The sequence below is a fragment of the Pituophis catenifer genome, unplaced genomic scaffold, assembly GCF_029215685.1.
Source record: "Pituophis catenifer annectens isolate HBS135680 unplaced genomic scaffold, rPitCat1.0.hap2 SCAF_2, whole genome shotgun sequence".
Taxonomy (NCBI): Eukaryota; Metazoa; Chordata; class Lepidosauria; order Squamata; family Colubridae; genus Pituophis; species Pituophis catenifer.
The window spans coordinates 277,633,620-277,757,659 of record NW_027256882.1 but is presented as its reverse complement, the minus strand read 5'-3'; the positions used below and the strand labels follow the sequence as shown (position 1 = coordinate 277,757,659).

General features: G+C 40.1%; 2 protein-coding genes and 1 non-coding gene across 5 annotated transcripts; 1 reads left to right on the top strand and 2 right to left on the bottom strand.

Moving 5' to 3' along the window:
• Nucleotides 1-2,680: 2,680 nt before the first annotated feature.
• ZFR (zinc finger RNA binding protein) lies at nt 2,681-49,099 on the bottom strand. Of its 2 annotated transcripts, none has more exons than XM_070938912.1 (20): nt 48,921-49,099; nt 48,679-48,763; nt 40,775-41,057; nt 38,992-39,130; nt 37,002-37,220; nt 35,508-35,755; nt 33,192-33,383; nt 32,753-33,047; nt 31,073-31,266; nt 28,700-28,819; nt 27,476-27,621; nt 27,097-27,259; nt 23,993-24,198; nt 21,466-21,616; nt 17,230-17,371; nt 12,884-12,981; nt 11,957-12,052; nt 7,083-7,194; nt 6,816-6,913; nt 2,681-4,102 (listed from the first exon to the last, which is right to left on the bottom strand). In XM_070938912.1, exons 1-20 carry the CDS (start codon nt 48,955-48,957, stop codon nt 3,923-3,925), a joined length of 3,204 nt encoding a protein of 1,067 aa, XP_070795013.1. In that variant the 5' UTR covers nt 48,958-49,099; the 3' UTR covers nt 2,681-3,922. The 2 variants fall into 2 exon arrangements, with proteins under 2 accessions (XP_070795013.1, XP_070795014.1); XM_070938913.1 differs by having other exon boundaries at nt 32,765-33,047.
• On the bottom strand, nt 42,078-42,217 carry LOC139313555 (small nucleolar RNA SNORA66). Its single transcript, XR_011600148.1, has one exon. It is a non-coding gene; the product is annotated as a small nucleolar RNA SNORA66 (small nucleolar RNA).
• Nucleotides 49,100-55,757: 6,658 nt separating the features above from the next.
• On the top strand, nt 55,758-66,932 carry SUB1 (SUB1 regulator of transcription). Of its 2 annotated transcripts, none has more exons than XM_070935963.1 (6): nt 55,758-55,845; nt 60,070-60,136; nt 60,700-60,720; nt 61,413-61,532; nt 64,741-64,849; nt 66,675-66,932. In XM_070935963.1, exons 2-6 carry the CDS (start codon nt 60,071-60,073, stop codon nt 66,752-66,754), a joined length of 396 nt encoding a protein of 131 aa, XP_070792064.1. In that variant the 5' UTR covers nt 55,758-55,845; nt 60,070; the 3' UTR covers nt 66,755-66,932. The 2 variants fall into 2 exon arrangements, with proteins under 2 accessions (XP_070792064.1, XP_070792063.1); XM_070935962.1 differs by having other exon boundaries at nt 60,700-60,721; nt 61,408-61,532.
• The last annotated feature ends 57,108 nt before the right edge of the window (nt 66,933-124,040 follow it).

Genomic DNA, 124,040 nt, shown 5'->3' with positions numbered 1-124,040 from the left:
ACCAAGATGAAAAAATTAAACCGATACGAAAGCTCCCCTCTTTTCCATCATCTTTAATTAACAAAACAAAAAAAAATAAATAAATTAAGGAATAGTACAAGACGGGCAGGATTCTAATTAGCGTTGGCACATTTTTTCCTGCTCTCTAGAAAGCTGCTATTCATCCTTAACTCTGTGTATATACCAGAAAATTGGTTATTTGGCTTCATTTGTTTTGTTAAGAGATGGTGCACTAATGCTTGGCTCAGAAATTTCATTCTCTGAAACTGCCTACAGGCAGCTAGTTCTTCCTTCATTGGAATGAATTTCAACTATGGAAAATATTTGCACATGTGTCTTGCTGATGGAAAGATTCCTCATTTTTGGACTCTTTAATTTTTTTTTTACTAGGGACAATCTAAAGTTACTGTTTTTAAAGAGAATTTTCCTTTTAAGAAACAAAAATTGAAGTTCCAGCCCTGAAAAGCCCAATTCACCTCACCAGACATATGCCCTTAATTTATTTTGACCTCTTATGTGCATTTTATTTTTGTCTACATATTAAGATGCAAAATATAATTATAATCAATATATTTCACCATTCAAGGAAGTATAACTCCCCTTATCTAGATATGTTTCTGAAGAACCATTTACCGCTTATAATATTTTATATGTTTTTTCCTGATAGTTTTCAGTAGTGTCTGGGAATTCAACCCCAAAGTTTATGTGAGTGAGAAATTCATACCAGCTGATTTTATTTATATTCTTATTAGAAGTATATTTTGTCTTTCTTCCAAAAGCTCAAGGCAATGAACATGGCACCTCTTCCTCCAAAGTCCTTTCTCTTAATGCTACACTAGGCATCATTCTTTGTAAAAATAAAAAATAAAAAAATAAACACCAACTCAAGGCCTAGCAACATTCAAACATTTTGAAAGGTTAAGAATTTTACAATCTGATTAATTGGAATAGAAAGCTTAATGTAGTTTATTGAAATTAGACTGATTGAAATGTGATATTTCTCAGGGCATCTTTAGGAATATTATTTTTGTTGTTAGTTGTTGAAGTCGTATCCGATCCATCGCGACCCCATGGATGTTCTTCCAGGTCTTCCTGTCCTCTACCATCCTCTGGAATCCATTTAAGCTCACACCTATTGCTTCAGTGATTCCATCCAGGCACCTTATTCTGTCATCCCCTTCTTCTTTTTCTCTCAATCGTTCCCAGAATTAGGCTCTTCTCCAGTGAGTCCTTCCTTCTCATTAGGTGGCCAAAGTACTTGAGTTTCATCTTCAGGATCTGGCCTTCTAAAGAGCAGTCAGGGTTGATCTCCTCTAGGACTGACCGGTTGGATCGCCTTGCAGTCCAAGGGACTCGCAGGAGTCTTCTCCAGCACCAGAGTTCAAAGGCCTCAATTCTTTGACGCTCAGCCTTTCTTATGGTCCAACTTTCACACCCATGCATTGCAACTGGGAAAACCATAGCCTTGACTATACACACTTTTGTTGGCAGGGTTATGTCTCTGCTTTTTAGTATGGTGTCTAGATTTGCCATAGCTTTCCTCCCCAGGATCAAGCGTCTTTTAATTTCTTGGCTGCAGTCCCCATCTACGGTATCTTGAACCCCAGGAAAATAAAATCTGTTACTACCTCCATTTCTTCCCCATCTATTTGCCAGGAATTGAGAGGGCCGGATGCCATGATCTTAGTTTTCTTAATGTTGTTTCAAGCCAACTTTTGCACTCTTTCTCATGATGTGCTCTACATGCAAGTTAAATAGGCAGGGTGACAGTATACAGCCGTGATGGCGAACCTATGGCACGCATGCCACAGGTGGCACACGTAGCCGTATCAGTGGGCATGCCAGCTCAGCTCTGGTGCGCATGCACGCACCGGCCAGCTGATTTTCGGGCTTTCTGCGCCCACCAGAAGTAGTGAAACAGGCTGTTTCCTGCCTCCGGAGGGCCTGGGGTGGGTGGGGAAGGCCCGTTTTTCTTTCTTACCTGGCTCCAGATCCTCTCTATGCATCTGCGGAGGGCGAAAACAGCCTTTCCCACTCCCTCAGAAGCCCTCTGGAGGCCTGAAAGGGCCCATTTCCCAACTCCCGGTGGGACAGGAAGTGACTTTTTTTGCTGTCCCCAGCCTCCAGAGACTCTAGAGGCTGGGGATGCAATAAACGTCACTTCCTGTCCCACCGGGAGTTGGAAAATGGGCCCTTTCAGGCCTCCGAGGGAATGGGAAAGGCTGTTTTCACCCTTCCCAGATGTATAGAGAGGATCTGGAACCAGGTAAGAAAGAAAAATGGGCCTACTAGACCATCACGTGCCAGGAGCGGGGGATGGGGGTTGCGTGCGCATGCGCAGGGGGGGCGCATAGAATTATAGGTGTGGGCACACGCATGCGTGAACCCCCCCCCCCACCCTCCTGGCACGTGATGGCAAAAAGGTTAGCCATCACTGGTATACAGCCTTGCTGGACTCCTTTCCCAATTTTGAACCAATCAGTGGTTCCATGTCCAGTTCTCACTGTTGCTTCTTGACTTCCATATAGGTTTCTCAGGAGACAAATAAAATGGTCTGGTACTCCCATCTCTTTAAGAACTGGGAATATTATGAACATTGCTAAATTGATATATGGTAAATTAGTGAAACTAATAATAGGGGTATCTGTCCTGAGTGTACAATCAGTAGTACATCACTTAGTACATTTTTACTCTTTATTTGTGTATTCAACTGTAGTGTTGTAACAAATCACACCTGTGAACCAAAGCATACATCAACAGGCAGATGTAGACTGAATTACACCACTATAATATTTAGCTGTTTGAAGGAGACGTAAGCATACATTATGGCCGCAAATAATTTTCTGCTATTTTTCCTTTATAGCATAGCCTTCAATTTATGTGAGATACTATTATCCTCAATTTTAGGTTTAAATGAAAATCACTGTATAATTTGGTACAAAAACAGCAAAGGAACCCTTTCACAGGCACTGATATGGCAAACAATTATTTTTAATTCAGAGCTAATGGTATTATTACCATACTTACAAAGCTCTCCAAAAATAGTTAGCCAAACTCTACCCAACCAGGAAAAACTGTCCTCTTGTTTACAGTTTCTGCAACATTTCAGAAAATTATTTTTTGGCCTTGCTATGTGAAAGTCAACTGAACAAAGCCCTAGACATGAAGCCTAAAACAATACTTTTAAAAAGCCATTCTATTTAAAAACAAAATCATGCCATTTTTAATCAATTGCTAAAATTGCTGTTCATACTGCATACATTTTGCTTTTATACTGCTAATGTGCAACTAACAACAAACCTGATTAGAATAACACAAATCTGTCTTAATTACACCATTATATCACTAGATAGACAAATGCCATGGAATTGGCAGAAACGTTAAATTGAAAGCACTTAAATAGCAGGGTAAGAGATTGTTAATGCTTCACATAAAGGAGAAATAGTCCTGCAGCCTCACTTTACAAAAAAGTGTTCTGCTACAAAATATTAAGTGAAGGAAGAGCTGTATTTACCATCTGTAATACAAAGCAACTTACAAGTGTGAAAGGTAAGTACAAATTCTAAACATATTTGCAAATACACAAAGCAACTAAAACACGTTAACAATGTATTAAATACAGTACAACTTAAGTACACAGTGACCAATTAACATAAAGAACATAAATCAAGAGTTATATTTTAGAACCTAAACAAAGGAGGCAGGCTAAAAACAAACCAAAAATTGAAATACAGTTTTCATTAGTAATCTTTTTCTATCATAATTAAGTCTGCACATCCTTTAAAATGGTGTGAATGCCACACAAAAGTATTTGTAACCTTTGGGGGTGGTTGTACTTGAACAGATATTAAGAATTATTTTTACAACAAATGGCTTCCGTTTTCACTTTGTTGTGTTAACAATGCACACACAAACTTCTTGCTTAAAAGTTATCATAGTCTTTCTTGTCTTTTTTCCCCTCAGCTTCAAATCCATCAACTCCATCACTGTCCCTTCTCCTTTTTCGATTGCTGTGAATATTGAAACGCTGATTCATCTGGGGCAAAGGATCCATTCCTAGAACTTTGTGGATCTGACGGAATGCAAGAAGTCTCAGCGCAAACTGGTAGCAGAAGGAAAAAGGAAATCAGACGGATTGAATTTCAACTTCAAGAGAACAGAGGCCAGTTAATTTTAATAAGTCATTTCCAGCAGCAAAAATCGTATTTAACACATTTTTTTAAAGTACAAGAATTGGGTTACTTACCTGGAACTCCAGTCATCTGTGAATTACCGTACTTTTCGGAATATAAGACACACTTTTTTCCACCCTAAAATAGGGTGGAAATGTTGATGCGTCTTATATACTGAATACAGCCATTTTTGGCCTCCCAAAACCCTGCCCCGCGCGTCCTGTTTTTGCAAAAAACGGGATGCGCAGAGGGCTTGGGAGGCCTGCAGAGTGCTCCTGGGGGCCGGGGCCGGCAAAAACTTTTTTTCTTGTGTACCTCTTCGAAATCTTGGTGTGTCTTATACTCTGGTGTGTCTTATAGTCCGAAAAATACATTACATAAGTTATGCATCTCTACACATTTGGAAATTGCTAGTTTACAGAATAATTTGGTGTGCACACTTTTTGTTATATCTGATTACCATCTGAATTCCAAACTATGAGAAGCTCAAGTGGCATTTTGTGATGTCTATGTTTATACTCAGAGTCTTGGTTATGAACTCTCCATGCCGACATGAATATATCAGTGGTGAGAACACTGATAAAAAAAAAAAGCTGCCTCAAAAAATATTTGAGATGACAACGGTCCCTAACTGGTGACCTTCCTAGAGATATTAAAGTATCTATGAAAAGAGCAATAAAGAAAAAAATGAATGGAATCTAGTCCTCAAGAGACTTTTTTCCAGAAAGGAAGAAATGAGATGTTTAGAAATGATGGAATGATATGGTAAGAATTTAATCTAGAACCTAAAATGATAAATTTGCAAAATAATCCAGAAAACCTAAATATCATCTGTTATGGAATTACATAGATCTGAAAAGCGAGCCGTGAGATCCCAAAATGTATGATATCGATGAACATCAGACTTGAATCATGGTCATTTGGAGCCTTCAGGCTGATGTCTGTAAATTTGCTGTGTTTTGTGTCTAAACAATGCCAACTTCTCACTAAAACTTCTTGATATGAGATGTTAAAACTTCTAGCTGAAATTTTGATACTTTGGTCAAAATGTGAGTGGGATGAAAATTTGTTATAGAAAGCATCTAAAGCCTGTAAAACATATTCGGGATAACCGCAGTACAGAATCATTATTATCAAGTTTAGAGACACTGGCATGAACTCCACTACAGAAGAAATAGCATGCATTACAATTTGAGACTCCACAAGATACATGTCATCTCAGGAAATGCAGGGCTAAATTGCTGAGACAAAGACAGGGATCTTTGTCCAAACGGGACTTACAAAGGGAGATAAGAAGGTATTACGGAGTAATAGATCTTAAGGCAAGCCTATTTCATTTCTGAGATTGATTTCTGTATATGAGGAGAAGCTGGGGTCAACTGAGCAATATGAAGGCCATCTATAACAAAATTTGTGGTATTGGGGTTGGAGAAGGACATGATAGAGAAGAATTAAGAGACCTGGAATCAGGGAAGTGACAGACCTTTATCCATCTTTTTCTTTTTGTCTTGCATGGAATTAAGTTGGCAGACCACTCAGAAGGCTTTGAACTCTTATTAAGTTAATTTTTTTCAGTGCCTATCTATAACGGTGATACAGGATTCAATGCTCTATGGGCAATGGGGATGTGAAAGAAGCTAAAAGGACACAAATGTTTTGGAAACTGCTACCTTTAAAAGCTGCTCCCAGGAAGTGGGATAATCTGGCTAAGCCAACTAAGCTTTTCATCCAAGCAGAAAAAGCATTTATTATGCTCCAATGCCAGCATTTGCAAAATGGGTTCTTAGAGTAATAAGACTGAAAGATGGATCATGATGAATAACTTGTCTTGTTATGATGAAATTTTGAGAAGAGTCAAGAGAAGAGGAACACCCCCCCCCCCGAAAATCAGATCAACCAATACTATGTTAGTTGAAAAAAAAGGGGTTCACAATGGAAGTCATGCTTTTGTATGGCATGGGGAGGTGAGTGGGGGAAACAGGATACCAGCCAGTTAATTCTGTAAGTTCTAGAAGTTTCTGAATTGAGCTCTAGGGAGACACATTGCCCAATATACATGAATCATAGGACACCACGGTGGGTCTAGCAAGTGTTTTAGTATTTGGTAACTACGTTACATGCATAATGAGGCAAGCAGGTACCAGCTAGAATTTCCTACATAACATTTCATTTTTGCTCATCTACTATTGTTTGCTTAGTGACTTCAATTTTAAAAGTCAAGAGCAATAATTTATCAATAAAATGTTAGCATATGGATAGGACAACTAGGGAATATTAGGGCTATAAACTAGACAGGAAAGTTAAAAAAAAACACCATAAAAATATAGTAGCAAACTCTTTGATGCCATTGCCAAGAGAACTGTATGGTAGTGTCCATGAAATCAATACGAATTGAGCCTGACTCAAAGAAAACTTAAATAAACTACCATATAAAAAAAAAAACAATTTTCCATTTACTTTAAACCATTTACTTGAAAACAAGTGTTAAATACTACTTGAATTCCATTTACTTGAAAACAAATATTCCATTTACTTGAAAACAAGTGTTAAATACTACTGGGTAACACAATTGATTTTCAGCTCAAATTATACTGTTGGCTTGTATATCTTCAAAATGTTCATAATTCACAACATTCAAATTACCTGTGCACTTGAAGTAATGTCTTCTCTTTGTTGATCTGTCATTAAAGCCAGTGTATCAAAAGGATCTTTTTCACAAGGATCGAGAAGACCAGGACCACCTACAAGAAACCGGATATACCAGAAATATTATTTCATCCTTACTAAAATCTAAAGAAAGAATATGTTAAAGAGTCACTTTTGATAGTGAGAAGGGCAGTATAAATTGAATAAATAATCAGCAAAACTAATTATCAAGAAATTACTGATTTTGGTTACCAATCAACTTGCCTTTTAGGATAATTCCTGAAGATATACACTCAAATACTCTTCTCAATGCATCTCCAGGGCTTTGTGGTCCAGTAGCACTGCTAATTGCCTTTTCTACTAATAATTCCATTGCCTAAATAAATAAGCAAAAATAAGCCACTGCCTACATTTTCATTTAAATCACATAGCAAAACTTATTACCGTGGAAGTTCCTTCTGGTTTAGTGCACCAGAGTTCACTAATAATAGGTTAAAGTCTTACACTCCCTGGGAAAGGCAGGGATCACATTCCATCCATGGCTAAACCTATGGTGCCAACTATACCATTTGCTTTAGGAGAAAGTATGTAAAAAGAAAGTCTCTGGGAGAGACCAACAGAGTGAACAGTGGTGATGGTATAACCTGGAAAAGTGTGGTGGAATCTCCAGCTGGACTGGAGGGTGGGGTGTGGGGTGAGCATAGAGTTCTTGTGTTGCAAAATGTGACACGTCCCCCAGAATCTCTGAAGCCTTAGCTGACTGTTCACAAGGGAATGGCAATCAGCCTGGTGAAGTTATTGTAACATAGGTAAATAACAATGTATGTTCTGCTTGAGACTATTCATTAGTGGTGCTGGTTGTTTGCACCACTAATCCAAATAACCAGAAAGACTCTGCTATCGCTTGAGGGGGTATCTGGATGATTCTACTTATTATTCTAAACCTATGGAAACTTAGTAACTAATGTTCCAGGATATGTTATGAATGTGAGGAATACAAGCAAAATGCTTTGACTGAATTTTAGGAATTGGGAATTATCTTTAATGCTCTTTCTAACAAATTTATTCAACAAAAATGAGTATGTCAAATTTAGTTCATGTACTTAGGTAAAGTTCAAGTGGCTGGTTTGTGAAGAATGCTGCAAATACTGTTGTCTCCCTTCCAGAATGTACTATAAGATGCATCTTATAAGAAAGCCTTGTACATCATACAACTTACACCACCACAAAGATAATGCTGAATAAAGGAAACAAATCTAGCCTGCAAGGCTTGCTGGGTCCTTTATGTTTTGTGCCATAAGTCTTATGGCACAAGCCAGATATTCATGTTTTTTCAGAAGGAAGTTAGCTATTGAATGGCATGGAGCCTGAGTCATAAAATTATAGTATCCTTGTGAAAAACCAATTTGTGTTCTCTAACTGAATGGAACTAATTAATGGCACTTAAGACCTTCCTCTTTCACCAAGCCGGGCTGGCATAATTAATTTTTTCTTTCCTTTTCCTAATTGTGTAAATTTTATTCTGAAGATCTTAACTTAACTGATAAGCCAATTTGACTTAATTATTATTTATTGCTTCTATTCACATTTTTATATATATGTTTATTTTGACTGTTCACCGCCCTGAGTCCTTTGGGAGAAGGGCAGTATAAACAAATAAATAAATAAATAAACAAAACAAATAAATAAATAAACAATAGTTCTAAAATCCTCTTAGATAAGGCAACTGCTATCAGAAAAAGGATCCTTAAATTACAACCATTTGTTCAGTGACCATTCAAAGTTACAATGATGTTGAAGGAGGAAGACTTACAACTGATCCTTAGAGCTCTAACCAATACAGTGTTCCTGTGATCATGATCTGGGATATCAGTGCCTGGCTCACAATTATGATGTTGCAGTGGACCACTGTCACGTGATTGTAGATTTTCAACATTTCCTGTTGACTTCCCACAAACAAAATCAATGGGAAAGCCGATAGGAGGTTGGAAGTTGTTCCCTCTGATTTTTTGCCTGCCTGTGCCTGCCTACAGCATCCCTACACCCTACCTCCCCCACCCCAAACTTTCACCTTCCTGTAACCAATTCCAGGGGTCTGCAACCATAAACACTCAAAGAGCCATTTGGACCCATTTCCCACAACTGGGAGCCACAAAACCTGAGTGGGCGTGGCCAACTCAACATCACTCCCCCCGTCACATGACACTCCCCACCCCCCCCAGCCATACCTACCCAGGTTTTGTGGCTCTGGGTGTTTTCTGTTGGAAATGGGTTTCTCTCTATTGTTTTTCTCTTTTTCCTCTCCCTCCCTCACTTTCTTTTCTCTCCCCTTCTCTCTCTCATTTCCCTCTTATTCTCTCCCTCCAGTTCTCTCATTTCTGTGTCCCTCTCCTTCTTCTCTCTCTCATTTGTTTATCTCTTTTTCCTCTCTCATTCTCCCTCCATCATTTTCTCATTTCTCTCTTTTTCCCCTTTTCTCTCTCATCTTTCTCTCTTTCCCTCCCTCTCTCTCTCCCCCGACTCTCGTGTGTGTGTGTGTGTTCCCACTTGAACCATTTCCAAAAACAGATGAGGGTTGGGTTTGGTTTTTTTGCTGATGTTCTTTCTTCTTCTTTGGGTCCTTTTTACCATATGATTTAAATCAAGAGTCATTTCAGATTCCCAGATAAATGAAGCTCTTTTGTCCCACTGCTGTGGCTCCCTGTCGGCTGGCTGCCCTCCCCTCGCCCTCCCCCCCACAGTCACTTCTCGCATAGCCTGAGAAGGTAAGGATGACAGTGGGGATGGAGACTCACTCTGAACGAGAGAGAAGCACCCTTGTACTTGCCTCTCATCTCGCAGAGGCTTCTTCTGGCGCTTCTTAGTGCTGCGCGCACCGTGGTTGCTTGGGGAGACGCACAACTTTCTCTCCGACCTGAGACATTGGCCTGGCCTGGCCAATGCTCCGCATCGTAATGGGCTCCAGAAGAAGGGGATGCCATCGCCCTCATTGTGAAGTGCCCTGAAGTGCCATGGAGGCGGCAAGAGCAGTGGCGTCAGCTGCAGCTGGGCTGGGCCAATGCTCTCAACTTGCAACTTGCTCTCGCCGCCTCCATTGTCTGCTGACTGCTCTCACAGCGCTTTGTGCAGCACACTTAAATTTAGCGCAATTCACAATGGGGGAGACGGCATCCCCTCCTCTTCCTGGAGCCCATTATGACGCGGAACATCGGCTGCAGCCAGGCCGGGTCAGTGTCTCGGGACGGAGAGAAAGTTGCACGTCTCCCTGCGCGCACCTCCCTGAGGTGCGCGCAGCACGAAGAAGCACCAGAAGAAGCACCCACAAAATAAGAGGCAAGTAGAGAGGCTCTTCCCTCCCCCTCTGGAATATGGAGCCAGTCTCCATCCCCGCTGTCTCCCTTAACTTCTCAGGCCACGCGAGGAGCAATTGGGAGGGGAGGGAGAGGGGTGGGGCCAGCCAGCCGGCAGGGAGCCACAGCAGGGGGACGAAAGAGCAGCATGTGGCTTGGGAGCTGTACGTTGCTAATACCCGAATTATACTGTCATATTTATGTCAGTATGAAGGAAGATTATATTTTATTTTTGTTTTTACTAATTCTACCTTTCCCCTACATTTCTTAGCATTACCATCTAAAATACACAGCTTGTAATAAATAAATGTTAAAAGTATTGAATGGATGGGCTTTGGCTTATTTAGAAATATTTCACTTTGCTGTAATAGATTAAATTTTTGTATTTATTTTGAACTATGAATAATAAATAGTATCAGGTAACTAATCCAAGAAACACAAAAAAGAAAAAAATGTAGACAATATAAAAAAGAATTTACAAATAGAAAAACCACATATTACAAATTTACCATGTATGGAAAATATACTGTATTATAATGTATTGCTATTGAGGTAAATTATAAAGTCCATCCAAAATTGATAAAATTGTGGTTCCTCTTTCTGATATCTCATTATTTTAACCTTTTCTGTAATATTTTTTGTGATGGGGCAACTGAAGGGACTTAGTTAATCTACATCTTAAATGTTATGTTATGTAGAATTTTCCAATATTGTACAATTATTATTTTGGCTGCTAAAATTAAATAGACAAATTCTTTATCTTTAAGCTTAAGGTTTGATCCTGTAAATAAATGCAGTAAATCTAACTCTAGGGAACATTTAATTCTTTGTTTAGTGATGTTAACTATTTCCACAAAATCTTACATCAAAAAGCTTTATCACATGATCACCACCACAAATCAGAAATAACCTTTTTTATGATCTCTCCAATATTTGGAAGAATAATTTCGATACATATGCGGCAATCTAATGGAAGTCAAATGCCAGTGATTTATCAACTTGCAGTTCTTATACTGAAGCTGAGGTGAATCCACCCAATTTCCACAATATCTACCAAATCAGTATTCCAAGCTTCCTTTAAGCCACATGGTGGACCTTCTATCTAATTGCAATATAACATGTACATGTTTGAGATTGTTGCATTTGGTTGTTCTAAATAGTGAAATATTAAATTCTTGGTATTACTGTTACTGAATATTTCTATTGCTCAAGAGATTTGACTTGATACAAAAGACCCATGGTAATTTATCACTCATTTGTTACTTTATCTTATCTTTATCGAGAAGTTTCTTATTATTAAAAATCTTTTACTCTATTCTCTAAAATATTTCATTTTAGCCATCCATGATCAACCTGATCTATGTATGTTATCAAAGGAGTTAACATAATAAATAGATAATGAATCTTCACTTTAATAGCCTTCTGAGGAAAGGTGTGTCTCTATGTTAGAGTTGAATGTCTGTTAAATAGCAATGGGATTTGATATGTGCATAAAGAGTCATGTATATAGCGAACATAAAAAGTAAAGACATTATTCAAACTATCCGCCATACAATGAACTTCATCTTGCTTTTGGCAAAGTCCGTATTGCTGGAAATTCAGGGTTTTTTTTTTAATCCAAAGTCCACAAATCAAGGTCTATAAAATCAAGGGTCTATTGTAATGTAGCTTCTGAAAGAAATCAACAAGGCCTGAGAAACTAAATAATGCCTCTTATAGGAAATATACCAATGCAAATATGATACATAACTTGTGATAATATGCTCATGGTTTTAAAATACTACTTACCCAGCTTGGAAAGTCAGACCAAGTTGGCACTCGCTGACAGAGATCACGAAGAATACGTATGATAATGACACAGGACTGCAGACCATTAGCTCTAGCCTTGAGAGCAATACAAAATCAAGTTAATCAATCCCAGCACCAATAGAAAAAGAGGCCTCTTAGAAAAGCTAAAATGCCACTGTTCGATGGAAGCTCAAGAACAGAAAATAAATAAGTCATTTGGAGACATTCCAGGAGCTGCCATTTACAGAAGCATTTTAGGCCATGGTTAGTAGCTTAACAAGTCAAGGTGCACAGGTTATTTTACAAGTCTAATATGCCTTGAATTCCTGCACACTTTGACCTAAGATTTATTTGTAACAGCAAATACAATTACCTTCCTATAATAGAAATACAAAAAGTAAAGAGCTAACAAGTAGAGAGAATGAAAGGCCGTGGGAATCTGTTTGGTTTCTTGCTTGTGCCTTTGCTGAAGCGCAAAGTCACAGAACCAAATAGTTTCTCACCTTTCATTCCCTACACTTAATGAGCTTAAAAAATAAAAAAGTAAAAGTCTTACACCTAAAACACAAAGCTTTAAACACACATTCTGTTATTTAAAGCAAAGTTACTCTGCAGCCTTATGGAATACATAACAGATACCAAACATACAATTCCCCCAGAGCGAGCCAAATGTTCAACCTCGCTATCTGGTCAGAAAAACAAGTTGACATCAAATTGGCAAGAACTGAACAAACAGTTCTTCTGTACAAATCTTCAAAGATGATTTTTCCCCCCGTCTAGCCATTTAATTTTATATAGGTGTACATATATTCACTATGGGCAACCTGGATTTTTCCCCCCTTTTTGGTGTAGTTTAACATCCAACTGAACAACTGAACTACTCTCTCTCATAAGGCTACAAGAAGAAAGTAAAATGATGTTCCGAACCTGGAACCACTTAGCGTGGCGTAGAGCAGCCAGAGCGTCAAGGCATTTTTGCCTGTCCAAGACGTCCGGTGGGTCTTTCACCATACCCGAAGTTACATCTAAAATGGATTGAATTGGCAAAATGCAGTGAGGAATGGGTGTTTGACCAGGTGAGCAAGACAGTTCCTTAAAATAGCTTCCATGTCACACATGCCATTTATTTTGAAATCCCTGTCTCCAATGTATATATCATCAGCAATATTCCTTAAACTGTATCATTTAGTCCAATATGAAAAATAGTCAAGAGCGTAACAAAATGTTAGCTCTCAATCTTATCTTTTTACACTCATCTACTTGTGAAGAACCATCTACTGGGAAAATGATTCCCCCCTAAAATTAACATGTTGAAGGAAGAATGGTTGGACACAGTGCACCAGCACGGGAAACACAAGACAGAAGGAACACAAAAATCCACTTGAATGAAGTAAAAGTTACAACAAACTGTGAGCAAAATCGATCTGAAAATTCTCCTGTGCAGGCTTCACTGAACTGAATGGGCATTTGTACAGACTTCCCATTCATTTTAATGAAACTTGTGCAGGAAACGTTCCCAGTGAATTGTGCCCTGTGTTTGTTGAGACAACTTAAAATGACCACATGCTATCTTGAAACATAGTCCCAGTTAAAAGTGAAATTCTCAAGTACTCTGAAGGTACTACAATATCTCACATTAAGTAAGGACAAAGTGTACTTATAGAACAATCAAGGCTATTTAATTTTATGGAGTTGAAAGAAATGTGAAGTATTGTACAAACATTTACGCCAGGAGCATCTGTACATTTTCATATTTCTTACTCAGTTTTGGACTTATAGTATTAAAGTGTATGCCATATATATCCATCCCAATTTCATCTAGAAAGATACCAAGAGAAAACTAGAAAGATTTAAGAGAAGAAAAAGGTGGGAAAAACCATGAAGACCAAAAGTTCTATAGAAAGAAAAACACTATACCTATTCAAAACCTTAAAATGATTTTGCCAATTGTGTCTAAACTTGCAGCAGGTATAATTTTATATCTATTTTAAGTAACTCTGATTTTGAAACTATGACTTAACGACAGATTTTGATTTTTGCCAGTGAGCTTGCTGTTACAATAAACATTTAATGTGCCACAAGACACAACTGAACATTAAAATGTAACCTAATGTAAGCAAACATACTAGTAACAGCAAATCAAACACTCAAAAAACACACCAAGGAAAAAATGTAAAGCCAAGGAATTAACAGATCAGGCTTGACAGTCATCATCAATGAAGACATGAAGAGAAACAGGTCAAGAAGAAATGTCAAGCTTGAAATTATGTCATACTTGATCTAGATACAGAATATTTCTATTTTATAGAGAACGATGTGTCTGTGGAAATCCTCATGAATATTTTCCCATGGGATTTACTGGGTTTATATTCTGTCATTTACTGGCTATCCCTATACAAATGAAGACTGATACCTACTAATCGGAGATTTAAAAGCAAGTGAAAGAAGGCATTAAGATGATAGATACTGTCAAGTGAAAGGCAAAAGTAATTTAAAGATAAAAGAATCAACTGAGGCCAAAGTCATCATTATTATTATTTGATAAGGTATTTTTTAAGGTTTATAGCAATGTATATTGTCAATGTAGGCAGTTTATTCTACTTTAAACAGCTTGTACTTATGACTTCAGTTACTTTACTGCTGAAGTCTTAAATAATTATCAATAAATATTTAAAAATGAACACTAGCATTTCATACACTTTACGTAAATAAGTACAAATAGTGTTTAATAACCATATATAATTAATGAGCAAGATAAAATATATGATTCAGCTCTATTAAAATTAATTAGCATCTTGCCATTGACCTCAGTGTAAGATAAATAATATCCACCATAAATCAGCTCTGAAACTTGGAGTCACCAAAAGATGCCAAAGCAGCTACAGAAATTGGGAAGACATCTAGGCTGGATATCCATAAAAGCAGCTTTCCTATACGTGGATTTTTGCATCTGTTTTAAGATTCCAAATGGATTAACCCCTTAAATTCTAGTCTTTAATCAATGAATTAAACATTAGCCATCATTTTTAAAGTGATTGCTTTTCTGTATTCTGTATATAAGGGGTTAATCTTCAGTAAGACATGCTGTGTCCACACTATTTCATTATTAAAATGTTAACAGGTAGGTCATGCTCTTTCAATTCCAGGTATGTATTAAGTATTACCCAGTCAACTATTTCAACACTAGTGTGAACACTGCGTAATTCCAGAGAGAAAGACAAGGACAAGAAGAAAAAAAAACCAACACAAAAGTAACAGTAAATGCTAGGACTATGCAACCAAACACCCTCATTGTTCAAATATGGCAGGTGTGACACTGAGCTTTAAAAAACTTGGTCAAAAATCCTTCCGATGTCTTGGTAGCAATCCCTGACAGGATTCAATTGTCTCTGCTAGAAGGCTTTGGATGGGGACTAACAAAGCTAAGGATAAAAAACAAACATAAAAACAGAAATATTTTGCTGAAGAAACACATTCCACAGCTGTTTCCAGCCTTTTTAGTATTATATCCAGAGCAAATTCAGTAAAATTTACTGTCGAATGCACAAAACTGCAAAACAAAATTCCTATATAGTTAACAGTTTTGTGTTACCTTCTCCTTCTTTCATCTCCCTCTTCAGTTTGTAACTGAATAGGATCACATAGGATTAAAGATATCATTTATCAAACAAGAATACATTAAGGTTGGACTCTTCCAACAAAGCCTTCCTTGTCACCTGAATTCAACTCCCAAAGCCAGCTAAATTCCATCAATCTTTTTAAGACACCGAGCATTAGCTGGAGTAAAAAATATATCTTTTGCAACAAATAAGCAACAATCTTTACAGACTCTTGTTTATTGCAAATCTGCTTTTAAGTATCATTATTTAGACATTTCAAACTTTTTTGCATATTTGTTTAAAGCTGCTCAGTGTCTTGAGGAAATTATTCAAAATAAAAGCTTTGCTTTCTTCAAGGTAATATTTAGCAAGTGAATTAAACTTAGAATAGCAACTGTAATTCAAATCTGGATCAGATAAAAATAGAGCTTTGTTTTCTTTTAAGACAGAGAGCAATGTGTGCAGAATTCAAATGCTCTAAGTGAAAAAAACTAAAAAAATGGTGTTATTTTCATAAACAGTATTTTGGATGGTAATCTTTATATGCCACGTATGATTATATTTGCATGTAACTATGAAAAATTCAACTCATGGCAATTAGGCAAACTTTTTTTTTCTCTTCGCATGTAATGTTTCTATTGCATATAAAGCATTCAATTAAAATGTACACTAATGTTCAGCCATTTTTTTTTCCAAAGAAGCTTTTGGATAAAGTTTTCTTAAATTATACTTTTAAAAAGAGTAATGCTATGAATTCATTCTATGGCTGCACATATGCAACCTATCTCTGGCTCCTAACAAGAATTTTACCACAGTCAACAATGAAAATGTTTTTTATGTTTTATACATTCCTAGGCAATAATATAACTCTGTGAAAATGCTTATTTTGCAGATGTAAGAAAAAGAAAATAAAGTTCACTTTATCTGACCCAATATAGAGCCAACACATTGCAGACATTAAATTATCATGCTTTGCTGGCTTTAAAACATCTGTAGCTTTTAAAGGATAACAGAAGTGACCCTAAAGCAACGCTGCTGGCACAGTAGGACTGCAGAAATTATAAATCCATACTGCTTTTCAAAGCTCCAGTTTCTACTTTATCTGATCTCAGGTACCTCTTTATACTATAAACACACTGCATGTGTACTGTTCAGTTAAAACACTCTGATAAACACCAGGAGCTCCATAAATGACCCTCTAGATCAAAAATCAACCTCAAAAAACTGGAAAAAAAATACACACCTTGCTCCAAGCAAAGTCATAAGTGTTTTTAAATTAAAAATAAATTATGCAATTAGACATTAAATACAGCAACCCATATATTAAATAACAAGACTGATCTAAAGTCAGAGACACAATGTGATTTCTAATGCAATTTCTTTTTACAGAAGAACATTTCTTCATGATGATACTTGCAACAAAATGTTTATTTTCTGAAGCTTTTTCCAGTGAAATTAAAAAAATAAAATAAAAATAACCTTTTCCAGAAATCTGAGGTTGTTAATTACAGTAAATAAAACAAGAATGAAGGTATTTTAAAAAATGCACTCTTGCGAAAGTTGCCCATAACTGAATTGAATGTGTATCACATGCCAGCATGTTGCCTTCCAGGACTTAATGCAATCTTAGAATAGTATTAATTAAAACTGAAAATCTTTTAACAGATTTCGAACCTCCATCCCTCATGTTCTCTTCCCGAATCACTGGTGATGTCAAAGTTATCGTCACTTGCATTTTTGGTTCCACGCATGAATTCAAAATGATTGCTGCTTCTTGTACAGCACATTTTATTTCATATTTTTCAGGGCTGATTACCTACAGGAAGGAAAAACATTAAAACTTTTTCATAAATTAGAAAAGTACTGGTTTTTTCCCCCTCTTCTTTGATTTATTGCTTGATTTTATGTTGTATGCCGTTCAGCGTCACATCTGAATGGGATAGTCTTACAAATAATAATCTAACAAAATAAGAACAAACACAATGACCAGATGGAAAATTCAGTGCTTAGGGAAGTTAGCTTATATCATATAATATTCTATATCACTCATACACACACACACACACGAGTGGGAAAGGTTTGTTGGTTTTTGTACTGCTGATGCAGTAATTAGTAATTAATTTTGAAGCCATCCAGAGTCATCATGTATGAGTTGGGCAGCCATATAAATGTATTTAATAAATAATATCCCCCCCCCCCCGTCTGTTCTATGGCTTCCAGTGCACTAGAATTCACTGATTTGAACCCTAAGTTCTGTATAGGATCCAAGTACTTGTGATGTACAAAATGGTACCCCAACCTGGGCTCCTCCAGTTGATATATTCAGGAGTTGCAATCAGAAAATCCAGAGAGCACCCAGCTGGAAGAGGATAGTCTGTTGTATTTGATTGCAATGTTCCCTCTATTATCATCTATCTAAAACACACACATGCACACACTTACTATAGTCAAGCCCATACAGGCAAGATCAAGGAAGCAAGAATTATACAGATTTCAGTAAGCTACTGTATATTTTATGGTAGTCTGGGGAAAATATTAAATTTTGGAAACTCCACTTTCATTTATAATAAATTTATTAAGGGAGAATTGCTTTGAATGATTAAAATGTTTCTTCTCAGCTTTCTTTCCACCTTGGGATAAATGGCTATTTACGATATAAGCTGTTAAATGTCATGCCTGTTATTTTGTGATTGTTTACATTGATTCTCTTCTCCATTCCTTTTCCAGGCTCCCAACAATCTCTCACATATTTAATTAATTAATTTGATTTATATAGCCACCCACCTCACGTATGTGACTGGGCAGATAACAAAATAGATAAAAACGAACAGAATACATAATATAAAATAAAAACCCAGGGCAGCTGAGCTTCATAAAATAACCATCAAGAAAGTCAAGAGACGGACTCCATCATGCTTCTGAGCGAGGTTCCAGACCAGAGCACAAAACCAAATTTTGGGGCCTTGCAAAAGGCCAACTAATCTAATCTCACGCAGAATAATATTTCACAGGGTGGGCCAGAAAAAGCCCTCAGAGATTCCACCAGCCAGCATTCCTTAGCTGACAGCAATTATGTCAGCTAATTACCTAGCCTTTAGAAATAAACATTACCAATTTTTTTTGTTCAGAAGAAAAATAACTGAGAGATTCAATAATATATTTAGATCTTATAATATATATATAGGTAGTCTTTGCTTAATGACAGCAACAGGGATTGCAATTTTCATTGTTAGGATATGCAGTAATAAAGCATGTCACATGACTGCATTGTTAGTGGCTGCAATCCTAGCAGTCCTTGTTACCATCATTAAGTGAAAATGGCTGGTCCTTAAGAAAGTACCTCCTTGCAATTTCCTGCCGGCTTCCAACAACCAAAGGTAGTGGGGAAGTCAGCAGAAGTTGGAAGTTCCAAGTAGGCCAAGGGGCAAGTAAATGCTGCATGTGAGAATTTTCAGGATCAGAGGTAGTTGCTGCTGCATGTGCATGTGGTCAGCAGTATACACAGAGAGGGCTGCTGGCAGGTGGGGGAAGGTCTGTGAGTGGCTGCAGTTGTGCACATGAGTGTTATTGGCCTGGGGTGACTGCTGCTGGGTGGGGGAAGATTTGCCAGATCAACTTACAACCTTCCCTACCAGCTTCCGTATTGATTTTCCTTGTGGAAAGCTGAAACGGAAATTGTGATGTCTCCTGTGGATTATGGCTCATTCACGTCTTCCTCAGAGGCCTCGGGGGAGAATGAGAGCATTCCTGGCACGTCTGGTATTGCTGACCCTGAGCTGTCGGATGAACATGACTGGGCTGGGGAGAGCTCGCAGGGAGGAGCTTGAGGAAGAGGGGGAGAAACTGCTGGCCTTTGTAGATGCTAGAGCACACAGGACAGAGAGGCGGAGATCTGCCAGATTGATGGGGAAAAGGCGCAGCCCCTCTTAATGGGCTGCACTGGGAGGGGCTATTTAGCACGGCAGGCAGAGGAAGGCGTCTAGCAGCATATGTGAGTCGTGGTTAGATGGTTGTTTGTGTTTCCAGAAGTCTGCAGCTTGTGGATTTAATCCAGTTGCAAAGAATGTTTATGTTTGTGTTTGGAGCAGCTGGTTATCTGTCGGATGGACTAATTGGCTATTGCCTCGAAGGTTAGACTGGAGCTTGTTCGTGGCTAGCTTCGCTGAAAACGACCCCTTGCATTCCTGGCTTGGGCTATTCCTGTGACTTCTCCTTGCAAGCCTTGAAATTCAGACCATAGGACTTGTTGAGGTCCGAGGTCAGTGAAGGCCCCTAACCTTGGAGGGGATTTTGAGCTGTTTGTTTTTGGAACCTATCCAGGCAAAACCTTTATTTTCAAAACTGTTTTGGTTTGGCAGTTAAGTTTGTTTCGCTTTTGGTTATCAATTTGGTCACGAGCCAATTACTGTGCTAAATTTGCAGCTGGAGGTTAGCTGGAAACTTTAAATAAAACTGTTGAGGGAACAGACTGAATAAAGCTCTCTACACCAACCCTGACGTGTGGGTGAGTGGGGGCATCACAGAAATCTGAAAATGGCGATAACATGAGAATTGGATATTGCAATCATTGTAAATGCGGCTGGTTACCAACCACCCAAATTGCAATAGCAATAGCGCTTACAGCCCTCTCTAAGCGGTTTACAGAGTCAGTCTATTGCCCCCAACAATCTGGGTCCTCATTTTACCGACTTTGAAAGGATGGAAGGCTGAGTCAACCTTGAGCCTGGTGAGATTCGAACTGCTGGCGGTTGCCAGAATTAGCTTGCAATATTGCATTCTACCCACTGTGCCACCACAGCACTCACATGGTCATAGATATGGTATGACAGCCAGAACTGAGGACCATTCATAAGTACCGCTTGTCAGCACCATCACACCTACGTTTAACAAATGTTCAGTTAACAAGGATTACCTCTAGCCTGACTAACAACTCTGACACTGTAATACATGTGTTCAATTGTTAAAAATTTCCTGTTTCTCATAATGTTTGTTATAGCTTATTAGCATACTCTCCCTTTTGGACTGACACACTTTGTTCTAACTTCTATTCAATGTAATAAAGTCAATCCATTCCAAATGTAATAATCCACCAGAATAAAGATGAGCTCCACATGATTCCCTATAGAGAGAACTATCTTGCCTATCTTCAAAGAAAAAATATTAATTAATTGGACTATAAATAATTCACATAGCTTTTTGTTTTTTAATCTTGGCCTCCCTCCAATTTTAAAGCAGTAACACAAATTTATATTTTAAACTTATTTAAAGGTTTATCATGTATTTGCTTCAAATATATACACTGAAACATATTCAGTATATTAAAAATATAATTGTTGATAAAATAAGGAGTAAATAATTCCCTTTAATACTCAACTTGGGTACTTATAATCTTACAAGCATATAGCATTACTTCAAAATAAGATACTTATGAACATTAAATTATACATTACAAAAAAACCTCTCTTTTTCCACAACCTATGAAATGTTGAAGGTAGCACTCGAGATGGGAAGATGGAGTAAAGGAGAGGAAAAATTAGATATTAGACTATTGGTCTAATTGGGTTATTGGTCTTCTTAAGACCCTATATATTTACAGTATAATGGAAAGAAGATGATCACTTCAAGGTTAAAAAGACTCTTCTATGTCTTCTCATTCAAAAGGAGAGTGAAAAGAAATTGAAAAACACTTTCCAGTTGCCACTTTCTAGAAGTTTAGATTATTCATATCCTTTACTCCAACAAATACTACAGATTTTCCTGAATATAGCCTCTGTTCTGCTATAATAGCTGCTGCTTAAAAATTAGCTCATAATTAATTTACCTGCTTTAAAATAAATGAAAGGAATTTCATTTACTGTCACAATCTTCAATCTTTATAAAAGTGCAAACCAAAGTTAACACCATACATACGGCAAGTTGCTTCGGTAGACTTTCAGCAATGCGACTCAATAAACTTTTAGTTGGTTTCTCAGCGCAGAGCAAGACAAGGTTGACATTTCGGTCCCCTCGAAGAAGCAACCCTTTAGCCAATACTCCTACTCGTAGGACTCCTTTCAAAGCTCTGAAAAAAATTAAGCTTCCATTAGAAGCAAAGTATAACTGATTTTCATTTTCATTCTAGTTTAAGAAAGTATTCATATAGCAATAAAAGTCCAGTAGGTATCGTATTTTTGATCAGGGTGAGCAACATTTTTTGCATCATATTTTATGTGATATGTTAAGATCCACATTCTAAAATTGGACATGACAGAGAATAGTGAGCAAGATTAAGAGATGTAGAAAGGAAAAACCCAAAAGACATCAATTACTTAATGCATTAAATAATAAATTTAAAATAAATCTTCAGGAATAGTCTGTCTGATACTTCTAAGAAATCCAGATATAGACAAGATAGCACTCATATTTTGTTCCCATATATATTGTTTGTTAAAACCTAAGATATTGTTCAGAATTACACATAACAAATACAACATATTTTACCAAGAAATAGGACATTTGAAAAGGTGAAGAAAATACAATTGAAAACAATATTTCAAAATAATTCTAAAATGTAACCTATTGTGTTAATCGGTCCTAAATTGCTATCTTCCTAAATATTTAATTTGTCAATTATTTTTTATTTTCAATTCGTTATTTCTTTCAATTAATGCTTAAAAATATTATACAATACTTTTGTTTCCAGATGGCATGCTGATGAAATTTAGCCCTATGTGAGCAACAACTCCCTTTTGAAGTTATTCAAATTGTTGGATTTTATTATATTGCATGGCAGTACATTTCATAGTTTAAATATATGCTGCATGAAACAATACCTTTATTTTTCTGATGCAAAAACCTTAACTTTGGAACTAAGAGGAATCAATCAATAAAGAGATGAATGACAAGGTAGGTATTTTTGGCATTGTTCTTCTACATTAGCCCAATGACAAAACATCGAACAAGGAAAAGTATGCCAAATTGTTTTTAGATTGCAAATGTCTACTGCACGGTTAGGATAGCTTTTTATCTGATCAAGAAGAAAACTGCAGATGAAAGGCAAGGAGGTCCTTCCTGGTGGTTTGTCCAAGAAAAGAATTGTTCCACTAGCATTAGCCCTTGTGTTATCGTAGCAACGAGAAGAGGAATTTCTGTTGCTAAGTGATGAGGTTGTAAAGCATGATGTCACATGACCACATTGCTTAGCTCCAGCATGGTCCTAGCTGCTGTTATTAATCCCTGGGACCAAGCTGTAAGCATTTAGCATGTCAGCCCTCCCAGGTAAACCAGACAGGAAACATGACTAGATGAGCTAATTCCACCATATTGTAAGGTTACATTAACAGAAAGTTGTAAGTTTGAAGCAGGGGTGAAATCTACTTACCTTCCTTACCGGTTCGGAAGTGTACGCGCTGCACGCGGGCTTCGCTCGCACACGTGCGTGTGTCATGTGCACACGCAGACCTTCTGCACATGCGCAAAACCTTCTGCGCATGCACAGAAGGTAAAAAACACATTTACTTCCTGGTTAAAACCAGGAAGTAATGACATCTGGGCGGGTGGGCGGAGCTTTGCTCCGCCATTGCTACCGGTTCGCTGAATCACCGGCCAAGATTGCTACCAGACCGGGTGATCCTGTCTGATCCGGGAGCATTTCACCCCTGGTCTGAAGGTAATACCTTCCCATCATTTTAAACTGTTTGATCAATTAGGGGAGATCCTTCCTAAATGTCTTTCTCTGACCATTAAGCCACTGTGGCTTAATCCCATCTGATTGTTTCGGAGGCAGCATCTGTTCCCCTTCTCACCCAAGGTCATCAACACCATTTCGTTATACAGAAAGGAATCCCAGGCAAAAAGGCTGATAGGCAATTGGGTGCATGAGTGGGTGGAGTGATGTGGACAGGTACTTGGGAAATTGGTGTGTGTGTATGTGTGGTGTGGGTTACCACAGGGTGATCAGGGGTACTACAAATAAGCACTCTGGAAGATGGACAGGTGAAAAAACAGCAAGAAGGAGTGCAATTTTCAATTTTCTTCTAGCTTCCCCATTGACTCTGCTTGAGGGAAGTTGGGGAACACTGGTTGTAATTACAAGCATGGCAATCACTATCTGGATTGTGCTCATATGAGTGTAGTTGATGATGCAACAGCTACACAGATCAGACATAATTCCCCTTTGGTCAGTGCTGTCATAATTTTGAATGGTCGCTGAATGAATAATCCTAACCTACACTCTGACCACAAAAGCCAAGATGTTTAGGCCTAGGCCTTGGAATTAATAGTAAACAAGAATCAGGACAATAGGCTCAGAATAAGAAGACAGGAGTTCTGAACTATGTTGTGATCTCAAGTACAAATGTGGTTCTATTTTATATTATCTGGCATGCCCAACATAGCTGATAGCAGCCTTCAAAATAAAAGAAATGAGATATAACTGAATGATTAAGAAAAAACAGACCTGTCTTTATTGCCTTCTTTTTTATCATCTCCTTCCTTTGTCTTGTTTTTCTCATTATCAGTCATGTTATCTGATACAAGTTTCAAAGCACGTTCAGTGATAGAAACTATCTTTTGGACTGCCTGGAGTTCCTCCTCAGTTGGATAGATAGCTGCATGTTTGGTCATCACGTAACGGTCATCGGAGGAGTCGGGTCGACGTAATGGCTACAAAGAGAAGTTAATTCTTAAATTCAGTTACTTTCCCAAATAGTTGTGCTTTACTACTTTTGAATATCTGCTATTGATTTCAGATACTGTCTTGCTCTTCAGAAGAACAGATCAAGAAGGCTTGTATAGTCTTAAAAATAGTTGGCGTAAGTCTGCCACATAAACCATAATGTGGCTGAATAACTGGAATTAGATTCCAGTTTAAAACAAACAACAAAATTAAAGAGTTGGAGCTTATTTTTTCTTTGGATATGATAATTTTGGTGTAACTGAATGAAAAATCAAGTTTAGTTCTACTTATTTCAAGCACCAGCATTTCAAGTGATTGTAGTAACAACTATAGCAAGAGGAGATTTAGTTATGTCAGTTTAATTTTATTTCTGAAATGCTTATACTTCTAATTAAAATCTTCTATGAGTATACCGTATTTTTTGGAGTATAAGGCACTCCGGAGTATAAGACACACATTAGTTTTTGGGGAGGAAAACAAGAAAAAAAATTCTGCCTCTGCCTACCAGGTTCTATCGGTATTCATCTGGCTAGCGTCCTTGCAGCCAACAGCAAGGTTAGGTTCAGTACATTATCGCAACCTGAACTGGCCGAAAATGTGATGCACAGAGGCCAAAAACAGGGTTTGTGGAGGCCGAAAATGTGACGCGCTGAGGCAGTGATAGGCAGTGATGTGCTGTGGCGATCCCTGCAGCCTGGAACTGGTCTAAAATGGGGCAAGCGGAGGCAAAAAACGCAACATCCGGAAGCCAAAAATGGCTGAAGGGTGAGGACCAGTGGGTGGGCGGAGTTTTGGCAACATTTGGTATATAAAACGCACCACAATTTTCACCCACTTTGGGGGGGGGGGGGAGAGTGTGTCTTATACTCTGAAAAGTATGGTAGCTTTACTTAAGGTGGCAACACTAACCAACCTTGGCTCGCCCTAGAAAAGCTAAACAGGATTAGCCTTGGATAACTGCATAGGAGATCAAAAGGAAACCCAAGGTCTGAGAACACAGACACTGAAAAACATCTGCAACAAAGGAAAAGCAAGCCACTTCCACATTGTGAAAATGAAATGGACATTTATATGTAATCAATCTTGACTTGACAGAAACTTTTAAAAAGTCTGTAGAATAGGTGAAGTTTTGATGGAAAAAAAGCCTAATACTAAATATTCAGTGTGCTTTGTGAGTTGAATCTATACATATCAGAGGTTGACAACAATGAGTTCAAAGGAGCTCAGATGTAAACATGATATGAAAGCAATCATACTACAAAAACATTTTCAAAATGGCAATCTCCATTTTTACAAAACAAGTTTTTACAAATGAATTGTACTCTGTTAATTTACCAGAAGAATATTACTGTTTAATATTTTTGCCTGTAGAAAACAATATTCCAGTAAACTAGTCATAGGGCAATTAAGAGCAATTCAAAGGCAATTAAGCTTATTGAAGTTGTGGAATAAATCATAGTCACCATGCTATAAAATAACCAAGATTTAGCACAATTTTAATATATTTTACAATACATTGGTTTTGTGGGGATAAGATTTTGGAGTGAAAGACCAGTTTGGCATTGGTTTAGAAACTGAATTCTAGTCCTGCTTCAGGCACAAAGTCAGCTGAATGACCTTAGGCCAGTCACTCTCTCTCAGTCCTAGGAAGGAAGTAGTGGCAAACCATTTCTTGCCAAAAACCCTGCAAAAACCAGTTCATGCAGAAATCAAGAGTCAGCACTAATTCAAAGGCACGTGTGCGCGCGCACACCTCCACAAACCACATACTGACATAAAAGATGAATTCAGAATTAGATAAAGTTTGTTAGCCAAGCTGCACTGTGCATTCTGAATCTCCATCTCTTCAATGTCTGTGGTAGAATGAAGGAAACAGACAAAACTGATAGTTTTCACTAATGAACAATTATAATCAAATTATCAAACTAGCAAATATCATGTCTGTTACAGATATTGTATAAGCAATTACTTTGACCACAATGAGGCACATTATTGATTTCATTAGAAGTGTATAGACAGAAGTTATTCTAAGGGATTCAAACTCTTTGAGAATTGAACTCCTGGATCTTTGCACTTAAATGACTATTCAATGCATCAGCTAAATGAGCTATCCATATCCTGGAACTCAACAGTGGCAAAATATAACATCTGTCTCTTTGGACAGTCTGAGGAAAGATGGATTGTATATAGCAGTGATGGTTAACCTTTTTTTCATCGTGTGCTGAAAGCGGGGGGAGCACAGGGGGTCGTGCGTGCACGTGCCCACACTCATAATTCAATGTGCCCCATCCCCCCAAACTGCCCCCGCTTTTGGCACGCGATGGCACGGTGGGCCCGGTAGGCCCATTTTTTCGCCCTCCCCAGGCTCCAGAGCCTTTCTACGAGCCTGGAGAGGGCGAAAACGGCCTTCCTCAACCCCCCTGGAGGCCCTCTGGAGGCCAGAAACAGCCTGTTTCCTGACTTCCAGTGGGCCCGGAAGGCCCGAAAATCAGCTGGCCAGTGTGCGCATGCGCGGAGGACCTGAGCTAGGGCAACGCTCGCGTGCCCACCGATATGGCTCTGCGTGCCACCTGTGGCACACGTGCCATAGGTTCGCCATCATGGGTATATAGCATTCTGATAGCTGCATATACATTAAAGCAATTTAAGTGGTTGCAAGCAAGCTACCAAACTTCCTTGATATGTTCTTGTGAGCCAGAACAAAATAGTTACAAAAGTGTTACAAAAGCTAGGCACTATTACGTAACAATGCTTCTTTGCTAAAATAAACCTTCATGTAACATTTGCTCAAAGATCTTCCAATAAGAACTCTTAAAACTAATGCAGGACAGTCATATAAAGAGTCGATATCAAACATGTTAAGTTTTAAGTAAATTAATACTCACAGCTGGTCCCTGTGGCTGTGGTGGCATTCCTGGTCTAACACCAAGTAATCCAAGAGGGCCTGGAGGACCATGAGGATATCCTCCATCAGGTATTCTACGACGATCGTCCCAGTGATGCTGCTCATCTTCCATCCTCCTCCAATACATGTCTTCCTCATAGCGTCTGAAGTATACAAACCAAATTGCAATATATCAACCGTATATGAGTGTGTGTGTGTGTGTGTGTGTGTGTACACCTAGCTATGAAGAATTCTTTCCTTTTGAAAAGAGATTCTTATCAGTTCAATATGGTCCATTAAGGACTCCTTCATCAAAAAAAAAAAAAAAAAAAAAAAAGTTCAAATGAGTATAAATCATGATAATCTAGCTGGAATATTACCTCATTTCCATTCTCCATCGTTCTTCTTCTTCACGCCTTCTCCAATATTCTTCTTTCTGCATTTGCTTTCTCATCTTTTCTTCTTGTATTTTTCTTGCCCGGATACTAGGTTTCACTTCTACTTGTAAGTCTGGATTTACTTTTTTCTGTTTTAAATGTGAAGATTTTGAATACATTTATCTAAGACTATTTTCTTTTTGTGCATAGAGTGATAGATATGATTCAATATGGTGTACCATCCTACCTACTTTTGTGGCTTTAGAGAAAAAAAAAAGAAGCTTATTCTAAATCCTCCTTATTCTATATAGTGCAATATGCCATATTTTAATGTATTTCATTAAAATAATCCCACTCAAAATATTCTAATGGGGCTATTTTGTTTTAAGTTTATATGAAAAGTTTTATTGTTTTGTTCTGTGTATGCCCTAGATCTGGGGTGCCAAGCTCAAGGCCCGGGGGCAGGATCCGGCCCATGGGATGCTTAGATCTGGCTTGTGGGGCCTCCCTAGAAACAGCAAAGGATCGACCTGCAGTGCCTCTGCCAGCGAAAATGACCTTGGGAGGGCCACGTGCGGCCCTCCCAAGCTCCGTTTTCACCAGCAGAAGATTGCAGGACACCACTGCAGCCGAAAACAGAGCTCGGGAGCCCATTTTTTCTGGCAGAGGGCTCAGGCCATCACAGGTGCCCCCAACACGAGTGATGTTGAACTGGCCACTCTCCCTCGCCATGCCCATCCTGGTCCACCGAGGTCAAACACAACCTTGATGTGGCCCTCAATGAAATTGAGTTTGACACCCCTGCCCTAGATGAAGAGCTTATATATTAGAAATAAAAATCTTTCTAAGAAATTAGCAATAAAGAATGCTTAGAATTATTTTTGAATGAATTACATTTCATGATTAAATAATTTCTTCTTAGATGCTGCCCACTCCCGTCTTTCAGAACTATTGATATCTCACTGTAATAGTCTTTTGTTAAAGAGTAAGTAAAAACTGACTATGCATCAGTTTGTAATGATAGCAAGTATTCGAGACAAAGGATGCTATTTCAAGTTGCTGATTCTAAACTCTATTAGTCTATTTGTATGAAGTCTTACAATATGCAGCAAAACATATTTTCAATAAACGTGCATATGTTCTGAAAACATAATACAATTAATTTCTATTATTTAAGGCTCCTATATTTATTTATAATCTCCATAACAGAAAAAAGTAGACTTTCACCTTATATTGTAACCGATGCCGCCTTCCTTTTAAATGCATCTCCTTAGCATTAGGATCATTAAAGCTACATTCACAAAGCTTGCAATGGAAACGAATCACTTTCCCCTCATCATTCCGAACCTTTGTAAGAAAGAAAATGTAGTTATTAGCTACAGCTACTTCTTATCATGTGATAACAAGCCTGAATCAAACATTCTCAAGGTAACAACTGAGTTCAAGGACCCCTTACTAGCCCAGAAGGGAGAAATCTATCAACACAAAACTGTCTTCCTCTGCAAAATACAAAAGCATTTCTACTTTTTTATCAGTCTGTTTAATAATATTTATCAATCTTCAGTCTGCTGAATGATATAGGCCCAGTAGTATTTTCCAAGTAAGGGAATTTGACTCCTCTAAGATGTTATAGATTTTGTTGCTTTTTAAGGTGGAATTCAATGTAATTTATCCAGAGTCATCCTTTCAAATAATATAGAAATAACACAATTCAGTCAGGGGTTTTTGTTCCTAACAACAGAGGCACTATAACTTATGTTAACCCATTTCTGCCAATACAACTCTGAAATGATGGCACAGTTATTTAGGAAAGGTAAATGGCAAACTAGTTTCTTTTTCCTCTTTTAATGTTAATATTCCATTACACTAGACAGATACAAATGCAGCAGAGTAATATTTCTGACACATTAATGTAAAATGCAACTATTACCACAAATGTGAAAATATTACTCTATCTGCACTGTACAATTTAAGAACAAGAATCTATTACTAGACTATCTAACATTGCACCACTTTCAATTTTAAAAGTCAAAAACTCTACCATATTTCAGTAAATACCGTGTTTCCCCGAAAAGACCTAGTCTTTTCTTTTGACCCCCGAAAAAACAGATAGGGCCTCTTTTTTGGGGGGGGGGGTCTATTACTGATTCACCTCGTGACAGCGGCATCGACAGCCCCACCCAGCAGGAGCCTGCTGCCGGTCCACTTCTGCGGCCACTCGCATATGTCGCCCCCAGCCTCTGCTTCGCCATCAGAGCCTTCTGAAAGCCCTCTGCAGCTGAGAAACAGGCTTCGGATTGATGCGCATGGTGCCCCCTGGATTCCATTTCGCCTTCAGAGGCTTTCCGGAAGGCATCTGTAGCCGATAGCAAAGTTGCAGAAGGCTTTCCGAAAGCCTGACAGCGAAAGAGGCGGGGGTGACACACGTGTCAATCCGGACCTCGTTTCTTGGTTGCAGAGGGCTTTCCGGAAGTCTCGGACAGCGAAATGGAGGCTGGGTGTGGCACACGCAAGTGGTGGCAAGCGGCTGAAGAAGTGGGCCTGCAAGGCGAGGCAGGTATTGGGGTGTGCAAGGCCTGGTCTTGTGGCCTGTAGGCCATTGGCCCCTCCATTAGCCAAATCAGAGGAGGCAGAGGCAAGAGGGCAATGTGAGAGCTCCCAGGGGGAAGAGGGAATGGAGCTGGCAGAGAGAGAGAGGCAGAGGTGAAGCCTAGGCCATCTGTCAGCCCTCAGATGGAGTGTCAACAGCCCCCAGGTCTGCAGGTGATTGATGAAGAGGAGGAACAGCTGGGTCCAGTGCCTGAAGCGTGGCTGCACAGAAGGCAGAGAAGAAGAGAGCAGTGGAAATCCATGGGCCGATCCTGGGGAAGCAAGAGCCACTGCTCTTACCAAGGCCCCACCCTAGCTTTGGGGATAAAAGGCAGCGGGCTGAGATGAATAGGTGTGGCAGACAACAATTCATCTTCCGGCCGGATGGACTTGTTAGCCTGCGAGAGAAACTTTTTGCCGGGGCTGCCAGCATTCCTAATAAAGAAATCTTTTGAGTTCATGTCAGTTTGTTGTGTTTGGGGAGTTGGGTCAGAACACCTGGTATGTACGGCAACTCCACCCCCCCTACCCGTACCCTGGCTTAATTTTTACCCATGCACCTTGCCTCACCCCCTGCACCCCGGGGTGGGCGGGCTCTCAATTAGGGCTAATTTTGTGGTAGGACTTAATTTTAGCACATGTTCAAAAACATGATAGGGCTTCTTTTCGGGGTGGGTCATATTTTTGGGGAAACATAATATACCAATACATATTGCCTTGCATTTGAATTCTGATTATTCAATTTTGAAGAATGCTCCATATCTTAAACAATCTTAAATTGCTAAGATAAGAATTATTTTCTCAAATGCCAAATAGCATTGCAACTAATTTTTATGAAACTAGATCCAAATAAGTAGGTGAAATTTAAGTAACCATCAATAATAGCTCAGCTTTAAATACTATAATTCTGTAATTTTAATTCTGCAAATTTTAACATATTTATGTTACCTAATACACCTTTATTTAGCTTATGCTATGTGATATATCTAGATTCAGTTTTCACAATATTACCTCTTCTACATAGTCATGACCAACAGGTTGGACCTCGCTTTGCAAAGCAGCAAGAGCTGTAGAAGTTACAGGTTCAGCAGAGGAATCTGGTTTAGCTTCCTGCATTTGTACTGTGGCAATAGGGGTAGTCTTGATATTTTCTACAGCTTTCATTTCATCCGCTTTGCTTCCTGTTGTCTGCAATTTATTGCCACCTAATATAAAATAGTATAAAAGGAAAATGACCATCACCTACAATAATCCTTCCCATAGCAAATGCTTGTTTGGTTGGGTTGTCCTGTAACATAGAAACTTACATTCTGATTGTTCATTCTTTACTAGTTTTGTGCTTTTATATATTTATTACAAATCATTTGGAGGCTAATAATTCAGGTATTTAAAAAAATACAATCAATCAATCAATCAATCGAGTTGTTTAAACATCATAAGTATCTATATGAACTGCTGAAAATCTGCTGCCCAAATGACACACATGGAAAGCTATTATTCTGGAATCTCTTTTCCTGGCTGAGGATTACAACACAGTTCTCATTAGTTCTATGGATTGAATAGCCTTCTGGAACTTGGTGCCCTCCAAATGTATAGCTTTATAAAAGTCCACATTGGCTGTGGAATTTTGGGGAAATCTATAAATAAGAGATGTAGGTGAATAATTGAACCCCAAACAGTTCTATGGTGTTCTATCAGGACCTTGGAGAGCTCACTGCAGAGATGTAGAGGCTGGACCAACCCTCAAGGAGAGCAGTTATGAAGAGGAGCAAGTGATCTTTACAACAGCCTTGGTGGTGCAGCGGACTAAAGTGCTGTTAAATAGCACTTAGCTGCCAGCTGCCTGCAATTACTGCAAATTCAAATCTCGCCAGGCTCAAGGTTGACTCAGCCTTCCATCCTTCCGAGGTAGGTAAAATGAGGACCTGGATTGTGGGGGCAATAAGCTGACTTTGTATAAAAAAGAACACCACTTTGGGGGGGGGGGGGGCAAAAGCCCTACTAAGCAGGTATATACAAAAGTATGATGGCTATTGCTTAAAGCATTGTAAGCCGCCCTGAGTTTCCGGAGAAGGGCGGCATATAAATCGAACCAATAAATAAAATAAATAAACCTCCATTGCTAATTACAAATTCTAAACTTAACAAGACTGTAGAATTTAAAAAGTAAATTTAAAATTGAGATTCCTACATAGCTAAGACATTTTAAGAAGCCTTAGAAAGGTCAACTTCTAAGGCTATTAAATCTGGCATTTAATTAACATTTCAACACTTAATTAGCAATTTTGAAAATTATCAAGATTTCTGGAAAAGGTATGAATGGAAAATATCTGTCCAATTAAAGAACCTTATTCAAAAATCCAGTCACTAGCAGTTAAAAACATAAACTATCTATCTGCTTATTTAATCATATCTGATTCTCAGAGACTGCTTGGATAAGTCCCTTCATGATTTTTCAGAAGTGGTTTACCATTGCCTCTTTCCTAAGACTGAGAGAAAGTGACTAGCCCAAGGTCACCCAGCTTGTTTATGCCCAAGGCGGGACTAGAACTCATGATCTCCCAGTTTCTAACCTGCCAGCTTAACTCCCCTAACACCAAATTGGCCCTCATATAAAATGTACTGCAATTTTATAGTTACATATAAATGAATGTATAGTGTTAATATTTTTATAAATTTAACAATAAAGACCTCTATACTTGCCAACAAAGTTAATTTTGGGTGTAGATATCTTTTTTACAGCAATGTTAGTTGGTACTATTGTAGCTTTGTTGTTTGATGTTGTACTAAGTAGTACATTGGCAGAAGGAGTAAGAATTTTCACTGCCAAAGATGTAACGGAAGAATTCACAGTGTTGCTGCTTGTTGCAATATTTGATGATACAGCTGCTGGCTTAGACGATGATGTTGCTGATGTAGCCTGGGTGACAACGTTTGGTTCAGTTGAAGGAATGGGTTTGCCAAGTTTAGTATGCAGCTTAACCACCTAGAACCATTAATAAAAATAGTTAATATATCATTTAAAAGAAATGATAAACATGCATTGCTTATAGAATATATTTATATTGCTAAATATGTAAAGTTGGCTTTAAAAGTCTATAAAAAAGAATTAAGAAGGGGAAATGCCTACTTTTTGGTGTTTAGCTCCACGAATATGAGCAGCATAAGCATCAGCTCCTGTGCAGGATACATCACAGAGCTCACAACGCAACTGGTTCTGTGTCCCACGAGAAGAAGCACTGTTACTGGTGGTGTTTTGAGATACTTTCAATGCTGCTTCTTTTTTTTTATGCTTCTGACCCTCCAAATGTTCTTTATAAGTCTAAAATATAAAACAAAAGAGATTAGTACATTTGTTATATTATTCCAGGTTTTATGTAAACAAGATGAGGCGATTCTTAGGTTTGAAAGGGTTCAGAATTTGTATAATATCGTGACTTTTAATATCCAAACCTGTTGAAAAGTTCTAAAAATAATTATATTGTTCATATAATTTCATTAGACAGTTTGGCTTAGCAGTACAGAAAATTTAATAGCAGGAATTTACATCTTGTAGCATGTAAGCACCCAATCACTTAAACTGGCAACATTAGCAATTGTTATTGTGAGAATGTGCCTATCCTAACCTTCAGGATGACAAAATTTGGCTCTTAATAGCCTATATTTGAATGTAGTAAAGCAGATTACTCATATTTTTGTATAGTTCTATACATAGACACAAAAGCCAATTTGATGTAGCAAAGGCAGTAGGCTAGAAACTGGTAAACTGTAAGTTCTGGTTCCATTTTAAGCACAAAGCCAGCTGGGCCAGTCATTTTCTCCCAGCTCTAGGAAGGAGGCAAGAACAAACCATTTCTGAAAAACCTTGCCAAGAAAAAACTGCAGGGGTTTGTCTGAGAATCAGATACGACTGAATGGAGATGCATCTTATGAGAAGTTTGAAAGATTCCTGCACCTACTGTGCATGAATATTTGGATGGGCTTGGATGCTTGTCTATTACAGAAAAAGCAACGTCATGCAAATTCTAGTCTTTCCATTTCTTATTGTGGAAGAGGGTGTCTGACAGTGAGATATACCAGAATAGTGCCAATAGAAAGCACCCATTCAATTAACATGACTGAATGCAGACTGACTTCAGGTCTATGGAAAGAAAATCTCTGCCCAAAATTACATCCTCCCCAAATGATATGAAATTGTTTTTCTATCTGTTGATTAGGAATACGATATTGTAAAGTCTGCAGGTGGGTTCAGATGGCTCTCCTTTTCTAGGGAGGGAAAGCTTATCAGTAGATAGATCAACCAAGCTGAAATATGCATCCAATGAGATGTGAAATGGGCTGGAAGTTATCAGAATTTTGAAAGTTTAAAATACACTGAAGGGAAGAGCCATGCTTTGATAACAGGCTCACAGAAATTTTCTGAGTGGCATATATATGGATATTTGTGGAAGCAATTATCTTGCAGATTTACAGACACAGATACCAGGTAGTTCTCTCTTTGATGGCATTCCACAATGGAGTATAAGATTTCCATAAAACCTTGGTGCATGTCATAACAATTTGTTCTTCTTCTGGGCAATTACAAAGACAATTGGTAGAAATCTTAATCTTTGTAGGTGGCATATAAATAATTTGGAGCACATGCTGTCTGTGGAAGTTTCCCTTGTATTCTTAGCGGCAATCTCTAGCGGCAAAAAGGACAATGGAAAGCATGATGCAAGATATGTATGACCATTTATTCTCAGGTTTCCTATGCATTACTTATAAGTCCTTTCTCTGATAATTTCAGTTTCCATTAGATGTGCTCCAATGCCTCTTTAAGCAGGTTCTTCTGTTTAAACAAGCCTGTGATTACAAGTGGAGTGGAGTGCACGTTTCAGTTTTTTTTAGTTAGTTATGTCCTAGTTGCAATACCGAAGGACGCTGTTCTAGCATGAAATTAGATACAATTTAGACTGACATCTGCTATAAAGAACACAACTTTATCTTCTCTTTATTTTTTATTTTATTTTTATTTTTCTTTATCTTCTATTTCTTTATCTTTCTTGCTTCCTTCAGTTCTGAAATATAAACTAGAGAAGCTGCTTTGATCAAGATACAATGTCTGGGAAACCATCAAAACTATAATCCTGCAGTACTGTGTCATGCAATGAAAGCAGAGCTTAATCTAACTTTTAATAGATTCTGCTTAAACAAAAGCATTCCAGAATAGTGTGTATTATGTTCTGTATTTCAACAAGTCCCGTGGTGTAGATCGAGCAAGCCTGATGAAATTGTTCAGATTCTGAGCAACGCCTTGAATACAATTACTATTTGTACTAAAGAGAAAAATTGTAATTTATTGCAACTGAAAGATCCCTGAAGACTGTAACTTCTTAAACCTTCTTAAATACTTCCAATATAGATATAGTTTTATTTAAAGTTCAAGGGAAAAAATTACTGATACCTGTGGTCCGGCACAACTGATCTTACAAACATCACAATAGTGGATCTGTGGTGGTTTAGGAGGCTGTTTTGGTTTCAGTTGTTTATTTTGGAATGGTGTCTTTTTAGTAAAGGTGGTCCCCGTCCAGGCAGCTGTTGCAGCGGCAGCAGCTGCCGCTGCTGCTACTTGTTTTTGCTGCTGCTGCTGCTGTTGATAGTAAGATGATGCAGCGGAATACACTGCAGCTTCATAACCCGAGTAAGATGTACCTTTAAACAACAGAAAAAATCAGGTCACATTTATGAGGGATACAACCCACAATTCATCTTTTAAGGAAGGTTTTAGCATTAACATAGCATTTGTTAAAGGTTTCATCTTTAAAAGAGAGTTTCAACATTAATATAATACACAATAAGTTGGTAATTTACTTATCAAATTTGCAAGCCACATGACTCTCAATGACCTTGGGTCACTCATAACAACTAAGACAAGGGGAATAACTAATAAATAAAAAGTAAAAGATGGTGAGAATGACAAGACTGATCAGTGAAAGACACAAAATGTCTTTTACTCTCCCTGGATGAAGAGCCACATCTTCAAGGCTCTTCAAATAGCAGGGTGGGAACCAACCAAGTTTCTGGGGGAACCTCATTTCAGGGGGAAAACATTGCTACAGTGAAGTTTAATTTCATAGTTATACAAAATTAAACTTCATTTCAATCTATATAAGCAAGCTATTTTATCTCAATGACTTGCAATTTTTAAGATCAATACCCTATCAATACATCTTCCAAATACATAGACTTAATTTCTTGGAATTCTGCAGACATTTCTGAGAAAACTAAGCTGAATCTACACAGCTAGGCAATTTACTTATGGTATAAGATATGGAAGGGGTAACGCTGAAGGATTAAAGATTTTTCTGTTCCATCCATATATTAACCCCCTATTATCCTGTTTCCAGCACTATTTCGTTCAGGAATCACTACAGTACCAAATAATTCCACAAAGCCCATCTCTCTATTATATTTATAATGAAATCTAAATAATATGAGTTAATTGGCCATGTTAAGAAATAATCTAATTTGGTTCTGATGATTAATAATTTACACCTTATAATATATTGAATATATTTATCTAAGACATTTTTCATCATTATGTGTACCACTATAACTTTTAATAGGTATGCATGCCATATCTGCTATGGATTAAACTAAACCAATCTGAATTTGGTTTCTTGATTTTACCAAGTCATATCAGGGTTAAACTAATCTAAAAGCTGCAATCCCATAATTATCTCAAAGGAGGCCCTGACACAATCCAACTCGCTTCTTAGTAAACATGCACAGGATTAATCTGCACACCATATAAAGTACCGTAAACATTCCAATGTAATTTGGATGTAAAATCTAGTTTTTCTACAAAAGTCAGGTATGTCTATACATTTTTATAGCTTTGACGTCTCCATTATATACACTTGACAAATCATTTCTGTCCTGTTTAGGCATTACTCACCGGAATATGTAACTGCTGTTGTACTATACGTGGCACTTTGGGTATATGAGGGAACCACAGTTGCTGCAGCAGCAACTGGTTGCACAGTGGAAGATACCGGATATATAGAGAACGTAGTAGTAGCTGGACTTGGGGTGGCTGGTTTTATGGCTGTTACCTGTCGTGTTTGCTGGGCTTGAGTATACTGAGTAGCTCCTTGGCTGTAACCAGCCTTTGGAGCTAAGTAAGAGCAAAAAAAGTTACACATTAAAATCAAGAATTGTCCAAGCTGTAATATTAAAAAGCAATTTCCTTTTTTATCTTATTACTAAAATAAAAATGAAAGTACAAATCCTATCCTATCTTTAGGTTCCATAAATATGTATTTTATAACATTTAGATGTTTTATAATATTTCAGAAAAAGAAATCCACTACTAAGTAGCACAGGCACAATTGCAGAAAAGGCCGATGTCCTGTGGTTTAAAACTTTAAGTGGATGACGATTTTATTGTACTTGTCAATCAGATCACAAAATGTCTAAGAGAATATAAAATTTGTAACTAGTACTCTTTAATATATCTTACTTAATAGTCAGGCTGTTTGCAATAACATTTTTGTTTAGTAAGGCATATAATTTGATTGATTATACTAACTTAAGGTTAGGATGACATACTAGTTATATTAATAAACTCGAAACCTCCTGGAAATTATCAGCACAGCACTACATTAATGAACTGATCTTCTAAAAAAGACTGAAATACTTTGGTCACAGCATATTTTAAATTCACTCAGGTGTCAATTAAGAGACTGCTAACTATTCATCCCCAAAACATGAACATATGAATAGTTATACACTTTTCTGGATATGTGCTCTGCTTAAGGAAGTTACAAGCTTTCTTTATGGAAATTTTAAAGTAGTAAAGTAGTAGTAAAGTGGTCTAGGATTGTGCATTTGAACTGCTCTTTCTATGAATGAGGAAGGCATAAATTATTACTTTGGTTCTGAGAATCTTTAGTTTTTTTTTAAATGCTAATGTAACTGTCATGTGACTGCTGCCATTTCAGCCACAACACATCTTTCAGCACTAGGAAAAATGAAATTATCAGATACAACAGTGCTGATAGTCTCTTGGTTGCTTCTACCAAGCAATGCCATCTGATGGGACCCAGGAAGTGTCCTTACTCCTTCTCAGTTCGCACCTGGTGGAACAGCTTACCCCTGAGATTTAGATGATGCTGACTTACTGGCCTTTTGTAAAATTCTTAAAATCTGGCTGCTCACTGGGCACTAGGAGAGTGTTAAGAAAGCCCATTTCTAAAGGAGGAGGATAGCGAATTGATTAGCATCCTGCTACTTTGTATTGCTCCTTTGACATGTATTTTTAGTGATTGTTTTTATTTTGTTTGTACATGGCTCAGAGTCATCATGAGCTATATGGCCATACAAAGTGAAGAAATAAATGAAGTAATAACTGAACTACTAAAACTACTATTATTAGAAACATGATGGCCCAGTGGTTATGAATGCAGTATTGCAGGCTAATTTTGTTGAAGTTCGATTCTCAGCAGTTCAAAATGATCCAGTCTTCCATCCTTCCAAGGTTGGTAAAATGAGGACCCAGATTGTTGGGGACAATATGCTGACTCTGTAAACTGCTTAGGGAAGGCTGTAAAGCATTATGAAGTCTAAGTGCTATTGCTATTTATCACATTTGTCAAGGCTACTCAATTCCCAAAAACTCTTAAGTGCTAACAAAATATCAAATATATCATTAAAACATAGTTAAAAATATAACAAAACCAAGCATAATACCCAGAAAAGCCAACAATATAATATTTTTTAAAAATGACAAAGGTTTCACAGATGCCTTAACCCCAGGCTTGTGCCCAAGCAGGTTAAGGAAGAAATTAGACTCAGTCCCAAATTCCTGCAATAAACTATTATATGGTTTTGAGAATGTTTAGACTTTTTAAAATTATAGGATAAAAAGAAAAGGATTTGAAACTCACCTGTTTGATAGTATGATTCAGCCACAGAAGGCTGCGGTTGGGCAGCCGCCGCCACTGCAGTTGCAGTTGGCTGCTGATAATATTGCTTGCTGTCATAAGCTACAGCTGGAGCAGTAGATCTAACATAGGAATAGGAGTCCTGAAGAAATACATGGGAGAAAAATGAAGACCCTATATGTGGATTTCAGTTGTAAGGTAAATTAACTGCCATAATGGAATTTACATGAGGGAATCCGTGCAGGCTCATGTGCTTCCTAAAAAAATTCTAAGGTTTGTGAAACTCTCATAAAACTTCCTAAAACAGGAAGTTTTCCCTTTTGGAATAAACTGAGTCCAAGACTAAATTTGGTTACTTCTCCTCTCAATTATTTTCCAACCCAGTTTTATGCTTTTAACAACACAAGTAAATCATTGCTTTTTAAATAGTTTAAGGATTACCCAGAGGGAAGGATAAAATTTCCTTGTATAAAATTTAAATTACATTAATTATCCTAGGATTTAAGCCATGGATTACTACTGAATCATTTTGATTATTTTAACCAATGTTTACTGCATAATCAATGCTGATTATGCAGTAAAGGATCAGAACTTTTGAGAAAGCATACATTTCCTGATAATATTAGACAAGGTAAATATTAGACTGAGTTCAAGATCTAGTAGTGATATACTTCACTGTAATATTAAAACCCTTCAACATTAATTCCCATTAAGACTGCTTAATACCCAATCCTTCAATATTTAAGCTACGAATTGAAATAATTGGTTGAAGTTTTGAAGGACATGATCAAACCTATTTCAAGAATTATGTGTACTCTATAAAAAGTCATTTCCTCCAAATTATAATTTTTCTTAATACATGAAGTTGCAATAGCTAGAACTTTAATAAATATTGAACAGAAATAAGGGTAATACTAGATCAAACCTACACAAAATGTTTAAAAATCTTAGCAATACCCAAAATGAAAATAAGCAACCTACAAAATTTGTATAGATATATAATTCAGCTTTTCTCTGCTATAAATTTTATATGCTCAAAAAAGATAATCTGAGGTTTATGCTTTCCAGTTACTTATTTAGAAATGTACAATATGTAAATTGCCAGGCATATCTACCTTACATATTTAGCCATTAAATTAAAAAAGATTTTTAAGTTCTTTAACATTATGCATTCAAAGAAAAAACAGAGGTTTTCATTTTATTCCATACTTATCAATTGCCATTTTTAATAAGGAAAAACTGTTTTGATGTATATTACACTAAGCCATGATATACTTTGTTTGAGCTTTGTACATTTAATGAATTTACCCACTGAAATTATAAGTACTGTAGTTTAATATGTAGTATAAATACAATTCTTGGTTGGGCAGTGTTGGACTTCAGGGTTTAGTGACTGTGGTCTAGAGAACAGATTTCCTGACATTTCTATGGGAGACACCAGTCCTCATCAATCTACACCAATCAGAAATCAGCTTGGTTAAAGATCAATGTGAAGTCAAGATACCTGGCTATACAGATAGGAGCCCAATCAGTTCCTACTTCAGTAGCCTATGGTCTGCATAATAGATAATCTTGTTTGTAAAAATTGCAGCCGTAGTTGCTGGTAAAACATCAGGAAATCTGTTGTCTAGGCCATGGTCTCTAAACCCTGAAGCTAAATACTGCCCCAAACAGGTACCAGCATGAAAGCCAACACAAGTAAATTCTTGGTTATTCGATAAATCATGATTAAACAAAAAATTGAACTGCACCATTAGTGAATGATACTTTATCCATATATATTTACCTGGTAATTCTGTGTGGTGACTGGTGGAGGCGGTGGAGGCGCTTCCTGCTGTCTCTGTGTATAACCATAATCAGTTGCTGTATGAGCTGTTGGGTATCCTCCATAGGCTGCAGCTGTTGCAGCGGCTGCAACAGCCACTGGAGCAGGCCTGGCTACTGCAACTGTTGCTGCTGCTGGGGCATAAGCTGCAGTAACTGTGTGGGCAGCTACAGGAGCCTGATGAACAGTGTAGCTTGCAACTGTAGTTGGATGGGAATAAGCTACACCTGAAGCCGGCTGTTGGCTGTAATAGGAAGAGACCAAGAAGTATCACTATGTAATAATGAAACCTAATACCCAGCAAATATGCTCTTAAATTGTTCAAGCCTAAGTAAATCTGAGAAACGTTAAACTGAATTAAAAATTCAGTATTATGGATCTACTGTACCTAACCAAGTACATATTAAGTGATATCATGAGCGTCCATTAGTGAAAGTCTATCTACCAAAGGAACTGATTCCTAGTTATCCTTTAAAATTAGCTACAGAAAATTGAATTTGAGGGGCAGTTCTAAAGGTTCAATTTATCAGGTGGAACCCACATAAATTAAATTTTATTAATTTTTTAAAATAAGGCCTAGTTTTATAGCCTCTAAAAAGCAGTCACATACAATAAATTCATTATACACTGATAACATCAAATTAATAATTTTCTTTTTTTAGATTGAAGAATGCAGCTGTCCAAAAGGACTGAATGAGATACAATGGACAAATCTCACAGAATTATACAGCTGAAAGGGACATATATTTCAGATAAGCATGAAATTCATGCAGTGTTGCAATTAATTCATTTTAACTGTGTAAACCATCAGGTCATTTGAGAATCATACAACCTTCTACATCTAATAATAAATGTACAATAAATAATCTTGCACATAGGAACTTGCTCTTAATTTTTGAATACAACTTGGTGATATTGGATTTGTTTAATAATATAACTAAGAATTAACTATTCAGTTCCAAGAACAAAATATTTATTTCCCTCTCAACAAACTTGGCAACTCTGAATAGCAGATTTGCAAGAACTATACAATATAAATTCATTTAACTTTTTAATCTCAATCTATGTTATATTAGAAAAATATTAGAAAAAAGTAAAAAGATCCTGACCACACATCAAAATACAATAAGTCATTACGCTGAATCACCTAATGCTGATTTACAGAATATCTTTATGTTCCTTTTAAAGTATTTAAGCATAACATATAATACCCAAAGAAATTCAGTAAGAGAATATTTGCAAGGTTTTATTTAGTAAAAATAATTTTTGTTATAGCACAGAATGAGTAGCCTTAGTACTGTTTTTTTCTCTAAGGCAGGTATTATTCTGTTACCATTTTTGTTTTAGCAAATCTGTTCCCTTTGCTTCTGCAACATCATGCAGAGCCAGTGATCGAATTTGCAAGATCTTTCACTTTGAAATTCTTAAAACTCTAAGAGTCTTTACAGGTATTACCACTATACTATTTAGAATTCGCTATTTCATTTACACTTTATTTTGCTGATTTTCTACCATGGGATATATTGGCCATGGGCTATTTATGTGTAAGGAATGTTTTTATTTAATTATTTATTTTATTAAATTTATTAGGGCTACCCATTCCAAACAACTCTGCTTCTGTACTCTTGTATTAAAGTATTAGAGCTGTTGGGCAGCCTATAAACTGTATAAATTAAGTAAAGGCAAATGTTTTATGGGCTCAGTTTGTTAAGAAAGTTAATATTTTTCTCTATACTTGTAACATGAGTTACAGAGTTTCAGAAATTTCAGAGGCAGAAAAAAAAAAGCAAAAGAAAGCAAGGCACAGAGCTTTTTTTCTGAAGCTTTTTCGGAGGCTTTCAGTGGCAGGAAAAAAAGTTTTTTCTGAAACAGAGTTTCAGAAGTTTCAGAGGCAGGAAAAAAACAAAAACCAACCCCAAGGCACAGAACTCACAACCAAGGAACCTGTTGCTAAAATTCACCTCTGGAAACAGCTGATTGGGGGTATTCCCGGAGGCAGATCCACCTGCCAATCAGCTTTTTTCTTATTTTCCTCCCTAAAAACTAAGGTTTTTAGGGAGGTTCTTATACTCCGGTGCGTCTTATAGTCCGAAAAATACGGTAGCTTTCCTTTGTTTTAGAAACCTATAAAGGTTGTAAATGATTGGTCGCAAAGTTATTTTGCTTTGCTATGTAGACCTAAGAAAGTTGTAAACGGCCTTTGTTGATTGCAAAGTTATATTTTCATCACTATCATAATTGTGAATTGTTGCTATTGAGGAAACAACTAAATGAAGACCACCTGTATTCTGACAAAATTCAGTGAAGAATTACTAATGTAACAGATAAATTATGAAACCTACATTGAAGTATAAACATTTGGTTTGTTTTAGATTTTAAAATATCTTTCCAAAGAACAAGGGGACAAAAATTAGTTATTTAACTAATAAAAGTATAGGGTATTTATATATTCTGTTTTTTAAGTTAAGATTTGCAAGGTAACTACAGCATTTGATTGATTCACAAGTGTTCCTGATAGTTCTGTATCCTGTGGTGGCTACAAATATGCCTCTAGGTTCAATTCTAGTTACTGGTAGTTACTTTAAGGCATGGCATGGGACCAAGTTATTTGCAGACTGCTATACAGAAGATGCCTTAAATTGCTATTAGCAGTTAGAAATATATCACCATATCACTGAATACAATTGTGTGAAATAAAATGTTTATTCCTAAACAGGCAATTATGTTTATGCATGTATACTTTGTGATTTGTGACCTTCCTTGTTGGCTTCCAAGAAACGAGGGCAATGGGGAATCCAGCAGGAAGCTGCAGGTTGTAATCATGCAAGGTCCTTCAACAGTAAGGGGGACTGCCGAAACTGCTATTGCACTGTCATGTGGTTTTTAAAATTATGATGTGTTACCTAACTATGGCGTTTTTGTCAGTCTCCCAAGTAGACCAGACAGGAAACATGACAAAATGAGCTAATTCTAAAACACCTCCGGGTGTTTCGCTGCGCACTGAAGACCCTGTTGTTCCACCAGGCCGGGCTATCAACATAATTTTAAATTGGGGTATTTTAAATTTCTGGGGTTTTAAATTGAGCCTAATCTATTTAATCATTTTAAATTTTTAATCGTTTTGTCTTGTGTTTTTAAATAGGCTGTACACCGCCCTGAGTCCTTCGGGAGAAGGGCGGTATAGAAATAAAATTATTATTATTATTATTATTATTATTATTATTATTATTATTATTATTATTATTATTATTATTATTTATTGGTTAATCTTTAGTGAGATTCACAGCCTTTGAGGCTGGTTAATAGCTCAGCAGCTCAAGTCCTAACCAAGGACCTAGGAACTGTTAAGGTATCGTCGGAGGATGTAAGCTGTTCCGAGTAAGGTGGTTTTTTGTAGAGTCAAATATTATTATTATTATTATTATTATTATTATTATTATTATTATTATTATTATTATTATTATTATTATTATTATTATTACTTTACCATAAGGATACATTAACTTGAAAGACTTGAAAGTACAAATCTGCTGCTGTTTCTTTTTACCTATTGATTAGTTAAGGTAGATCCTTTCTAAGTTTCTTTCTCTACCAATTATTCAATTGCAGACTCTTCTCCCTTTTATCTGATCAGTTCTCTACCCAGCATCTGTATCCCCCTCCCACTCCAATGACATTCTCACATTGTTACATTTTTTGGTCCCAATTAGCAAGGACTATCTGTATTTAAATATAGTCTTGTAAACTAGTATTTTAAAAATGCCAAACTACTCTTAAATCCATGATCCAGAGGAAAACTGATATTGTTTGCAAGAAATATGATTCTACTCAGAAAATCCACAAATAGTAACAACAGTGTGGTTTTTTCATCCTTGGCTACCTGTAGAAATACAATTCATAACAATGAACCCAGCAAAGTAACAATTTATTTACTTAAACACAATTCAGGAAGAATACAGCAATAATTAAAATAACTTCCTGCATTATTTGAGTCCTCATACATTTTATATTTTGAGTTTTTGCATGAAAAATAAACTACTATATATAATGTAGTAACAAGAACAGTAACAAATTTAAAGCAACAATAAATCTATCTACCAAACAGGCAATTTAAAAAAAAATCTAACGTATTTCTTAGTCTTTGAAAATCTACTTAATTATCTTTCCCATCCACCCACGTGCAGCAGAGATGGAATGAGAGCCTGGTGTGTCAATGTCTAATGCACTGTATCACCATGATGCAAGAATGTAAAAGCAAACAAACAAGCCAATTGTGGGATCACAGGACCTTGAATCTTCCCTTTTTCCTTCAGCATAAGACAATACATAAGAATGAACTGTTACATAATGCAAAATGCTCTGTGTGGGAGTAAGTAGGCATTTTTTCTTTCCAGAAAGGGTCCTGCCAAACATTCAAACTCTTTCCCTCCAGCAGCCATTTTATATTACCCCAAGAAGGCTGCCTACCTCGTGCTACTGAATGTATTTCTACTGTGGTATAATTGCACGAAGAACTGTCATCTATGTACATTTTTTCTAGGGCTTCTAAGTAATTCTGAGAAATTCAAACTAGAACTTGAGAAAGAAAAAACTCTCAATCAAAATCAATAATTGTTTTCTACTGAGTACAAAATTCAGAATATATACAAGTTGTCCTTGACTTATGACAATTGGAACCAGAATCTCAGTCATTGACAATGCAGTTGTTTCTTTCCATACATGTCCAATCCCCCTCACCATGCATGGAGGGAAGGGGAAATTCTTCAGCAGGCAGAAGTTGCTTGCAACCTTTCTTCCCAGCTTTCCCACTGACTTTCTGAGGAAGCCAGCAGAGAAGACTAAAATGGCGACCACAAGATTGTGGGGCGCTTGGCAACTGGTTGCAAATGCAAACAGGTTGCCAAGCACCCAGTTCACGATCACATGACCACAATGGGGAGAGGGGTCAATGCAATGTTTTATGTCACATGCTTTGTTATTACATTGTAAATTTGAATGGTTGTAAGTGAAGGACTAACTGTAACGAGGAATTGAGTTGATTAAACTGTCAGCATAATGTAATTACATGAGAAGGAGAATCTATTAACAATAGCAATTTTCTAATAATTATGGAACTTGAAAAAGCATTTTATGTTTGTTCTCTAATAAATTAAAACATGCATTGGGAAGTTTTGCCAACCTGAAAATCCAATTTTTAATTTAATGATTGGAAAAAAATCTCCACTGGATTCTTATACATGGAACAGAATATTCATGTACTCTAAAATATAAGTCTCCAATTCCTACAGAATTCTAAAGAACTTTTTTATTTTTCTGTGATAGAAACCAGATCAAAGGAAGTATAACTGAAAGTTTTCCATATTATTTTTCAGAAATACAAAGGCAGCATTCCAATTTTAATGCCAGAATTGAAAGACATGTGCAGAATGTTCCTTAAACACAGAACTTTTTTGTCCTCTCTTCCGAAGCCTTTCAGAAGTCTATGAAAAACAAAATTTTAAAGCAAAGAGGAAATCAAACAAAAATCCAGTATCTATTTTTGGTCAGTTTGAATTCAATAATACGCCATAATTATAACTAATAAATACCAGCCAAGAAAGATATATTGCTCAATAGTTGCAATTTGCTCATGCTGCCATTAGGAGCAGCTAAACCAAAGTGGTAATTATCAAGTAGCTTTACCGCCAAAGATAAATTTCTAGTTTGTCACTTCACAGCAAGCCAAGAATCATAACCCAAGAATAAATCCCAATTTATTACTCACTTATATTACCCAATATAAGTGAGCAATAAACCAAGAAAACAGTTATAAAACCAATAGGAACATATTAACTTTTTGTTTATTTTAACCAAATGATTTCCTAGTTATTTTAATAGTTGTTGGTAATTAGAGCAAGCAACCAGAAGAAATTACCACAGTGATTAACACATTTGTTTATTACTAATTAGCAAAGGATTAATTTATTGCATAATCAACAATCTCCTGTGTGAATAAAAGCTGTTTTCAGATTCAGATTATTTTTAGCTAAAAACATACACTTTTAATAAAGACTGGAGTAAAACGTGGAGTAAAAACATAAAAGTAAGTAAATAAATAAACAAACTTGTGTTTATTGTAAATATTCCCAGGGTCAACTGTTAAATACTATTTAACACTTTCACTTCTAATATCTTATATTAAAAGTGTTATACTTCTAAAATCCATAAAACAAAAAAAAGTAAAGTTTTGTCAACATTCAGTTAAAAAAACCTTACAAGGCAATTTCCTTTAAATTCAAATTTTTTAAAAATATTCAAATTTACATGAAGAAAACTTCATGAACTACGGTGAAATTACTAATGCTATTGAAATGGTCTGGTCTGATATTAGTATTTTGACCATACCACGTGTTTTGAACATGAAACATTGTGAATTTGAAAATACCACTTGTACTGTAAAACATTGTCACCATTATTATAAATATAACAGGGAAATAAATTATCCTGAAATCACCACAGTTCCAGAGCATAGGCACAATATAATTGTTTTGCCTCACCCAGAGTCACTTTTGATGTGATGGGCAGCTATATAAATTTGATTAATAAATGAAGCAAAGTATTTGTTACCATCATTTTACAATGCCAGTATCAAAAGGAGAAATGAGTAGTAGTTAATAAATGCTGCATTCATCAGCTTGCCCAGCGTTCATAAAGATGGAGCAAGGCCCATTTCTAAGAAGTCCCCCACCCACTTTTGTGATTTAAGTCTTCAAGTATGGAGATATTTACAAATATACAATTAGAAAATGTTTTAACTGAATACTTGCCGAAGTGTACAAACGATAAACATATTTACATAAAACAATTCTATCCTGCATATATATTTTATGTACATGGAAGACAAAGTATGATATTCCAGTCCCACTCTATTTCAAATAAAAAGCTGCCTTTCCAAAGTATCTCTAAAATTTTTATTGGGGGGGGAGGCTGATCTTGCTGAAAATTAGTTCAGCATAGGCATGTATAACCTTTCAAAAGTACGGAACTTTGGTTTTGTGTTGTATTTTTCCTGGAATGGTATGAGAAACAGTGATTTTGTATTTTCATGTGAAGAACAAAAAGATCCGTAGCTCAGGATTGAATTGTGGAGTCTTTTAGTGCTCTTGGCTGTTTTCATGTAGATGTTTCATTACCCAGCTAAATAACACCTTCAGAATTACAAGTGGGATTTGCTCCGTTTATATAAAGTAGCTTGCCCCGTCAGTGATGGTGGGGGGGGGGGTTGCTTTCTCCTTGGTAATTCCTCAATTGTTTACTGCTTGATGGCCTGAGGTGGTAGCTCAAATTTCAATTTTTGTATTCACGGTGGGAATTTGTTTTTATTTTTTTTTTAAGATCGTTCGCCAGTCACTGGCTAGTATTAAGGGCCGCACATAAAATAAACCGGGAGAGGCATTTAAGGGGTACACCAAAAGGCACAGGGGACCCAAGTTCCTTGACCTTCAATGGGAAGAAACGCACTTTGGGAGAACTCGGGCAAAGCGCCTTTCGGGTCGGAGGCCCGTCGCCATTTAAGCGGCTCAAGGGCTACAGGGATTGAGCGACGGGAGGCTCCCCACAGCTGTGCTGCGTTCCCTGCTCGGGGGCCCCGGTGTGTGTGTGGGGGGTGAGTAACGGTCCCCAAATCCTGACTGGGGGGAGGGGAGGGTTCGGGAGGCTTCGAAACATGCCGGCGAGGACGAGCGGGCGCGCGTGACGGAGCCAAGCCTGCCCCTCCCCGCGCGGCCTTCCGCGTGCCCAGCCCCAACAGCCCCAACACGAGGCTGGGGCGGGGTCAGCCGCTTTCTTTCCCGGCCCTCCCCGCCACAGACCGAAGCGCCTTTTACCTATATTGAGCGGCGGCTCCGGTGTGGGTGAATCCGAAGTAGTTGCCGGTGGCCATTTTGGCATCTTCCCCCAGCCGGCTGGGCACTGCAAGCGACGACATGGCGTGCAGGACGGGAGAGAAAAACGGCCTCGTTAGAAACAATTCCTGAGGCGCCGCGCGCCCCCCCCCCGGTTTCCCTTCCCCCCGCCCCCACCACCCCCCCCCGCCGCCCCCCACGGCTTGCCCGAGGCCGTTACTTACCATAGGTGAAAGAGACTACCGGGCATATGGGAATCATGGAGCCGGGCTGACCGAAATGGCGGCGGGGTTGAAAACGGTCTCGGTCTATCGGTCACAGTCGTCTCGCGCGATCGCTAAGCCGCCTCGCCGGTACCCGTTCGCACCATCCACCGACACGATTCCAACGGCGATGTGAAGGATCCAGGCCTCGCCGCAGCGCATGCGCCGCTTGGGACGGGCGAGAAAAGACCGGCGGGAAATGTAGTTCGTCTTGCCGGGTTACTTACGCGCTAGGTCGTAGCGTGGATGCGTGAGGCCACCTGGGAAATGTAGTCTTCGTTAGGTGTAATGGCCTCTCCGCATCCAAGCTGATTATCTGAAGAAAAATGTCTTGTGGATGCATGCTAACGCTGGGTTCACACATTATACTAAGTCATAGTTTCTTGAAAGTTGATTATTTTTTTATTTTTATTTTATTTTGAATTTGTATACCGCCCTTCTCCCTGAGGACTCAGGGCGGTGAACAGCCAAATAAAAACATCAAATACAAATATTAAAATACAGTTAAAAATATATATATAGATTTGGCCCCATTAATTAAAACGATAAACAAAACAAAACAATTAAAAACCCTTAAAAAGAATTAGGCCAGCCCGGCTTGTTGGAAAAAGAAAGTTTTAAGGGCACGGCGGAAGGCACTGAGGTCATGGATTCTCCTTATCTCTGGGGGCAGCTGATTCCAGAGGGTAGGTGCCCCCACAGAGAAGGCCCTCCCCCTGGGGGTCACCAGCCTGCATTGTTTGGCTGATGGCACCCTGAGGAGGCCCTCTCTGGGAGCGCACGGGTCGATGGGAGGTCGTCGGTGGCAGTAGGCGGTCTCGAAGATAGCTAGGCTAAGGTGACCAGATTTTAACATTGGTAAAGAGGGACATTGTGGGCGTGGCTTATTTTGTGGGCGTGGCTAGCTGGTCATGTGACTGGGTGGGCGTGGCTAGCTGGTCATGTGACCGGGTGGCCATGGCTATGTGTATAGGGTAAGGTGAACAGATTTTAACATTGGTAAGAAGGACACCATTGTGGGCGTGGCTTATTGTGTGGGCGTGGCTTGGAGGTCATGTGACTGGGTGGGCGTGGCTAGCTGGTCATGTGACTGGGTGGCCATGGCTATGTGTATAGGGTAAGGTGAACAGATTTTAACATTGGTAAGAAGGACACCATTGTGGGCGTGGCTTATTGTGTGGGCGTGGCTTGGAGGCCATGTGACTGGGTGGGCATGGCTAGCTGGTCATGTGACCGGGTGACCATGGCTATGTGTATAGGGACTACTCAGAGGGCTGAAAAAAGTCATTTCTGACAGGTCCTCGCACTTTTGACTGGTCCTCACTTATGACCATCCTCACATTTATGCCCATGCAGCATTCTTAACAACCATGTCACTCATTTCACAACTGCTTCTCTTCACCATGGTGATAAGACTAGGCAAAAAATGTAAAATGTGAGGACAGTCGTAAGTTTGAGGACTGGACAAAAGTGCGAGGACCAATCAAAAATAACTTTTTCAGCCTTCTGAGTAGTCCATATGCACAAAAGGACTAACCAGAGGGCTGAAAAAAGTCATTTCTGACAGGTCCTCGCACTTTTGACTGGTCCTTACACTTATGACCATCCTCACATTTATCCCCATGCAGCATCCTTAACAACCATGTCACTCATTTCACAACTGCTTCTCTTCACCATGGTGATAAGATAGGGCAAAAAACGTAAAATGTGAAGACAGTCGTAAGTTCAAGGACTGGTCAAAAGTGTGAGGACCAGTCAAAAATAACTTTTTCAGCCCTCTGAGTAGTCCATATGCATTAAAGGATTACAGCAATAGAGAGGGATGAAGGAAGGGAAGGGAAATTAGAGTAGGAGTGAGGGTAAGAGGGGGAGGAAGAGAGGAGGAGAAGGAGAAAGGAAGAGGAAGTAGGGAGGAGAAGAAGAGGGGGGAAGAGAAAGTAAGAAGGAAAGAAAAGAGAGAGGTGGTAGGTTTGAGGAGAAAGATTGCTGTACAATAAAAAAGATGAAAGGGAAGAAAGCCAACCCCAAACAAATATAAAGATATTAAGATAAAGAATGAATGGTTAAACTTTAAAGAATAAAAGAGAACAAATAAATAATAAATAGCAGTAATAGAATAAATAGCAGTAATTAGAAACACACATACAAACATACAATTTATTTTCTTTGAACAGAGTATTTGGCCGGTTCACAAATTTAAACAGTGTTTAGTCACTTCAATTAAATTTACAATTTCTATATTTCCTTTTTGCCATATTTATTCCTCATCTATTTTTTTAAAAAAACCAATATTACCCTTCATCCTCATCTCTAATCTTAATCAAATTCAATTTTTCCCTTCTATTCTATATTATACCCCTTCCCATTGTCATCTATTTTTATATCCATCCTCACATTGTTTAATTATTTAATTATGTAATACAGTTGTTTAATACAAATTCAACATTTTAATATAAATCAATTAGTTATAAAACTATCTTTTTTGTATATTAATCAATATGAACATGAATATTCCAATTATTTCCATGCAATCCAATTTCTTACAAATCAATTAATTATATTTACCAATAATAATAAACCAAATAATTTCCCCCATATATTCCTCTGAACCACAACTTAACCATTTCTGCTTTCAACAATATACAATTAATAGTATCTCAATTATTACAATTCCCTAGTTAAATACAGCTTTTTTTTCTTTTGTGTTTTAAAATCTTGAACTCTCCTCCTAAATTTCCCATTGTTTGCAGTTTTTCACCTACCTTTTTTGGGGAGGAAAAATAAAAATAAAAATAAATCTCTCTCTGCCTCATTTTGTCACGTTGCACCAAAGATCCTGGTTTCGGTTTCGGTTTTGCAGCTTAGCTAGGGGGAAAAAAAACTGCTTCAGAAACTCTTTACACTGATTGCCTGTAGGGCGGCCCTTTGAAGCCCCGGGCAAGAGTTTAAACAGTTTTTTTTTCTTCTAGCCATCAGCTGGGGCTCAAGAGGCAGAATGAAAAATCGGGACTTTTTTGAAACGCCGCGGGACACGGGACAAATTGCTAAAAATCGGGACTGTCCCGCCAAAAGCGGGACGTCTGGTCACCTTAAGCTAGGCCCTATGCCATGGAGCGCTTTAAAGGTGATAACCAACACCTTGAAGCGCACCCGGAAAACCACCGGGAGCCAGTGCAGTTCACGCAGGAGCGGTGTTAAAACGCGATTAAAAACGACTGGGTTAGTTAACATGTTAAATGATTGCTTATATAAATGATGACATTCTTGCAACATTCTAAGCCTCAACCAACCTACATTAAATGAATTTGGAGGGGAGTACAATAGGTTTATATACAGTATTCCTTGTGCTGATCATCAGTTTTAGAGACTGAAGAGGTGTCAGGGAGTTGGGTTTTTATTATTAATTTATATTAATTATTAATTCTGAAAACAATTGCTCTTAATCAGTGATGAGCATCCTTCCAGCAGCAATGTTGCAGAAAAATAAAAGAGATGAATTTCAAAATCAAGAAAAAGCTTTTATTTTGGCCAAAAGGTTCAGACAGATTAATTAATCTGTTAGGTTCTGAACAAAGGTTCTGTTTAAGACACGCATTCTTAGAGTTTTCTAAAGTAACAAAACAGGAAGTATGTGAAATTTGCCTCTTTAGCTAGGCCCCCTCCCCTTATTGCTTAGGCAGGAAAGCTGATTCATGTGGTTTAGTTCTGCAAGAGAATTTAGCACTTTGTGTTAAACTTTGTGGTTTGACTTTTTGAACCCAGCAACTACCTTTTACAATAATAAGTCAAGGGGCCCTTCAGAGATCATTCAAGCCAACCCCGTATCATTTCACTCTTATATCCAAATTTCACTTTATGTCCTACTTTAGCAAGAGGGTTGTAAATATGAAGACCAGTTGTAAGTCTCTTTATTCAGTGTTGTAACTTCAAATGGTCATTAGATGAATGGTTGTAATTATGTGTGTGGCTGGGATGGGTTTATTCTATTCTATTCTATTCTATTCTAATAGGGAGTATTTTTTAAAAAACAGGTCTTACATTAAGGCAGCAGTCCCTAACCGTTGTGGCTTGGCCCGGCTGGGGGGGATAGTGGGGAACTGGGCTGTGTGAGTGGGGGGCCCGTCACTCACAAGGTGTGGTTGCAAATAGACTTTGCCCTAGTAGTGGGCTGCGGCCCACAGGTTGGGGACCCCTGCTTTAGAGAATTCACTAAAATATGGCTCATTAGATTCCTGTTGTTCTGAACAAGTTGTCTATGGTCTAAAGTAGTGTTTCTTAATTTTCCCCCCTCTTAGGATCAATTCTCACTCACTGTTAAAAGTTATGGAGTACCTTAGAAGATCTTTTGTTTGTATGGCTTGTATTTATCAATTCTCTGCCACCACTACTTCTCACAATTTTTGAGAGGATTTTAATACTGTAGGGAAACAATAATAAAGATAGAATATAAAATACTGATATACTAGATTTAGTAAAAGCTTGTTATTCTGTAATCATTAGGTTCCTGTAACATATATATTGTGCTTTTGTATCACATATATTATTCCTTTCTGTTTGTATCTCCTGTTACAAACATATTGTCATTAGGAAAATGTATGTATCTTTGAAATGTATCTGGTATTTGTCAAACGTATGTCCCTGCCATTTGACCTGAACTCATATCAATCTAAAAGAATGGTACGTATCTCAGTTGAAGCTAGCCATCAACAAAGGAATAAACTGTACCTCAGTCCTAATTTATGCCTGATCTGGATAAGATCTGGTCTTCCAGAGCCAGGGGCTAAGTAGCCAATTAAGTAAACAAAGAAATGCTTAAGATAAGACTAATTGGAAGTTTAGATTCCTTTGCAGGGCAACAAAGAATACACAAACATAAATTAAGGGGCCAGAGTTGGGGATCTAACTGGTGCTTTAAAGGTATAAAAAGTGGTTACATCTTCTCTGAAGATGTGAACCCTCCCATATACATATCTCTTTGTATGTGTTTGGAATGGTTTTACCCAGCCTTTTGTCTTTGATCAAAGATTAAATGTTGATTCTTATTCAAGCCTCCGTTTAAGTCTTTCTTTTTGGTTCACTGAGAGCTTAAGAGTATAGCCGGACCTTACAATACTATTATTTTTCAACATAGTCTGGCAAATAATTCTGAATTCATGGATCTGTATGAGGGTAGGACCATACTTTTAAGAAATAGTGCTCTAGGGAAATGGCTCAGTTAAAAGCATGTTTCTATGACAAATATGTCAAATGAATAAATGCTATTAGCAGATCTCACTTTATCACTCCATGTTATTTATTTCTGCATTCTAATTTTAGCATGTGCCAGTAGCATAGCAATAATGCTTCCATGTATTTTTTCAACAATAATTTCTGTATGGGAGCTTAACTTTCAGCATTGAAACCATTTACAAAGAGCTAGTTTGATCTAGTAGTTAATATAATGGTCCAGCAACCAATCAGGACTCTATAAGTTATAGTCCCACTATATTGACGCACAATATAGTCCCACTATATTGAAGCACAAAAGTCAGCTGGTTCCCTTGCAGGCTCCAACACCTGACATTTTAGGTGTCCATAGTTAACGTTTTGTAGCATAGGTCAGTCACAGCAAAGACCCAAATGATAAATGTCCTGTATATTCAGTTTCTCATCCTTGAGAGAGAAAAGCTGGAGCATAGTTTGGATCTAGGGCCTGTTAATTGTCCATGAAAAATAGTACAATTCTGATTAGCAATTGTGACCCTTTATTTTATTCTGGATTCTGATTAATTCTGCTCATACAAAACACTTCCTTCCAAGGTGGTTTACAAGCCACAATATCAAGTAAGTTAATTGTGTTTTATATGCCAGAGAGATAAGCATGCTTCATTGGTCATTGAACATCTCTTCTTCATCACATCTGCAATGATATAGTTCCGCAGCAGCAGATGGATATTGCATCAATAACAAAGAAAATGTGGGAAAAGCATCGAGTGCTATGGGCTGCATTCTAGGAGCAGCACTCCATTGTCACTTGCACTGTCTACCACTTTAACATCGATGGCAAAACGCCTGTGCAGAAGACCAAAGCAAGACCTGAAAGTTATTCAGTTGGGCCAGGTTGCAACATTTGAGTGTGTGAAATGGCATTTTTTGAACTGAAAAGAGGACCCTGAACCTGCAGGAAAACTCTTAGGATGAAGATTGTGCTTAACAGCCTTCAGTCACCACTAGAATTATATATAGTCTGAAAGGCTCTGGAATTAATCACAGAAAATTGCAAGGGGATAGTACAATTAGATATATTTGCTAGAAAAAGGCCAGTTCGCATATTGCACTAAGTCTCCGAGTGCTCTTTTAAGCCCAGCGCTTTATTCAATAAACAACCAACAATGTAGAAACTCTGCCAGCGCAGGTATTGTGAAGTCCCCTCTTTTCCTAAAACGCAGCTGCAATGAGATGGAAATTTGCGGGCTTGTTAACTAAGAGCATAAAAGCTGACGGAGGCGGCTCAGTATGCAAAAATCAAACGACTCGAGACAGATCTTAGTAGCGTATATCATCTCCAGGTGCATCCTACAGATGGAGCGAACCACGATACCCGAAGGTACGACGACTAATTTTAGAACCTCGGGAGGTTGCCTTATTCAGGAAAGGCCGTTTTAATGAAGAGGCGAAGCGAAAAAACAGTTGCTGGAGAATAAGAGAAACGCAGCACCCAACCAGCCCTCCCTCCTACAAGCGCGTCTCTCGCGCGACTGAGCGGGCATCCTTCTCATCACCACGTGGTGGTCAGGAGCAGGGCGGGGCTAGTTACAAACGTCACTTCCGCTTTTCCAGTAGCATTGGAACTACTGAGAGGTCGGGAGCCGTTAGAAAAACCGGAGCGGAAGGATTCGAGCGGAATGTGAGTGCGCGCTTCCCTTTAACTCCCTCCCTCCCTTCCCCCCCCCCGCGCCGGCTTTCTGTCAGGGAGGCGGGAATGGAGCGCGGGTTGCTTCGCGCAGCGGAGCGTCGAGGCCGCCATGTTGCTGCCTTCAAGGAATTCCCCAGAAAAGGCCGGGGGAAAGAAGGGGATTGTTCGCTACAGAGAAGGTGTGGTGGGGAACGAGCGGATCCCCGCCACCACGGGAAAGGGGCCCAGCCGGACCCGCTTTTCCCCGTTTCTGGCTCGAAACCTGCCATGTTGGGCAACGGGGGGGTGGGGGGGGGAAGATGCTGCGAAGGCATTCGAAGGGAGGGAGAAAATGGCGGCTGGGATCCGCCCCCTCCCGGCCGGTCTGAGGGGGATTCCCCCATCGCCCCTTCAGGCGCGGTGCTGGCGGGCCTTTTTCGCCCCCGCCTCGGCTCCAGTGGTCCCTCAGCTCTCCCTCGCCTGCTCGCTCGTGCTTGCATCGCCCTCCTACCTGCGGGCCTCCAAGAGGGGCAGAGGCTGAGTCCAGTTGTCACAGAGGAGCCCGGTTGGGGGACACCGTGCTGCCCTTGGCTTCTGTGCCCGCGCTCGGTTTCTGCCCTCGCTCCCTACTGGATCCTTTTCCCCCTTCCCACAACTTCCAAACCCCTCTGTGCCCTGTTAGAATTAGAATTCTTTATTGGCCAAGTTGTGATTGGACCCACGAGGAATTTTGTCTCCGGTGCATAAGCTCTCAGTGTACATAAACAACAATGGTGATAGATCACGATCATAGTCATTGTAAAAAAAACACTCCTCATAAAACATTAGATACAACACTTAGTGATTAGTCATGGATGCTAAATAAGCAATCAACGTTAAATCATGCTAGGATACTAAGGCCATTCTGTCAGTTTGTGTGTGGGGGGGTCTGTTTCCAATTTGAGCCCTGTTTCTAAAAAGTGTGATCCGATGAGGCTTTTGGGTGTCCCCCAAGTCCGCTTTGGGGGGGGGTGTCTACAAAATCAAAATGATTTGCTAGCCTACATTGGGGTATAACGCAGTATCCAAAACCCATCAAACAATTGTGAGAAGTGACAGAAAATGCATCAATTTTAATTTTTGATATGGTAAATATCAAGTGCAACCCATACAAACTCTTCTGGGTCCTCTATAATTCAATGGAGTCCTGACAGTAAAAAAAAAGTCTAAGAAAGAATGAGCTAGAGAACTTGAAAGCTTTAAGTCTTGTGGACTTCAACTCCCAGAATTAAAGTTTTAAAGCTGCCAAAGTCTTAAAGCCTTAAAGTCTTAAAGCTGCCAAGTTTGAAGACCCCTAAACTAGAATAACCCACTGAACTATTGTGCTTTGTGGCCTTGGTGTGTCTCCAGTTATTTACTTCTTCATCGACTGTTCCATCTCATTTGGCTCAGGCCTTACATGACAGTTTTAACGCTTGGTTTTAAGGATTGGTAGGATTGGCGTACATTTTTATGAACGCCAGTTGACTTTGTATATTAGCAGTACATGTTTGGGGAAAAGGAGGAAATGTAAAGAGGAAATGAAATGACATGAAATTCATGAGATAAGAATGTTGATGGAAGGGTTTTCAAGCGCTTGTGCCAAGTAATGAATACTCTTGCATTAATGAATTAATGTATTTTTATAAGAAACACTTACATGTGTTTAACCCATCAGAAAATACTGGTACATTAAACCTCTGAATGGAGTATACCTTCATTATTGTCTGGGTTTTACTCTTCAGTGTTGCGGTCCACTTCCCAACTCAAGTATAATTATACTTCTATAACTGCTATTTTGCGGTTTTGCTGTTATGCCCCAGAGTACTTTGCACTTTGGTTTGCATTCCTGTTTTAATGACAGGTTATATTTTGCAGGGATGTACAGTAGAATCACTTTCACTTTCTTTACAATTAAAAGAAAGCATGTGAACAAGAACTCTTTTGCAATTATTTGATTTTTGTCTGTTGTTATTTTTCACTCTGCATTATTACACAGTTCTTTAACTTTCTCCATTAATCTGTTCCTGTATTCTAAGTATATATAAATGCTTTTCTCCTTTCATAATATGTCTATAACTTTGTCATCCTAAAATTTTGATGTCTTAGTCTTTTTCTTCTGATGCATTTTTCTTTTCTCATAAAAAACATGTGATTATCAGACAGTGTTAGGGTTTAAAATTCAAAGTCCATATTAAGGCAAAATCTTTTATTAGACTACTGAAGTTAAATATTGTGCTCTTTAGAATTTCTAAGAATTCTTCAGGCAAGAACACTAAAAAGGAGGGAAGCAAAGGAAGTTGTAATTATTCATCATGATAGGGTACGATAGAAACAATTATATTAAAGTATAATACAATCAGTACTGTATAAAGCAGTGTTGGCAAGTGTGTGCCGGAAACTGGAAGAGCAGCCAACCAGGCGCATGCGCACCCCGGGAAGATGATCTTCTGGTTTCCGGAGCGCACATATGCACTGGCCAGCTAGTCTTCGCATGTGCATGCGCTCCAGAAACCGGGAGACCAGGTCGCTGGTGTGCATGCACGCACTGGAAACCAGAAGATCATCTTCCCGGTGCGCGCATGTGCACCGGGTGGCTGCTCTTCCAGTTTCTGGCACTCCTAGACATGTGAAAACCAGCTGGCCAGCACGCCAGAACCTGGAAGAGCAACAGGCGATGGCTCGCATGCCCGGAGAGATGGCTCTGTGTGCCACTTCCAGCACCCGTGCCATAGGTTCGCCATTATGGGTATAAATAATGGGCATTTTTTTCTTAAGCAAATAGTATTTTTCTATAGGGCTCTTAGTGGAGACTATATCCCAAGCAAAGTGGAGAGTATAAAACTTGCCTATGGTTCCTTCCTAGCACTCTCTTTTCAGATGTGCTTTTTTATTTTTAGCCTTGTGCTTGAAGCCCAGCTCCTGTACTCTGTACCTGTTCTGTCAATCTGGATACCCTGATTGTATATTTATGTTCGTAACCTTTTAATCACTCTTTTTCTCTTCTCCATATTTTTTCATTCTTTATTATAAAGGTGGGATATCTGTGTGTCTCCAGATGCTTTGGAATGTCTTCATCCTCTGGACAATCAGCCGCATAATGATGCAGTGATGCAGAAGATTTTGGAGACCCACAGATACACTGTCTTTATAATACAGAATGAAAAACATGGGGGAAAAGAAGGAATTGTAGGTATTCCTTAAGAAATGGAAAACCTGTGCTTCCCAGCTAAATTGTTTTTTTTTAACTGCATCCTCCTTGTTCATACAACCTCAATGCTAAAATAAGCTGGGTATCCTAATCCTTAAATATTATTTTGGTATTTACTAGAAATTACAGGTGGCCCTTGACTTAGAACTATAATGAGCCTTCTCATTACTTTCATAATTTTTGATGCTTATAAAGTGAGTCACGATGTGACACGGCATGTTTTTATGACTTTTTTTTTGCAATGGTTGTTAAGTGAATGCCACAGTTGTTAAGCGAACTCATTGTTTGCTATGGGCTGTTTTTGCTGAAAACCCAGCATAAATGCCAGTTTTCAGCAAAAGCAATATAAATTGTGGTTACATGACTACAGTATGCTGCAAATGGCTGTAAATGCAGGCTTGTTGCTAAGTGCCAGAAATATGATCATGTAACTGCAACATACACACACACCATTGGAACTTCGAAACTGGGTTGTAAGTTCCTTTTGGGTGGTCTGTCATAACTTCACTAAGCAACTAGTTGTAAGTTGAAAACTACCTATATAACCCATCTTTCATTTTAGTGTCTAAGGTGCCATAAATTGCTCCTTGCTACTTTTTCTCTAGAAAAATACCATTTTTTCCCGAAAATAAGACCCTGTCTTATATTTTTTTGAACTCTGAAATAAGCGCTTGGCCTTATTGTCATGCGCTCAAAAGCCCAATTGGATTTATTATCAGGGGATATCTTATTTTGGGAGAAACAGGGTAGTCCTATGAGGCAGATGGGATAAAGAGAGTCAGCCAATAAGCTTCTGTGGATGGACTGCTGTGGGGACCTGAGCTCCTAGTTTAATATGTTAACCATTACATCATACTATCTTTGTTGATTTAATAGAACTTCAAAGTATGAATGCTTGATTATTTTAGTGGAAGGAATGACTTGATAATGCATGCTTGCATGTTTGCAAACAAAATAGTCCCATTTTATTGGAAATGCTAATTTTTCACTGCATTTTTTCTTTCTAGAATGCCTAAATCAAAGGAACTTGTGTCTTCAAGCTCATCTGGCAGTGATTCAGATGCTGATACAGCGGTGATTATTTTACATAAAATACTTTTGAATTATCTTACTAACCATAAACGTAATCCGAAGAACCAATGATGTTTAAAAGCTACAAATGAAGCGAACCATATAAATATTCTTTTGGCAGAAAAATACTTCAATTAAACTGTACTTTTTATTAAAATAGAAATTAAAATGATTTGCTGTTAATGTAATAAATATTTGCTGATATTTACTACATGTGCTATTTTTTATGGTTTAAGTTGAAAGTGTCATTCTTGGAATCGCATTTCTAATCTTGATTGGAAATGCTTTGTTTTTGTTTTTACCTTATTCAAAATTCTTGAGTCTAATGATTCAGTTTAAAATAAAATTCTAAAATACTCTTGCTGAATGGATATGGAGAACTGTAGCCTAATTCAAAGAGCTGTTGCAGTTCAAAGGTTTTTTTTTTAAAGCAAGCTTGGAACAAGACATGGGATGGATTTCTGCCTTTGCTAAGTATTTGGCCTTTTTATGACAACTATTCTGATTGCTAATCTAAATAGACTGTATAATGGGATACTAATATTCTGTATTCTTTTAAATTTCAGCATGCAAATCATCTGCTGTCAGTAAGTAATTAGATTTACATTCTGTTTCATAGTCTACTGTAGAAAGAGGTTAATTGACCTCCTTCCCATTCATAACTGTTCTGCAGATAAAAACCTTCCACTTCCAGATTTATGCTCAGGCCTATCTTCTCTAGATATAATAAATATGATTATAATTGGAACATAGTGCCTTTTGCTTTTCAAATTCTTTTAAAAATATTTTCCCGTAGATAAACTGTAGGCTTTATTTTGTAAGATCACTTCTGAGAGATAGTAGCCTTATACTTGCAACTCAAGATTATAAATTGGGACTCCTTTTGTGAAAAGAAATGAAACCAACTGGAGGATTTGGTCCATATTGTTTCTTCTTTTGTAATGGAAGAGCAATAAACCAAAAATTCAGTTCAATTGTAACATATCTGTAGCTTAACTACAGATTGTGAAATATGATTTAAAATTAATTCTAACCAGTTTATCTTGCTGTCCTATTTAACAGATTAGATTTATTTTAAACCTCAATTCTAGGTCATGCTGTAGAAATGGAAATAATGTGTAGCCTTGTTGTAACATTGAGTAGAAGCAGAGAAGCTTAATATTCGGGTTTGGAATCTTCTCTCCATTCTCATATAATTGTGGGGAAAAGATCTAGTTGTGTGAACTGAAACTAATACTTCTCCAGTAAGTCCTCCTTTTTTTTATTATTAAATGCCAAGGAAAAAAGGAAAAAACAGACCGCCCCAGAGAAACCCGTAAAGAAACAGAAGACTGGCGAAAGTTCAAGAGGTGCAGCCTCCTCTGTGCAAAGTAGCAACAGAGATGAGAATATGTTTCAGGTAACTGCTGATGCGTTGATTGGAATCTGGGTTAGCCCATCCTCATGATGTGTACTTTGTAATTCCCCTGTTTGGAGAAACGTATCTATTCCTTGCTTTGTGGACTTGGTAATATGGGACTGCTAAGGTCCCGCTAAGCTCAATTAATGTTCCACTTACATATATACCCCAGTATTTTACAAAGTGCAGAAAATGGCTAGAAATAGTAAGCCAAAGGAAATAAGCGTGAGTTAGGAAAATACAGTTAAATTTAGTTTATAGCAACATGCCTCTCTATGTTTCTTTATCCTTGGTTCTGCCACATCTTTATATCCTGCTTGTTGGTTCAATTTAGCATATTTTGGACAGTGCCACAAGTACAACTAAAATCCAGTTTCATTTCCAGAATGCTCAAAACGAGAGGATTTCTATCCAAAAATTACTTTGCAAGCTAACATGTTCCCAATATTCAACCAACTAGGGTAGGGGTCAGCAACCTTAAATACTCAAAAAGAGCCACAAAGGTCCTAACCGGAAGCCCCCCATTCAATTCTGGAGCGGACTAGATATCTGGTTCCCCCATCATAGAGTCTCCTAGCGCGGCATCCTTTTTCCTCTATCTGTTCTAACCGAAAGCTCTATCAACTGTGGAGCCGACTGGCAACAGGGAGCCACAGCAGAGGGATGAAAGAGTCATATGTGGCTCCAGAGCTGCAGGTTGCCAACCCCTGGCCTAGTTGTAGGAAGGAGTGGAGCTTTCTGTAAGAATAAATGCTTTACAGCATTACATGTTAACGGTTACAACTAGAAAATGGGAGAGATTTCTCTGGAGTAAAAATTTTATTCCTGAAAGAAGCTGGTTAAATAATCCTCTCCAGTTAAACATTAGGCTCTGTTATGTGATTGCTCAAAGAGAAAACATACTCAACAATGATCTAGAATATTAGATTCTGAAATATTATTTCACTTTGTAAAAACACAAACATTTAAATTGGTTATGCTAAACTTTATAATTTTTGGTTTGGGTAAATAGTTCCTTATGGAACAAGAATTAAAGTTTGGGTAATATTCTTAAATATGCATTTGAGATTAAATTTAGAAAATAAGGTTTCATGATTAGCATATTATCTATCCTTTGGTTATTCTTGGTTCAGTTGCAACTTTGAACTCACGGGAGAGTTATGCTCATGTTAATGCTCATGTTTTATGATATAATGCCCTTATTGATTATTGTAAAATTTTTTTGGATATATATAATGCCCCAATGTTGTAGAAATCTGAAGTATTAGAATATTTATATAAAAAAGGTCTAAGTTTTCAGCATAGTTATGGTATAGATTATTTTTTGAATGAAATGAATATTCATTTTTGGAGTTGTCATTTTAAATTCAAGGTAGACTTTGTTTCAGGTTTATAAGTTCTTTTATATTTTTAAATGCTAAGGAAAAAAGAAGAAATCAGACAGTGCCAGAAAAACCCTTTTAAATAACCCCAGAAGACTGTGAAAGTTCTAGAGGTGCAGCCTCTTCTGTGCAAAATAGTTGAATGTAAGAAAGTGCCTTATGCTGACTAGTTTGAGCTTATATCCAATCTATGGTTTCCGTTTGAGAGTATTTTGATTTCCCTGAAATCAAATTCAGTTTTTAATTGCTCTTACTTAATTACAGATAGATCTCAACTTATAACTACAATTGAGCTCAAAATTTCTGTTGGCTAAGCAAGGTGGTGGTTAAGTGAATTTGACTCCATTTTATGACCTTTTTGTCACAGTTGTTACACAAATCACTGCAGTTGTTAAGTGAATCTGGCTTCGCCCATTGATTTTGTTTGTCGGAAGCTAGCTGGGAAGGTTACGATCACATGATCCCAGGACAGTGCAACTGTCATAAACACAGGGCAGTTACCAAGTGCCCAAAAACTGATCACGTGACTATAGGGCGGTAAGTGTGAAAACCAGTTATAGGTCATTTTTTTCATTGCCATTGTAACTCTAAATGGTCACTAAAGGGAATGGTTGTAAGTCAGTGTCTACCTGTATAATGTGTTCAGTTAAGGTTAAGTTCAATTTAGTTTCTAGTTGTAAAAAGAGAAAAGGGCTGAAACAACAATGTAAAACTTGGTCAGGTTGTTAAAATGATTCTCTCTTTTTTATAATAGGATAGCTAATAAAGGCAACTAACTTTTGTACTAGTATGTTAATGTTATAGTTTCCTCTATGAATGGTTTCAGGAGATTTGTTCTGCAGCTGTTGCTTTCTGATCATTCATTTCTAAATTTTCATGTCATGGTGGTGCCCTAAAATAAGTAAGCCAGTACTTAGTGGTTAAAAGGTGTGAAATTGAATGCCAATAGTTGTGTACCATATTGATGGTAATGTTTCTAGAAATTATTATTACTTTTCTCCTGGTTCAAAACTGGCTGGTTGTTTGGTTCCTGCTGACATTGTGATAGATTGACCAATTAATTTTACTCTTTAAATTCTCTCTGCTCCAGTTCTAAATCCCTTTATTACTGTATTAGTTTTGGAACATTAACATTTGCTAAATATGTAATTTTAAAAATAAAAAAAATTAAGCATTTATATTTCTGAAAAGACTCACTGGTGTGATGCATTCTCTCGAGCAATTAAGGCAGCCTTTCTCCATCTAAGTAAAGCACAAATGTTTTTGAATACTTAATGCCTATGCTCTGCTACACTTCTTAGTAATAAAAGAATAAAAGAAACTGCTCTGCTGAAAAGTGCAACAATGAAATTTGATTTTGAAACACAATTTTCTTAACATTTCTTTTTCTAAAATGCTAATTCTGTCTTTCTGCAGTGCTTGCAGAATGCTTGCTCCTTTGAGATGTTTTATTGAGAGAAATACTTCTTCCAACCTCTAGAATAGGCTAGGGCTAGGCAGTATTTTTGAAGCCAGATCCACATTGGATATGATCATTTCCTCTTTCAAATGTCAGGGAGATGTGACTGTTAATCCAGTGACATCCCAGAAGTGGGTGGAGTTGAAAGGGAGGGCATAACAGTTTACAGGATGAATTTTTGTCAGGTAAAAAATGAGAATTATATTGCCAAAAATATAGGAGCCACAGGGATACCATTGTCTGGTCGCATTTGTTTTAGAATATAAATTACAACTTTTGCTGAATATTCAAAATATTAGCAGTGACTAAAGAAAGTACTTCTGTGTGCTTATTAAAGTAATGATTGAACTTTCTAATTTCCTGACAGATTGGTAAAATGAGATATGTCAATGTTCGGGACTTTAAAGGTAAAGTCCTAATTGATATTAGAGAATATTGGATGGATCAAGAAGGTGAAATGAAACCTGGCAGAAAAGGTAATTATCTACTTGCATATGCTGTTTCAACATTTATATGTTGTTTTATTTATTTGCAATATTAAGCCCACGTGTCCCAGACGTAAATACAAGACATTTTAGTTAACTTACAAGAGAAATAGAAAAATATTGTACAGAGTTCCAACAGGTATGTCTTTTGACAGTGCAGTACTGAGTGCGGTGCAGGACAGTTGTATAATAGGAATGAATTTGGCTGGGATAAACACTTTTTCTTAAATGCTGGGTGTTTTTTTTTTAACTTGCAAGTGAGTGTTTACACATAAGTAGCTTTCAGGTATGTGATTTGTCTGTTGATTGAAGTAATGCTACTGGTTTTTCTACCTCATTCTGTTGTTTTTATCTGGTTAGCCATTATGAAAGGCATCTGTTAAAAAGCCGTATTTTGGCATGTGAATCTGTGCCTTGTGTGAGGATTCATTTCAGTCATCTTATTTATATGAAGTAGCCAAATGAATACATTTAGGTGCTTCTGTTAGTCCCTTGAACGGTATGTCTGTCCTGAAGATTGTTTCAGAAATGTTGGACATAGATTTATTGGAAGGTTGTCATTTCTCTGATATTGGCAATTTTAGGGCCTTTTTTTTGGCTTATCACACTTTTTTTCAGAAATCAGAAGATGAATATATTCTCCAACTCTGTCCATCTGTCTTTAGCGTTACACAAAACTTGAGTTGTCAAAGTGAGTTGAATTTCATTTTAACTCATTTGGCAAGGCAGTTCTAAAATTTAGCTCCATATTTGGAAAAAAGCCTATGATCTTGCGTCACAGTTCTCAAGCTATAGGCCTGAACAAGACGCTTTATGCTTCTAGATATGCTATCCAAATACAAAATGTAAGAAATTAGATGCAATTATTATATAGTGCTATTAATAAATTTACTTGTTACCTGTATTTCCATAATTCTTATTTATGTTCTGCATTCTGTGTGCAGCTTTAATTGGAAGCACCAGAAGTTTTGTTTCAGAAAAGATCAGAGTTTTGTGGGTAGTTACAACAGTCTGAATTGATGCTTTCCTGATTTGACAGGAGGTATAAATTGCCTTATTAACCTAGCTTTGAATGATAACTGGCGTAATTTCTGCATGAAGTAAGACTTCGGGGCTCCTTATGTTGTTAAATCTATTACAGTTTAATTATATAATTGCTCTTACCTTCTGTGAAAGGCATGTACAAACATTTTAAACAGGCCTGGAAAATAATGTGAGTGATTTCTTCAAACCTTGAAACTGTGTGTTCTGCAAAGTGTAATGTTACAAGACCTGCCTGCTCTTATAAATCAACTATTTTCCAGACAACTTGTTTTTGACATCTTGTTTTTGACAACTCATGTGAACACTTGGTTTGATGAAAATCAGAGATATGAATTAATACTTTTGAGTGTATTCATTGTTTAAAGAAAGCTGTGGCATGGCACAGTGTCATGAGTTTTGCTTTCAGAAAATTCAATATTAAAGATGGAGTTTTCCTCAAGTTGTTTGTTACTGTTTCAACAGTAACTGTCCGGTTACACAATTGATTAATGCAAACATTACCCATTTTCTTCTCCTGGTAATTAATTCATTATCTTCTATTGCCAGCTGAGGAGTTCAGTTATGCAAGGCAACTGAATATCTGATTCAGCCAACCCCAACTTGTCTTTCACATTATGCTTGTTTAAATTTGAAATGTTCTTAACATAGAGCTAAGGGTTGTCAGGAGCTGATCCCTAGAAACTGGTAAATTCTGCAGTTGCAGAATTAACTAAGGTTATAGTATGACTGTGAAACTATACTATTTTCTAAGTATTTATTTGGTCTATTTCAGGCATCTCTTTAAATCCAGAACAGTGGAGCCAGCTGAAGGAACAGATTTCTGATATTGATGATGCAGTAAGGAAACTGTAAAGAAGAGCCATACAGAAACTCTACTCTTATAGATTTAAGTAGTCTTTTTACATTAGCATTCGTTTTTCTAAAACTTATTTGTTTTCCAAGCTATTGTATATTTGGATTGCAAACAATTTGTAAGATGGAATGCTTTTTTTATTGTGCATTAAAAGTGTATTCTGAGTGAAGTTACAAATGTGTATACTTTTATTAAATAGATGTTATGTTCTCACATCATGATGTAAAATAAAACACATTTAATTAATACACTTGAGTAAGAGTATAGTTGTTCGCGCCCTTCTTGACTAAAAAACCCGAAATGAGAAAAGATCATACTTGCTTTTGTGTCAGTCACGAAAGACATGAAGTTCTCATTCAATTTATTTATTGCTCATGCCTGTGCACAGGAATCTACTCAACTAATGGTTAGCACTATTTTGTTCCAGTATATCCTAAAGTAAGAAATTCTAAGTATTACTTTATTATGATTTAGCTTCTGTTTTCCCAATGCATGTTTGGTTAATTGATTGTTTGGAATAATAGGGCAAACCCAGAAAATGGATTAACTCAGTAACCAGGTGAATAAATTAGATGAACTGAGTAATCAAATTATAAAATGTGGAACTTCCAGTTGACGTCGTGGCAAGAACGGCTAGAAAATAGCAGGCTCCGCGGAGCTGTGCGAAATCCAGCCAGTAACCACTGTCAGGAGGCCCTACAGGGTCAAAGCCACCTTGTAGGGGCGATGAAGGAAGGAGAGGCGCTTAGTTAGGTCTGAAGCAAGCTCTCCTGAACTGCAGCAGGGACGATGGCCATTTTGGCAGTCACAAGCTGGGACAACCAGGACCATAAGATTTGTGCTGGAGTGGTCTATGGATAGAGCATTGAAACTGGGTGAGATAACTTCCAACTTTAAATATTTAATTTAATTACTGTGTTTCTCCAAAAATAAGACGTGTCCTGAAAATAAGGCCAAGCTTTATTTTTGGGGTGGGCCTAAATATACGCCCTCCCCTGAAAATAAGTCCCCTCCCTCACACACGCACACAGATCCCTCACCCCCCCAACCCTCCCAAGGCAGCCACATCCCTGCAAACGTCTGCGCCCCCCCTTTTGCTGCCCGCTGCACCAACCGTAGACCTCGAACGCCTGCTCCTGCACCATGGTAGCAGCCCGCCCACTCTCTCCCGTGTCCAGGCGCTGCGTCCACATAGTCTGCGCTATGGTTTGGAAGCCACAGAGGCAGAGTTTGGGGGAGAGAAAGAAAGACTTCTGCTGCTTCTGCTTTTGGCTGCATGCAAGGAAAGCAGCAGAAGTCTTTCTCTTCCCAAACTCTGCCTCTGCGGCTTCCAAACCTCAGCCAGGGCAGCGGCTGTTCTGGGAGTGTGCTTCCCACTCTATAGTGACGGCTGGAGCTGGAGCCTGCAGGGAGAGCTGGCCCAAGTTGTGGCTTCCGTGCGGGTGCTGGCGGCAATGGCTATGAGCTCAAGGACTGGTGCTCACCGGCTTCGCCCACATCGACATGGTGAGGCCTGGGAGTCTCGCGAGCGGGGAGTGGGTACAGGCACTCGCACGGCTTGGTGCTCGCATTCTACACACACACCCTGCGGGAGGGGAGGGGCTTGATGGCGATGCACAAAGGGAACCTCTGTTGGACTCCCAGCTGTGAGTGCACAGGCCGCCCGGGCCTCCTGCATCCCCAAAATAATAAGATGCAAAAAGAGAAAGATAATGAAGAGAAAGGATTAATACCATGTTTCCCTGAAAATACGACCTACTTAGAAAGTAAGTTCTAGCTTGATTTTTACAAGTGCGGCCAATATTAGCCCTACCCATAGGGTTGCCAGGTGTCCACTATTTGAGCAGACAGTCCACTTTTTTTACATGTTCACTATTTTTTTTCACAAAATAGTGGACATTTTTTTTATTCAAAAGCTTTATGATGAAATGGTACGTAATCTAAAGATGTACAGTCTAAGAGAATAAGGATAGGAGAATCACGTTTTGTCTTCTTTTTCATAAGTTAGAATGAGACCGACTGCTTGTACCATCAGTTCGAAGTGAACTTTGTATATTTTTAAATATTTCTCAACGTTGTATTGAAATTAAAGAATTATTCCTTAAACACAAAGAATTGATCAAAGCTGCGCAGTCAAATAAAAAATACACACGACAGCAAAGTAAAATGTAATTTAATATTTTACATATTATAATATATTTGATGTTTTGAATTTTAAGTAAAGTTTTGAAGTGATTATTTTAATACGTGTTAAAATGTTTGTAAGAAAATATATAATTTAATTGTAATTTTTTTTATTTTTTTACTACTTAAACCCCCCACCCCGCTTGTCCGCTATTTTTTGGAAGCAGACCTGGTAACCTTACCCCCAAAATAAGCCCTAAATAAGACCCCATGCACTCCGGGGTACACAGGTAAAAATTAAGCTAGGGTGGGAATGGGGTGTGTGGAGCTGCCCTACTACTTACCTTTGGATAGTTGCAGCCAGGCCTCGCACACCTTGGCCCATTTCTAATGCAGCCGGCAAAGCTTTCCTAAAGGCCTCTGTAGCCGATAACAGAGCTCCGGATTGATCCAGAGCTCTGTTATCGGCTACAGAGGCCTTCAGGAAAGCCTTTCTGGCTGCAGAAATGGGCCGAGGTGTGTGAGGCCTGGCTGCAACTATCTGAAGCCAAAGAAGTTCCTGAAAGCCTCTGACAGCGAAAAGGAGGCCAGGGGGCGACGCACGCAAGTGAGGTGAGTCAGTGGATGACATCCCCCCTGAAAATAAGACCTAGTGCCTTTTTTTGGTGGCAAAAAGTTATAAATCAGGGTCTTATTTTCGGGGAAACACGGTAAGTAGGAATCAATCAGATAATTCTTTAAAAACTTTAAAAAAAAAAAGAAAAATCTCTTCAAAAAAAAGGTTCAGAAAAAAAAAACTTTAAAAAAAGGAAAATTTTACTGATGGGTGTTCAAATATTACAGCAGAATGAGACAAAGGGCAACCCGAAGGGAATGTTCAGTAGGTATAAAAATATCAAAAAGAGGTATAAGACTCCAAGAGAGAGAAATAAAAGGGTGATTAAAAAGTCAATAAATGATGGAACTCCAAAAAGGTTAAGAGATGATGGATAATGATAAAATATATTAATAATAAAAAACAGAAAATACAAATAGGGAAAACAGTAGAATACATATTAACAGATAATAGAATCGATTATAATTAAAAAATAAGCTCAGTAGGTGGAAGTTTAGGATTAGGTCATCTAATTGTATTATTAATATCAATCGTCTGTTAAAAGTATATTGTGGCCTTCTAACATTAGGATTCTCTTATTCTCCAAAGTGATCCATTCCCTTATCCATATCAGCTTTGCTGCTCTATAATACATTTCCCAATGTTAGAAGGCCATGATTTACAGAGAGGGTGGCATGCGTATTTATGGGACAAAGATAAGAAAAAGAAAACCTACTTCCACAGGCATAAAATCAGGGACTCCCTAATACAAACGTGGGCGGGGATTAGACAGAGATATTATACAAAAGTCCCAAATTGGCTCTCTACGGTAGAGGCATTGATTTATCCCAACAGGTGGGGAATGGAGAAACTGTGCAGATACAAAGACATCGTCGACGGAGGGGGAAACCTTAAATCAAATGATGCCCTGAGAGACCAAGGTATAATCTTAGATTGGTGGATTTACATGCAAATAAAATCAAGATACCAGAAAGATAAGGATGAATTTGGCTTAGAATTAGGATACAACGGATTAGACAAAATTCTGATGGGACCAGGAAAAAAAGCGTTGGCCAAGCTGTATAATTACTTATTAGATGAGGATAGAGATGAGGACATAATCAGAAACGAATTGAGAGCGTAGGAGAGAAATATCGGGCATAGTTTGAACTTTAACGAATGGGAAGAGGCGTGGAATAAAAATTATAAATTAACTAGAGCAACCACGTACAAGGAAAATCATTATAAAATGCTTCATAGGTGGCATTTAGCACCTGCAAGATTAGCACAGATGTTCCCCAATGTACACCCAAATTGTTGGAAATGCGGTCATGGTCAGGGCACCTTCTTTCATATGTGGTGGACATGCCCCGAAGCAAAAAGATACTGGAGCAAAATTCGGAGATGGTTGAAAGACATACTCAAAGAAGAAATTGATTTGAATCCAGAAATATTTCTCCTGGGAATGGTAAAGAAAGGGCATGGAAAGGAAAAGGTCCACCTCCTAATACACATAACTACAGCTGCCAGACTGGCGTACGCTCAATACTGGAAAAAGAAAGACCTACCACCAGATGACCTTATAATTAGCAAAATATTAGAGTGTGCAGAGATAAGTAAATTAACACACGAGATAAGTGATGATGAAAATTCAGATTATGATATGGTATGGGGAAGATGGTACGAATGGATAAATGATAGAATCAAGGAAGGAGTTAAAGGTGCAGAAATTAATTAGAAATGTATAGTATAAATGACACCAGATATTTTTTCATGTATATATGTACAAACACTGCGAATCCGATGTCAAACAAAATTGTTATTATATTTTATCTGTCTTAAAAAAAAATCAATAAAGTGTATATAAAAAAAAATAAAAAATAAAAGTATATTGTGAATTTAAACTTTTAAGGATTAGAAATTGTGGGGATTTTGAGATATATTCCCGGGATTGATTAAATTTTGTTAATATTTGGCTTTATTAGACATTTGGGATATTGAAATTATGGTGGAATGATGAGTAATTTTTAAAATATTAAATATTAGTAATTTAGTAGGGGATAACAAATACACGGCGCAAAGAAATGTTATTTATGTTTAAATGAATTAAAGGAAAAAATGATAAAGAGAGAATGGTATTGTTGAAGTTGGAAGAATAGGATGATACATACCTATTTGTATTTGTATTATTACTATTAGCATTGTTTAAAAAAGATTTGATCCAGTCAATACACTGTCCACAAAATATGTATGTATTATATTTTAAAAAAATATAAAACATGGTTTATCAACTGTAATATTATACTTGTCAATACACAAGCAAATCCCAGCAAACTTGTCTCAGCTGTTTTCTGGCCTCTTACTGGCCAAAAGGGGGCAAGATAATATGTTCCATGTGTTCAGAAGCAGAAAAGAAAACTCTTTGACTCTTTTGACTAAAATTAAACTCTGTATATGTTAATCTTAATTTCCTTTCCTTTGCCTACTACAGGTACTCTTTGATTTAACACTTAGTGACCATTCAAAGTTACAATGGCACTGAAAAAAGTGACTTATGACCATGTTTCACACTTATGACCGTTGCAGCATCCCCATGGTCATGTCATTTGACAACTGGTTCATATTTGCGATAGTCGCAGTGACCTGGGGGGTCACGTGATTCACCTTTTGCAACTGTCTGACAAGCAAAGTCAATGAGGAAGCCAGACTCACTTAACAACTGGGTTACTAATTTAACAATTGCAGTGATTCACTTAACAAATGTGGCAAGAAAAATAAAACGGGACAAAATTCCACTTAACTAATTTCTAACTTGGCAACATAAATTCTAGGCTCAGTTGTGGTCGTAAGTCAAGGTCTACCTCTATACGTTTTGTGATACTTCGCACATAGGCTATGGTGTTTAGTTACCAGTGGAATTCCAAGTGTACAGATAGTCCTCGACTTACACCAGTTCATTTAGTGACCCTTCAAAGTTACAACGGCACTGAAAAAAGTGACCTATGACCGTTTTTCACAGTTACGACCTTTGCAGCTTTCCCATAGTCATGTGATCAAAATTCAGATGCTTGGCAATTGACTCATATTTTGGACCATTGCCATGTCTTAAGGTCATATGATCACCTTTTATGACTAGATAAAAAAATTGAGTTGGGGCAGAAATGTAATTTGATAAAGGGTGTCTGACATAACCCTCCCTAGTTGTCATGAAGATAACGGGGCATTCAGGTTTGCAAAATTCTGTAAATACAAGAAAGTATTGTATTGTATAAAAAGAAAGTAGTAGTATATTGTATAAAAGGGATGCAGTGGCTCAGAACCTAAGATGCTGAGCTTGTCGATCGAAAGGTCGGCAGTTCAGCGGTTCGAATCCCTAGTGCCGCGTAACGGGGTGAGCTCCCATTACTTGTCCCAGCTTCTGCCAACCTAGCAGTTTGAAAGCACATAAAAAAAGCAAGTAGAAAAACAGGGACCACCTTTGGTGGGAAGGTAACAGTGTTCCGTGCACCTTTGGCATTTAGTCATGCTGGCCACATGACCACGGAGACGTCTTTGGACAGCGCTGGCTTTTCGGCTTTGATGAGCACTGCCCCCTAGAGTTGGGAACGACTAGCACATATGTGCGAGGGGAACCTTTACCTTTACCTTGTAGTATTGTATTAGCATTCATAACTCTAGTGTCCTGGTTTGGAAGGCTGACAGCATCTATTGCATTTTGTAAACTGAGGTGGATCCTACTTCTAGATACACTGAAGACTATTAGAAAAACTGCTGTTCTACAGTATCGTATTCCATGTGTTCAAGAAACAGCAATACATAGAACTGCAAATGTTACAATAATCTTGAATATTAATAGCAGAGATTAATAAATGTAGGTTGAGCATCTGCACTTTCATCTGAGCACACCATTTTTTAAAAATAAAGCAATAGATTGTCTCACCCAGTGATGGCTAACCTTTTTGCCATCGAGTGCCAAAAGCGGGGGGAGCGTAGGGGGATCACGCATCTAGAAAGGTTCTGGAGCCTGGGGAGAGTGAAAAACACGCCTTCCGGTCCCACCGGAAGTTGGGAAACAGGCCATTTCTGGCCTCTGGAGGGCCTCCGGGGGGGGGGGGAAGGCCTAGAAAGCCTCTGGAGCCTGGGGAGAGCGAAAAAACGGGCCTTCCTCACCCACCCACCACGGAGACCCTCCAGAGGCCAGAAACAGCGTGTTTCCCGATTTCTGGTGGCCCCAGAAGGCCGGAAAATCAGCTGGCTGGCGCATGCATGCGCACCGGAGCTCAGCTTGTGTGCCCACCAATATGGCTCAGCGTGCCACCTGTGGCACACATGCCATAGGTTCGCCATCACAGGTCTCACCCATTATCTATTACCACCCACAAACATTGTTACCTTTAAACCTAACACAACAGCGGCTTAATTATTCTCCACAACATTGTCTTAATGCATGACTACGATAACGGTAGCTGTGCAAAACACTCTCCAGGTTTTGCTACTACCACAGGGTGCTTTATTTCAAACCTAATACTAATGATCGTATCTGAGACTTCTGATAGGGAGTCTCCTTTTGCTTAGCTTTATGAAGATTGCAAGGTAATGTGACGGACAGCAAAGCAAACAATTGTTTTCAAAGCTTGTTCAGCCAGATCTAATACTCTGCAATTCTGTCACACCATGCAAGCACACTGCAGTGATGGGTGCTATGTTGGAAGACCTGAAAGACAAGGTTAGGGACAGATTGTCATGGAGAGAATCTCTATGGTTGGTAAGAATTGATAAGAAGTTGATGGCCCTCAGAGATTAGAATGGCCCCAAGCCTGTTGACTTTTCTTAACGCTTTAAAAACCTGTCTGGTTTTTGACCTAGGCTTCCTGAGTCAGTAAAACACACAAGTAGTCCCAAAAACCTGTTTTATTTTAACAGCTGTGAACTCTGTTCATCCACAGATGAGTCCCAAATAGTTGTAAAGAGTCCTTCGGGATAAGGCTGATCATCATCCACTTTTATCTCCCTTGACACACTGCCAAAGACCTACCGTATTGTTCGGAGTATAAAATGCATCTTTTTACCCCCCAAAAGAGGGTGAAAATCTGGGTGCGTCTTATAGTCCGAATGTAGCCCTGCCTACCTGTCGGCCCCCACCCTTCGGACATTTTTGGGCAGTTCCAGGTGGCGGGGATCTGGGTTGGGGCACAGCCTGAGGAACAAACCTATTCGGGACGGTCTGGGGGGGTGGGAATCTGCCCGGCAGCTTCAGGGAACAAGGCGGGCCCCACAGTTTGCAGCTGGTCACTCCTCTGGCCACCCAGCGGGCAGCTCAGAGCAGGCAATGGTCGCGATGACTTCACTCCTCAGCAATGTGAGGAGCTGCCACTGCCGCTGCCTAAGCCCTCTCCGCGCCCAGGAGCTGAGCCGAGCTGAACAGGAGCCCCTAAAGTGAAATTTATGGGGGGTGCAGTGGACTAAAGTGCTGTTAAGTGCTAGCACTTAGCTGCCAGCTACCTGCAATTAATGCAAGTTCGAATCTCACCAGGCTCAAGGTTGACTTAGCCTTCCATCCTTTCAAGGTAGGTAAATTGAGGACCCAGATTGTTGGGGCAATAAGCCAACTTTGTATAGAACAACACCGCTTGGGGGGGGGGGCGAAAGCCCTAATAAGCAGGCATATACAAAAAAATATGCAGGCTATTGCTATAATGCATTGTAAGCCGCCCTGAGTCTACGGAGAAGGGCGGCATATAAATTGGACAAATAAATAAATAAATAAATGTCCCTCCTTTCCAGCCACCGCTGCCCATTGGCCGGATTCCCCAATGCAATTCTCAGAGCCGAGTTTCAGGCGGCAGCCAGTTCCCCTGCAATGTGCAGCGGAGAACCGGGAACCGTTTTGGATTCAGGGAGGGGATCGCAGCGCTGCCGCCTGAAAATGCTTTTCTTCCCATTGCACATTGCAGAGCCGCGCGCCCTCATCCTCCTTCTCAGCAGACTCACCTTTTCGTTCCTCCTGGCCAGATCCGCCGCCTGAAACGCGATGCACTTTTTTTTGCCTCTGCACACCCCGTGTTTGGAATCAGGAAAGGGATCGCGAGTCTGCCACCTGAAAACGCTTTCCTTTGGAATCAGGATAGATTCCACCGTGAAGATTTCTGGCACATTGCAGCCCTGGGGCTGCTTTTGGCTTTTTATTATTATTTTAGCAACTGATGCCTGGCCCAGCAGCAGACCAGGCATTCATCAGCAATGGGAGCAAGTAGAAGGCAAAGGTCAGCTGGGTTGACAGAGTACAGGGTGGCAGGGTACCAAAAAGACATAGAAGCGGAGAGGTAGGTGGGAGAGGGACGTTGCAACATCTCTGTGGTTTTTAGTGCAGGCAGGCAGCCAAGCACCCAAATTTTGATCATTGTGATTGCTGCAATGGCTGTAACTTTGGACAGTCATAAGTCCCTCTTTTTTTAGTACAGGTATAAGTTTGAAACGTTGGTCAGATGTTGAGGACTTGTATTTGAGCTGTATTTGAGCTGGGCCTGGTGGCTCAGCAGACTAAAAGCATTGTGATTAACACCAGCTGTCTGCAATTACTGTAAGTTCGAAAGTCACCAGGCTCAAGGTTGACTCAGCCTTCCATCCTTTCTAAGGTAGGTAAAATGAGGACCCAGTTTGTGGGGGCAATAAGCTGACTTTGTATAAATATACAAAAGTATGAAGGCTATTGCTTAACGCATTGTAAGCCGCCCTGAGTCTCCGGAGAAGGGCGGCATATAAATCAAATTAAAAAAAAAAAAAATCAGCATCAGTGGTGGGTTTCAAAATATTTTTCTACCGCTTCTGTGGGTGTGGCTTGGTGCGCCTGGCATGGCTTGGTGGGCGTGGCTTGGTGGGCATGGCAGGGGAAGGATACTGTAAAATCTCCATTTCCACCCCACTCCAGGGGAAGAATACTGTAAAATCACCATTCCCTCCCCAATCCAGGGGAAGGTTATTGCAAAATCCCCATATCCTCCCAATCAGCTGGGACTTGGGAGGTAGAGAATAGATGGGGGCGGGGCCAGTCAGAATTTTTACTACCGGTTCTCTGAACTACTCAAAATTTCCGCTAACGGTTCTCGAGAACTGGTCAGAACCTGCTGAAACCCACCTCTGATCAGCATTATGTTGTGAGTCCTGAGACCTGTCATCCCGTCACTTTGAGAAAAGCTTGGGAATCCTGCTGTGTATTCTTGTACACTCTTTTTGTAAGTTGTTTTGTTCTGTCAGCACAGAAACAATTTCCTTCATTGCAAGGGAATGTTTAGAGGTTGCTTGCAATCTTATTTAGAGTCTGTAAATAACAAAAAATAGCCACTAGATGGCAGCACAGCTCTTTACCTTGCTTATATGGTATGGATATAGTTTTTATTTAATGATCAGTAAGGATTATGGAAGACTAAAATTTTATTGGCTGTTCGGTTTCTGTGCCTTCATTTTATGAAACACCTTTGTTTTATGAGTTGAAAGCTTTTCTTTCTTCCATAGAAAATTCACGTACAATAGGATAAGAGTGTAATCTGGATACTCTGTTAGAAATTTTCGCTTTAAATGCATGACTGACGGTTGTGATAGAATGGAGGGGGAAAAGAAGTAAGAAAATCTATCCGGGCTAATTTTGTTCTTTTACATGAGAAGTGCTGGGCCCAGGATTGGTAGATAGTCCTCGGACAAGGCCCCCTCAGTTTGCCTACTGATTCTGCAGGAAATAGGACATTGAAATGAATAATTTTTTCTATCTGACCTTTGCCCCTTTGAGGTCCTTATGCCATGAGAATAGGGGCATTTTCCACCCCATTTGTTGGTATGGGGCTGGCTGGCCTCCGGAAATTGCCCTGAGTAATAGGTCAACCCAGCCTGAAGCTTTGGTATTTCTGACACTCAAAATACAGTATGCTCCAATATGCAGAGCTATTTTAATCTAGGGTGCTTGGGCCATCTTGCTAAGAGATGCGTGAGACTGAAGAGGCTTCCAAAGTTCACAGCGTGACCTAGAAAAACAAAATGTTCATAGACCTGTTCCAAAGGTGCTTTTTCAAGAGATAACTGGACTTTCTGTTTTTTCTTTGAAGACGTTTGGTTTCTCATCCAAGAAGCTTCTTTAGCTCTGACTGGGGGTGGCCCGGGCGGGGGGTGGAGGGTGTAATGGAAGGATTTATATCTGAGGACACAGATAAACCTCCAAGTGGCCTCAAGGACTCTCTAAAATAATGCAAATGACCAGCTGTCTGCAAGGAACATAAATCCTTCCAATCTCCACCATCCACTCAGAGCTGAAGAAGCTTCTTGGAGGAGAAGTGAAATGTCTTCAAAGAAAAACCAGAAAGTCCAGTTGCCTCTTGAAAAACCCCATTTGGGACAACCATGAACTGGATGACTGAGAATCTCCATAGACATTTATTCATATACCTATATAGAAAGCAAACTATAGAGGTTACGTCTCAGCTTTGAAAGGAACAATCTGTTCTATCCCAAATTTTGAGGGTCTACTTTTCCAGTGCCCTGCACTTTCCCCCTCACTAATTATTTTATGGCAATGTTTTCAGAGTAATCTGGAATGTTTTAAAACCCTTTATAATTGGGAAGTGGTCTTGCAACCTTGATGAAATTAAGATGAGCCTTAAATTTCAGTGGGGATGATGCATTTAGCTAAAACTAACAGTTTGCTAGAAATCATAGAGAAAATTGTATAGATGGGAAACTGAATTAATTGCATTTTTGATTTAGGATGGTCCAATTTTCCAATTAACTGTATGAATTAAACTGTTTTTGCCATAATTCTGCCATAGCAGCCTGCTCTCATATAACAACTCAGTATATTTAATTTAATTTAATTTAATTTCCAATTTATATACCGCCCTTCTCCCTGAGGACTCAGGGCGGTGTACAGCCAAGATAAAAAACATAGAATACAAATATTAAAACATTTAAAAATATATATAAATTTTGGCCCGAAAGTTAAGAATCACAGACTAATTAAAAGAATTTAAAAATTTTAAAAATTTCTTCTTAAGCCAACCCGGCTTGCTGAAAAAGATAGGTTTTCAGGGAACGACGGAAGGCATTGAGGTCCTGGATTCTTCTTATCTCCGGGGGCAACTGATTCCAGAGGGTGGGAGCCCCCACAGAGAAGGCCCTCCCCCTGGGGGCCGCCAGCCTACATTGTTTGGCTGATGGCACCCTGAGGAGGCCCTCTCTGTGGGAGCGCACGGGTCGATGGGAGGTCATCGGTAGCAGCAGGCGGTCTCGGAGATAGCTAGGCCCTATGCCATGGAGCGCTTTAAAGGTGATAACCAACACCTTGAAGCGCACCTGGAAGACCACCGGGAGCCAGTGCAGCTCGCGCAGGAGCGGTGTTACATGGGAGCGCCATGTTGCTCCCATCACTACCCACGCTGCTGCATTCTGGACCAGCTGGAGCCTCCGGGTGCTCTTCAAGGGGAGCCCCATGTAGAGAGCGTTACAGTAGTCAAGGCGAGAGGTGACGAGGGCATGAGTGACTGTGCACAGGGAATCCCGATCAAGAAAGGGCCGCAACTGGCGAATCAGGCGAACCTGACAGAAGGTCCCCCTGGTTACAGCCGTCAGATGTTCCTCCAAAGACAGCTGCCTATCCAGGAGGACTCCCAGATTGCGAGCCCTTTCAGTGGGGGCCAAAGACTCGCCCCCAATAGTCAGTGATGGAGTCAACTGACTATATCGGGATGCCGGGAGCCACAGCCACTCAGTCTTGGAAGGGTTGAGCTTGAGCCTGTTCCTCCCCATCCAGATCCGCACAGCCTCCAGGCACTGGGACATCACTTCAAGGGCATCGTTGGGGTGGCCTGGGGTGGAGATGTACAGCTGGGTGTCATCAGCGTACTGGTGGTATCTCACCCCAAAGCCACGGATGATCTCGCCCAGCGGCTTCACATAAATGTTGAACAGAAGGGGCGAGAGGACCGATCCCTGCGGCACTCCACAAATGAGAGGCCTCGAGGTCGACCTCTGCCCCCCTGCCAACACAAACTGCGACCGGTCGGAGAGAAAGGAGGAGAACCACCGCAACACGGTGCCTCCCACCCCCAACTCTTCCAGCCGATGCAGCATGATACCATGGTCGATGGTATCAAAAGCCGCTGAGAGATCTAATAGGACCAGAACAGAGGAATAACCCCTGTCCCGAGCCCTCCAGAGATCATCAACCAACGCGACCAATGCCGTTTCCGTGCTGTGCCCAGACCTGAAACCCGACTGGAACGGATCTAGATAGGATGTTTCCTCCAGGAATTGTGGAAACTGTTGCGCGACCACACTCTCAACAACCTTCGCAATGAAGCGAAGGCTGGAGACAGGACGATAGTTAGCCAATATTGCTGGATCCAGGGACGGCTTCTTGAGGAGAGGCCTCACCACCGCCTCTTTCAGGGCAGCGGGGAAGTGACCCTCACTCAACGAAGCATTAATGACGCCCTGGAGCCAGCCTCGTGTAACCTCCCGGGAAGCCAGTACCAACCAGGAGGGACACGGGTCCAGTAAACATGTGGCCGCACTAAGTCTCCCCAAAATCCTGTCCACATCATCGGGAGTCACAGCATCAAACTCCTCCCAGATAACATTCTCAAGACTGTTCCTCGTCACCCTGCCCTGATCTACCCAGTCAGAGTCCAAATCCCCCCGGATCTGAGCGATTTTGTCATACAGGTATTGTCCGAAATCCTCCGCCCTGCCTTCTAAGGGATCCTCCCGCACTCCCAGATGGAGCAGGGCGCGGGTCACCCTAAACAGGGCGGCCGGACGATTCCCTGATGACGCAATAGAGGCGGAAAAGTAGTTAGACTTTGCCGTCTTTATCGCCACTAGGTAGGCCTTAATATGCGACCTTACCAGTGTTCGATCAGATTCAGCGAGACTGGCCCTCCAACCGCTCTCCAGGCGTCTTTTCCGGCGCTTCATTTCCCTCAGCTCCTCAGTAAACCAAGGAGCCACCCGGGATCGGCATCGGGTCAGAGGCCGCAAAGGCACAACTCGGTCCAAGGCCCCACCAGCCGCCCGATCCCAGGCGGCTACCAGGTCCTCGGCCGAGTCATGTGCTAGATCCTCAGGAAATGGCCCAAGCTCCGTCTGGAACCTATCAGGATCCATCAGGCGCCTGGGGCGGATCCATCTAATTGGGTCCGCCTCCCTGCGGCGAGGGGTTGCGGTTCGAAGATCTAGGCGAAGGAGTGAGTGGTCAGTCCATGACAAGGGTTCCATGTCTATATCCCCTATAACAAGACCACTCAACCACTGGCCAGAGACAAAAATCAGATCCAGAGTGTGACCTCCCCTGTGAGTAGGGCCATGAACTAACTGGGTCAGGTCCATGGCCGTCATGGAAGCCATGAACTCCCGAGCCACCTCAGACGTTTCACCGACGGATGGCAAGTTGAAATCACCCATGACTAAAAGCCTGGGTGTATCTACTGCCACCGTGGCTATCACGTCGAGTAGCTCAGGTAGGGCTGTTGCCACGCGGCAGGGAGCCAGGTACGTAAGCAACAAGCCCATCTGAACCCCACGGCCCCACTTCACAAGGAGGGACTCACATCCGGCTATCTGAGGCACAGTGGTCTCCCTCGGATCCAGATCCTCGTACCTGATATGCAGATGATACCACTCTAATGGCAGAAAGTGAAGAGGAATTAAAGAGTCTCTTGATGCAGGTGAAGAAGGAGAGTGCAAAAGCTGGTTTGAAACTCAACATTAAGAAAACTAAGATGGTGGCATCCGGCCTTCTCAATTCCTGGCAAATAGATGGGGAAGAAATGGAGGTAGTGACAGATTTTATTTTCCTGGATTCCAAGATCACCGCAGATGGGGACTACAGCCAAGGAATTAAAAGATGCTTGATCCTATGGAGGAAAGCCATGGCAAAGCTAGACAGTATACTAAAAAGCAGAGACATCACCCTGCCAACAAAAGTGTGTATAGTCAAGGCTATGGTTTTCCCTGTTGCAATGTATGGCTGCGAAAGTTGGACCTTAAGGAAGGCTGAGCGCCAAAAAATTGAGGCCTTTGAGCTATGGTGCTGGAGAAGACTCCTGCGAGTCCCTTGGACTGCAAGGCGATCAAACCTGTCATTTCTAAGGAGATCAACCCTGACTGCTCTTTAGAAGGCCAGATCCTGAAGATGAAACTCAAATATTTTGGCCATCTAATGAGAAGGAAGGACTCACTGGAGAAGATCCTAACGCTGGGAACGATTGAGGGCAAAAGAAGAACGGGATGACAGAGAATGAGGTGGCTGGATGGAGTCACTGAAGCAGTCGGCATGAGCTTAAATCATCTCTGGGGGATGGTAGAGGACAGCAAGGCCTGGAGGAACGTTGTCCATGGGGTCGCGATGGGTTGGACATGACTTCGCAACTAACAACAAATATGTACCTAGCTAACTCTTTTTTCTATCATGACTGATCTGTTCAGATGCTTCTGGGAAATAGTCTAAAACATTTTGGGAGTTGAAGTCCACAAGTCGTAAAGTTGCCAAGGTTGGAGACCTCTGGTCTAAAGTATATTAATTTTAAGTAGTCAGGATGGCTTTATGCTAGTCCCAAGATCATGGGCTCATCATGATTACTTACCATCAATAACTTTTGTACCACTTTCAGTGCTTCATGATCAAGGAAGGACAGACTGCAATCATTAAGATATCGGACATGGATGAAATTTGCAATTTGGGAGTTTCAAGATGCAACTCTCTAGCTTTATACGATACAAATCGTATGATATGAATAATTCCAGCTGCAAACTCAACCTAACTACAAACAATAAGCTATTGTGACTAGCAGTGTTTGTCAACCTTGGCAACTTTAAGATGTGTGGACTTCAGCTTCAAGAATTCCACAGCCAACATGGTTGGCTGGGAAATTCTGAGAACTGAAATCCACACATACCGGTATTACAGATGTCAAGGTGGAGAAACATTGGTGAATAGTAGTGAATGACTTTTACAGCTTCACTTGCTATTGTGTTGTGACCTAAGCTTACTGAGTAATTACAATACACAATTAGTCCCAAACAAACCTATTTTATTGTAACAGCTGAGAATTACGTTCATTCCCAGCTGAGTCTCAATTAGTTTCAAAACAAGTCCTTCAGAAGAAGTCCTTTGGGACTTCTTCCAACCTTTATGTTCTTTGACACCCTGCCAAAGGCCTTACTTGGCAAAGCCCCATGAAATTCAGAAACAAACAAGAGATGCTGACTGGAAACAGAGTTAGCAACGTTGCTTTCCTGCAAAAAGGCCCAAGTACCTTTGTTTCTCTTTTAAGCCTTATGGGAGGGGCCATTCATCTCCTGGCCTTACTCCCAAGTCGTCCCTTTTGCTTTAGCTGCTCTTGCCTTCTGACAGCTCTATGCACTAGGAACAGGCTCTGTTTCTCTGCCTCTCTGCTATCTGACTCTGGAGGCTCCAGAGTCCGCGCATCACTCCCAGATGGCCCTGGCCCCATCTCTGCTTCCAATGCAGAGCCCTCATCTGGGCCTTCCCCAGACTCCAGGACTGGCCCATGTTCCTCCCCAGCCTCCTCACTGTCCGACTCCGCTGCCAGCTCCACAGGCTGCTGGCGGACCACAAAATATTGTTGGCTGCTGATGCTAAGTCTCACCCTCTCTGACTGAAGCCTGTTTTTTTTCATTTGTCCTCACCTCTCAATTTTTCTCTCTCATCTTTTGGATCAGCAGCTACATTTCTTTTTTAACTTCCCTTTCTTGACTCTTCCGCTTTTCCAGTGCTATTTTTTTAACCAATGTTCCCTAACCCCTTTTCATTTAGCATTCTGTTACCAGTATCCTCTATGAACTTAACGTTATTTTGCAACTATCCAGTTTCACAGCAACTACACCAGAGGCTCCTTGACTGCTAAGTTACTGTAGAAAATTGCTCTCCTAGACCAGAATGATCTTATTGGGCTGGAGGTTTTCTAGGATCTTGGAAAAAGGAAGGGTTCCCCCCCCCCCCATTACCTGTTATTGGATGCTTTTCAGCTGGAGTTGCCATGGATTAAATATAGGACATATTTTTTTCTGGCAAAGACTGCTTCCATCCTCACGATATAATCTTTGCTGTCATCTGCACTGGCATAAGGAGGCTAAAACAGAACAGTTGCAGGAACTGGGTATGTCTAGTCTGATGAAAAGAAGGACTAGGGGAGGCATGATAGCAGTGTTCCAGTATCTCAGGGGCTGCCACAAAGAAGAGGGAGTCAAGCTATTCTCCAAAGCACCTGAGGGCAGGATAAGAAGCAATGGGTGGAAACTAATCAAGGAGAGAAGCAACTTAGAAAGAACTAAGGAGAAATTTCCTGACAGTTAGAACAATTAATCAGTGGAACAACTTACCTCCAGAGGTTGTGAATGCTCCAACACTGGAAGTTTTTAAGAAGATGTTGGATAACCGTTTGTCTGAAGTGGTGTAGGGTTTCCTGCCTAAGCAGTGGGTTGGACTAGAAGACCTCCACCGTCCCTGTCAGGGCATTTATTAATCCCATGTTTGGCTCTGGGACTAATGACCCTGGTTTAGATTAGAGGAGATGAATCGAGGCTTATTCCTTGTTGCAATATTCCGAAAAGAAACGCGAAGGAAGGTTTCTAATAAAACTCATTTATTTGTTATAAAGAAAATAAAACACCTCACTAACTAAGAAAAGTTAATTGTTACATTTTGGCAAGCGAGGTCTCCTGCCGGTCCAAGCCGGACCTTGCTGGCAGGAGAACAAAGGAAAGAGTGAGGGATGGAATGTGGGTGGATGGACATGCGTAGTAGCTTTTGATAACAATTCTTGGCAAGGTACGGAAAGTCTGATAGTCCAGAAATGAGAAGCTCAGCTGGTAAATAAAATAACGCAGTGACAGTCCCTTCCAACTCTGTCATTCTATAACTTGGAATGGCTGTGATTGATCCAGGCACATCTTACTATGCCTTAGTTCAGGGCTGTCAAACTCACGGCCTGAGGGCCGGATGCGTCATGCGCTGTCCACACTCACGCCCGGTTTAGCGTAGGGGAAAAGAAAGCCCCGCTACGTCACGTGACGACGACGCGAGTTTGACACCCTTGCCTTAGTTTATTCACTCTTGGTTTCTAGAATTAATCAAAATTGGGTTCACAGAGCACATCAAGTCAAAAACCGTGGTGTACAATCCACGGTAAACTTACACAATAAGCCGAGCCAAGCCAAACCACTTAATGGTTCAGTGCAATGTATGAACCAGGCTTGGAGTACCGTGTTTGGAAATGTAACTGAACAGACTCCAAGGAGAGCTAGAGACATCCTAGACACTGAAACCTATTTTCTTTGCAAATGGAGGAGGTTAATCCCAAGCAGCTGTTTAAGTAGGAGCACCACAGATGTCCCACTGGAAGGGCTCACCCCAACTACCATATTTTTCGGAGTATAAGACGCACCAGAGTATAAGACATACCTTAGTTTTTGGGGTGGAAAATAAGAAAAAAGCTAATTGGCAGGTGGATCGGCCTCCCGGAATACCCCCAAATCAGCTGTTCCCAGAGGTGAATTTTAGCAACAGGTTCCTTGGTTGTGAGCTCTGTGCCTTGCTTTATTTTTTGCTTTTTTGTCTGCCTCTGAAACTTCTGAAAATCAGTTTCAGAACAAACTTTTTCCTGCCTCTGAAAGCCTCCGAAACAGAGCTTCAGAAAAAAAAGCTTCTGAAGCTCTGTTTCGGGGCTTTTTTTCCTGAAGCTCTGTTTGGAGGCTTTTTTTCTGAAGCTCTGTTTGGGGGCTTCTTTTCTGAAGCTCTGTTTGGAGGCTTTTTTTCTGAAGCTCTGTTTGGGGGCTTCTTTTCTGAAGCTCTGTTTGGAGGCTTTTTTTCTGAAGCTCTGTTTCGGGGCTTTTTTTCCTGAAGCTCTGTTTGGAGGCTTTTTTTCTGAAGCTCTGTTTGGGGGCTTCTTTTCTGAAGCTCTGTTTGGGGGCTTCTTTTCTGAAGCTCTGTTTGGAGGCTTGTTTTCTGAAGCTCTGTTTGGGGGCTTCTTTTCTGAAGCTCTGTTTCGGGGCTTTTTTTCCTGAAGCTCTGTTTGGAGGCTTTTTTTCTAAAGCTCTGTTTGGGGGCTTCTTTTCTGAAGCTCTGTTTTGAACCTCTGAAACCTCTGTTTGAGAAGCTGGGCAAGGCTACATTTGGAGTATAAGACGCACCCAGATTTTCACCCTCTTTTTGGGGGAAAAAGGTGCGCCTTATACTCCAAAAAATACGGTACATTCCCTTGGTTGGGAAATACATTTTGTTAACAACTTCCAGGCTGTGAAAGACCAATGGCATCAGGACTGATTTTTCTATCGAGGAAGGAAGGAGTCCTCCAGACTTTGACCTCCAGTTGTTGCTTACACTATGCGCTCCATTGAAAAACAAAAACCCACAAACTCGTAAACACTTGGGACAGTTTTGAAAATGTCTTGTTGTTTGGCCGCTAGATTCGTTTCCAAAGGGAGGGATTTTGAGATAATCATTGTGGGGGCCAACATTCTTGTTTGTTCATCTTTTGGCAGCAGCAGGTGCTGTGCTGAATGCTTTAAAACTTACTGCTCTTATTGACTATGGCTTATATAATATCAGACAAAACCCACACTGGTTCCAAAAAACCAGTATTTGCCAGATACTTTTTTTTTTTTTTTAAAGGAAGTTAAACTGAAGGACATGAATCATGGCAGTGTGCTTTCTCAGTTGCATCACCATTTAATTATACATAATTTCCCTGAAATTGTTTTTTGGAGGGCTTTCCAAAAGCCAAGGAAACTTTGAAGACTATTCAGTCATTAGTAGATGGCTTCCCACTTCGATGACTTTGCTGTGAATCCTCAATAAGTTACAGTATTATTGGGAGCCCATCAACCCTATTCTTTTTTTAGGACCTCAGCAAGCTCTCCACCTGGTTGTGCTGTCTGTCTGTGGGTCGAGTCCTATTTTTACTAATGTCAAAGAGAATTTCAGCTATGCCAAGAGTGGTGTTGACTTTGCTTTTCTCAGTGAGAAGGCAAATTCTCGCATCAGAAATCTCCCACCCAAAATTAATCTATACAAACAAATCTTCAAAGACAGCAGAGACTCTTCTAGCTGTAATTTCACCAAAAAATATCTGTTTGAACTTTTCATTTACACTTTGCAAGTTGTTTGCCTTGCCTGCCATCTCAGCTTGGAACATATTAGTGTCAGTAATATTGCTAGATCCTGGACTTTAGATCATCTATTAAGGGTCTTATAGCCTATCCTACTTTCTTCTTCTTCTTCTTCTTCTTCTTCTTCTTCTTCTTCTTCTTCTTCTTCTTCTTCTTCTTCTTCTTCTTCTTCTTCTTCTTCTTCTTCTTCTTCTTCTTCTTCTTCTTCTTCTTCTTCTTCTTCTTCTTCCTCTTCCTCTTCCTCTTCCTCTTCCTCTTCTCCCTCTTCTTCACCATTATCTATCCCAGGGGTCAGCAACCTGCGGCTCTGGAGCCACATGTGGCTCTTTCATTCCTCTGCTGTGGCTCCCTGTTGCTGGTCGGCTCCATAATCAATAGAGCTTTCGGTTAGGACAGGTAGAGGAAAAAGGACATTGTGCTAGGAGGAGACTCTATAGTGGGGGAACTGGACTTCCAGTCAACAGAGGAAAAAGGATGCTGCGCTAGGAGGAGACTATGATGGGGGAACCGGATTTCTGGTCAGCTCCAGAATTGAACAGGGGCTTCCAGTTAGGACCTTTGTGGCTCTTTGAGTGTTTAACGTTGCCGACCCCTGGTCTATCCACTGCAGCATGTTTCCAACCAATTTGGTCCTGAGCTTTCTTTTGCCAATTGAGCCCACAATACTTGCTGATGTCGTCAGTCCATGTTGTTTTGAGTCTCTTTCGTGGAGGCTTTTTATCAAGTGGGGTCCATTCTATGACTGCCTTGATCCACCTGCCATCAATTTTTCTTGCTCTGTGACCATCCCATTTCCAGTTCAATTCTTTTATTCTCTTGATGATATCATATACAGTAGAACCTCTGGTCACAAACGCTTCTGACCATGACCAAAATCGGGTTCCGACCAAAAAATTCACAAAACTTTTTCCCCTTCTGTGCCATTTTTTTTTTTTTTGGTAAGTGCCAAATTTCCAAAATTAGGTTCGGGTCCCGACTAAATTGGTTTACGACCAAAGTTATGGCATGAATTATGGTTGTGACCAGAGGTTCTACTGTACTTCCGTTTGTTCTCTAAACAATGTGCAGGTCTTTCTATCTTATTTTGTTTGTATCCTACTTTAGATGGCTATATCTGTGACTTCAGTGAAAGATCCAGTTAATAATATCTCTCCTTCCAACCAGTTGCAGGTTTTTTTTTTAATTTGATTTATATGCTGCCCTTCTCCGGAGACTCAGGGCGGCTTACAATGCGTTAAGCAATAGCCTTCATACTTTTGTATATTTATACAAAGTCAGCTTATTGCCCCCACAACTGGGTCCTCAATTTACCCACCTTAGAAAGGATGGAAGGCTGAGTCAACCTTGAGCCTGGGGAGAATTGAACTCGCAGTAATTGCAAGCAGCTGGATGTTAAATGCTGCCTTTAGGAGGTATTAGCCTCCTACGCCACTCAGGCTCTGTCAATCAGTTCCATGATTTACAGCTCTGCTCCACATTTGACTTCTCAGAGATAAAACAAACAAGGGGAAAAAAAAAACCTAACAATGGTTAGTGGAAACAATAGCCTGTCTAAGTACCTTCATATTGGTGGCTCCTTGACTCAAATGAAGTCTGCCCATTGACTTGAGGTAAGCCTCCCTTCTTCCTTAGAATAGCATAGGGAGTTTTTCCTCAAAAGTAACACAACGAGCCATCTGCAACCGTGTTCACACCCTTTTCCTGAGGACAAAGTGTTTTTAAAAATAAGGTGGAAGAATGCTGGGATGTGTAATATCCTTTCCGAAAGGATAACAAGGCTACGTGGCTTATGGACACTGCCTTCACCCCCTTTCGCATTCTGGAGGTCTGTTGAGATGGGGGAACAGGGCCATTGGGCCTGAAATTCAACCTTGAAATCCAACCTGAACTGCTATCCTGCCTCGTGTGTTATGGTGCCTCTTTCATGGAAACCCAGATGTTTGTGCCAAAGCTTGGTTGATGAGGGATCAGAATAAACTGATTGATTGCATCCTGGTGGTGAGAATGGAAATGTAGAGTGTGAAGGAAAGAGGAAAGTCATCTGCTTTTCCAGTAATGTTTTGTATGAGTTACCATTCCAAGCCGACAGGCTTGTCATTTCTCACTCTGCATCTGTATCTTTAATCTTAGCTTTGTTGTGGTTGTTCCTAATGGAGAGCGATTCCCCAGGTCCCTTAAGAGGGTTGTCTAACTTGGAGAATTCTCCAGGTGCACCTAGGCTTAGTGGAATAGGTCTTGGCTGTCTGAAGCTTTTTTTTTTTCCCCCTCATGAAAGGGAGAAGACGCTGCCAAAAATACTATTATTACAATTTCAGAACATCTCATTTTTTCCTTGTCCTTTTAAAATCATTTTTAAAAAAAATTGAAAAAGAAAACAAAACAAAATTGCCAGTGAATGAAGAACATGTAATGTGTTTATGACTATAAGTGCAAAAGAGTCCAAAACAGATGGAAAACTGATTCCTGGCTGTCGCAGGTGATGTGGCCTAGAAGAAACGTGTTGAAATGTAGTTAAGAGACAAAAATTGCTGTGAATTGTTCCAGTTTCACTTGTTCTGGCTCCTGAGCCCGTCTGTCTCCGCCTGTGGAATCTTCTGCTCTGACTTTGTAGATGTTGGCTCAGTTTTGTCTGATTTAATTTCTGAGCAGCAGCACCTCATGGCAAAATGTCCTTTCGTAGCAACGGTGGCTCCTATTTTTATACTGTAAATCTAGACAGCCATTTTCAGAAACACCCCCCCCCCCAAATATTGTAGGGCGGAGTGTTATTCTACAGCATTTGGATGAGAGAAAAAAGAAAGTGGCAACAGCTGCCATAAAAAGGTGATTCTCACTACTCTTATCTAGAGTATCTATTGAGATGTGAAAAGAAATGGGGTCCAAATTGCCAAAAATGCTGTTTTGTTGCCGCAAGGCTATAGAAGTTCAGGTGCCAGCAAAATGAAATTAAAGATAAAATGGAAAGAAGCTGCTTGTCTTGTAAGGGATTAATTTGTGTGGTGCTATGGTCCCCCAGATGTCATCTAAATTAGGAGGGTCTAAATGGGACCATGAGACTCAGAGTGGTGTTTAGATTAATCATAAATGAGCCTCGGTGGTGCAGCAGACTAAGTGCTGTTAAGTGCTAGCACTTAGCTGCCAGCTGCCTGCGATTAGTGCGAGTTCAAATCTCACCAGGCTCAACGTTGACTCAGCCTTCCATCCTTTCGAGGTAGGTAAATTGAGGACCTGGATTGTGGGGGCAATAACCCAGCTTTGTATAGAACAACACCGCTTAGGGGCCCCCGAAAGACCTAATAATAAGCAGGTATATACATAAAAGTATGCAGGCTATTGCTATAATGCATTGTAAGCCACCCTGAGTCTACGGAGAAGGGCGGCATATAAATTGGACTAATAAATAAATAAATAGGATTCTACTTTTCAAGGATCAGTTAATGGTGGCTTGTATCATGTAGGGGAGGCCAATAAAGAACATCCTTAAATTGGGAGGGAGCATTAGAAGAAATCTCACTAGCTTATTTAGTTTAGCTTTTTTCCCTAGGAGCTCAAGACCCTACAGAATGCTCTGTATTCTCTTTTTCCCAACAATAATTTTATAGTTTGGTTGGATTGAGAGCATGTGGCTGGGCCAAAATCACCCAATGGCTGAGGATAGTCTTAAACCTGAGTCTCACTGGTCATAATAAAATGTCTTAAGTTTTGGTTCAGGAACCTTGCTTTCTGATAAAGAATAGAGTAGGGTAGAGTAGGTGGGTGAGAAGAAATCTCACTAGCTTATTTAGTTTAGTTTTTTCCCCAGGAACTCTAGACCATACAGAATGTTCTGTATTCTCTTTTTTCCCAACAATAATTTTGTAGTTTGATTGGATTGAAAGCATGTGGCTGGGCCAAATGGCTGAGGACAGTCTTAAATCTGAGTCTCACTCATCCTAAACTAATGTCTTTTAGTTTTTGTTCAGGAACCTTGCTTTCTGGTAAAGAGTAGATTAGAGTGGAGTGGAGTGGAGTGGAGTAGGGTAGGGTAGGATAGGGTGGCATGGGGTGGGTGGGGTAGATATAATAATGGATAGGAAAGGATAGGATAGGACAGGACAGGACAGAACAGAACAGAACAGAACAGAAAAATGTATTAGTCAAATGTGATTGAACACACAAGGAATTTGTTTCCAGTACATAAGCTCTCAATGTACATACAAACAACAAAGTAATAGAATCATAATTATACAATACCGATAGGAGAAGGTGGTAGAAAAGATGAGAAGGACAATGGTAAGACAGCCCTACTACATGAGTAAATGGCTTTAGACATAAGACAATGCTGTGTAATTAGGTGTTCAGCAGAGTGAGGCACAAGAGAAAATACTGCCTTTGTGTTTATGATACTCTCCATAACAGCTATTTTCAGTCATTTTGAAGATTGACAACATGCTCTCAGCATTTTAAAGAGCTGTTCCAAAAAGTTTCTGTACCGGCAGTCTTGAAAATTCAGAAATAAAGAAAGCCCAAGAGATACACTAAGTGAGCGTGTTGATTAATATCACATTGAGCTCAACATTTATCTTGGATTTTCTGGACAAACCATACAATTGCATGTCTCTAAATTAGTAATGCTCTGATGAAGAAGAAATGTACATCAGAAATGCCTCCGTAAGGAAAGGTTTCCTATCTTGAAGGATTCTTTCAAGGCAAACCAAGTGTATTTTAATATATTGTTGAGCACTCTTAAGCTCTTGGACAACACATTCCATTGTGTTCAGTATTATTTACTGGCAGGTAAACCTAGACATCAACCTTCCCCAGCCTGGTGCTTTCCAGAAAATAGGCTCTGTAGTTTCCAGAATTCTCAGCCAGGTTTGGAAAAACTAATGCATAACTCTGGAGCCCCGCTGAATGCAAGATCTTCCTGCCAAGACATTCCAGTTGGCAAGAAAGCTGATAAAATCCTTGATCCAGCAGGACTGATGAGAAGAATCTATTCTGGTGCATGGTTTCCTTTTTTGGTTTGGGATGCTGAGCTATAATGCTTTTACAGTAGCTGCTCAAACCCTGATTGATAATTCTACATACTGCCAATAAAGGAGAATATTTGTAGCTCAGGGTTAAAATGAGGGGACTCCTCAATGGAATGGGACAACTCGCCACAGGACAACTCACTGCAGGACAATTTAACAATTCTATTTAATTATTTAAATTTCTGCCGTTCACTTTCGTTCCGTCTCTCTTTTTGCAACCTTTCTTTAATGATTCTATTCCACCATTTCTTTGATATTAGTGTAATTTTTGTCTCACAGTAAGTTGTCCTGCAGTGAGTTGGCCGTGGCAAATTGGCTGTGGTGAGTTGGGTGTGGCGAGTTGGCCGTGGCAAATTGTCATAGACCCTTCCTCAAGAATTCCTCAATTCCACTATACTGCGTTTTCCCTGAAAGAGTATAACTCTGAATTTAAGACAATTTTCCAAAAAAGGCCCAGGATTATTTGCTTAGTTAACTAGGAGTTTCCAGCTCCAACTGATTCTGTAATAAATGTGTGCCATGTGACAAAATTACAAGCATGCGTACATGATCTATCTATCTATCTATCTATCTATCTATCTATCTATCTATCTATCATCTATCCATCTATGATCTATCTATCTATCTATCTATCTATCTATCTATCTATCTATCTATCTTTCTATCCATCTATGATCTCTCTATCTCTCTATCTCTCTATCTCTCTATCTCTCTATCTCTCTATCTCTCTATCTATCTATCTATCCATCCATCCATCCATCTATCTATCTATCCATCCACCCACCCACTCACCCATGGAATTCTGGGAGCTGAAGTCCACATAGCTGAAAGTTGCTAAGGTTAGAAAAACACTGCTGTAACCAAATCCACAGCTATCTGTATCTTTCACTCATTGACTTGGTTTCAAACTGCATTTATTCTTAGCAGTGAAAGCGATATAACCCCCATTTGGAAATAATTATTTGGGGGGGGGATTGTGTCCTTACTGAATTATGCAGGACATTCTTGATGGTTGACCGTACAGGTAGCTGTCAATTTACAACTAGTCGCTTAGAGGCCATTTGAAGTTACAGGGGATTCCTCCCCCAAGCTACTTATGACCTGGTTATAGAGTTCTGATGAGTCCCCCATGGTCACATGACTACATTTTGGGTGCTTGGCAACTGGTTCACCCTTATGGCTGACTTTAGCATTCCACAGACATGTGACTGTGATTTATCATGTTTTTTTGCTGGTTTCCAGTCCTTTTGGCTGGTTTCTGGCATGCCTATAGGAATACATTAATTCATTTACCCACAGCATTTGCTTAATGGCCAATGCAAAACGTGCCAATTGCCATGAGAATGACCACCATAAAATAAATAATAGAATTGGGTTTGGTCATTTAGGTATCACAATTTATGACTATCATGACTTATGGTGGAAATTCCTGAATGTTGTAAGTAGAGGACTACCTGTGACCAAGAGGGATCCACTTGTCTCAAAATACAAAGTGCAAGTTAGATTCTCCCAGATTAGAATATATTTTATTTTAAATTTAGAAATAGCATACCTCTTTCTCCCTGAGCCCTCTGTGTATCGGGACTGCGATCTTTGAGGAATATGGCTACACAATCTTTTTTTGTTTTTGTTTTATTGGATTTAATCCTTCAATTTTTCATTTAAAACAACACTCTGGGGGCTCCTGGGGGTTCGGCAGGGCTCGGGCAATCCTCTAGCCAAGGATCGATGGAGTTTGGTGAACCCCCAAATGCCACCCATGTCTGGCCATGCCCACCCCTCCCTTCCCTTCCCAGGAGTTTTCACGTGGTCCGTTCATCATTCCAGGTAAGTTCAGGGGCTGAGCGGAGGGTCTGGGAGAGTAAAAAACGGGTCTACCGGAGGTTCCGGAAGTCCAGAAATGGGCCTGTTTCTGGCCTCCGGAGGGCCTCCAGACCCCGGGGGGAGCTGGTTTTGCCCCCCTGGAGGCTCGAGGAAAGCCTCCCAAGCCTGGGGAGGGCAAAAAATGGGCCTCCCAGAAGTTTTGGAATTCAGGAAACGGGCCTGTTTCCAGCCTCCGGAGGGCCTCCATACCACAGGGGAAGCAGTTTTTGCTCTCCCGGAGGCTCAAGGAAAGCTTCTGGAGCCTGGGGAGGGCAAAAAATGCCCCCTCCTAGTCAGCTGGTGCAGGCAGCTGACTAGGCCAAGCCCACCATGGCCACGCCCACCCAGCAACAGGGCAGCAAACCCGTTGCTAAAGGATCTGAAGCCCACCCCTGCATCGTTGTCATGTGCTCTGGATATAAGGCTATTATCTAAATTGCCTTCCCTTTTTCTAAGACCAACCTGCTTATACACAGATAGAGGTCTTGGAAGTTTGGACATCCATTGCCGTAAGGCAAAGGAACAAACATGATGACTCCAGAAAGCCATTTTCCTTGTCATTTTTATTCCTGACTAATCCTTGCACGTATTAAATTCAGCCTTGTCCACTCAACTTTGTCTAAAAGGCACATAATACGAATACTTTTCTCTTGCACACCAACCTCTGGGAAAACATTTGGATGAAATTATTAATCCCTCTGGTGCCCAAGATGTCTAGGAGATGTCTTCAAAACAGCATGCAAATAGCCCTTGGAATGGATAGAAGGAGATAATTTTGGTCCAAATAACAACGGAAACCGGACATGCACCTAAGTAAACAGGCAGCCATGCCAATGAACATACTCATTTTATGGGGCAGGGAGTGGGAGCGTTGGGGGAGAGGGGAGGATGAGTGTTAGATTGGAGGTTAGCTCTATCAAGGCTTGGGGGATGCATTTTTGGGGGGGGGTGGCTCATGACCCAAAGGCTTAACTTTGCTGGATTCACACATCAAACTTGGCCCCTTCTCTGCGTACCCATAAAAACAACTGCAATGGAATGGCTGCGATGACACCGATCAAATTCTTTCAGCCCATAGGGAGCTACAAGGGAAACAGCAGAGGGAAAAAGAACTGCCAGCCTCTACTGATAATTTTCAGTTCATCCAGAAGGCATTATGCTTTTCCATCACTCCAAAAATCAGCAGACGCAGCTGCAACTACAAGCATGAACAAGGTTTTCCTGGGAATTTACCTTGGAAAAAAAAGTTTTCTCCTCAGAGATTCAGGCTGAAACGTGGGTCAGATTGGTGCCAGCTGACCAGGGCTGCTTTCCATACCTTTATTGAATAAGCTACAGCTGGCTGTATTCACGGAAGATACTATGCCTTAAATCATGGTTTACAGGCCACACAATGCCTCATTTCCTGCAGTGCGTTCAGCTGAAATCAAATCAGTGTGCCTTATGGCTTAGCCTGATACATGAATCAGTCTTGTACCAGACTGTAATAAAATATAAGAGACGGAATGAAAGTTCATCATAAATAGTGTGACTTTTTTTTTTTACAATTTAATTCATAAACAGTCTAAGCCAGGGATGTCAAACTCAATTTCATTGAGGGCTGCATCAGGGCTGTGGTTGACCTCAGGGAAGTTGAGGGCTACCTGTATACCGCTGCTATTCTGCATTTTCTTTATGCTTTGATGGAATGTGCACAATGAAAGAATTTGCACAGTGAATGGTGCAAATGGAAAATGGCGAAGAGACCTGGACTCTCTGTGAAATGTTATGACAAATGCAGGCAAACTATATTCGAAATGCCTCACCAGGAAGTGCTTAAGAGCTCAATGAGATCAAAGGATCAAAGAGCCGCGGTGGCACAATGGTGAGAGTGCAGCACTGCAGGCTACTTCTGCTGATCACTGGCTGCCAGCAGTTTGGCAGTTCAAATCTCACCAGGCTCAAGGTTGAGTCAGCCTTCCATTCTTCCGAGGTGGGTAAAATGAGGACTTAGATTATTGGGGGCAATATGCTGACTCTATAAAACTGCTTAGAGAGGGCTGCAAAGCACTGTGAACTATATAAGTCTAAGCGCTATTGCTATTGCTAAAGGTACTCTTTTCTAGGTTAGTAGAAAATGTCATGTCTCTGATAAGGTTGATCATGGATAAGCTCTGCTTAGCTCAAGAGCTTTTAAACTAGCTGACCATTGAGCTCAAAAAGCTAAGCAAGGACAGAACTAGTTAGGACAGGGGTCCTCAACTCCTGGTCCATGGACAGACACTGGCATGCCAGAAACTGGGCTGAGCAAACAAGCAAAGCCCCATCTTCAGGATGCAGGCAGCATGCGAAACCATGACCCCTCCGGTCTGTGGAAAAACCTCTCTTCACGGAACCGGTCCCTGGTGCTCAAAGGGTTGGGGGCCACTGAGTTAGGACTTGAATGGGAGTCAGTTACTCCTTGAATGCTAGACTCAACTAGTGAGTCAACAATGCAGAATAAGGCAACAACAAATTAGTTCCAGATTGCTGCCAAGAAAAAATACCGTATTGTGAGAAGAAGGCAACTGAAGTTTGATTATATAGGCCTCAAAAGTGAGAGTAGGCCTCAAATAAATTGCCATATATTAGCAGCTTATTTATTTATTTATTTTATTTCTATACTGCCCTTCTCCCGAAGGACTCAGGGCGGTGTACAGCCTGATTAAAAGCACAAAGACAGACAAAATTTAAAAATAATTAAAATTATTAAATAATTGGCTCAATTATAAAACCCCCAAATTTAAAATTCCACAATTAAAACCAATTAAAATCTTTACATTGATAACCCGGCCTGGCGGAACAACAAGGTTTTGAGGGCACAGCGAAATACACGGAGATTGGAGATCTTATGCATTTCTGGGGGCAGTTCATTCCAAAGGGCAGGGGCTCCCACAGAGAAGGCCCTCCCCCTGGGTGTCATCAGCTGACATAATTTGGCCGGTGGCACCCTGAGGAGACCCTCTCTGTGGGAGCGGACTGGCCGGTGGGAGGCTACTGGTGGCAGAAGACGGTCTCGAAGGTACCCAGGTCCAATGCCATGGAGCGCTTTAAAGATGGTAACCAACACCTTGAATCGCATCCAGAAGACCACTGGGAGACAGTGCAGCTCGCGCAGGAGGGGTGTCACATGGGCACAACGAGTTGCGCCTATAACCACCCGTGCGGCCGCATTCTGGACCAGTTGGAGCCTCCGGGTGCTTTTCAAGGGGAGCCCCATGTAGAGAGCATTACAGTAGTCCAGTCAGGAGGTGACAAGGGCATGAGTGACCGTGCGCAAGGCGTCGCGATCCAGAAAGGGCTGCAACTGGCGAATCAGGCAAACCTGATAAAAAGCCCCCCTGGCCACGGCCGTCATATGTTCTTCTAAAGACAGCCGTGCGTCCAGGAGGATGCCCAGATTGCGAGCCCTCTCTGTGGGGGTCAAAGACTCACCCCCAATAGTCAGCGATGGCACCAGCTGACTATATCACGATGCCGGGAACCACAGCCACTCAGTCTTGCTTAGCTAGAATGATTACACAAGAGTAAAGTAATGTTTGTAATTCGCTGTGCTAATGCAATTTGTAACATGTATTTGCAAAGGAAGCAGTTTCAGAAGCTGTTTTGGATTAAGGACATTAAGATAGTGAGAAATAGGGAACTGAAAGTAGCAGATGGAAGGCGATTTCACATGTACACGCAAGAATGTGCTAATTGATGTGTTGACTGATGGTCAGTATAAGAGTACAAGGAAGGAAATTGGAAAAAGCGTGCAGAAAAGTATAAAAAGGGTGTCTTGAAATGAGTTCATGGCCACTGGCCTTAGCTATTCCTTGCTGGACCTAGCTATCGTCTCTGGACCTGATTGCAATGGGTTTTTGATAATAAGTTGTGTTATGATGGCTGTTCATGTTCCAAATTGCTCATGAAATAAAGCTCTGAATCTTAAAGTAAGCTTGTGGTTTTGTCTTTGGTTTTTTTATTGGGATATTTTTATGACTGTATGGACATGTCTATCTAGTTGCCAATAGTCAAGCCCAACTGCACCCAGCAGTGTTGATTTGTTGTTGTTGTTAGTTGCAAAGTTGTGTCTGACCCATCGTGTCCCAATGGACAACATTCTTCCAGGCCTTCCTGTCCTCTACCATCCTCTGGAGTCCATTTAAGCTCACGCCTGCTGCTTCAGTGACTCCATCCTGCCACCTCGTTCTCTATCATCCCCTTCTTCTTTTAACCTCAATCTTTCCCAGCATTAGGATCTTCTCTAGTGAATCCTTCCTTCTCATTAGGTGGCCAAAGTATTTGAGTTTCATCTTCCAGGATCTGGCCTTCTAAAGATCAGTCAGGGCTGATCTCCTCTAGGAGTGACCAGTTTGATCGCCTTGCAGTCCAAGGGTCATGCAGGAGTCTTCTCCAGCACCAGAGTTCAAAGGCCTCAATTCTTTGGCCCTCAGCCTTTCTTTTGGTCCAACTTTCACAGCCATACATTGCAACTGGGAAAACCATAGCCTTGACTATACACACTTTTGTCGGCAGGGTGATGTCTCTGCTTTTTAGTAAGCTATCTAGATTTGCCATGGCTTTCCTCCCCAGGATCAAGCGTCTTTTAATTTCTTGGCTGCAGTCCCCATCTGCGGTGATCTTGGAGCCCAGGAAAATAAAATCTGTCACTACCTCCATTTCTTCCCCATCTATTTGCCAGGAATTGAGAGGGCTGGATGCCACAATCTTAGTTTTCTTAATGTTGAGTTTCAAGCCAACTTTTTCACTCTCCTTCTTCACCCGCATCAAGAGGCTCTTTAGTTCCTCTTCGCTTTCTGCCATTAGAGTGGTATCATCTGCATAGTGTTGATTACGGAGCTATAATATCTGGATCCAGCAAAGAGAAAGACCTCTGGCAGAGGAGGTTGAGGGAGTTCACATCCCTTGGAGGCCATTTTTAAAATAACCCATTATGCTAAATGGCTCTCCCTTTCCGGCATACGTGCAAGGAAGCACGATCTATGTCTGCAGCTGTAATCTGCCTAAGAGTCTCTCCCACTCACCCCATTATCACTCTCTGCATGTTACCATGAAACACCTGCATATTAAAACCCTTCCTTGTAAACCTATTTTGCAGATCTTTATTTCCAGAATTATACTCCCCCATTGGCCGTTCTGGACTCAGCTGCTACCGAGTCTTAGTTCTGATATCTTTTTAAGTCTGAGTGCAGCTTTGCTGAGCCTACATGGAAAATGTGGACATTTCTTTTGTAAACTGATTGTTTCGCTGTAGAAATCAAAGATTGGTGCATTTGCCACGATTCACATGCCCCTCATTTTAGTGATCATCTTTCCACATGAACTCAGTGGCCTGTAAAACTGCCTTTTCTCCATTGAGGAGACATCTAATTCGACTTCAAGTTGGCCCTACTAGCTGTCCTTGAAGGGAAAGTGTTTATTTTTTTAAAAAAAAATCAGGGCAACCTAGTCTACCCAATCCTGGGACAGAACATACTACTTCCGCTTTTGCCTTTCAGCCCCAATCCAGGAGCCTTCGAAGGCAGTCGCTTTTGTGACAAACTATTTTTTGTGTTGAATTTGTATTTACCAACAAAGAAATAAAGGGAGATTAGTATAGATCTATTTCAAGCTATTTAGCTCTCGTCAGCTAGCCAGATCCTTCTGGGATTCGAACCTAGGTTACTTACACATTAAGTAGATGTATTAACCTCTAAGCCATGGGGTCTCCTTGCTTTGTCAGTTATACCAGGGGATAGATTCCCTCAAAGAAATTTATTTTCAGCCTAGCCAACCTCCTGTCATAGCAGAGGATCAGAGCGAGTCCAATTCCCCTGGCTTTTCAAGCTGCTTCCAACTTGGGTATCATTCAGTGGTGGGTTTCAAAAATTTTTTTACTACCGGTTCTGTGGGCATGGCTTGGTGGGCATGGCTTGGTGGGCATGGCAGGGGAAGGATACTGTAAAAGAGCCTTGGTAGTACAGTGGTTTAATGCACCCTGTTATTAACACAGCTGCCTGCAATTTCTGCAGGTTCGAATCTTACCAGGCTCAAGGTTGACTCAGCCTTCCATCCTTTCTAAGGTAGGTTAAATGAGGACCCAGTTTGTGGGGGCAATAAGCTGACTTTGTATAAATATACAAAAGTATGAAGGCTATTGCTTAACGCATTGTAAGCCGCCCTGAGTCTCCGGAGAAGGGCGGCATATAAATCAAATTAAAAAAAAAAAATCTCCATTCCCTCCCCAATCCAGGGGAAGGTTACTGCAAAATCCCCATTTCCTCCCGATCAACTGGGACTTGGGAGGCAGAGAATAGATGGGGGTGGGGCTAGTCAAAATTTCTACTACCGATTGTCCAAACTACTCAAAATTTCCGCTACTGGTTCTCCAGAACTTGTCAGAACCTGCTGAAACCCACCTCTGCTATGCTGATATGGATAGCCTCCCAATAAAGCATATCAAACTCATATTAAAGATTGTCAGTCAATATGTGCAACTACCAATTGAGTCAGGTCATGTCCTAGGGCCAATGTTGTAACAGCATGGATAACGGCAGCCCAAACCGACTGAAGAAGGGCCTGCTGTTAAAAGAAGTGGTGCTATCAATTCTTATTAAGAACATACGCAAAAACTATGCTGTGGGGAGTAAGTCAAAATATGAGATCTGGCAATAAATGAGCTGCATCCTCTGTCCTTCTGACGGTACACTTGTTATCCAATTTGCTACAGTAGAGATTAAAATCCCACATGAATCCTATCTTCCTTCTTGCCCAATCTCTTATCTGGATACACATTTCCTGCTCTGCTTGAGTTCTCAGGAGGTCTCTAAGAACTCCGTCTGGAGAGGATATGCTGCAGCAGTAATTTATAGCAATTGTGGATGCCAAGTTGAAGAATTGTTTTAGCCTTGATTAGGCGGTCAGTGCAGTGAGGAGTCCTCAGTGCTCTCTGAGCATGATTGATTTCTTGCAGATGTTTCATTATCCAACCTGGGTAATATGATCAGTGCTAGTAAGTGCTAGTAAGTGCAGTAAAAGACGTAACAAATGGGTGTGGAGGCCTCCAAATAATTCTCTAGCAGAATTAATGACAATTTTTCACATATACGAAAAAAGAGCACAAAGAAAGGTTGGTTTGAAGACAGTGTGTAAAACTCTAAAGTCAGTGATATAAATTTAAAAAAAAAACAATGGCAATGAATAAAATTCTTTGGGCACCCAATCATAATCAAATCATCCCATTATTAATTCCTATTTCCATCTTCTGGTGGACTCTTAGTGGAAAAGAGACCATGTTTTTCTGAAAATAAGATCGGGTCTTGTATTAGTTTTTGTTCCAAAAGACGCATTAGGTCTTATTTTCCAGTTAGGTCTTATTTTCCAGTTAGGTCTTATTTTCGGGGAAATACAGTACTAAATGCATCCATCTGGCTGACAATCTTAACTGGGGCTTATTTTGGGGGTAGGGCTTATACTATGAGCATCCTGAAAAAAATCTTGCTAGGGCTTACTTTCCAGTTGGGCCTTATTTTTTGGAAAAACAGGGGTACTTGATATAGACTATGGTGGTTCTCCTTCCTATTCTAGGTTAGCCCATGAGGAATACATGTATGTGTTATGCTGCAAGAACTAGAAAGTGGTTGGGGAAATTATGATTTGGTATACAGATCACATCACGCCATTGTTGTTTACTCTAGTATATTAAACTGTTCACAATTGACAGAGTTCATATAACATCCTAAGCCATCATTGATGATTTATAGGTCACAGGGGTTAGGTTTCCATTACAGTAAAAGCTAGTTTTAATGGACTAATTGAAGGGAGGGGGCTATATTATTGAGGGAAATCTTTTAAACTGGAGAGCAGGATTTTCAAGGATTTATATATTACACTGAAGACAGGAATGGATGTAGATGGCAATAGTTGCATTGTTTGCATAATGATATTGTTATGTAATGAAGTAAATTGCAGCAGAAAAACCTGCCTATTGCATATGATGTCTGTTGTAACTGAGATGGGAAAAATAAGTTTTCCTCAGATTCATGGCCAAAACAACTTCGTATGATATGAAAACCCGATCATTCTCTTTCTGAGAGAAGCCACCAAGCTTTACTGAAAAGTGTCAGGCACGAAGAATCAAGATCAACTGGAATTAAGTTCCAGTTAAACTGATTTATTATTCATGTCTAGATATACAACAATCTAATTAACTCATGCCTACCGTGTTTTCCCGAAAATAAGACCCTGTCTTATATTTTTTTGAACCCTGAAATAAGCGCTTGGCCTTACTGCCATGTGCTCAAAAGCCCGATTGGCCTTATTATCAGGGGATGTCTTATTTTGGGGGAAAACAGGGTATAATTAACATATACACTAAATTGGTGCTAGATAAGAGTTAACAGAATTGTGGTGGTGGTGAGGGGGGGGGGGGTTGGACTTGAATTGTTTGTGGAAATGCAACGACTCCAGGTGGATACTACTTTTGACTCCTCTGTCCAGAAAAAGAATCCATTATTTTCTGATTAACTTTGCCTGATTAAATGTGCTGCTTTCATTGTTCAATCCTTTTTTTAAAAAAATTGTTTTAAAACTTGTTTTATTTCAAATTCCTCAGTTTTTTTTTTTTAAAGCTGAAAAATTCTGTTTTGCAGTCTGGTAGTACTTGAAAACCATCGCTGTATAGAACTGAACGAAATGTCTATTTGAAATTACTAGATGGCATTGTTAAACTTTTTTTAAATATATTTTTTTATTTTTTAATTTAAACATTCCATCTTCCATTAAAGAGTGTATTGTCTTGGTACAAATATCTCTGTGCATTAACAAACAAAATTCACAGTATTCATTACATTGATATTGATTCTCTAATATTACAATAATAATAATAATAAGCGTAATAAACCTATTCATTTCTCTCTCTTAACATATCTTCTAATAAGAATATAATAGTAATATTAAACACAATAGTCTTATCAGACATGTCTGATTGTTCAGTACTCTGGCTATATTCCTGGGGTGATATTTTTGTACTCCTATTGAATTTTCCATAATAGAAATTTATGATATATCACTGCAGAATTGATTGGGCTATGCTGCAGTGGTGGGTTTCAAATTTTTTTACTACCGGTTCTGTGGGTGTGGCTTGGTGGGCGTGGTGTGGCTTGGTGGGCGTGGCAGGGAAAGGATACTGTAAAGTCTCCATTCCTTCCCCACTCCAGGGGAAGGTTACTGCAAAATCCCCATTTCCTCCCGATCAGCTGGGACTTGGGAGACAGAGAATAGATGGGGGTGGGGCCAGTCAGAATTTTTACTACCGATTCTCTGAACTACTCAAAATTTCCACTACTGGTTCTCCAGAACTTGTCAGAACCTGCTGAAACCCACCTCTGCTATGCTGATATGGATAGCCTCCCAATGAAGCATATCGAACTCGTATTGTCAATTCATAATCAACAGCAGACTATATTTTTTTTAAAAAAAATATATATCCAAAAAGTTTTATTCATTAAATGTATATACTGCCCATCTCACTGTCAAGCAACTCTATAAACTAAACTAAAATTAAAATTATTGGGGGAAGAGAAGAGTTAAAAACTGTCCATTGCTGACATGTACAGTCATTTTGGTACCATAGTGTCTTTCAGCAGACACCACTAGTCTTATAAAGGTCTGGTGTGAAATATTTCAGTTCTCTTGGAGGACTTAACGATATTTATTTAGCACCATTCATATTCTTATGTCTCCCATCATGTACGTGGGACTCTTTATACAGCTTAGTCACTTGAAGCTTATGTGGCAGAGGGGTGAAGGATATATTTGGCTGATTTTACAATAATGACTCTTTCAAGATAGTGACACTTCCATATAATATTTAAGAACCTGCTGATAATGTTGCTTCTTGACTGGATGATTGTAATGGGTTTTAGTTGGGGTTTCCCTTTGAAATTTTAGCCAGGGCAGAATGTATTACTATCAAGCTATCTAACAGAAGAGCGCATCAGCTCTTGAATACTGCATTTGCTATTTATTTCCTCCATCCTCACATTTGGTTTTAAGACTTAAATCTTAATAATATAGAACAAGGATATCCAACCAGAGCCCACTGTAATAACATTGCCAAAAAGGCATTAAGAGTTGTTAACCTAATCTTGCGTAGCTTCTTCTCTGGTAATATTGTACTACTAAGTAGAGCATACAAAACACTTCCTAGACCAATTCTCGAATATAGCTCATCTGTCTGGAACCCTCACTGCATATCGGACATTAATACAATTGAGCGAGTCCAGAGATATTTCACGAGAAGAGTCCTCCATTCCTCTGCTTGTAACAGAATACCTTATGCCACCAGCCTTGAAATTTGGGGCTTAGACAATTTAGAACTACGCCGCCTTCAGTCTGAACTAAGCATAGTACATAAAATTATCCGCTACAATGTCCTACCTGTCAATGACTTCTTCAACTTCAACCGCAATAATACATGAGCACACAATAGATACAAACTCAAGGTAAACTGCTCCAATCTCAATTGCAGAAAATACGACTTCAGCAACAGAGTGGTCAATGCCTGGAATGCACAACATGACTCTGTGGTTTCTTCCCCCAAACCCCCAAAACTTTAACCTTAGACTGTCTACTGTTGACCTCACCCCATTCCTAAGAGGTCTGTAAGGGGCATGCATAAGCGCACCAACATGCCTACCATCCCTGTCCTACTGTCCCTATTTATTTGTATCCTTATCCTGTATTCATAATCATGTTTATACTTACATCTGTTATCTAATACATGCTTGACAAAATAAATAAAATAAAATAAAATAAAATAATAATAAAATAAAATAAAATAATAAAATAAAATAAAATAAAATAAAATAAAATAAAATAAAATAAAATAAAATAAAATAAAATAAAATAAAATAAAATAAAATAAAATAAAATAAAATAAAATAAAACAAAATAAAATAAAATAAAACAAAATCTTGAAGACTTGTGGATTTCAACTTCCAGAATTCCCCAGCCAGTCATGCCAATTGGGAGTTGGAATCCACAAGTCTTCAAGTTACCAAGGTTGGATACTCCTGATGAGGAACCAAACATCTGTAGAGTTGTTTTTCTAGTTTATTAAAAGAAAACTCTTGTCATAAAAATGTGGCTGGTACCGTTTGCTGCATTTTTTGTTCCTCATATTTTACATTGTGTTTTTTCATTGTATTGTATTTCTACCTTCCCTGTTTTACCCACATGATGCGTGTTAATTTTTCTTAGTTATTTATCTAATTTATATCTAATACCAATGAACAGTTGCTGTAACAGTCATCTCACTGTTACTGCAAAATCCCCATTCCCACCCCACTCTGGGGCCAGCCAGAGGTGGTATTTGCTGGTTCTCCGAACTGCTCAAAATTTCCGCTGCCGGTTCTCCAAAACCTGTCAGAACCTGCTGGATTTCACCCCTGAGTTAAAGGCACCAGGCTAGAAGCCAACAGCCTGTGAGTTCTAGTTCTGCTTTTGGTGGAAAATAGCTGGGTGACTTTGAGCCAGTCATTTCTTCTCAACCCTAGGATGAAGAAGGCAAGCAAAACCACATCCAAAATAAAACATTGCCAAGAAAACGGAACTGGCTTGTTGAGATGGTCAAGGATCAAGACTAAAGCCAGCTGTGGAAAATGGCATATTTTTTTTTTTTTTTTTTTGCTGTCAGGCAACTTTCAATTAGGGTATTCTAACATTCAAAGAGAGAAGAAAGAGAGGCTTCCAAAGATTTTAAATTGTACTTCAGGTTTCATCAGAGGAAAATCGGAATCATTTCATTATGAGTCTATCTGATGTGTCCACTTAACATAATATGTAAAGTTTTGCAATCATCGAACAGGGTAAAACCTAGAAGCCAGATGTGACAAGCATTTGGCTCCCCACTGGCATCTAGCCTTCACTGCTGCCCCATCATATCATGCATAAATTTAACATATCCTTTTGAGGTCGATGTGCTTTGAGCAAGTGTCTCTGCGGATGCTAGTATAATATTTGAGGTGTGGCAAACCTCTGGTTCCTGCTGGTCTGGTGTCACTCCTGAGGTTTGGCTTGACTTGTTTCCTCTTGCAAGATGATTCCCAAAAATGTTGAGGCTCCAAGGGCCATAAGTTCCCTTCCTGGCTTTGTGGGACTTGCAACATTTATACCAATTAATAAATGACTCAGTGTCTTTCAAATTATCAGTCATTTTTTTCCTTCATGGATGGAGGAAGGAAAAGAGCAAAGAAATATTGCAGTTATGGAAGGTAGATCTGCTGCTGCAGGACAAGCACACCTGGAAAATTATGCAGGACAGGGGCTTCAGAAGAAACAGGAATGTCAGTTCAATACCTGTCAGGTTCAAGGAACCAGAACAACTCCATGAATAGACCAAAGCAATTTCTTTATTGTTGATCACCACTGACTGCATTCTCTTAGGAACCAGTAGATAAAAGCTTCACTAGTCTGGCTTGTGGTGTTTCCTCCTACTGGGCAACTTCATGTTGGGATGCCTCTTTACTCCCCCATCTCTTTTAGTCGGTGGATCCACTACAATACTCTTTAAAGCATGTGTAAAAAATGAAGAGCCACGAAGATGATTAGAGAATTAGGGGAGGCTAAAACCAGAGGTGGGTTTCAGCAGGTTCTGACCAGTTCTGGAGAACCGGTAGCGGACATTTTGAATAGTTCGGAGAAACCTGTAGCAAAAATTATGACTGGCCCCACCCCCATCTATTCTCTGCCTCCCAAGTCCCAGCTGATCAGGAGGAAATGGGGATTTTGCAGTATCCTTTCCCTGGAGTGGGGTGGGAATGGAGATTTTACAGTATCCTTCCCCTGTCATGCCCACCAAGCCACGCCCACTAAGCTATACCATGCTCACCAAGCCACACCCACAGAACCAGTAGTAAAATTTTTTGAAACCCACCACTGGCTAAAACATGAAGAACGGTTGCAGGAACTGGTATGTCTAGATTAATGAAAAGAAGGACTAGGGGAGACATAATAGCAGTGTTCCAATATCTCATGGGTTGCCATAAAGAAGAGGGAGTCAAGCTATTCTCCAAAGCACCTGAAGGCAGGACAAGAAGCAATGGGTGGAAACTAATCAAGGAGAGAAGCAACCTAGAACTAAGGAGAACATTCCTGACAGTTAGAACAATTAATCAGTGGAACCACTTGCCTCCAGAGGTTGTGAATGCTCCAACACTGGAAGTTTTAAAGAAGATGTTGAATAACCTTTTGTCTGAAGTGGTTTAGGGTTTCCTGCCTAAGTAGGGGGTTGGACTAGAAACCTCCAAGGTTCCTTCCAACTCTGTTATTCTATTCTATTCTGTTCTGTTCTGTTCTGTTCTGTTCTGTTCTGTTCTGTTCTGTTCTGTTCTGTTCTAGTCTGGTCTGGTCTGGTCTGGTCTGGTCTGGTCTGGTCTAGTCTAGTCTATTCTATGACACAGCTACTTTCAAGAGGTGCTATGCAAACACACCTTCCAAATCATTTTCAAAGCACAAGAGTCCCATTACCTTTCACCCTGTCCTTACCACTTTCTATAGAGGGACAATCGAGAGCATCCTGTTATATTGCATTACTGTCTGGTTTGGAAGCATTACTGCTTAGGACAGGAAGGCTGTACCGAGAGCGGTGAGGATTGCAGAAAATATTATAAAATAATATTATTTTATCTAGGACATAGCATATGAGCGATGCTTGAGTAGGATCTGCACTATTGTCATGGAAACGACACATCTTCTCCATGACCCATTTTCCTTGTTACCTTCTGGGAGGAGGCTTTGTGACATCTGAAGAAGAACATCTAGATTCAGTCACAGTTTTGTTCCATATAGTATCAACCTTGTGAACTCTCAAGTTTCCTCTTTTCACTATGTATTCAAAATAGACAGTGATTAATATAGAGCAGGCAACAGAATTTCAGTTTCAATGCATGCCAATGTGCTCACAGTAAAAATGACAATAAATGTTACCTTATCCTCTTATCTTTCTCTATCTTTCTCTTATCTAATATCAGGTTCTTGTAGATACACCAAAGTATGAGCTGGTTTTTGGTGGCTAGGTCACAGGCTGAAAATAAGGTAGGTGGTGGCATGAATAAGACTCTATCATGCATAAGAATGGGGCAGGAGTTTTCCACTCGGAGGGAGATTCTTTGGGGTATTTTTTAACCACTGTAGGAAGTTATCAGGACATGATAGGATTAGCCCTCTTCCCATCTCACCACATGGCACCTGGGAAAATTGCATCACCCAGCAAAGCTCAACCAAGCTTGGGACTCAAAAATACAACCTACAAAGTTGCTCCTGCATGGCCCCATGGGAGTCTGACAACCAATCAGAATAAAAAGCTCAAATTCAAAAGTCCAGAGAGGGTATAAAACTCTGGCACTCTTAGCATCTCTTCCCTTTTTTTTTTCTTCACCCAAGAGCTTCAAGGCATGTGATCCTGTCCACCATTAAAAACATCTTTCCAAGCAGCCTCCATGTTTCCAGTGTCTTTCTCCCCACTTGGAACTGAACCCAGAAGGACATTTCTTCCAACACCACATTAAGCCGATTTAAAGCTTATTGTTGTTGTTTTTTTTAGCAATGTAAGCTTGCTCTTCAGTGAAGCTTGTCTCCTAGTAATTCTATGGACACTAAATGTACTGTAGCTTCTTGGCACAAATGCAAATGCAGCTTATTATTTTTATTTAAACATTTATTTGCAACCACAGGCTTTAGCAAAATACATATAAAATTAGAGTTATTTTACCTTTTGTTTTGCTGGCAGCACCCTGAAGATGGGGGCACACAATGAAAAAGCCAGAGCCATTTTTCCAAAACTGTGATATGAAATGTGCTTTTGGGAACATAAGCCAATGAAAATTACCTGAGGCTGATGGGCCAGTTTCCAAAGGTTAATCAACGCATTGTGACCAGCTAGCCTGAGACATATCCACCACTTCAAAAAGACAGACTGAACCTAAGAGATACAAGGACTGAAGATAAGGCTGAGCTGCTTCACCCCACCTTGTCCTCTTAATTAATCTCTAAAGAGCTTTGAACCTGTACTAAGGCCTCCTGATGAGACTAACCTTTCAAAGAATAATTGCTGGTTTAGGTTTTATTAATATTTTAGAGTGGGACATTTATTCAAAGACAGCAGAGGCAAAAGCAGAAGCATCCTTTGCTGCTATGTCATTTGTCAAAGCAATTTTTAAAAAGATAATGTTTAATTCAATTGTTGGAAGAAATGTCCACCTGGGTTCAGTTCCAAGTGGGGAAAAAGACACTGGATTCATGGAAGTTGGTTGGAAAGGTGGTTTATTGATGAACAGGATCATATGGCTTAAGATCAGTGGTGGGTTGCCCCCGGTTCGCACCGGTTCTATAGAACCGGTAGTAAAACCGTCGGGAGGCTCTGCCCACTGACCCCGACGTCATCAAAATGCTTCTGCACATGTGCGCGCGGCCCCGTTGCAAACCGGTAGTAAAAGTAAGTAGAACCCACCCCTGCTTAAGATCCTAGACAAAAAGGACAGAGATGCTGAGAGTGCCTGGGTTTTATACCCTTTGTTGAGCTTTGAATTTGAGCTTGTGTTCTGATTGGTTGTCAGACTCCCATGGGGCCATGCAGGGGTAACTTTGTAGGTTGTCTTTTGAGTTCCAGGCTTGGTTGACTCTTGCTGGGTGATGATGTAATGAAAGGGCTTTGGGCAATTCCTACTATGGTTCTGCCTGAAGGAGGTAGATCTTTATTATGTAATGAGGTAGATCTTTATTATGTAGACTGGCCCAGGCCTTAATGGCCCATTGATAAAGGGGTGTGTGTGTCAGTTTCTGCCTCCCTTTTAGAGGAAATATTCTGCCCTTTTAATATTTCCTAAAATATCTCTTTTTCCTAGGAGGGGTGGGTGCTAACTTCCTACACAATGTTCAGAGCAGATCCTAGCTTAACATCCACAGTGCTATTGAAGACAAGATCTGTCATACTCGCAGCCTGCAGGCCAGATGAGTCACATGCTGGCCACGTCCGGTTTAGCGAAGGCGGGAAAAGTCACGATACGTCACATGACGACGCTGTGGCGATGTGAGTTTGACACCCCTGATCTAGATAATTATTCTGGCATACTCATTGTTACCATCAGGAATCTCTAATTAAGAAGAGATTCAGATCAATGTTCCCAGTATTATATGGGAGCTTTTTGTATTTAATATTTGTTTTACGTTGTCAAGTTGACAATTAAAGGCACCTTGTACCCTACGTTACGATTGGCTTAATCATCCCTTATACAATAATCCCCAATTGATTAGCTTCAAAAGATAGTATGGAAGCTAAAATCAAGTTTAACGAATCAGTGAATGAACAAACCCAGAATGTAGCCAACTTCCTATGAAAGATTGGAGCTAGTTTTTTTTTAGTTTATTTTTAACCAATCTGAAAAGATGATTCTTCAGGACCTTTCAAACCAAAGTCTCTCTCATAACTGCAGCCTATTACAGTATTAAGCTATGATCTGCTGCATTTTCAGCTGCACAACATTTCCATGTAAACCTCTTGTGAGATTCACACAATATGCCTTAAGTCACCGGTGGGCAACTGTGGCCCTTTTACAACCTGTGGACTTCAACTCCCAGCTTGGCTGTCTCAGGAATTCTGGGAGTTGAAGTCCACAGGTTGTAAAAGGGCCACAGTTGCCCACCCCTGCCTTAAGTCAGTGGTGGGATCTTCTCTGTTTAACAACCGGTTCGGTGATTGCGCGCTTTGAGCCAGTGGTGGTTTTCAAATTTTTTTACTACCGGTTCTGTGGGCATGGTTTGGTTGGCATGGCATGGCTTGGTGGGCGTGGCATGGGAAGGATACTGTAAAATCTCCATTCCCATTCCACTCCAGGGGAAGGTTACTGCAAAATCCCCATTTCTTCCCAATCAGCTGGGACTTGGGAGGCAGAGGATAGATGGGGGCGGGACCAGTCAGAATTTTTACTACTGGTTCTCTGAATTACTCAAAATTTCCGCTGCCGGTTCTCCAGAACTGGTCAGAATCTGCTGAAACCCACCTCTGCTTTGCGCACATGCGAGCATGCACAGTTTGACGAAATCTTCACTTCCATGTTTCTTTGGAGGAGAAACACAGCTGACGTGCGGCAATCTGCTCTGCCGCACGAATCAGCTGAGAAGATAAAGGTAGGAAAATAGCACTGGTGGGTGGCCCATCTGATCGTCGGGGCGAACCGGTTCGCTCCCAGCTGATCGTCGGAGCTACCGGTTCACCGAACCAGTCTGAAACGGTAGAATCCCACCCCAACCTTAAGTGGAGAAAGAGGATTCACTAACAATTGGCTCACAAGTTTTTGGAGCTAGTCTGTCCTCTTTCTGACCTTAAATTTACCAGGTTCACACAATGTGCTGGATTTAGCAATGACCCTGTTAAACACGTTGAGTAAATGCCTTCCCTTACCAAAGAGTAATATGAACTTAGGAGCTCAGTGTTCAAAACCCACTTTTTGTGTTTTAAAATAACGGTTCCACAAGTCAAGCTTGACCCCTAGGGTTTTCACAAACACACGCAAGTAGTTTCCTTGGCAATAGTATGGAATCGGTTTGCTCTTACCTCCTATTATGGGGTCGTTTTACTCCATCAAAAATACCTTACACACCAGGCAATAACAAACAAAGAGGGTTTTCTTTTGGATAATTATTACTTTATGTGTCATTGGGGCATTATTTGGCAATGCAAAGCTATTCACAAATATACAAGACAAACAGGCAAGGAAAAAGCTGATAAATAGCTCCAAAGTATAACTATTTCCTGTCTAGGTATCAAGCCAACCAGGCACAGAGGTTGTAATGCAGAAAGCCAGCAGGATCAGATTCCAGCGAGAGATGGAGGATCACAGAGAGGTCCAGTCCACCCTCTGTGCTAGCCTTCCATATTTTAATTATGATTTGTTCAACAAATGGCCTATTTATAAACTGTAGGATAAACCGCTGTGGCAATACACCAGGGGTGAAATCCAGCAGGTTCTGACAGGTTCTGGAGAACTGGTAGTGGAAATTTTGAGCAGTTTGGAGAACCAGAAAATACCATCTCTGGTTGGCCCCAGAGTGGGGTGGGAATGGAGATTTTTCAGTATCCTTTCCCTGGAGTGGGGTGGGAATGGAGATTTTGCAGTATCCTTCCCCCAGGAGTGGGGAAAGAACGGGGATTTTGCAGTATCCTTCCCCTGGAGTGGGGTGGAAATGGAGATTTTGCAGTATCCTTCCCCTGCCACACCCACCAAGCCACACCATGCCCACCAAGCCACGCCCACAGAACCGGTGGTAAAAAAAATTGGATTTCACCACTGCGATACACCAAGATTAAGCAAATCTCATTATTTATTGTGTATGCGCTGCCCAGATTCCCTTGTTTTGTCACAAGGGTAGTTATATAAATTCTTCAAATAAATAAATAAATATTGTATTGTACTATGTGTCTCCAGGAATAGTCTCAAGGGCAGCATCCAATCAGTAGCTAGAGTTTGAGCAAACCAGTGCATTTTCCCTTTGTTCCGGTCAAGGATTTTCAACCTTTCCTTGAGGTAGCAGAAAGATTTATTGCCATTTTCTGTTTTGCCGTTTTAATGTTTACTGGGTTTTAAGGTTTGTAAGCCACCCAGAATCATCTCTAGACAAGATGGGTGGTGCACAAATCGAATAACAAAGAAATAAATAATTTTTAAAAATCTACACCAGCATAGTTTGCTTGTTCTGTTGGCTATTCTTATTGTAAAAGATTGTGGCGAGACTTGCAAAATAATGGAAGATGGATGAAGGGGACTGAATCTATCGGTAGCCTGTCTCATACAGGTGTCCTTGACATATGACAGTAATGGAGCCTACCAAATATGGTCACAAGTTGTGAGGGTCCTTAAGCGAGGCACCCACATGATCATCCTGCTTAACATACCTATTCCCTGCTCTCCCCATTGCGGTCATTAAGCAATGGTGGGATTCAGCCGGTTCTGTCTGGATCGCGTGAACCAGTAGTGGCGACTGTGGGAGGCTCTGCCCACCCACCTAGGCGTAATGCGCGACTACTGTGCATGCACAGAAGGCCATGTGCATGCACAGAGGTGGCACGTGTGCTCACATTTGCGAACCGGTAGGGAAGGTAAGTGAATCCCACCTCTGTCATTAAGCATAGCATGAGGTCTCTCAGGAGTGGGGGAGACCATGGGAAGCCTAGCACAGGTTGATCCCCATACTGTGGCACCTCCCGAGCTAACACATGGCCTCCCTCATGTCTCCTATGGCATTCCCCACCCCAGAGGCACCCATGCTCAGCTTCCTACCCCACGAGTTCCTGTTGGCCTTGCTCCTGCTTTCCCTCCCCATTGGGTGCCCAAAGGCTTTGGCCTGCTGCTTCCCACCCCACTGTATCTGATACCCTCCTCCCACCACATGTCACGATTTGGTCACCTGTTCAGTATATGACCTTCGGGAAGCAGCTACTCTGCCGTGTGGCTTCCTACACAGTGGATGCTGTGTGGTGCCGTCCCGTAAGTGGGCGACATTGTGGGAGAGGCTGCAATGAATTGTGGGTACTTCAAAATGGCACCTGTTTCTGGAATGGCTCCACAAGGCCTATACTGTATATGATGGTCATGTGGCAGAACAGCCTGCTGTCCTTCACGAATGCGATCTGTGGAGCTGGTACCAAGAAAGCTAGATAGAAGCTGGATAGAGTGTTTGGATTCAATTAAACAGACTTTGCCCTAATGAATGCAGGATAAAGGAGAGTGGCAAATCCCTCTTGCAGTTTCCAAGGTTCTCTGATTACCCCGAGACTAGCCTTAATAAGATTTTCCTACAATCTATGTAATTCCTGAGTTCTTGATCTTGTGCAACAATGTGGGACTGCTTTCGCCTGGCACCAACTTTGTGTCTTGGACTGCAATTGAAAGCATAGGACCATTGTCAAGAGCTCTTGTGCATTTTCTGAGTTGTGAGGAAGACACGGATACTTCCAAAATCCCAAAGAATGAGGGGATCCATTCAGGTATAACTAACAGGGTCGCTTCAGCAAAGACAATAATAGAATAGGTAGAATTAGTGGGACATAATAGTAGAGTCAGTAGAAATGTTTGACTTGCTGTTTTGCTTCTGTAGGAATTACTTTGCTAAGAATTGGAACTGCCTCTGCCATTTGCTTCTACCATTGATCTAACTTTTGTTATCTTGTTTTTCTGTAAAACTCCGTGCCTGTTACCTGTGTTGCTAAGCACCCAGCTTCTCTGTTGCTAAGCACTCAACCCCCCCCCCCCCGTTCCTTGCTGCACGGCCAATGCAGGGCTACAAGGAAGGCATGGGCCAGGGGACCAGAACTGGGTACTAAGCTGATGTCTCTGAAGGTATAAAAGGACGCCATAGTTTCCCCAAGGGTGTGGCCTTTCACTGCATGCTCTTTGACTGTATGTAGTGGTATGGTCTACCCAGCTCTTCTTTGTACAAATTAAAGCTGATATTTTTCCAAGCCTCTTCTTGAGTCTCTCTCTTTGGCATTCTGGTGACTCAAGTACATTTTGGGACCTTACACTGCAACAGAGGAATGGTACCTATCTGTACTAGACAGTAGCTACCAATAACATTGCAACTACATGAAAGGCAGGACTACAGTGAAAAGAATTTACACCTCTTTTCACAACCCAATGTTCATAGCATGATGGAAGAGCCACAGGACCTTCATGGCTGTCTGTTTACAACCAGGATCATGAGGGAGAGATGCTCAAAATACTGAATCATACCATTTAATAGAGGCATGGATCCCTCTCCACATTCTTCATGTCTTCTGGCCAAAACTATTAAAATAAGCATCTTTTAATACTCATGGAAAGGGACCCGGTGGCTCAATGGCTAAGACACTGAGCTTGTCAATCAAAAGGTTGGCAGTTCAGTGGTTCGAATCCCTAGTGCCGTGTAATGGGGTGAGCTCCCGTTACTTGTCCCAGCTTCAGGTCCAGATGATGGGGTTAAGAAGGACAGGACATAACCTGAACCCCATTCATTGAGAAAAGTGGAAACAATACCGGTCCATTAAGAAAGGCAGGCTAGAGGCAATAGATAACAGGATAAAATCAATTACACATGCCTGACAGGATTTAGGACCAAGCAAGCCGATAATTAAGACCCATCAGGAGCCTTTGCAAAACAAGTAAAACCAATCAAATAATAAAAGCACACAAAGCAAACCTTAAAATTACAAAACACTGTAAACTGTATAAAAGTCCTTGCACTCATCAAGCTAATTTGTCAGCTGTCCCAGAACCACATGCTGTTGGTGGTGGCTCTGCTCATCAATAAACAGAATCTTTCTTTCCAATCAGCCTCCATGTTATTTCCAGTGCCGTTCTCTCAGCTTGGAACTGGACTGGATTTTTCTTCTAACAAATATGAATCCATTGCTACGTGTCTGAATTTTGATCACGTGACTGTGGGGATGCTGCAACAGTCATAAGAAGTGGTGGGATTCAGCCAGTTTAGGCCGGTGCGAGCGGACCGGTAATTAAATTTCTGCCTTGCCCCTCCCCTCCCCGCCCCTTCCAGGAGTCCCCATGCACCCCATTTTGACTCCCAAGTAAGTGCAAGAAGGCCTACTAGGCCCAAAACAGGGCACAGGGGTGGGGCAGGGTGCGGCACGCCCATCCCGTGGTCCGTTTTTGCTCCCAGGAGGCTGCAGGGAGGCCTACTAGGCCCAAAATGGGGCACGGGGGCAGGGTGCGGTGCGGCCCCACACGGCCTGTTTTTGCTCCCAGGAGGCTGCAGGGAGGCCTACTAGGCCCAAAATGGGACACGAGGGGGGGCTGTGTGTCCCCCCCCGTGTCCTATTTTTGCTCCCAGGGGCGTGCAGGAGGCTGAGTGCTGCCTGTCACACCCCCTGGCCATGCCCACCATGGCCACGTCCACCCAGCCGGTCATTAGGGCAGAGGACCGGTTGTTAAATTATTTGAATCCCACCACTGGTCATAAGTGTGAAAAACAGTCTCTTAAGTCACTTTTTTCAGGGCCGTCGTAACTTTGAACGGTCACTAAAGGAACTGTTGCAAGTGGAGAACTACCTGTACTTCTAAACTGTTTATCCTTTAAGTCCTGAATTTTCGCAACAAAGAGTGCTGTAGCTCAGGAGAGATTAGCCTACGTATTTATTGCTTATTGGTTCGATTTACATTTATCCTATTCAGTTCCTATCTTCCTGGTGGAACTGCAGGATGCATTTCTATAATAAAATTCTGTATCCAGTCCTGGATGAATCTCCTATTGGCCAAACAGCATGCAAAAGGCTGTCAGTGCAAATGGTGCCTTGGAGCCAAGCCCTAATGATTTAAAAACTACCTGTGTCTGCAGTAATGATACCTTTACGCTCTTCGGGTTTTAGATGCGGGTGGCACCAAGACAGATGGCCTTGTGGTTGTTCTCCTAATGAGCAGAGGAAATGCTAGAAATGTGGAATCTTGCTCCCATAAAACGTTCTGCCCAGTTTTATAAATCCAGGAAATTTGTCTACTTCAAGTAGGTTTTGGAAGAGCCCCAGCAGGGCTTTGAATGCCAAAAGCAAACCCAGAGTTCAGCCTGATTAGAGCTTGTTTTCTGTCACTTCCTCTGCTTTGACGTTTTGCTTTTTATGTAGCTTTGAAATCCATTTCTGACTTTGCCGCAAGGAAGGAAGTAAAGCCATTTATTGCTCTGCAGTAGCTACTTCTACTGAACCAAAAAAAGCTGCCTGCTTTTTTTTTTTTCTTTTCTCTTTCAGTTAAAGTCTGTCTTTCTGACTTAGGGCCTATTCGAAGGAGGATATTTCAGCTCAGGGTTGAAATGAGGAGTCTTTGGTGCTCTCTGAGCTTGGTTTATTTATTTATTTATTTACTTATTGGTTCGATTCTACGGAGACTCAGGGCGGCTTACAATGCGTTAAGCAATAGCCTTCATACTTTTGTATATACCTGCTTAGTAGGGCTTTCGCCCCCCCCCCCAAAGTGGTGTTCTTTTTTTTTAATACAAAGTCAGTTTATTGCCCCCACAATCCAGGTCCTCATTTTACCTACCTTAGAAGGATGGAAGGCTGAGTCAACCTTGAGCCTGGTGAGATTTGAACTCGCAGTAATTGCAGGCAGCTGGCAGCTAAGTGCTACTTAACAGCATTTTAGTCTGCTGCTCCACCAAGGCTCCTTCATTGTTTTCTTGCAGACATTTCATTACCAAACTAGGTAACATCATCAGTGCAAACCCCCCCAACCCCCACCCCACTAACTAGGAAACATAAATACTATATTTAAAATTTAAGAAAAATACCGCACATTTGTCTTTGCTAATGTACTTTTTGTAAGGAGGGGTGTGCAATCTCTCCTTAGCTGTTCATCCTAGAATCATCATTCTTGTGAAGCCAAAATTCTTTCTCCAAAATTATCATCACCATAATCAGAGACCGAGTTTTCCTTCCTTAACCTGTTGTTGATATTGTGACCAAGCCTAACTTCTGTCTGTCTGGTAGTGAATTTGGGAAGTGAAGTCCAACATAGCTGGAGAGCCACAGGTTGGGGAAGGCAACTGGAAGCCCTATTTCTGTGTGCCATCATACCTATTTTAAACTAGGTTCTATTTCTATGTCTTTGATACCAACTCTGGAAATTTAAATGATTCTCTAATTATTCAATTTTCCAGAGCTGGCATGAAAGACATAGAAATAGATTTCAGGTAGTCCTCAAGATACGATTTGTTCAGTGACAGAATAGAATAGAATAGAATAGAATAGAATAGAATAGAATAGAATAGAATAGAATAGAATTTTTTATTGGCCAAGTGTGATTGGACACACAAGGAATTTGTCTTGATGCATTCGCTCTTGGTGTACATAAAAGAAAAGATACGTTCGTCAAGAATCATAAGGTAGAACACTTAATGATAGTCATAGGGTACAAATAAGCAATAAGGAAACAATATCAATATAAAAGATATTGATATCTTAAAAGAGCCTTGGTGGCACAGCAGACTAAAGTGCTGTTAACTAGCACCAGCTGCCTGCAATTACTGCAAGTTCGAATCTCATCAGGCTCAAGGTTGACTCAGCCTTCCATCCTTTCGAGGTAGGTAAAATGAGGACCCGGATTGTGGGGGCAATAAGCTGACTTTGTATAAAAAGAACACCGCTTAGGGGGCCCCCGAAAGCCCTACTAAGCAGGTATATACAAAAGTATGAAGGCTATTGCTTAACGCATTGTAAGTCGCCCTGAGTCTCCGGAGAAGGGCAGCATATAAATTGAACTAATAAATAAATAATAAATAATAAAGTTACAGTTGTACAGTCATAAATGGGAGGAGATGGGTGGTGGGAACGATGAAAAGACCAATAGCAATAGTAATGCAGCCTAATGTGAATAGTTTGACAATGTTGAAGGAATTATTTGTTTAGCAGAGTGATGGCGTTTGGGAAAAAACTGTCCTTGTGTCTAGTTGTTCTGGTGTGCAATGCTCTATAGTGTCGTTTTGAGTGTAGGAGTTGAAACAGTTTGTGTCCAGGATGTGAGGGGCCTGTAAATATTTTCACAGCCCTCTTTTTGACTCGTGCTGTATACAGGTCCTCAATGGAAGGCAGGTTGGTAGCAATTGTTTTTTCTCCAGTTCTAATTATCCTCTGAAGTCGGTATTTGTCTTGTTGGGTAGTTCAAAGTTATAATAGCACTGAAAAAAGTTACAACCGGTTCTCTCGCTTACCATTGCAGCATCCCCATGGTCATGGGACCAAAATTCAGACCTTTGGTAACCATCATGTATTTACAATGATTGCAATATCCTGGGGTTGCGTGATCACCACTTGTAGCCTTTCCAGCTGGCTTCTGACAAGCAAAGTCAATGGTGGAAGCTGGATTCCCTTAATGACCACATGATTCACTGAACAACTGCAGTGATTTGGTTAACAACCATAGCCAAAAAGATTGTAAAATATAGCATAACTCACTTAATAAACTCATTGCTTAGCAATGAAAACTCTGGTCCTAATTGTGATTATAAATAAATTTATACTATCAGTAAAGGTTCCCAAGGCAAAGCACATCAGAAATCTGGCACAGGTAATCCTTCACTCACAACCATTCATTCAGCAATTGTCTAAAGCAGGGGTCGGCAACCTTAAACACTCAAAGAGCCACAAAGGTCCTAACCAGAAGCCCCTGTTCAATTCTGGAGCCGACCGGAAGTCAGGTTCCCACATCAGTCTCCTCCTAGCATGGCATCCTTTTTCCTCTGCTGACCGGAAGTCCGGTTCCCCCACCATAGAGTCTTCTCCTAGCACAGCATCCTTTTTCCTCTACCTATTTTAACCGAAAGCCCTATTAATTGTGGAGCCGACCAGAAACGGAGCTGCAGCAGAGGGATGAAAGAGCCACATGTGGCTCCAGAGCTGTGGGTTGCTGACTCCTGGTCTAAAGTTACAACAGCACTGAAAAAAGGGACTGACAACTAGTATTAATACTAATACTAACCACGGCAGCATCCCCATGGCCATGAGATCAAAGTTCAGGTGCTTGGAAATTGACATGTATTTATTATTGTTGCAGTATCTCAGGGTCATGTGATCGCCATTCACAAAGTCAACGGAGAATGGATTTGCTTAATGACCTGTGATTTATTTAACTGAGTGATTTGCTTAACAGTTACGGCGTGATTCACTTAGCAACCACTTTGCTTAAAAAACAGAAATTCTAGTCCCACTTGTGTGTGTGTGTGTGTTTTAAGTCGACTTGTGTTCTCATTTCTCCATCTGTCTTATTTACTGAATAAATAATATACTAATATGAATATGAATATTAGTTATCCGTGGTGGCCCAGTGGTTGGAATACAGTACTACAGGCTAACTCACTGCTCACTCTAGCAGTTCGATCCTGATTGGCTCAAGGCTGATGTAGCCTTCCATCCTTCCGAGGTCAGTAAAATGAGGACTCAGATTGTTGGGGGCAATATGCTGATGTTGTAAACCGCTTAGAGAAGGCTGTAAAGCACTGTGAAGCGGTATATAAGTCTAAATGCTCTTGCTATCTGGAAGTTATTTTACCAGAAACAGCAACCATAATACACATGCTCTATGTATATATTGATTTATATCAGCTTTGGATACAGGAATTAACCAAATATATTAAAATAGCTAAAAAAGAGAGAATTCTCTGAATCAGTTGACAAATGGTTGCTATGATTACTTGGGGTTAACTTTATTTGTCCATGTGTCTGCCTATTCTTAATTGCATATTTATACAGAAACAGATATTGCAAAACCCCATGGATGTTATCTATCACATAATGAAGTGTGCCCTGAAGTTACGTGAACTCAACCACAGCTATTGCAGGATGCAGTTATTTTTTTTAATAAGACGCCTTATTTATTAGCACTTGCATTATTTTGCTTCTCACTTTTCAACACTTAATGTAATAAAATAATCATAAATTCATCTTTTTTTTAAAAAAGTCATAGCGTGTTTCCAAATTATCCTAAAAGGCAGCCCTGGTATTCTTTAACAGCACTTCAAGTAAAAAAAAAAAAAGATATACAAAATGGTACTTGCACCAGTTGGGTTCTTTTATTTAAAAGATAATACCAAACTATTGATTCTGGGGCTCCCATGCTGAGCTCCTCACATAAATTCTAAGTAAAATGCTGATCACAAGTCTCCTCACGTTTCTCTGCTTTTGGACACATTTGCTAAACAGTCCTTGGGCATCCCACTGCTAAAGAGAGAGGGGTGTGAATGTTAGGAATGTGTGGAATTTTTCAGACATTCATATGCTCATGTTCCACCTACTCAGTCTGACAGAATAACAGTTGAAAGGGACCTTGGAGGTCTTCTAGTCCAACCCCCTACTCAGGCAGGAAACTCTACACCATTTTAGACAGATGGTTGTCTAATCTCTTCTTAAAAACCTCCAGTGTTGGAGCATTCACAACTTCTGGAGGCAAGTCATTCCACTGATTAATTGTTCTAACCGTCAGGAAATTTCTCCTTAGTTCTAGGTTGGTACCCTGCTTGATTAGTTTCCACCCATTGCTCCTTGTCCTGCCCTCAGGTGCTTTGGAGAATAACTCTTCTTTGTGGCAGCCCCTGAGATATTGGAACACTGCTATCATGTCTCCCCTGGTTTTTCTCTTCACTAGACTAGCCATGCCTAATGCCTAACCCTAACCTAGTTATTTGGTAGTATGTGAAAAAGTGGCAGTCATCCTGGGCTCATGATGCTCAGCTGTGGAAGTGAAAGCCAAAACACAGTTTCCATCATTGTTTCTTGTCCTGCCTTCAGGTGCTTTGGAGAATAACACTCCTTTGTGGCAGCCCCTGAGATATTGGAACACTGCTATCATGTTACCCCTAGTCCTCTAATCATCCTTGTGGCTCTTTTCTGCACTACCTTTTCTTTCTTTTTTTCCCTACCTACCTGGGTATAGGCTGTGCTATAATAAATATTTCTCATATTTCTACTGTATCTACCACATGGATAGATTTCTTCTAGTTATGTTGGCTAAAGGACAGATAAAGGTAAAGGTAAAGGTTCCCCTCGGACATATGTGCTAGTCGTTCCCGACTCTAGGGGACGGTGCTCATCTCTGTTTCAAAGCCGAAGAGCCAGCGCTGTCCGAAGACGTCTCCATGGTCATGTGGCCGGCATGACTAAACACCAAAGGTGCATGGAACGCTGTTATCTTCCCACCAAAGGTGGTCCCTATTTTTCTACTTGCATTTTTTACGTGCTTTCGAACTGCTAGGTTGGCAGAAGCTGGGACAAGTAATGGGAGCTCACCCCGTTACGCAGCACTAGGGATTTGAACTGCTGAACTGCCGACCTTTTGAGCGACAAGCTCAGCATCTTAGCCACTGAGCCACCGCGTTCCTTAAAGGACAGATAAACAAGGACAAATTTTTTTAAAAAATCGATATGGTGATGGCCCTCAAATTACATAATTTTAAAGGGGATTGGACCAATTCTTGGAGGGTTGAAAGCATTTGGTTCTCCATTATGAGACCCAGTATGTGTAAATTATTCTTGCCTTCACTTTGGCCAAGCTGATTGGGAATTCCTGGGAATATCTTGTTGGTGTGTGGGTGGTATTGTTTTTTATTTTTATTGACCACTGAACAACTTCAGTGATTCGCATAACAACTGACAAAAAGGTTGTAAAATTGGGCATGACTCACTTAACTGCCTTGCTTGACAGTGGAAATTTTGGTCCCAACTGTGGTTCTAAGTTGAGGAGCATCTCTCCAGAGTTCTAAACCTGAGAATTAGAATGTTACAATTGCTTGTAAAGTGGCTAGATGGCGCCACTGGCTATAATAATTTCATGCTAAATTTTCTTTTAACACAACATCACTTGGAGAGTTTGATTATTTTTGTGAGCTATCCTTTTTGCCCAAGGCTTTACTTTTAATTGAAATGCACTTCATAAATCTGAATTATTATATTAAATACCAAAGAAATTTCTTTCTTACTTTTTTTTTTTGGCTCACCCCTGATGTAAGTTGAATACTAATCAAAAAAGGAAAAATGAAAAGTGGATTTTTTAAAAAATCAAGCATGTTTAGTGATGTTTTCTATTTGATGCTGCTTCATTAGACTGTGAAAAAAATGTGAAAAGGATGAGCTTCGTCACGTAAATTAGAATATTTTAGTGATTCTCTTTACTGCTTTGGCCAATAATATTTCAAACATGAACATAAAAGTTCTGGCCCTGGCTGTCATTTTTAAGACAATATATGATATGCAGGAGGCTCTGCCCACCCGCCCGGATGTCATCACGTCCCGTTTTTGACACTCTGCACATGCACAGAGGTGGGGCATGCAAGTGAAGTAAGCGTGTGCTCGCGCTCACATTTGCGAACTGGTAGTGAAGGTAAGTGAATATCACCCCTGGTGCAGTGGTGAGAATGCAGTATTGCAGGCTAATTCTGCTGACTGCTTGCAGTTCGATCCTGACTGGCTCAGCCTTTCATCTTTCCAAGGTCAGTTAAAAAGAGGACCCAGATTGTTGGGGGCAATATGCTGATTGTTTAAATCAGTTAGAGAGGTTGTAGGGTTGTAAAGCACTATGAAGCCATCTAGAAGTCTAAGTGCTATTGCTATATCATTATGCAATCAAATTTGAGCGATGGTAGTTTGCTTTGATAGGCTCACAATAAATAAAAGTTGATTCTGAGGTAGGGCCAGTGGTGAAATCCAATTTTTTTTACTACCGGTTCTGTGGGCGTGGCCTGGTGGGAGTGGTGTGGCTTGGTGGGCATGGCAGGAGAAGGATACTGCAAAATCTCCATTCCCACCCCACTCCAGGGGAAGGATACTGCAAAATCCCCATTCCCCCCCACTCCTGGGGGAAGGATATTGCAAAATCTCCATTCCTACCCCACTCTGGGGCCAGCCAGAGGTGATATTTGCCAGTTCTCTGAACTACTCAACATTTCTGCTACCGGTTCTCCAAATTGCTCAACATTTCTGCTACCGGTTCTCCAGAACCTGTCAGAACCTGCTGGATTTCACCCCTGGGTAGGCCCACTAGAGATTCAGCTAAAGAAGGATATAAAGTCCTTCTTTTAGCCCTGATGTTCTCTGTTTGGCGGACATAGACTTAAAATCAAATATTTTCTGTCTTTAAAAAAAAATTGGACTGTTTTGACAACAGTAGTCATTCAAACGTTTGTGTACTGTGAACTTGTAAATTGTCTGCTTCTTTCTTTCCTGCATCCATCCCACAACAGCCTAGATTTACGTTATTTAATCTACTTCCCAATTCCAGCCATTGGCTTCAATCCAGCTCTTTCAAATCTATAATCACTATAGACCATAGATTGCATGATTAAATGTGTCTACACCATGTAAGGAAATATAACATTTGACGAAACAAAATTGTCCATCCTTTCTGTTAGTCTCTTTTTATAATTAGTGGGCTACACAGCAGGACTTAAAATCCATTGGATGATGACGTGTCTTCAGCTAGCCTTAATGTGTATTTAAATTGTTAGTTAAGTTTGCATTGTAATAGATTTAGGTAGCCATATATTAATTTCTACATATTCTTGTATTTGTCTAATGTTTTTGCCCATCCTATAGATTATTTTTAGGCCTTTGTTTTTATATATACATTTTTTAGATTTTTAAAATGTATTTTTTAGGTTTTTTTTAATTTTATGTAATTTTTGTTTCAATATTTTTTAGGTTTTAAAAAAAGATTATTGTTTCTATCCCACCTTCCTTATTGCTGTAATAAAGATTTGATTTGATATTATTAGAGGGAGAAATTGTGCAAAATAAACACAGTTTTGCAGTCTAGGGAATTTTGGCAGGCAACAATCATCAGTTTTTCTTGAGATGTAATTTGTTAGGGTTTTTTCCCACATACATATAATCCTCCAAACATGAAGCAATCAGCTCCAGTATGTAGGTGATCATGTTTTTAATTTTTCTGTTTTATTTTTAGAGTTCAATCTCATTTTTCTTGGGGGAAA

What these genes read in the sequence shown, in the direction of transcription:
- ZFR (XM_070938912.1), bottom strand. Translation starts at nt 48,957, where the DNA reads ATGATTCCCATATGCCCGGTAGTCTCTTTCACCTATG. An exon ending in TGAATCATACTATCAAACAG is followed by an intron (nt 37,221 to 38,991) that starts GTGAGTTTCAAA and finishes GCTCTTACTTAG; the next exon opens with CTCCAAAGGCTGGTTACAGC. An exon ending in ACATTACTTCAAGTGCACAG is followed by an intron (nt 4,103 to 6,815) that starts GTAATTTGAATG and finishes TTCTGCTACCAG; the next exon opens with TTTGCGCTGAGACTTCTTGC.
- SUB1 (XM_070935962.1), top strand. Translation starts at nt 60,071, where the DNA reads ATGCCTAAATCAAAGGAACTTGTGTCTTCAAGCTCATCTGGCAGTGAT. An exon ending in ATTCAGATGCTGATACAGCG is followed by an intron (nt 60,137 to 60,699) that starts GTGATTATTTTA and finishes TTTAAATTTCAG; the next exon opens with CATGCAAATCATCTGCTGTC. An exon ending in GAGATGAGAATATGTTTCAG is followed by an intron (nt 61,533 to 64,740) that starts GTAACTGCTGAT and finishes ATTTCCTGACAG; the next exon opens with ATTGGTAAAATGAGATATGT.